The sequence below is a fragment of the Ornithodoros turicata genome, chromosome 2 (assembly GCF_037126465.1).
Source record: "Ornithodoros turicata isolate Travis chromosome 2, ASM3712646v1, whole genome shotgun sequence".
In the NCBI taxonomy this organism is placed as follows: Eukaryota; Metazoa; Arthropoda; class Arachnida; order Ixodida; family Argasidae; genus Ornithodoros; species Ornithodoros turicata.
Window position 1 is genome coordinate 12,132,259 of NC_088202.1, and position 144,179 is coordinate 12,276,437.

General features: G+C 46.7%; 3 protein-coding genes and 2 long non-coding RNA genes across 8 annotated transcripts in view; 2 read left to right on the forward strand and 3 right to left on the reverse strand.

Annotated features, from left to right (window-relative positions):
• Window positions 1-15,777: 15,777 nt before the first annotated feature.
• LOC135385204 (CRISP/Allergen/PR-1-like) lies at window positions 15,778-66,715 on the reverse strand. 3 transcript variants are annotated; one of them, XM_064614405.1, is made up of 10 exons: window positions 66,516-66,715; window positions 34,857-35,156; window positions 33,104-33,191; window positions 32,866-33,032; window positions 32,111-32,214; window positions 31,808-31,905; window positions 30,479-30,514; window positions 18,706-18,855; window positions 17,364-17,459; window positions 15,778-16,058 (listed from the first exon to the last, which is right to left on the reverse strand). In XM_064614405.1, exons 2-10 carry the CDS (start codon window positions 35,115-35,117, stop codon window positions 15,901-15,903), a joined length of 1,158 nt encoding a protein of 385 aa, XP_064470475.1. In that variant the 5' UTR covers window positions 35,118-35,156; window positions 66,516-66,715; the 3' UTR covers window positions 15,778-15,900. The 3 variants fall into 3 exon arrangements, with proteins under 3 accessions (XP_064470475.1, XP_064470474.1, XP_064470476.1); XM_064614404.1 differs by lacking the exon at window positions 66,516-66,715 and adding an exon at window positions 66,247-66,476; XM_064614406.1 differs by lacking the exon at window positions 66,516-66,715 and adding an exon at window positions 61,820-61,919.
• LOC135383114 (uncharacterized) lies at window positions 58,618-59,372 on the forward strand. Its single transcript, XR_010419675.1, has 2 exons — window positions 58,618-58,943; window positions 59,071-59,372. It is a non-coding gene; the product is annotated as an uncharacterized LOC135383114 (long non-coding RNA).
• A 48,795-nt stretch (window positions 66,716-115,510) lies between the features above and the next one.
• LOC135383115 (protein kinase C iota type-like) lies at window positions 115,511-125,326 on the reverse strand. Of its 2 annotated transcripts, none has more exons than XM_064612727.1 (11): window positions 125,205-125,326; window positions 124,050-124,403; window positions 123,662-123,856; window positions 122,869-122,966; window positions 122,361-122,497; window positions 122,225-122,310; window positions 120,109-120,184; window positions 119,362-119,493; window positions 118,663-118,742; window positions 118,485-118,581; window positions 115,511-115,986 (listed from the first exon to the last, which is right to left on the reverse strand). In XM_064612727.1, exons 2-11 carry the CDS (start codon window positions 124,335-124,337, stop codon window positions 115,934-115,936), a joined length of 1,242 nt encoding a protein of 413 aa, XP_064468797.1. In that variant the 5' UTR covers window positions 124,338-124,403; window positions 125,205-125,326; the 3' UTR covers window positions 115,511-115,933. The 2 variants fall into 2 exon arrangements, with proteins under 2 accessions (XP_064468797.1, XP_064468796.1); XM_064612726.1 differs by having other exon boundaries at window positions 124,050-124,375; window positions 125,205-125,325.
• Window positions 125,327-129,027: 3,701 nt separating this feature from the next.
• On the reverse strand, window positions 129,028-133,432 carry LOC135383116 (neprilysin-1-like). Its single transcript, XM_064612728.1, has 2 exons — window positions 133,421-133,432; window positions 129,028-131,183 (listed from the first exon to the last, which is right to left on the reverse strand). Exons 1-2 carry the CDS (start codon window positions 133,430-133,432, stop codon window positions 129,066-129,068), a joined length of 2,130 nt encoding a protein of 709 aa, XP_064468798.1. The 3' UTR covers window positions 129,028-129,065.
• An 8,945-nt stretch (window positions 133,433-142,377) lies between these two features.
• LOC135383117 (uncharacterized) overlaps window positions 142,378-144,179 on the forward strand; it is an 18,256-nt gene continuing 16,454 nt past the window's right edge. The window contains exon 1 of the long non-coding RNA XR_010419676.1: window positions 142,378-142,647. This is a non-coding gene — a long non-coding RNA (uncharacterized LOC135383117). The remainder of the gene's footprint in view (window positions 142,648-144,179) is intronic.

The window sequence follows — 144,179 nt, forward strand, 5'->3', positions numbered from 1 at the left end:
TGAAGATTTACAATCTTGATCCAGCCGTACATGCTCGTGCTTTCAGCAGTACTGCTTGGGACTGTGTTGTTCGCTATCGCGTCTTTTTTCATTCTACATCTTTATTTCTGTAGGTGTGAAGAAAAGTTTATTGACTGGTTGATAAGCAACTGCGTGCACCACGTAAAAGTCAGTCGTGTAGCACCGATTGCTAGTACGTATGAGTCTAATAAATACGAATGAAGCACGATGAACATTTGATTTACACATCAGAGTCTTCATGTTGGGAAAAACTTCGCATGGCTGCATATGCGATCACAATGTCCTCCTTTTAACGTTGAAGCCAAAATGAAAGGGGGCACTTCAAACCACCTGACTCAAACTGTGACGCAACATTTGCGTCAGCTGGATTGGGTCGTCTGGGTCTTTGGACGTCTTTCCCGATTTCCGTTCTTAGCTCACCTCGCGTCATAGAGTCCACATCTAACACGCGTGACACGCGCTGTTCCAGTTCGAGTTCGACACTTAAACGTGGCCTATTTCCTGTTGTCTCTTGGATGCCACCTTCTTCCCAGTACGTGACGTCACGTTACTGATATCTCCTAGCCTGTAGCGCTGATTAATTTTCTTCTATCCTTTAACATATATTTTAGCCCATCCCATGTTGCGTCCCATTTGTTTGTTCGCCGATGATGTAGGTTCTCTAAGGCACAGTTTTTCTTTTCTAGTCATTGGTAGAAAACCATCCTAGTCAGCGCTGCTGCATGTGGCTCATCGCGGCGTGATGCGAAAAAAACATGTAGGTATATACGGGGTCACGCTCTCCTGTCCGTACCCCTTGCGTTTGGTTCCCAGATCTAGAAACATAGTTAGGACGTTTAACATCTCCTGACGTAGATCATTCCCTGCAGTATCGTGCTCAAATTCTTTTACCACACCTCTGAAAAGATCCCATAACTGTGCTCGATCATCTCTGGTGTCCGAGGAGAGGACTAGGGTCACAAGGCGTGGTAGATTCTCAAGAAGTAAATCGACATTCTTTCCTGTTAATGATGTGAATTTAGCAACTTCCGTTTTTCTGTCAGTGAACAGTATGACGTTCGCACAAGATCCTTTTATAATGTCCACCAGTTTTCTCACGGATGTGTAATATATTCCTTGCATATTCTCATACAGATTATGGATTACCGTTCTAGCAATTATTCGTTCTACGACGTACAGGCAGTCTGAAGACATATAGGAAAGCCCATCTGTTCGTACTCCCGTCGCAGACTCCCAGAATTCTTAGCCGCAGAGCTATACAGGCACAAAAGCTCTTGCATACAAGAACAATAGCAAGAACGCGCGCAGAGTGAATAAGCTTTGGCAACGTCCTAGCATACTTCCTACTCAAGACAAGACCGCAGTGCTATCAGCTCCAGTAGATATCTTGATGAACAAGGAATGATTTCATTGGATGAAGTCTGGAACGAAAAAGAAAAGTCACTAAAATCAAACAAAACAATAAGTCAGTCGTTACTTTTGTGCACGGGTTTCGTTGATAGCTGCTGTAATCGCCCTCGCCTTTCTGTCTGTCATGTGGTTAACGCGGAAGCCGTGATGAAGCGGGCAACTCTACAAGATACAGATAAAATAATAATTCCGCGCTTGATGCCCCGGTACAAGTACATCATGAGCTGTGCAGCAGTGGCCGGTCTGCGGCCGCTGTAAGAAGAAAAAAAAAAAAAAAGGGAAACAGAGAGAGAGAGAAAAACTTCAGTAGTTGCGTGGCATCGGCGAGTCCCGCAAAAGAAGCTGATTTATCGCGCTCAAAGAATTTGTACTCGGAAGATGGACGGTTGTTGTGCTGTGAGACCTACAGACTAATTTATTTATTTACCCTCGCGGCCATGAGGCAATACAAATGGGAGGTTAACATTTGGTAGAATAATGTTAACAAAGCAGCATACAAGATTTACAACCGCATGAAAAAATTGCGCAGATACGTGGAGGTAAATAAACAAGTACATGAAACATTTTGGTCAACTGGAGCAACGACAACACGTACGACGTGGAAAGTGAAAAATGACTATGCAGCGCAACGGTCATGTCAGCCAGAGGCGTGAGCCTTCCTCTTCATCTCCACCTCTTCGTCCCTTCACCGAGCAAAGTGCCGCCAGTCACCCCCCCAGCGGTCGCATAAACATTTCTTCAATCGTTTGGCATCGGTAATGGAATGCATATAAGCTCTTGGATTCACGATCCTCTTAGGAATTACTATGATAATCAATTTTGTGAAACAAACACCCACAAGTTATTATTCGGCGAGTGGAAAGCAGACGCAGATTGAGGTTTTGGTAACATGAAAAACTCAGTGCGGCATCCCCCATTGTTCTCCATACAAACCCCGCTTCATTGTCCCTGATGTTTTGCTCATGAAGATACGAATAGTCGAGCGGCTTCTTTAAAACCTGCTCTTGGAAATGCAGGACGTATACACTGCTAGCAAGTGCACCACCCGAAAGGAAAATACACATCCGTGAGAAAGCTGGTGAACATTATAAAGGGATCTGGTGCGAATGTCAGCCTGCTCACTGACAGCAAAACGGAAGTTGCTAACTTCACATCATTAACAGGAAAGAATGTCGATTTACTTCTTGAGAATCTACCACGCCTTGTGTCCTCTCTTCGGACACCAGAGATGAACGAGCACAGTTGTTATGGGATCTTTTCAGAGGTGTGGTAAAAGAATTTGAGCAAGATACTGCAGGGAAAGATCTGCGTCAGGAGACATTAAACGTCCTAACTATGTTTCTGGATCTGGGAAACAAATGCAATGGGTATGGACAGGAGAGCCCGTGACCCCGTATATACATGTTTTTCCGCATCACGCGGCGATGAACCACATGCAGCAGCGCTGACTAGGATGGCTTTCTAGCCAAGGACTAGAAAAGAAAAATTGCGCCTTAGAAAACCTACATCATCGGCGAACAAAGCAAAGGGGACGCAGCATGGGATGGGCTAAAATATGTTAAAGGATAGAAGAAAATTCATCTGCGCTACAGGCTAGGAGATATCAGAAACGTGACGTCACGTACTCCGAAGAAGGTGGCATCCAAGAGACAACAGGAAAGAGGCCCGGTTTAAGTGTGGAACTCGAACTCGAACAGCGCGTGTCACGCATGTTAGATGTGGACTCTATGACGCGAGGTGAGCTAAGAACGGAAATCGGGAACGACGTCCAAAGATCCAGATGACGGCAAGCTGAGGCAAATGTTGCGAAACAGTTTGAGTAACGTGGTTTGAAGTGCCCCCGTTTATTTTGGCTTCAAAGCTAAAGGAGGACATTATGATCGCATATGCAGCCATGCGAAGTTTTTCCCAACATGAAGAGGACACTAACTCTGATGTGTAAATCAAATGTTCATCGTGCTTCATTCGTATTTATTCGACTCATAGGTACTAGCAATCGATGCTACACAACTGACGTTTACGTGGTGCACGCAGTTGCTTATCAACCAGTCAATAAACTTTTCTTCACACCTACAGAAACAAAGATGTAGAATGAAAAAAGACGCGATAGCGAACAACACAGTCCCAAGCTGTACTGCTGAAAGCGCGAGCATGTACGGCTGGATCAAGATTGTAAATCTTCAGAAGAACGCTGATAAGACAGCACACCTGCTAGCACCCTCTCCACAGACGGAAAAAAAAAGCCAGGAGTACGGCTGTCGAGGAACACGTGGTATTAGGCTGCAATCGGGATAGATTTGATCCACTACGGCGTCAGCTGTATTAGGTATGGAAAATAAAAGACAGGAACGCAGAAACGATATTTTCCTTTTTTTCGTTGTCTGAAATTGTGCTTATTTTGATGGATTTTGATAGATACATTTTGAGAGATGACAGCAATAGAAAGTCGCCAGAAAATCGCAACTCAAACTCAAACTCAAACAATAGAAAATCATGATCTCTTAACTTTTTTTGTTGTAGTTTCGAGGTGAACGACAAATCTACAGTATCTAAAAAATGCAGATGACATTGACAAGGCAACGAGCATTATTGTGATCAAAAGAGAGCAGAGTAATGCGTTATAATACAAATGGGCGAAGTGACCGCCTTTTACAATTGCGTCTTCCTCGCTAGAGAGCCTCCTGCGTTCGTGAGGAAGCGTGACATCCTATAGCTGTATCATGAATTGTCTTCAGGTATTAATTCCCTTATTCCCTTATTAATTCCCTTCCCCCTCCCCCCCCAAAAAAAAGAAAAAAGGAGAGAGCGCGAAAGAAGAAACGAAAACGAAGCCTCTCGGATATCTTTCCTAGCCGGTCGCATCAGTGTTCGATGGCTAACTAAAATGGTATACTTAATTAGCTTCACTAATTTTCAAAGACTGACCCAATGACAGCATCGAAGCCCTTGGAGTCATTGTACACTCTCTATGACCGACACCTTGGTGTCTATAATTACGAACCTATCCTCGATAAACTTGGTTGGACAACCTTAGCACATCGTAGAACCTCAGATATCACATTTTCCTGTGCAAAGTAGTACATGTCGTCTTAAGCTGTCGTTGGTCTATTTTCTGCCGTTCATTTTAGTTATTTCTTGTATTTGCATCCTTCCTTCTGTGATGGTTGTGGGCACACCTGAGAAAAGGAAGAAGCTCGGGGGAAAACGTAGAAGGTGTGACGTAACGGGCACAGACGGAGGTGCACGGGCGATTGTGTTCTGGAAGCGAAGCATTCCTGGCTGACGGTCGGCGTCGTCTTGGGGGTCCTACCGCCTGGCTCTGAGTTTGAACGTCCACCTGGTCCTGGGTTCCTGGTGCTGGATGCGGGTCTGCTCTACCGGGTTCTGGCTGCTGGTGTGCTCCACCGGATTCTTGCCTCTGGCTCTGGGTTGCGTGGTTGCTGGCGTTGCGAGGTCCGCCCCGAGGGTTACCCATGCTCACAGTAAAGTTTCTGATTACAACCTCGTTTGACTCTTGTCTCATGCTGGCTTCTATCCGAATTACCCTGAGGGCTCTGGCGGCTACGTCCAGTGTAGGCACTGTGAATTGACCAGGTGTCACGTAGGTTGACTCACAGTCTGCCGCATCACAATTTTGGCGTCCGCGACAGGACGTTACGCTGACAGAGTTCTCAGGTTTCGGTGCTAGCATGAGCGGAGAGTTGGAGAAGTGGATAGCGCTTGGGAAATCACTAGGAGTGCGCGACGACGAGCTGAGGGAATGGGTCGAGGAGCAGAGAGCAAAGGAGAGACAGACGAGGGCAGAGGAGCGGGCTGCGCGAGCAGCAGAGAGGCAGTTGGACGAACGAGTACTGCTAGCTGAGGAGCGTGTACTCGCGTTGCGTGTCCAGGCCGCGAATCAGGCCACGGCAGCCGTTGGCCCTGACTCGAGCAGCACAGCTAGTGAGAGGTTTCGACCGGGTTCGCACAAAGTGATGCCTGTCTTTGATGAAAAGAGGGATGACTTAGACGCATATTTACATAGGTTTGAGATAGTGGCAGAAGGACTGCGTTGGCCCAAGGAGCAGTGGGCAACAGCCTTAAGTTTATCTCTGGCAGGAGAAGCGCTGGCGGTGTTTGGACGGCTGTCGCCACAAGAGTCTAATGATTACGAGAAGGTCCGAGATGCCCTGTTAGAGACATTTCGATATACCGCAGAAGGGTTTCGGGAAAAGTTCAGGTCATCGACGCCCGATAAGAAAGAGACAGCCAAGCAGTTTGGGGCACGCCTCACGCACTTCTTCGATAAGTGGGTGGAGACATCCGAAACACCTAAGGAGTTCCCGTCGCTGCGTGACTTAATGTTACGGGAGCAGTTTCTTTTGAAGTGTCCTCCGGCTTTGGTCGTATTTTTGAAAGAGGGCGAATGTAAGTCACTTGAAGAGACCTGTAAACGGGCTGATAAGTATTTGGAAGCCCAGGGCTTGAGAACGTTGGGAAAGGCTGAGGAGGAGCCGGTAGCACCTAAGAGTATCGCGAGAAAGCCTACAGGTTGTATGTTGTGTGGCGAGATGGGGCACAGAGCCTCGGATTGTAGGACAGCCTCCACTAGGCAAAGGCAAGGGGCCTGTTGGTCATGTGGAGAGACAGGACATAGGTCAGTGAATTGTCCGAAGAGAGGACCGGAAAGCGGCGCTAAGAACGCTTGTGTTATGGGTGTTGGTTCAGGTCTTGTGAACGATGGTAGCCTTAGTTATCGTGAGCAGCCGCTCGAGGGTCGGTACACAGGATGCACCACGGTACCCAAAGAGTATGTAGTAAATGCTGTGCATTCCAGAAATGGTGACCGGCGTACATCGCTACGGTGGAGTAAAGGTAGAGTCAATGGGCAGTCTGTCAAGGTACTCCGGGATACCGGTTCAAACATGGTCATAGTGAGGAGAGGTCTGGTAAAAGACAGCCAGCTGACTGGTCGTTATGTGGAGGCACGTTTGGCGGACGGGACGCCGCGCTGGCTACCAGAGGCAGTCATAAGTATTGCGACGCCGTATTTGTCGGGGAATGTGGTGGCGTACTGCATGAATGCGCCGATAGGTGACTTACTGGTGGGCAATGTGACGGGCACGAGGAGAACGGAGCGGAAGTCTCCGGAGCCTGCAAAATATTCAAGAAGTGGGGCCCATGCAGTCGTAGGTGCTGTTCCACACAGATCGAGGGAATTCGATTGTGCTAAACGGTCAAAGGCAACTCAGATTTGCCCCTGGTTACACAACTCCGTTCCGAAAGAACAGTTGAGGCGTCAACAATGTATAGACAAAGGTGACTACAGGGGTTTTGGTTCCAACAGCAGACAGTGTACCACAGTGAATGAGAGTAGTGCACGGGGTATTTGGGCTGGCCAGCAGGCCGGCGTCAGACGTTGCTATAGCGAACGTTGTACTAGCGGTACTATGACGGGGAGAGCATGGTACAGAAGTGAAAAGGGCAATACGTAAGTGGTGTACAAACGGTTTAGACAGTATAATAAGCCTGTGGTTTCGTTGTGACCAGCATTCTCGTGGAGGGGCTTGGTTACAAGTATGTGGTGTGTCTTTGTATTTTGAAGAATTTCAAATATGTATCTATACAGCTTGAGAGGAAACGACAGTAGTGCGCGCTCTTGAAAGTGGGTCGCATGCAGTCTTCGAAAGTTGTTCGTCAGAAGGGAGTGTGAGAGTTGTTGAACTGACATTTTCCTGGAATGTATATGTCGTTTCGCAAATCATTTTCATTCAAATCGCTCCATTTTCATCGGGTTCATGTAGTGTGCTACACCCCGGCAGTCGGATTTAAAGTACAGGTTGTGTGAGGCTGGACCAGAGTGTGTGTATTGACGTTGATGTTTCGCACTATAGCTAAAGTGACGTAACGCTTTGTGTTTCTTTGAATCTATATATTTGGTTGACAGTTTGCAGTCAGAAGTGGCTAGGAATGGTCATTGATATGTTTACGTCTACTTTAACGGGCATGATATTGAGACATTGGTATCGTATCAGAACATTGAGATTTAGAAGAATGGACAAGAAGGACATTTCGGTTTCCTATTTGGTGGCAGCAAAGTGCAAAGTGTCTGGATTAATGTTTTGTGACGTGGAATTGTGATTTTCTGAAGACATTGAACAATTTGTGGTTGTGCAATGTCTTGCGACGTGGGGGGTTATTGTGATGGTTGTGGGCACACCTGAGAAAAGGAAGAAGCTCGGGGGAAAACGTAGAAGGTGTGACGTAACGGGCACAGACGGAGGTGCACGGGCGATTGTGTTCTGGAAGCGAAGCATTCCTGGCTGACGGTCGGCGTCGTCTTGGGGGTCCTACCGCCTGGCTCTGGGTTTGAACGTCCACCTGGTCCTGGGTTCCTGGTGCTGGATGCGGGTCTGCTCTACCGGGTTCTGGCTGCTGGTGTGCTCCACCGGATTCTTGCCTCTGGCTCTGGGTTGCGTGGTTGCTGGCGTTGCGAGGTCCGCCCCGAGGGTTACCCATGCTCACAGTAAAGTTTCTGATTACAACCTCGTTTGACTCTTGTCTCATGCTGGCTTCTATCCGAATTACCCTGAGGGCTCTGGCGGCTACGTCCAGTGTAGGCACTGTGAATTGACCAGGTGTCACGTAGGTTGACTCACAGTCTGCCGCATCACACCTTCATCATCTTCACATAACGTTCCACGGGCAGTGGTGTAGGGTACGCACCTCCGCGGTGAAACACCCCATCTCATCGTCATCATTTATGGTTGTTGTTGTTGTGCCGTTCACTCCGACCACACCTTTATTTTATGTTTTGTTTGATTGCTCACAGTTTAGCAGATACCAACAGAGTTCGTAACAGCCATAATGTACACACGTTTGCTCTTTATAACAACCTCAACGATGTTAGCTCTCCTAACAGCTGTCAAGTTTTTAGTTTTTTGTATCCTATACCCTTACCATGTTACACAGAAATCTTTGCTCTCCGTATTGTTATTTCTTGTTTGTCTTCACTTGTAGTCTCTTCTGCGCCGAGCCATTTCCCAAACCTGTGGTTGCGCGTGGCCTTGAACGTAGGCTTCGCCGCAACGTGCTCGTGCGGCGATGGAAGGCTCCTTTACAGGTTCAAAATTTGGAACCCGAATGGAACCTTGAAGATGCCACTATTCATGCCCAAAAAATTGCTCAAAAGTTTTGTCCTGGCAGAGGCAAGATGCAATTAGAGAACGAATGCAAAGCGCTGCCAGCAGAATATGTAGCACGCGCTTTTCGTTCCAGAATACACAGGCTCTATGAGAGCCGTTTTAGGTGAAGCCTGCTTTACGTTTTGTCCCTAATTCTTGGGCATGTCCCGTAGACCAAGTAATCCATGTTTTTTAGACAAAGAAAAAATACTTTCATTCAGTCCTCGTCAAGTTAAGGACTCCCTTTCATGAAGAACATATAGCCATCACGAAATGCTGCACGGTCGAATCAGGCGGAGTCTGCTTTATATGTGTAGATCATTCTTACATACGAACAGAGCGCAAAAGATTGCAATAATCTTCAAGGATATTTAAAAAAGAACTTCTGCTTACGCACTCAAAACGCAAGCAGAAACAAAGAAAAAGTGTACTCTTCAAAACACCCATAGAAACACTATGCAAGCCATACACGCAGGCACCGGCGGACACGAAAGTCTCCCCCCCCCCACCCCGAACGATCGCCCCGCCACCACGCGCCGCTCGGCCGCCGAAATGAAGTTCTCGCGCAAGTTTCCTGACCAGAAAGAGAATGTTTTACTCAGGTTTACGAAGAGGGTCTAAGAGCCGCTGGAGTAATGTTCTATGAAATGAATGGATCGAACACCATGGATACTTGTCAGTAGCCAGTAGTCGGCTCTTTTTATGAGCGTTACAACATTTCTTTTTTTCTATCTGTCTTTGCTTACACCAAACCAAGCAACCACTTGTCGCATATTTGTGACGATTTCGGAAGAGAGGAATATGGGAGCCAGACCAGAACAGTCATCAGAACAAGAATTTGGATACGTCTTTGTGGCTGATATTATTGACTTTGAGGTACTTGACTGTGAACGAGAACTAACCTGATGAGAGATATGTCTCGAGTACAATACAATCTTCATAATCCAAAGAACCACTGCAATGACTCACGGCGTATCCTGCGTAGGTATGATCATTTTGGGATTCAGATCCACTCCGCGACATCTCATGATTGCCAAGCACTCGTTGTCTAGGAATTTGTTCTACCTGTATGTGTAGAACATGTAACTAAGAATTACGAAATCAAATACATGCATTACCAGATTACTCATGGTTTTCACATACTACGCCACCGCAGACATAGAAACAGATATGGCACGGGAATGCTCCGGTGTTCTTTGTGCAATTGGTGCATTTTATAACAGTAACGTGGCCCAGGCTTTTGTTTTTCCTGTTCCCCGGGCTGTACATTCTCAGATATTGCAAGGAAACAGGTGCAAGGTCGTGCACAGCGCATGTAATCACGTTCGTCGCCAGAAGAAGCTACTATGACACTTTTCCTCCGCCAGGGGAGAAACGCGGCGCTACTGCCGCCCTGCCAAACTTCTGGTGAACGTCCATGACTATTTTGCTTCGGAACCGTTCCCTCCCAACGTGTCCCATCGTCATTGAAGTAATTCTTGTTGTTGTTCCATGTATACGAAAATGACCTGGATTTGATTGATTGATTGGTTAAGGAAAAACCAGATTTATTTTGCACAAATGGGGCACCAGCACGCGTGTTCTTCCGTCGATGTTACGACAGCCGTCGGTTCAAACACTGGTCCTCGCTGGTTGGGCGAGCAATATCACTCGAAGGACTACGGATACAACGTCTAGCTAAGCAAAACACTAAACAAACAATTTCCGCAAATAAACTGTATGATTTTCCTCACAATGTCTCGTTTTGCAATAAATAATACCACAACCTTGTGTTATGCATAATGTTTTCTTTGACGTGTTTCATATACCCTCCGTTAATATGACAATTTGCTATATGACCAATAAGTATCTGCGGTAACGGTCGTCGTCATATTAACGGGGTTAACTGTAATAAAAAATGGTGTCGATGTGTGCCATCGTTTCTGTCATGCGAGAGTTCTGCATGACACCATGTTCCTGACTTGTTTGCATGCTCAGCAATGAAAACGTTTGTAGCATGGCATTTTCGTCGTGTGGATTTTTTCCCTATAAATATAATGACTGCGGATATAGTCAATATCCATGCGGATGCGGTCACGTCTCTTACATGCGCGGGTATAGTGCGGTTACGGATACTGTCAGTGTTATTCAGGCACACCTAATTCATTCTGTACAACAATCAGTGTTGTACAAAGCGGCACTACTACAGCGCCGTTACCGTATTCGCTACCTTTTTCAGTAGCGGAGTAGCGATAGCGCTACATTTTAAGTTAGTAACGGGAAAAGTATTTCCGTTACAAATGTGGGTAGCTGAGGACTCTTTTTCCGCTACCGTTACCGCTACTTTTCATAACATGGGAGACGTGGAACATGGATCAAAAGTGGGAGAACGGCGAAGCAGAATATTTTTCTTGTTATTCCTTTTAGTTACTTGGCAGACTCATGTGACGATCTTCCTCACTTTCAATACCTCTCATACTACTTCACTAACCCTTCGCTGTCGAATATTTAGGAATACAATTCGTGCGTATTCTGTGCATTTTTTACCTTTTTAGCTCACATTTGCACAACACAAAGACGTATGTATAACATACCACATAATATGGGGTACGATGCTAGTTTCCGTCATACAATCAGTTGCAAGACTAGTGTGAGCGTGTTGATATATTTCAAACTATGTTTCGCAGCTTTATTGTTCGTCGTGTCGTCTGGAACGGGACTGCCGGCCCAGCGCTACGAAAATACAGGGTGTTTCACATCAAGGAATAAAAATTCTAACTGGTGACGTATCGCCGGAGGATTGTGGGATTTTCGGCAATTACCTTCTGGAAACTTTTGTCGCCATTTAGGAATGCTTTGGACAATTTTTAGTTGAGGGAAATCTATTTTTTTCAATCGAACTTTGAAAATTGCCATGCGAACCTGACCTTTTTACAGACGTATGAAGTCCTCCACGGATAACCACAGACCCAACAAAAACTATGCAGAGTATAGCAACAGAAGTAGTTAAAAAAATAGTAAAAGTAATGCTTCAGCCTGCTTGATTCTCGCAAAAAAGCGCAAGCGGAAGGTGCGGCGAAAGGAAGAAGTGTTATCCCACTTCTTGTTTTGTTGGCGCACTGCATCGCCTAAAAACGAAGAACAGGTGCTACGCCCGTCTTGCTGAAGGACTCAGGCAGTCCCACGGAACTGCCAATGGTAAACATCCCCAAGAAGCCTTCATTGGGGTCGCAATAGTGTATTAACCAAAAATTCCCAACCCGCTCCTAGAGTACAAGGGAGCGAAACGCTTTTGTGGCGATGACGGACATACGCCTCAGCAACTCACACTGCCTGCAATACCTTGAAAGCACCTAGCGTCAGAGAAGAGACATCCCTTCCTATCAAACATTGTGCGTTTTTTTACTTGACCTGCCGCAATTCCGTTGTCATTATAGGAACCAGCGACATTTTAGCCCGAATGAAGCGTCGGATCCGAGTGTCGCGCATGCGCATTACATTAGTTGTAGGACGCGTGATTTCACTCAAACGACCATGTTCTCAGTCGATTCGACTGATTGGCACTGGCATCGCGAAGCAAGATGGCGGCTCTCTGCAGCAAGTGGAAGGTTAAGTTGTTGAGTTGCAGTGCATCATGTCACACGTGGGATGCCACGTATGTTGACTGTTTCGAACAATGTGTATCACCTGCGGGAAGGTAATGTTGGATGTAACACCGTATTGAATTGGTCATTTCAAACGCTCCAACGTCCAATCTTGTCGTGCTGCTTGGACATTTTGTACAACACGGGAACGTTCCATTTTCAGTCAATATTGGGTGTACACGGGCAATATGGGGCCCATATTGCATGGATTTTCCTCATATTGGCTTAAACTTGGCAATGTGGGGCCCATATTCCAAAATTTGAGCCAATATGGAGAAATCCTGGCAAAGCTGGTCCTATATTGGAACCGTATTACCATCCAATGTGTGTGTGTGTGTGTGTGTGTGTGTATCGCCAATGACCTGTCAATATGAGTCCAATATTGTGTTCTGCTTGGATCTTTGGAATAGGAGTTAGCATCAAGAAATTCATAGGTCCCGCCGTTATACTAGCCAATTTACATTTCATTCCTGTGATCTTTCACATTCAGGAGTCGTTAATCACATTTGTGAACGAATCACTATTGTGTAGTCCCCGTGTATTCTCTCACTTGATACCTGTAGGTTGTAGCTTATACACATTTTTGTGAAATATTGAAGCTCTGGTCATCAACTGCGTTTCATATACGAGACAAAATGATTGCTGAATTTTAAAAGGTAACTGAAAGACCCTTGAATTTTTGTTCAAAAATTCAGTGGGAACCATGTGGTCGGCACCTTCCACATCCGCACTACCGCATACCTTCCCGCGGCGAATGGCACTGTCGAGCGCCTCCACCGCCACCTCAAGGCAGCTTTATGTGCCACCGGTCCCTCCACTTTCTGGGTTGACCGCTGGCTCGCTCATGCTTCTGGGTATCCGCATGGCCGTCGAGCAAGACCTCCGCTGTTCACCAGCGGTGCTCGTTTACGGCGCAACCCTACATCTCTCTGGCGCATTCTTCTGCGCCATACCACTAGACGCCCTGCCGGACCCATCCTTCTACTTGTCCAACCTCCTATCTACATTTCCGGACTTCCAATGCTGCTCTCTACGCTCCACGTCCCGACACGCCGTTTTGCAGAGCCCAGACGTGGCCTCAGCAACGCAAGCCTTCGTGCGCCGCAACGCCGTCCGAGCCCCCTTCAGCCTCCCTACGATGGCCCCTACCTGGTCTTGGATCGACGCCCGAAGTACTTTCGTCTTGCCCTTCCCCGCGACCCGGACAGTGTCTCCACGGACCGCCTTCAGCCGTCCTACCTCGGGGTTCCTGCGGCCGCCACCACACCCCGATGACGTCTTCCCCACCGGCCTTCTGGATGCCACCACCCCCTCTGTACCTCACCCCGGTCACGTCCACTGGCACCCGTCCACTCATTATCTCGTCCGCTCGTGTGATTCAATCATCACCTTTTCTGCTACCGCGAGGGCCGTGCGCGAGGGTTAGCCACGTAGCGACCTGCTACATACAGTCACATCTTACTTATCATAATCTTCTTCCGCGGCATGGGCCATGGTCTTCAACTTTCACATAGCGATCATTAAAGTTCGCGCGCTCCAAAGCCGCTGTGGCTCTAAAGCTCGTAGCGAGTCACGGGCCGAAGTTATGATTTATAAAGATGAGTGCGGTGCTGGTATACCCGCGGATACCCGCGGGTATCCGCGCAAGATTGCTCTTTGTGGGTACACATTTACGTGTCGGGGCGGGTTGCGGGTAAGGCGCGGGTAGACCCGCACTGCCTCCGCGGATTACGCGGGTATACCCGCAATACCCGCAGGCACAAAACCAGCCTGTCGGCTTTTGGTGTACGACCCGATTTATCGCGAACATTGTGCCCAAAATATTTTCCAAGGCGTTCCATATCCCGTCCTTCCGTGGTGTACGAGATGATGACAGCTTTGTCATTTACTGGCACCACGTTCTATGCTTACTCTTTGAGAGAGGGAGGGCGAGAGTCCAGCTGATTATGAGACCGGAAAGGGGAAAAATGGGGTAGGGTATCGCCCCTGGCGCTGAAACTCCCCATTCATCATCTCAAAATAAAGTTGTTATTGTCACTCTTTGGATATGTTTGCCACATAGGGCTAAATTTGGCTATCTTTCGACACGACGACTCGCTTCGCGTTAGTAAGCTCGCAACCATGTGAACAGTCGCCACAGCGTCTGACTGATAGAAAAGTGGCTGGCTAACGGACAGTGTACCCATCATCAATAAGTCATTTCTTGCTGTGACGATCATGTGGCGTAACTGAAACATGCGTGCGCATTCAGCTCCGGATGCACCTGCGGGTATGCGGGTACCCGTCGGGATATGCGGATGCGGGTTGCACCAATGATATTGCTGCGGATGCGGGTGCGGATGCGTGCCGTGGTTCCGCGGCTGCGGTGCGGTTGCGGGTACAAATTTTCATACCCGCATCTCTAATGATTTAACGCGCGTAATGGGATAACGATAAGTTGAAGATCGGGGCCCAGGGGACGGATGTTCAACTTCTCGTTATTCCATAACGAGCGTTAAACGTGTGGCGGCCCGCGGACGACGATGAAGACATGCCTGTGCTGTGGCGCGCCACTGTGCGTGGCAGCCAGTTCTACTGGCACCGTCCTAGCGTGAGGCCACGACCCGCTGGGACATTCCATCATTGCCGGTCAGGACTCGTGTAGAGGGATACATCGTCTTCTACATTTGGTGACCGGACAGCGAACACCTCAGTCCGGTGTAGAAATCGGCTTCCTACCATCCCAAATTTCATAACGACCATTATCATCTGGCAGCAACGATGGCGCTAGGGCCGTGTGTCACCGAGCACGTCTCTCCACCGGGGCTCGTAATAGTAGGCTACGCTCGCTTCTGACCCGGCACCCTTCGGCTTCAACGCCCCGTACCGGTCACGGTACGCCGTGGTCCCGCACTCTTCTCCAGGACTCCACGTACTTCGCGATGGCACCCCCGTGCACCACCAGCGACCGTCGAATAAGCAACACGCTCCACTACCGGTCTCGGTACGTCGCTGTCCTTACGCCCTGACGCCGCACATGGGTCAGCTCGGCAACGCTTTCCTGAAGACGCTCGCGGAAATGCCTCACGCTTCCCCCATCGTCCTGCTACCACCTGACACGACGCGACATGATCACTGGCGCAGCAGCACGCCGCACAGTGCACTACATCGCCAACGAACGTCCACACTCTCTATCCTGCCGCCACAGCTGCCACGAACTCAAGCCCTATGCCAAGCTGTCCCTTGTTCACGTGCCGTCGTCATTCCTCCCGTCTTAGTATCGACGCGGACGTCAGCCACTCAACCGCAAGCGCAGCTCCGCGTCTGAGGGGAGGGAGTGATGTGGCGGCCCGTGGACGACGATGAAGACGTGCCTCTGCTGCCGCGCGCCAGTGCCTGGCAGCCAGTTCTACCGGCACCGTCCTAGCGCGAGGCCACGCACATCTACGCGCTGGGACATTCCATCATCACTGGTCAGGACTCGTGTAGAGGAACACCATCTCCTCCACATACGGATCACTTCTTGCATCACACTAAATGCAGTAATGAGCGAAAAGAAAGTTAGGGGCACGCATAAGGAATACCCTGTACATTCGAAAAAGGCATTTTTATTTACTATCGAATACAAAATGCGGACTGGTTTAGCATTCAACGCAACATATAATTATGTTAATAAGAGAAGTACTTCTTGGGCCGTATTCAGCTCATGTCTGCTCATCTCTTATCCATGTGGCACCGTATTGCAGTACGGGTGAGATCTCCAGTGTTCCACCGTTGAAAAGAAGATGTTCCAGCGCAGACTGGTCCGTCTTGATGCCATTCAAAAGGGGGACAGTGAAGGAATTTTCTGTCCTCGTCATTGCTGCAACGAAAGAGGTTCATGACGATCGTTCTCTGTTTTTATTTCACTTGTGCATTTGCCTTACGGGGACTATGAAATTGCGCGAACACCCCATCAAAATTTTTGCTGAAAGCACTTCTTCCTGCCGAGTAACTCCCAGGCGTTTTTTTTTCCTGCGCCGTTTTCTAACCGCGCACACTTGAAGTCGTCTCTGGACCTCCTCTTCACTTCCTTTTTGTTGTCGCGCTCTCCCTCTCGCTTCTTGACAATAACACGCGAGGCCCCAACTTCCTAACTACGTTGTGGTGGAGCCAGGTGTAAGAGCTCCGTATGCTTGTCAACTTATCGTTCAAATTCTCTCGCGAGAAAACCATTCGAAAGTAAAACTTCCGTTGTGTTTCCAGGAGCGTCTCTTCCTCCAAATAAAAACGAGACAAAAATAATTTCATGATCCCTTTAACAAGCCGAGGGAAGTACGACAGAGCAGCAAGGAAAATTCTAGGAGCTCATGAAAAACTTTTGAATAGGTGACAAACATTCTTCTCGTAGGTAACATTTCCTTGAGTATCAGGAGGAGACACGAAGACCTACAAGTTCATTATACCTGCTCGATTGCCTCTTACTTTGCTAATCATGCAGTAGAAAGGTATATCCTGGTATGGGATTCGATGCAGTGCTAGCGTTCACATTTCGTTGTCTTGTTGATGGCATGTAATATTGTCTTCTGTGCCCGTACGTTTTGCAGCGAACAGAGTCGCTGTAGCGTTACACGTAGACGACGAAGGAGGCAACGAGCCCAGTGGTTTATCCAGAGTCACAAGCACAAGGGGTATGGCGAAAAATTTGGGGGCGGGGCATTATTACAGTTACGTTGTATCAGCTTTATGTATCATTACCTGTAAGGGTTTGTGATTATGTTGGCCTTGGCTTCCACTAGGGGTCGGTGAGAGCAGTAGTGTCTGTTCCATTAAAGGTTTGTTTGTCAGTCAGTGCTTCGTGTGTGTGTCGTCCTTTCGTGTCCCCTGCACTGGGGTTTTATCGCTTTTAAAATGTATCATTACCGACATGCGTTAGAGCCGAGATAACACTGGCCCCTCTGTAGGGGTTGCACAAGGAAAAAACTTTGGGGTATTGTCATACATTAGGGGTGAGTTGGGGGTGCATGGGCTCTGGATAAAGCACTGAACCAACCTCGTGCTCAGAACCCCAAAAGTCGTCTGAGTTCCAGTAACTCCAGCGACCCCATTCTGTTAATGAAGTAGTTGGTCCCCCCCCCTTTCTATGGTTATTACACCCGTGATATGTGAAATGTTGTAATCTGCTTACGTTTCCACCTTGACCTCCCGCACTTGCATCCTCTTTTCATGAAAGCGGTTAATGCAGTGAAATTGCCCTGGATTGCCCTGAACGCAGAGTCTTGCACTAAAGGAAATAATGTCAAATAAGAAAGAAACATCGGTTTAGGATCATTTATGCTGTTACACACGTATATCATTCTTTATCATCATCTACCAGATAGCTCGTGTTGGTATACGGATACCAAATTCCCGATAGAAAGGGAGTTTTTTGGAACCGGAAGAGGCCCTCCGATTTCGACTCTGTGTCGCTGTCAGCCAATGAGAGCGCAGCCCGCTGTGACAGCTGTTGGGAAATGATACCTTATAGGTACCAACGACTCTCTAAGCATGAAACGGAACCCCTTTCCGAATTCATCTCATGAAATGAATTTGGCGAGCAGACAAGATGTCACAGTGACTCATTCAATTCCTCCCATCTCTCATAGGTGCCGGGAACCGTACCATGGGGAGGCGTCCATTTCACTGAAACACTTCGAAGGACGCTCCATTGCCTGACGTATAGGGAACCGGAGTCGGAGTTCACGATTCTCTAAACCTCTCTAATGCATGCAGTTCTAAAGGAAATAAAACCGTTCCGACGTTCCTGGCACGTGTAACGAGTTTTTCGGTTAACCACAACTTTAAAGACAAATGAAACATGACTCTGTTTCCGTAAAAACACGTGACCGTTTATGCCGTGCTGTCTGGCTGTTTTCCCAGGCATTTTTTTCCTCAGACACCGCAAGGTAAATGCCAGTACAGTTCCTTGCGAAGTCGGCCCAGGACGCACGAAGTCCCTCGAAAAACGTTCTGCCGCAGGGGCTGGCAGATCGTTCGGCAATAACACGCCACCAAGGAATCAACAAACAACAGTGCATTGACATACCAGGGGAATATGTTTTACTACTAAAATTCTTATGCTACAGGAACGGCGTGCCGCTGACCACGTATCGCTCCGGCCGATCCGGTTGACGCCACCAGCCAAGTGACTGGCACTCCCATTGTCTCCCGCTACGACACGGACTGATGTCGACCTCACTTCCCTCTCTTTCGGGGTCGCCAGAGGAGGCGAGGGATTCTATATGCCCGTGCAGAGCAAAGACCTCGCGAGGACGCTAGGAGTCGCTGATGCCGTAGTCTCGTGCGAGAAGGCGTGATGTTTGTGATAGCCATAGTCATATAATCTTTGTCGCAGCCAAAAAGAAAAAAGACGAAGGGACTTTCACTGCTCCTCTAGAGCGCAAATGAAGGAAGAAATGCAATTTTGCGATATCGTAATCTGCTTAGACGCTCTCAGTACGGCTTAAAAAGGGGGATACTGACGGACTCACGTTCTCTCTGAAGGAAACCGGCCGGGCACTGGCAGTCTGCGAAAGCTAGAAGTCCAACGCTGCCACTTGCGTGGAACGGTTGACCTACCATGTTGGTGATGGGCAAACGCTCTTTCACTGTGCGCCATTTGTAGTTCTTTGAGCGGCCACCTGCAAACGCCACAATGCAAGTCAATTCACTGGCTCTCCTGTATGGTGAAGCCAAGCTTTAGTATACCATGAGGGACTGTTTTAATATAACGTTCACAAAGGAGCACGCATAACATGGAAAACTATTATTTACACAAAAGTAATGATTTCAATATTTCAAAAATGTCGTCGATCAGCAGTTCTTTAGGTGCACGAGACAGCGACGTCTTATCGTTGTTAAGCTATGTTCCATCTGCCGGGCGGGTGCTCTCGGAACCGTGAATGGACAGCAGCAAAAGTGTCCGCACTGCCAGTCGCAGTACTCTCGAGATAATGCCGGGGCTGAGCCTAACGAGACTTCCACGCGAGGCAATCGTTTGTCTCTCTCCGCCACGGACCTTCGTCTTCTTCTTCACTTTCATTGGTTGGTCGTTGCCGTCCGTCGTCGTCCGTCACGCAAGGCGCGACTGCTTATAGACAGTGTGCCCACATTTGTGGGGCCGATAACGGCAAGCCCTTTTATCACCACTACCACCACCTCCACCATAGACGGCGGTCATAGACGGCACACGAAAGCGGTCTTCCGTAGGGTGCCTCAATACTCCCTCCCACTGCACACACAGAGAGATCTAGTACTTCGGCACCTTAGGCCTCTGGTGGCCACTTAACGACCTTCTGCCGTTACGGTTGCCGTTGCGCAAGCTCGCCCGGTAGTAAGAACGTAGTTTTACACGCGCCCAGCTACCGCTGAGGCACGGTTTTCATGTTTTATATGCAGATCAAACAAGACGGTGATCTTCTCTGAACCATCTGAACTAATCTAGGACGGCTTGTTAATCAGCCCAGTTGATATCGTCCAAGTACTCAGTTGCCTTCAGGGGCGGATCCGGACCAGTGCTTTGGAGGCGGGGGGCGGGTTCATTATCGAAGCGCGGAGTTGGGTACGGGAGAGGAGGAAAGCTAATGTGTATCCTAGCGTTTTGGGGGGATCGCCCCACGTGGATCTGCCCTGGTTGCCTTGAGGGCTACCTTAGTCCTTCGTCGCCCATTACATTGCGTCGCATGCTGTCGCCCGTTTCCAGGACACTTTGTACCGTGTTTCAATGGGAAGCGGCTGCTCATTGCTATCAAGTACGGAGACAGCGGAGAATCACTGACAATACCCTCCATCTCCATATTTTTCTTTTTAATTCCAGCTCCAACTCCAACTGATAATACGGTGTCAGCACTGCCGCGCTTAATAAAAGCAAGAAAAGGACAGACGTTGGTGACATCTTTTCGGATAGAGAGGCATCGTGCGCCTTCAACCCATTCAGACGCTTGCGGGAGTGCTTAAAGGGACAGTCTCGTACAGCCGGGGCGATTCTGAAACTTAGCAAAAACTATATTCACGAGTACTGTACACATACAACCGTCAAAGTTTCATTCAGAGTGACGAAGTCGTTTTCGAGAAATCTGTCGAAACGTGCTGTAATAGCAGACGACCAAACCTGCACCAGCCTTCATTACACTCTCATGCAACCTCACTCACGCATGACATCGGCCTGCGGGTAAGTCGCACATTGGTTGATCGAAGAGCAAAGCAGCAGTTTGCAGCTGCTGCCGTTGCCATGGCAGTTGCAACTTTCAAAAGGATCTTTGGTTGAGCCATCCCCATAGGTAAAGATGAGTGCGGTGCGGGTATACCCGCGGGTACCGGCACAGATTTGTTCTTCGCGTGTACACATTTCCGTGTCATCGCGGGTTGCGGGTAAGGTGCGGGTAGACCCGCACTGCCTCTGCGGATTACGCGGGTACCGCAATACCCGCAGGCGCAAGACCAACCCGTCAGATTTTGCTGTATGACCCGTTTCATGGCGATCATTTGGCCCAAAATACGAGGGGTGTTCAAGTCAAACCGGGACTTTCTCTCTCCTGAGTGTGCAAATGGCTCGCGCTACTTCTTTTTCGTCATTTTCACACGCGACCACCACGTGGTGGTTCAAAGTTTGTGTAAAACAGAAGACACGTGCTGGACAAGATGGCCGACAATGAGGTGAGCGCGCACCTCGAACAGCGTGTGGCGGCCCGTGGACGACGACGGCGACGCGCCCCTGCTGCCGCGCGCTACTGCGCCTGGCAGCCAGTTCTACCGGCACCGTCCTAGCTGAGGCCACGTCCATCTGCCCGCTGGGACATTCCATCATCGCCGGTGAGGACTCATGTAGGGGAACACCACCTCATCTACATTTGGCGACCCGAACGTCGTCCTCCACATTTGGTGACCCGAACAACGAACACCATGTTCGGGTGTAATTCGGCCACTCAACATCCTAAATTCTTCGGCAAACCAGCAGCGAACCACCCTCTAGCAGACAAGGCGCACCGGGACCACTGTTTCACCGGGGACCCGCAGGGAGACAGAACACAGCAAGCTCAGTTTACGGTCTCCACCTGCTTCATGACGGTCCTCCCCAGCACTCCTCTGGCGACAATCAGCACGCAGCGACTCACTCACTCAGCAACAATCAACACTCGGCAGCAATCACTCAGCAAGCACTCAGCGCACTCAACAAGGGTTCAACGCACTCAGCAGACACTCAACACAATCAGCAACTACTCAAGCACCCAACCACTCCACCAATCGGCAGTCACATCTCATCACTGGAACCCGCCCGTATCGCAGCGCTCCTGTTCCCGCCATCCCGCTGCATCAACAGCCACAATCGCAAGCTGTGTCTCCAATCGTCCACCATCCACGAGTCGTCCTCATTCTCCTCTTCATGCAGAGTTGTGCCTAACTCGTTACAAGTAACTCGTTACTTGGTAACGGTTACTTTTTTTGGTAACGAAGTAACGATTCAGTTACTTTTAAAAAAATTGTAATAGTAACGGAATCAGTTACAAAAATTGGTAACTCGTTACTGTCGTTACTCGTTCCTTTTCTTCAGCGCGGGGGAGCACATTTCGGCACTCTGTGTGGCGCAATGCATGCAGATTTGACCTGCGTGACGTGTGACTCAAAGTATTATTGCAGTCCCCCTTTGGATGTGTTGTTGTCATTTCTCTTGTTTTCGTAATCTCCGACCATCACTCCTTCCCAAGAATGGCCACCAACTGTGCTATGGCTACAAAAAACGCGTTTCGACTTCTAGCCTTTTCTTGCCTTTGCTAAGCTTCTGAGTGCTCTAAATTATGACGCAGCCCCTCGTCTGTTTTTGGGAACCGTTGGTGATCGGTGGCACGAAAACCAGTGTTTTTTCTTGTGTTTTCGTAATCTCCGATCACCTCACTTCGGAAACAAGGGAGAAGGACCAGGCAAACTTATATAGACTCATGGTAACGGGCCGAGAGACACGGAACACGAAGGACGGACGACAAATTTCGAGTATCAGCTTCTTCTGAAGTACAATTCCTTATTATTAAAGAGTTGAAGGCAAGTGACGGCATGTTCGTTGGCTCCTTTAACTATGCTGCGGTAACGTAAAAGTAACTTGTTACCTGTGAGTAACGAGAACTCGTTACTTTTGTATGTTGGTAACGAGTAACGTATTTAGTTACTTTTTTCTGAAGTAACGGGTAACGGTATTTAGTTCCTTTTTTTCGGTAACGGGCACAAGTCTGTCTTCATGGTATCGACGCGGACCTCAACCGCATGAACGCTCCGCGTCTGAGGGGGGGAGTGATGTGGCGGCCCGTGGACGACGACGACGCGCCTCTGCTGCCGCGCGCTACTGCGCCTGGCAGCCAGTTCTACCGGCACCGTTCTAGCTGAGGCCACGTCCATCTGCCCGCTGGGGCATTCCATCATCGCAGGTCAGGACTCATGTAGGGGAACACCACCTCCTCTACAAGCAAATTGTCATGAAGTTTCTCGTGAATGAAGGCGTAAAGTCATCTGAAATTCACAAAAGACTTCAGGCTCAGTATGGCCACGATACACTTAGCCGTAGCAAAGCGTTTGAGTGATGCAAACGGTTCCGACACGGCCGTACATCAGTGCAGGACGATCCTGGCCGGGGCGGCTCAGAGCCCAGTGTCAGAGTTCCTGAGAACATCCAACTTGTGGAGCGCCTGATCCTCAAGGACCGACGAATAACATGTCTCGAACTGGCTGGAAAGACGGACCTTTCTGTGGGAACGTTGAACACTATCATTCATGAACACCTCCAATTCCGGAAAGTTAGTGCCCGTTGGGTCCCGAGGCAGCTCTCCGTGTTTGACCGGCAGAGAAGACTGGAAATCTCCCAAGAGCTAAGGTACGGTTTCGACACTGAAGGACAGTCGTTCCTTGATCGGATCATCACGTGCGATGAAACGCGGGTGCACCATTTCACTCCTGAGTCTAAACGCGCATCAAAACAATGGAAGCATCCGGGCTCGCCAGCTCCCAAGCAGTTCCGAAGCATCCCGTCTGCGGGTAAGGTAATGGCCACGGTTTTCTGGGACAAGGCTGGCGTTGTTCATGTTGATTTTCTGCCCAGTGGTACCACCATCAATAGTGCATATTACTGCCAGGTTCTCAGGGATGTGAATAAGGCGCTGAAGCAAAAGCGGCTGGGCCTCATCAGCAAAGGAGTCCTCCTTCTACAGGACAATGCACGCCCGCGTACCGCGCATCTCACGACACGCACCTTACAGGAACTTGGCTGGGAGTTTCTGCCACATCCCCCTTATAGTGCAGACCTCGCCCCCAGCGATTTCCATCTCTTCGGGCCACTGAAGGCGTTCCTTGGGGGCCGCCACTTCAGCTGCGACGACGAGGTCAAGAATGCGGTCCGATCATGGCTGCTACGCGCCGGTAAGGCGGTAGCAGCAAAAAAAAAAAAAAAAAAAAGTGCGGGTGCGGATGCGGGTTTAGCCAATGACATTACTGCGGATGCGGATGCGGGTCGTGTTCCCGCGGGTGCGGTGCGGTTGCGGGTACGAATTTTCATGCCCGTACCCATAGTCTCATCTCTACCCATGGTCTCCCCTTTGCCGTCGAAATGGGGACGCTCAGACGTATACAGGGTGCTGCACGAAAGAGTGACCCCTAATTGATAAAAAAAAAAATCTACGTGAGATGAAAGTTGGAAACCCTGTGCAAGACACTTGTGAAGGTTTTTGCCACCCCAACAGGCGTTTTCTATGAGTGAACTTCATTAAGTACTCTAATTAGCGTAATTAAACTCAAGAATTTACCAAGGAAAGGTAACTTTTTTGCATAAATTAGAAAGCCCATGGCCACATCACACCATTTCAGTCACAAATACAGGATCTTCGACAATGTTTCCAGAAAAATTGAACACCCGGAAACACGTAACCATCGGCCGAAAAACCTTCGCTCCTCAAGGAGTGCTCGTCCAAGTTGCCCTGCCTAAAGTATGATGAGGAGGAAAGGACAAGGCAGAAAACAGCACAGAACATCCGATATCGGTGATTATCAGTAACTGATGGCTGCGAACAGATAAGCTTGCGAAGACAAAATGCGTGATTGGGCCAGTCTCCGCTTTCCTTAGTTTTTTTTTCTGTTTTTCATGCTGTTTCCACGTGCTGTGGGAGTGTCTTCGGGCCTTGCCGATAGCGCCAGCACTGATGAAATCCGAAAACGCGCTTGCAGAGATCGCAAGATATCGTGTGTCAAATAATTGGGGAATAGTTGAAGAAACTTTAAATTAACGATTGGAATAGCATGTTGTGGCCAGGAGCTTTCTAATATAACGCAAAAAAAAGTTACATTTCCTTGGCAAAATTTTGAGTTCACTTAAGATAATTAGCATAATTCACTCCTGCAAACCGCTAGTATTGGTGGCAAAAACATTCAGAAGTGCCATGCAGAAGGTTTCCCATTTTTATCTCACGTAGATTATTTTTAATATTCAGGGGTCACTCTCTCGTTCACCAGCAGCATGACTGAGTGGGCTAAGGCGTCCACTCGTTGGTGGTAACCAAGGTCGTGCTGAAGACTGGGAGGTGGTGGGTTCGAATCCTACCGCCGGCTGTGCTGTCTGAGGTTTTCCCTGGGTTTTCCGAAGACTTTCCAGACGAATGTCGGCACAGTTCCCCCTGAAGTCGGCCCAGGACGCATACTAACCCCCTGTCCCCCACTCCTTTCTGCTATCCTCTCTCCGTCTGTCCACATCTGTACGTCGCTCATAGCCACAGTTGCTTCGCGGCGGTAACACCCAATTAAAAAAAAAAAACCTCTCGTGCAGCACCCTTATATCCGCGAGCCGAGGATGTAGTCCGTGGTGGATTGGCTGTGGGGGTTTCCGAGAATGTCGCGCATCGGATACGTGGAAGCTAAGTAACGTGATTTCTTTCCGCAAGCATTTAATGCGTTTTTTAATTAAACACGCACTCTTTCTCCATGTACGTCGTCAGCGACACTTCATTTCGAAACGTGTGCAACGGGGAGTATATTGGAAGCGCGCGTATTTCTTTGGTCGGAGCTGTAATGCGTTCGCGCGCGCCGATGACGGACGACTTCAGATTTTTCATTGTGGGTGGGGTTGGCCTGCGACTTTTAATTCGTCTCTGAGGATTGACATAGTTGTTCTAGACCAGCAAGTAGGCCATTTTTTTTAGAATGTGCGTCTTTCGCCTGAGAACTGGAAGAAAATGTACGAGAATTTCCGCGGTCCCCAGTTACTTCTGAAAGGAGTCCGCTCACGCCGGTGCATAAGCGCTCTAAAGCAGACGATTTCTGCACCCAATCACGGACTGCCCCACAGGGCGACGTAGCCGTACTTATTGTTGCCAACACATATCGCGGTATGCTCTGTTATCTTTATCAACTTAATTCGGTTATTTAATAACAGTGACGTGCTCTGTCGGGTAACATGAGACAATGGATGTTCTGGGGCTGGAACACATAAAAAGGACACATACAAAACCTCAAGTGCCTAAGAAATCAATGATGAAAGAAGGAAGTATCTGAAAAGGATAGCCAGCTGAATTACCGATCTGGATTACCGATCCAGGGTCCCCCTTGGAAGTCGCTGGGGAGGTGTGTTAGCTTAGCCCAATAGGTAGAGCCCTGGATCGGTAATCCAGCAGATGTGTGTCCGAGTCCTATAACTGGCTAACCTTTTCAGAGACTTCCTGCTTTCATCGTTGTCGGGGGGGGGGTATATTTATTAGACGAAAAGAAAAAAAAAAACGGGAGAACGGTCAGCCAAACGAGACGTCGGCTTGCTATCGTTGTCGGGCAAATTCGCAGTATTCCATTTTTACCAATGGGCAATCGAACGGTACACTTTATGAGAGGGACAGCGGGTAGAGACCGTCCATTTAAGTTATGAGATTGCCCACGCATAGAAACACCCACGCTACTATGAGCGTTCAAATATGTTGCAGTCTATATTGTTCAGCAAAATTTTTGGAAGATGACCTGCAGCGGTGCACCAACGCTCAGGGTCGCTCCTGAGCAGTTTTTGCAGAAGGCCGACGCTGTGCCACAAGTTGCATGAGAGGGTGTTGGGAGGGTTGTACCCGCTTGCTGGGTGTTCCTCAGACGTAAAAACGTCGAGGACTTCGAGGTTGGACCATTACACATCAGAGAACGTTACACGGTTCTACTGCATCTCTGTGCCCATGCTGCGTGTTCTCTGCACGATCGTGTCATAATAGGGCGACTCCCGAAATTGTAGGGCTTAATCTAAAAAGTTGCTTATGTGCCCTGATGTCAAGCTTTACATCAAGCTCGCGAGCTTGATCGGAACACAGGGGTGACACAAACCCGCCATTGTTGTAACTACCCTCAAGCGGTTGCTTTTCGCAAAACCGCCATCTTGTCGTGGTCACACGTCATAGGCAACGTCATTTTGAGGTCATGTGACTTCGTTTTCACGTCGTTTTAGCGCTTGCCGACATGTTTCCGCATGATCGTTTGGCATAAAGTCAAGAGCTCAACGTATTTTGCCAGCGTAAACTATACGGTGCTCCGTCCGCGAAGTCCCATTTCTCATTAAGTACGTCACATCGGCACGTGTGTCTTCTTAACGCGGGGTCGTCATCACATCCTTGGAAGTGGTCAACACTACGGGCCCTGATGTACACAACTGCAGGTTTTACTGCGAGATTATCGGATAAAAATAATTACCAGGAACGGAAAACGTTCAAGACGTCGCACAGAAAGGGCAAACGCGTTGTTTCCAAACGGTTTGGCCGCCGATCACGAGTGCGGCCAGCTTTAAAGGGACTATCGCATCCGTCCTGGTCGATTCCGAAACTGTAGTGCTTTTTTATCCCGCGTTCATCACTGATAATAACGCCGAAAACCCTACGCGAATTGGCAGCGTCGTTCCTGTGTAGTTTGATATAAAACTTGGCAAGAGCAGACGACGCATTCCTGGATTCCCTCTCTGGAAACGTCACGCGGACGAGGCCAATCACTGCGCGCCCTTTCACATGGAGAATGCCAATCACGGAGCGGCCGGAGGGGCCTTGGTAGCCTTGGCAACCGACCGACAGGCGGGCGGGCGAGGCGGAATTCTAGGGGACGGCGTCTTCTCTGTTACCAGCTCGCGGAATGTTGTTTCTGGTTAACGTTGAACGTGTTCGTACAGTCAGGAGCGTAACACCGTGTTTCACGTAACATGGTTACGTCTGCACTCACACTGGTAAGCGAAAGTCAGCGTATTTACCGAGGACTTTTCACTTAGTATAGTGCGATGCGAACGCCAAGAAGACGATCTCGAAGACAATCGCCAGCGCTGCGCTCCCATTCGTGCGCCTGGCTTACGTCATCATCCTGTTGGCTGCAGATGGAATGCGGACTTTTAAAACTCGTTTACTTAATATGTAAGCTGTTTTCGGAAGAGAAATTTGGCAAAGTTGACTCTGAAGCGGTGAGGAACATTACCCTATCGGTATCATACATACGTTCCCGGATGCGATAGTCCCTTTAAGGTCGCGTGCACGGTGAGGCTTGCTGTGACGTGTGAACATGACCTCTCCAGAATGCATTGCGTTCGCCGAGCACGCTTTCGTCTATGGAGCAATACATTGGATGGCACCCCTGTGGTTCGGAAAGGTGTTCTTTGTCCTTCCCTGGGAAGCTTTAGGCCGATCACGTGTCAGGGGTTCGTTTTTACACTAAGCCACACCGGCACACTACACTGTGCTGCACGAAAACGACCAGCAAAATTCGCCAGACCGGTATGGCCAAATGGGCAAAAGCATCCCTTCATTGGTGGTAGCCAAGGTAGTACTGAGGACTGGGAGGTGGTGTGTTCGAACACTACCACCGGCTGTACTGTCTGAGGTGTTCTCTGGGTTTGCCGGCAGACTTTCGAGAGGAATGTCGGCACAGTTCCCCCAAAGTTCGCCCAGGACGCGCACTGATCCCCCTATCCCCCCACTCCTTCCTACTGTCTTCTGTCCATCTGTCTACGTCTGTACGCCGCTCATAGACACAGTTGCTTCACGGTGCTCACATGGATTAAAAAATCCGCCATCTGACACACCATATTCCGTGAACAACGTTAGTGTGCTGTTGTGCTGAAATTTCGGCCCACGTAAAAAAAAAAAAAATACAAAAGAAAGAAAACCAGGTGGGCGAAGTTAATTCACAGACAGACCACTATGGCGTCGCTCATCATCATAATTGTCTCGCGACGTAAAGCCCCGAATTATCCAGGTCGTTGCATCTAGAACAGATGCGCTATCTTGTCTTATCACCTTCGATGCGCTGCCGTTTCTTCTTGCCCACTGATGCTGCAAAAGCGCCACTTGCAAAGCAGGAACGCACTTTCCTTACCACTCCCGACTTTGGTTAAACGTTGCTCTCTCGAGCACGCTCTTTAGTGATGCCTGTGTCGTTGTGGAAAGATCTGGCACATTTGGCGACAAGCTCGCTATACTCAAGCAAACTGCGGGCGATGTGCAGGCAGTGGGAAGGAGACGCATTGTGCAAGTTTGTGCATTTGGAACATTTTGATGACTGCATGAGCGACTGACCGGTGTATGAAGAACGTCTTTCCGCGTTTCAAGTCGAGGTTTATGCCCTTGTTAACATCAGTGGTGGTAAAGTGTATGCTTCCAACTGAGCTCCACAGGAGTACTTTTTTGCTGAAGTCATTATAAGACCCAGAAGAAAAACCATTTGACTCCAGAAAGAATGAAAATGACATGTTCGAGTAGCTTAGACATAATACACGTGGACGACACAGCCAACTTCACCTAGATACAGAAAGCCTGCTTATTCGTTAACATGACGTAACAACTAAGAGTCAGCCAATTAGGATCGTGTTTTCAACGGCAGTAGCCAATCACGAACGTGCCACCGAGCCACGAATCACAGTTGGCTTTATGGGCAACTGTCGTCTGCGAGTGAACGTCCCCCGTCCAAAACGGAAAAATAAAATACAGCACAACATGGTCCCACATTTTTTTTTTCATGACTGATTAAAGGGTGTTGCACTTTTCATCTACAGGTTCAAATTTGCGAAGTTGGCTGCGATGATTTGAGAGTTTCGCAGAACGATGAATCGCGGTACCAGACGAATTCTGACTTTATATGTCGACGTAGCGAAGGAGGGAAAGGAGGCAAGAAGTAGGCTTTCTGTGACTAGGCGTTGGCACAGCTCTATAGTTGGTGGTTAACGAATGATGACCTATCACCACTTTCAAATACCGGGGTAACTTTATTGATACGCCAGTCTTGAGGAACGTCACCAGTAGCAAGATATTACGTGGAGGTTATTTCAAGGAACGAGGGAACGAGTGTGTTTTTCAAAAATTGGCATTAATTAGTTGATATTATCCAACTCCGGAGGAGAAGTTAACTGCATATTATCGGTTAATGTTAATATGTTATGTGCGCAGGCAATATTTTCTATTCGCCGGAGATAATAAAATTGTACATGGGTCTTGGGGGTGCAGAGTTGTTTTTGATGAAGGCAGATCCATTAAATTTCTTCAATGCTAAGGGGTATATATAGGTCATCAGGAACAAGGATGAAGAAGAGGAAATACGCGATGTGTTGTTCCTTTGGTTAGTAACAACCCAGAATTCGGAAGGTTTACAGATAAATAATGTAGGTAAGCTACGATTAAATAAAAAGCGCTTTGCTTACGAAACAGCAGTGGAGTATGAGTTAGCAGCTTCTTGATACGACTGCCAAACAGCATGAAAATGAATAAATTTTGCATTGTAGTGTAGGCATTTTTGTTTTTATTAGCAAGACGTTGTAGGCAATGGTTAAACCATGGCGATCCCATGGCACATCTAATATTGCCAATATGAACCTACTTATCAACAAGAGATTCTGATTTGAGATATATGAAGATTTTGAGATATTATATAGGACACGGAAGAAATGATATGGACAGAGATGCGCAAGACGGTTTAAGCAAGTCATGCAGTTGAGGTATGCAATGCTGATAATCAGGTGACCAATATCAAATACCAAAAGAATATTTTCACAACAATTCCCGAGTGATACCCATACTGTTTCAATTCGCTATAAGATTCGACTACGCAAGAAAAAAAGCAAGTTTCTCGTAGCAATGAGTACACCACCTTAACAGCGATCCACTGTGCCGTGACGATACGTAGAAAATGAAGGGAAAAGCTCACGGGCTTTAACACCAGGTGATAAACACGTTTCCGTAAGGACAACTATGTCAGCAGATGTAGAATCAGCGCAAGTAACGGACAATAGGATGAAATGGTTACCTTTTACAGCTCCATGGCGTGCGCTCAGTCCTGAAACTGCATACAAGGACGCTTTTAGTTACTTCCTGAATATTGTACAACACTGTATACTGGGTGTTTCACCTAACGTGTCACAAATACACATTACAAATCTACTTGTCTGAAAATTGTGGAGTCAACGATGCCAATCTTCAGCAAACCTTTGTCATGACATACGAACACTTTCACCCTTTTTCAGCAGCAGGAAAGAGTCATCTGAATTCAACTCCAAATTTTGCCAAGCCAATGTCACGTTTTTCTTTGTTTTTGCAAGAAGCAGGAACCGCATGTAGGATTTTACGCATTTTAGTTAAGACGCATGCACTATACCGTATGCGAATACCTCAGATTGGCCAGTTCCTAATCAGTGATCACACAGCGATACAGAAGGATTGCTGACACACAGCCCTCTTCTGTAGCTCAGTGGATAAAGTGTTGGTTTGTGGAGCTCAAGATCGCGAGTTGAAACCAGGCCAGAGCGGTAGCAATGTGGGTGTGGTAAAATTGCATCGAGCACCGTGTGTCGGATATTTCCAGCGTACGTCAAAAGAACCCGAGTGCTCGAAATTATCCGCAAAGGATGCGATCCTTTGCAACCCATGTTAGACGGTTATCTGTTCTACTGATCACACTCTACACACTTCCTCTTTCACACACTACGTTTACAGGTAGGTCACATGTCTCCACATTTGAAGCAATGTAACGCCACTACTGCAGACATGATACCTGTATCTTCCACATAACGAAGGAAGTTTCCCTTGAAGACAAATTTTGAAACACAGAAAGAATTCTCGTTAATGAAGCATGCAGGAACGGCGTTCTCTGGTGCGGACATTGATGTCCTCCGAGACCACAATAGTGAGTGTATTTATTCCTCGAAATCGAGGCGGCTGCGTTACTCGTATCTCGTACGTATTCGTTTGCGCACACGCAGTTAGGGGCATAAAGAGAACTTTTTCTTTTCGGGGGAAGAGATATTTTTGGTTGTGGGGAGACGGGGAGGGGCTGGCCTTCTCTATCGGGTGTTGGTGGCAAAAAAAAAAAAAAAAGCGCCATATAGTTGGCTCCAACGTTTATGAGGAAGAATGGCGATCACATGTCTTGAGCACTTCCGTGAATCAACCTGAGCCACCGTGAAGAAAAGGCGCCATACCTTCAAGATGGCCTTCATTTCGAGGGGGCCTCAAATCCCCTAAACCCTCGCCCTCGAAAAGCCCCTGCACAGAGGTGTCCCAGTGGACTTACCAGCATCGAAAGTAGTGCTGCGCAAGTAAGGCTCATATGAAATAATATGGAGGGCAAAAATCTTACGTGAGAGTCGGCACAATCCGTTGAGGCACGTGGTGTCTGCTGGGCATTTGCTGCAGGCTGAGCCTCTTCTGTACATGCTGCCGCCTGCCACGTTGCCCCTGTGTTTTACAAACAATCGTATCGTACTGCACGCTGTTGAATAATAAACGTTTGCGTTTCCAACCTTCCATTTTTCTGTTCCTAGATTCGGCGTTTATATTATTGAAAAGATGCGTATGTGAGCAGGACATACCGGGAACATCAACGGTGGAGTGGGTGGACGTACAGAAAGTAGAAACGATAAAACGAATCACGATGACTTACATTGGGCCGTAGTTGCACACATACAGAGAATTGTAGAACTTGTTGTCTTCTGTTGTGTACTTGGTTCGTCCGCATCCAATGTAAATGGTTCCAGCCCAGACGCTCTGCATGACTTCATAGATTAGCAACGGAAACAGGAGGCATACTATGCTATACCTACGCTACAGCATAAATGGGCTATCACAACATCATGAATACAGGGTGTCCAACGACAAAGTGTAATGGAGTCTATTTTAAAAAATTAAATGTCACGTTCTCCTGGACACCATGTGTCCAACGTGGCTTTTGAGTGTTCAACAACGTAAAAAGCTGGCGAACGTCCAACATGAAAAATTATGTGTGATGGAGGATACAATAATTTAAATTGTTTACAACCCCTCCCCCCCCAAAAAAAATTGCTTTATCTAAATCTACTTCCGGATATTATTTAAGATTCGTAGCATCTTTGGGCATTGCGCGTTTCAATGCGCTACATTTATAGGCCTATTTATATCCCGTGTGCTGGCCAGGGGCGGATCCAGACCCTCGGTTTGGGGGGGGGGGTTTCTTTGTCGGAGCACGTAGTGGGGGTATAATGTATAAAGTGACATTTTTTGGGGGGGGGCGATCGCCCCCCCCCCCCTTGGATCCACCACTGGTGCTGGCTACAGAGTTTAAGAGTTTTACCCTTCACGACACGCAGGCTTCGAACAACTCAGGAATGCTCCTTTCTACGAGTCCTGATTACATCGCCTCTCAAAAGGCTTCACGCTCACCTGCGTAAAGTGTCCCGTGCTGGGACTGAATTTGAATGGTCGCCTCTGCTCTGGCCGAAAGTCTTGGATCTCCTCGAGCCACTTGTTGACAGCTGTCGTCCAGTTAGCGTTCCAGTCGGGTGCGTCCGTACGAAAGACGTAGAGGTTCTGGCCAACGATGAATCGTGCTGTAGCCCAAACGAATAAAAGAAAATTTGATGCCGTGGGTACCGATATCCAAAATGCAGAGTGTACATACGAACTCTCCTGCACTTTGAACAGTCATGAGCAAAGTTGCACTGGCTCGCGTGGGCCTGGGCGACACGGGCTAACTCATTGTCCCAGACCTGTGGGGGGATGCATGGAGTTCTATGATAAGAATACATGCACACTTGAACATGAACTATGGAGATATACTCTGATATTTGCCAGCCTATCGGACAACAAGTAAGAAAAGAAAGTTAATCTTCAAATACTATAAACAAAATATAGAAATTCCAGGAAGGTTCGAAATAGCCGGTTTTAGGAAATAAATGCAGAATCCTGCATATCGCACCGACATGCGGGACTCAATCGCTTGTTGCAGTCATCTTGATTGTGAGCCGCTGCGCGTGGTAGCGCCAAGGCCCGGTTGACACAATTGCGTTCCCATGCGTGCGTATGCGTGCGGGTTGCCGTGGTAACCAATCTTTGAGTCTTCCCGCGTACCATAGGCAATCATAGGCCGCGGTCTAGGTCCAAGAGGAAGAAGAATATCAACGAATACGGACTCCGCCGCACGCACGCACTGGAATGCGATAGTGTGATCCGGGCACATGCATGCTCAACTGTGTTTGTGGCAGGTGGACGGTCAGACATTGTTTGTTTCAATGGTCTGTATGCTTGGGGGTCTCCACAATATTGATGGCTCAGACGCGAGAGTTCACTCGACACTACCGCCATATCACTTGACGGCTATTGATGCATGAACTCGAGGCAACTTCAAACAAACTGAACATGTCTGCAGCAACTTCAGACGGACTTTGTAGGCTACGCGCATAGGAACGCTCTGCACCGTCGCATCACCATAAACCGCATTCATGAATGTTGTCCACAAGTAGTTCCCACCATCGGACTCCCACGAAGTAGACGGACCTTAGCTAATACCGCCGTACCCTCAGTGAAGTCGTTGTCAACTGATTACTTCGCAGTAGCAAATAGCAAAATGGTACTTTACGTCACAAGAAAGACGGAAGAATTCAGGGTAACGGCTCGTAGTCAGCACAGCTGCTGCGCACAGTGTGACGGGTTCTGTAATCAGCATCAGGTTCGTCAGTACCGGTTCTTTCATCAGGTACCCAGACAGTACACATTGACTATACACAGTTAAGCCGCCCAAAATGGGTACCCGTCACTCCAACTGGATCACCATTCAAAGCAAGTTGTCTGTAATTTCCGCGTCCTCTAATACTAGTCAACCACACATCGGGTGATTGCTGTACGCCGCCGCACGTGATTTGGCATGCCGTTTGACGGGCTGGAGCTCGGTCTATGGCCAACAAACACCTTGTAAGAGCACCTCCCCTGTTTCCTGAAACGATCTCGGGTGGCGGCTATTCATTATCTTCTCAGCGTGTGACGTATGTAGCCTGTCATACTGTCGCAACAAACGTTCAGTGGCAAACAGACAGACGGACATTGACCTTGCTTCCCCGTTAGGGTTGCCATCTTTTCCGTCGGCAAATACTGAACAACGGGGAACGGGGGGGGGGGGATTGTCGCGCTTTTCAGTGAAATACGATGCTTATCATCACGAAGTAGTATGCCATCATGAGACTCGCTCGTTATTAGGAGTTCGTTTTTGCAACTTCGGACTTGGTTACAGTGTTGTACTAAATCGTATGTAATATCTTTCTTAACCAAAGTTGCTTCAGTAATTCTGACTACAACTAAATGTGCATAATGCGGTAAACAAGTAGGGGTCGATGGCATACACCTTTTAAATATATATTACAAGCTTTTTTCAAACTCACCATCCTCATCATATCGCCCGCTGGTGGCAAAGGCCGCTTCTGTCCTCTTGCCATCATAGTCCTGAAGTCATTGTGAACCTTTAGAATCTCCTCCTTTTCTTTGTCCGTGACCCCCTTATTGATAATCCTGCACTGGATATTAGGCGGTAGACAATATGTGTGCTTGTTCGTGATTTTTTGATACTGTGGAGGACAGTTGCCGGCTTCCAATCCATGTATCTTCAATATAATCAAGCAAAACACCAACGTCGAACTCGCCATCTGTCACTCCAAACCAGCGCTCTGACGGATCATCCAAGCCTGTAAAGAAGGAGAATGTGTGTGCAGCAACCGCATAGAGTATACTGTTCTCCATATTCACATGTGACCTTTATTCCAATACATGTGGATTCCGACCTGTAAGGAATGGCTTTCTAGTTAGTGGCGGACGCGTACTTTAACATGCGAACGTCACCGAATAAACGCTTGGATAGCTGCATCCAGTAGTGAATTGATGTGGTATGGCACTCAGTATGACGGTTAATACTAGTACCATACAGTCGTGCAGCAGGCTTGGAATATGCTGCTGTTACGGTTCGGCGGTCATTCAGGCATACTTTCATTGCAACAGCATGGACGAGCGGCAGACCTGGTACACTCGCATCTTTGGTATACAAGAAAAATTATTTGTACCGGAGTTCCGTGAAAGCAGAGCGCGCTCATGTGGGACCATTCTTAGGCATGTCACCATAAGGGAGACGTGCTTCTTTTAAAAATAGGAAGCATCCTTTAAGAATACGGGAACACGGTCTAAACAAAATTGACACATAAGAAATCGCAAGGCGGAGTGATCGAGGATTTTCAAAAATTGACAGAAATGCACGGCGTTCGTAAACAGGATTGAAATATCGCGTACAGCATCCTTGAGGCACAGTCTTTTATGGACTAAATAAAATAACGCTGTTTTCCGAGTCCGGAGTGGCACTTTAAGGACAGTTTGGGAGAGGAAGCTATTGAGCACTTAGGCGAAGGGACAAGTTCGAGACGGAGCTTTCTTGGAACCTGTACGTTGGTAGATACTCTTACTGAAGATACTTGTGGAGGCTCTGCTGAGCCTCCACAAGTTTCGCCGACGCGAGGAGTGGTGACGTAATCATCAGCCGACAAATTGCAATGATGTCATGTTCTAGAGAGGACACTCCTCTGCTAGCTACGATGCCAGCGTCCGGGAAGGTCACGTGGTACAGAAGTCACGTGACGCTGATCGAAAGAGGGGGAAATAGGAGAGACGTCTACTCCCTCCATGTGTTTTCTCGAAGGTCGGAGCGGTCGGAGGGTATGTCACGTGAGGCTCCACTAACGGAGTGCAAAAGGTGAGCCCCCAGGAAGAAGCGAAGGTCAACAACGTTGCCTGATGAGAGCTGGGTGCTGAGTCAGAGTCTAAAATGACGCCCCAGTTCTCAAAACTAAAAATTGATTTTCTCTGGCTTTCGCATCACGTAGAGCCAAAATATTTTGCAGGAATGTAAAGTGACACAGACAGATTTCAGTAACATAAATTTGGTAGTATTCTGAAGACAAGCAGTTTTTAGTTTTATAGAGTCACTTGGCCAACATTTATGAGGGATGTCCTGCCACAACGTATTCTTTGTACATCTCTTCGAGAAGCCTTCAGCAACAGAAATAAGTTTACTTTATACGCGGCACTATTTCTTGAACGCGAAACCTCTCCGCTGAGGCGGTAAACAGGCTGCGCACGTTGTAGGATTTGCGCTAAACAGACTTGTACGTAACTTCAGTAGATTATTTAAGTTTCGGATCCTAAATACTCGAGCGAGTCACTTGGTAACTGCCAAATACCTTCAGAGGTCAGTATTTAGTAGTCTAACTTTGATACCTTTTCCAGTAATTTGTACTCATTTTCCAAGTTGCTTTCAAGGCACTTCCCTGTGCGTGACACGGAGGTCGAGCGAAATAAAGATTTCCTTTTGCTTCGGTAATGCACTATGCGCTGTAAGGACAACAACTTTATTTAGTGACAGAGATTGACCAGTTTCATCGCCAAGGGTAATACTGTACTCCATTGCTGGTGGTAATCTGATGAAATGGAGTAATAAGCCGCCTCACAGTGGAGGACTGAAGTCCTACACTGCCCAAACACTTTAGAAGTGCTTTTAGGGCAGAGCGTTAGCGAGCTGGATTGGGCCATGGACCATGCAATTTTGACATGGTGAGAGGGCGAGAGTCTAGCTGATTTAGAGACACTGAAAGTGTGGTTCTGAGAGGTTGGTATGCGGGCAATGGAGAAGTGTGTGCTCTAGGTCTTCCAGATCACCGCAGTGACGGCAGCTTGGAGATTCAAGCTGTGACGTCACTCAGCTGTACCACATTGAGTCGCACCGATGAATTAATGCAGCGCCTCTACAATAGGTGTTCCGCTGCATCTGGAAAGCGAGCGTCGGATCAATTCTTCCAAGCATTGATAGGGGAAAATATCAGTTGCCCGTTGGAGGGAAACCAGGGGTGCCCTTGGACGTTGAAGAATGGTACGACAGTCTCCTCTAAGCAGTGCAATACTCGCAGCTTTGTGCTGCAGATATGCTTTACGTCTGAGATATTTGGGACATACACGTCTCACTTGGGAAGGGTGGCATGCAGTGCCTCGGGTTTGGGAGCATGCGTGAGGCAATGTGTTTCCCTGAGGTGCATGCGGGTAAACCATTCAGACTCCTATCACGCAGTACAGAAGACCCGTTCCCTAAAGCCGTAGCGAGAGAGGCTCGCATGTGAGGAATAGAGCCCCCGGCTCGTTGAGCGCCGCCGACGATTGCAGGAATGACCATAACGCTGGGGTGATCATTCCTGAGTTGAAATGCCGGCAACCATAACTATCAAATATGTCATTGCATCATTCATACTCCTCAGGTTTGCAATAAGGGCTGCCATAGTGGCTGTGATGCCGGAGAAGTCATGGTCAGGAATGTTGTCATCCGCCGGCTGCTCCCCGGAGGAGCAACAGGTCGAGAATGTCATCGACAGTGTCAGCGCCTGCTGCAGCCAATATGCAGCGAGTCTCAGCTGACGAACGCTGCAGAAAAAGTTCCTGAAGGAGTCAGGGAGGGGTCCAGGGTACCATACCTCGTTCTTTGTCCGGGTAGCCTAAATTGTGAGAAAAAGTGTCCTACAGGTGGGGGAGAGTTTACTGACAGGCCGGGCTGGCGAAAGAGGGATAGCAGAACACGAACTGAGAAGCCGAGCTTGCAGGAGCGAGGCGCGCGCTGCTGTCACGCTTTTTCTTCTAGCCCAGCGTTTCTCAACAAGGGTTGCGCGGGCCTTGTCCCGAGGAACAGCGAACAGGATACTGTTGAGCACCTGCAAGCGCCTACCACGGCTCGCTCTCTAACAGCGTTGGTGTAGCACCGTTTTGGACATTTGATGATCGTTGATGGGAATGACATGGAGGCCGCAAGACCAGGTTGCCCCGGCTCACAGTCACTGTAAAGAATGGAGCCCGCACCTGTCATCTTCATGGCAGTGCGCAGATTTCTCTACACAATTTCTCCACACCGCGCTTTTGATTTTCCTCTGGTGTTTCGGAAGCGTTACAAACACCTAGAAAGTCGGAGCTACTCCCCAGCCTACACGGACTTGAGACTTACAAGCTAACCCACAATTCGTTATCTGCGGAAAAGTATTTTGACACAGTTGCATGACTCTGGGAAAGCTCAATCGACATCTTGCGACGAAACAATAAATAAATGAAGCGCAATCAACAAAATAATAATTTAAACGGAATAAATAAAGTTGTGCGACATCTAGTTGCCCCCGCGTATAGGTTCGCTGAGGTCGTGCTGGCACGATCACCTTTTCCCTGGAATAACAGAAGTTGAGGAGCACTGTCCTAGCCCATCGGCGGCGGCGCCCGCTGGTCTCGCAGATTTTCAGGCGCAAGTGCCGCAAGATCAGCCTGCTGATTGCTCAGCTGAAGTCTAGCACTCCGTGCTTCGTGGTGAAAACAGTGGCTCCCAGTATCCTCCCTTGGTCTCTTCCAAGCCTATCCGTTCCTGGTCCTCGTGGAAGGAAAAGGGGATGTTGTCCCGTCTGTCACCAGGCAGGTTACCCTGGGCAGGATGAATGAGAGTTATGCGACGTTAACATCGGTTTTAGCTGACGTGTGACGTGTTTCACAGGTGTGACGGGGGACAGCGTGTGGCTGACTTGGGGATACGCTGCTCCCTCATTCCTATCGACTCTGACATCCTGCAAGTTTGGAAGAAGGTGGCAGCTGCAGGACACACTGTCGCATTGCAGTGGATCCCCGGACATGTCGAAATCAGCGGTTATGAGAAAGTAGACAGAGCTGCTTTGAGCGCCTATCAGCACGAAGCTCTTTCCCCGAAAATGTTGTCTTTAAGCGATCATTGATGCCTCATTTCAAACCACACTGGCCCGAAGAAGCAGGCCCGATGGCAACGCGACGTAGTGCTCTCTCTTGTATTTGCTGTAGATCCACGCTGCTTAAATCTCCTCCGCCACTACCACGTCCTTTTGCAGCATCTTCCACAGCATGATGGTGAGTTGCCTTTACACGTGCCTCTAAACACAGTCTTGCCTCCTTGTTTTCCCTGTGCTCCACCTGCCGAGTGCACGGCGAACTCTACCACATCATCCTGGCTTGTGCGCAGTGTCAGCAAGAGCGTACACTAATGGAAACTGGTATGCGATGTATTGACCAAGAGCCATTCGACCTCGCCAGGATTGTCGGGCCGTGGCCGAACGCTACCCACCACATCCAAGGCAGTCGTGTTCTTGCTTGTCCATCCGACTGGCGACAGATCTTTAAATGTACCCTTTCTATCATCATCCCCTCATTCGTTCCGTAAAAGCAATGGGGCATAGAGCCACAACGACGGTGAATCGCCCACGTTATAATCAAGAAATGGATATGTGCGTGGTTCTCACTGGGATTCCAAAATTCATGGACGAAAAATTCGCAATAAAGCGTAAATCTTGTTGAACAGATATGTTATTTTGAAATTACGTACGAATACATAGGCTAGAGTGTGTTTTAGTAACCATGTAACAAAAAAAGAGAAAGAAAAAATGTTGACGAAAGAAAACACACTGCGGAAAACTATGCGATCAGCGGCATTTATCTGTGCGGTACTTTTGCGTTCAGTTTAGTTACAAAGTAAGTTTATGAAATATTTATTAACATAAATTAAAGTTCTTGAATGAAAGTACGAAATGTGCTGAGAAATGTGCAACATCACGCTCTTTTGCAAGAAATAATATTAATAATCCAGGGCTTTACGGGTCGCGAGACAACTGCGATCATGAGCGACGCCATAGTGGTCATGTCTGTGGATTAATACTGCGCACCTGACGGTTCTTTAACATGCTCAGAAATCTCAACACCGGCACACCATATTTAACGTCCCTCGCTAAAGACGGCGTACCAGCTCCCGTGGCATAGTGGTTAGGGTGGCCGCTTTTCACGCAGAGACTGGGAGGTGACACGGGTTCGAATCCTGTCACCGGCTGTGCTGTCACCGGTTTTCCCTGGGTTTTCAGTAGACTCTCCAGACGAATGTCGGCACAGTTCCCCTGAAGTGGGCCCAGGACGCATACTAACCCCTCTGTCGCCCACTCCTTGCTGCTGTCCTCTCTCCATCTGTCCGCGTCTGTACGCTGCTCATAGCCACCGTTGCTTCGCGGCGCTAGCACGGAATTTAAAAAAAATAAAGACGGCGTGTCTGAGCAACTTGTACCCTTCCACCAAGTTGCCACCGTCCTCAGCCAGGTTTGAACCCGCAATCTTCAGCAGGCGGACACGCTACAGACTGGGCCACCGAGGGCGGCTTTGCAAGAAAGAAAAAATCGCAACTAAAAAAAAAACGAGAGAAAAAGAAAACGAATATCGCCATTTCGAGACGCGCAAATGTTTGGCCGCGTTCAATCCTTCTTCAGCCAGGAGGGCAGTGGCCCATGAAGAATGGCCATGGATGTCTCGTGGGTCTTCGTCATTGATATATACCACCAGCGCTCTATTTAGAGCGAGAATTGGGGAAGAAAACGGTCACCCAACCTCCCAAGCAGCAAAACGCACTGAAAGTCGAGTGCAATAGGGGTGGACGGGTAGATGAAAGGCCTTGAACAGATTCATGAAACTAGAGAACATTGATAAGACACATACCGTCCACCCCTAATGCACTCGGCTTTCAGTACATTGTGCTGCTTGGGCTATTCCCCTTGCCTGTTGCGTCAGATAACACTGTCACTGTTGCGTCAGATAACAGTGGCGTTCTAAATTTGCTGCCGTTATCAGAAGAAGCATTGAAAAGGAATCTGAAGAGGAAAGGTCCTGCACCCTGCTCGCCCTCCTCTCCTGGCTTCTTCACGGTTAACTGAAGGTCGCCCACAATTTGAGCGTCTGGAGACATTGGGTTTCGTAACCTTTTTTACTTATTACAATCGTAGTAAACAACAACTATATTTGAATGATGATGATTGGGGAGTTTCATCGCAAAGGACTATGCTCTACCCCATTGCTGGCGGTAATGTGGCGAAATATAATAATGAGTCGCATCACAGTGAGCACCGAGGTCCTATGGTGTCCAAAAAGTTTAGAAGTGCTTTTAGGGCAGAGCGTTGGTGATCGGGATTTGGCCATGACCCATGCACTTTCGACACAGTGAGATGGCGAGTGTCCGGCTGATACTGAAAGTGGGGCTCTGAAAGGTTGGTAGCGCGGGCAATGGAAAAGGACGTGCTCTAGGATCTTTCGGGTCACCGCAGTGACCATCTTGGACAGTGAAGCTCTCGCAAGCGGTAACGCCACTGAGCTGTAAAAGCCACATTGAGTCGCGCCGGATGAATTAATTCAGCGTCATGACAAGAGGTTCTTTCGAGGCATCCGGAAAGCTATCTTTGGAATAACACTGGCAAGCATAGATGAGGGGAGAATGTCAGTTGTCCGTTGGCGGGAAGCCAGGGGTGCCACTGGTCGTCGCAGGATGGAACGATGGTCTCCTCTCAGCATTACAATACTTGCATTACAAAGCTCGCCTATGGGAGAGCTGCTTCCGCGGCGCTGTCGCCCTGTTTATTACCGACGACACCGTAGTGGTAGGCTGGAACACACTTCAGAATTAGCATGTGTCCTGCTTCGTATACATGATGCTAAGGCCTCAACACGTCCGTCACTGGGGGTGCAGACGAACTTCGTATGCCTGTGTTCTCAACAGCTTACACTGCAGGTTTAGAGTCGCTGAACGCTGTCCATTCTAGCGGGCTACAATCTACTATGTGTTGCAGAAAGAATAGCATGACATAGAGTTCTGCAGTTGTTGATGAGGTTTGACATGGAAAATGCCGTCCTTGCACTACGCCTTCGACGGTATTACAATGGCCGATGCAGAGTTGCTATTTTTGGAAGCGCCATTTGTGTATACTGCAGCAGAAATAGAAAATTTCTCTTCTACTAGAGCATAAAAATGGGTTCGGAGGGTTTCAGGAGGAACTTGATCTCTCCGTTGCCGTAGATCCGGAAGATTCACAAGGTTGGCGGGACAAGTTGAGAGCAAAAGGTTTCCGGTGGTGTGACGTCCTTCGCTAAAAAGCCAGTGAGGCTCGTTCGTGTCATCTGCGCCACTCCGTAACAGTCACTTTCAGGGCGGTATTGAATTTTCCTGAGGATCGCGTGACGGCGATTGCGAGCACGCAAACTAAGGATGTGACGAACAGTTTCCCTTTCACGTAGAACCTCAATCGGCGATTATCCAGCTTCAGCCAGAACCTGTCGTGTTTCAGCTATTCTTGGAACTCTAAGGCAGCGGCTAAGGCTACGAGGGAACAGGCTTCGAAGGGTATTTAATGACGTTTTGGAAATCCTGTGCAGGACCGAAAGGCTGTAAAACACAGTCGCCCGCACTAGGGCTGTGAATTGCAAGAAGAGAGCGCTGATCACAGCCCCATCCAGAGCCAGAAAAATGAGGCATACTCTGGCAGAGTGGGAAAAGTCAGGTTTAATAGTAGAGCAGACCACTGAAAGTCACACTTGCTGTTTGTACCTGATGAAGCGTGGTCCACCACGCGAAAGCTTGTAATAAATTTGAGGAAGCTCCATTGTCACCCATTGTCCATTGTTTTCAATTGACAGCCAGAAAGATGTTCGTCGAAAAAGCCGTCGTTGCGCTTAGGCTTCAAAGTGCTTCATGTGGCGAGTGCAGCGTAGATCCGAGTCCATGACCACCATTGTAGCAGGAATGTATTTCGCATAGTGTTTGGGTAAATTCAGCATGGGCGTTCTGTTTCTGGCAAACGAACGTTACGTTGACTAGGCAGATTTCGGAGTTCAGTCCACGAAATTAAATCTGTTTCAATTAAAGTAAATTTCCTAAAGTTACATGCAGAGCGTGCCAGAAGTTCCCTAGAGATAAATGTCTTTGACCGCATAATTTTTCGTAGTGTCATTTCTTTATATATATATATATATATATATATATATATATACTCATTGAACGATGCGACAGCACCAGAGGACACGTGTTTCGCCGTGTTTGAGGCTCGTCGGCCCTGGGTAGCTGCGCATCGTTCGGGATTGGCAAACCAGGGGTCATTCAGCGAGTGATATACACCTGGGAGGGTGACCGAGCACTCCTCAATGCCACAGTGCAAGCCAGTGAATTATAAAGAGGGGGGAAAAGCCATTAAAAAAATAGGTAAATGTTGCTAGACGTGTTTGAAATTCAAACTGCATTTTTGACATGGTTACTGAAGCATCCTGTATGCCATAAGACAGTAGTGGGCCACCTGGTCCAAGAAACTCAAGTGAGTTTAAAATATAGTATTGTAGTATAGTAAAAAAAAAAAAAAGTATTGTGATAATCCGGAATACAGGTTGCGGCCATAGGCCGATTCATGTGATTACTGTCCTGATATTCTACGCAATGAGGAAAATGTGGGATAGTTTCCAGCCCACCATTTCTTTTCAAAATTCTGTAGTTCCCACGATCATTGAAGTGCGCTTTGACGATGTCCTTCGGTGTTCTTCAGTAAGTGTCATTCGTGAGAGCCGTACATTTCCTTCTGTACATATCACAATCTGTGATTTGTTTTTTTCTGATATGGCCTGTCCCGGCGCGACTTCAATTGGTATAGGTTCAGATTGGCACAAGTTGTGCTAGGAGTGATAGGATTTGGGTGTGGCGAGTTTGCTTGGTACGAGCTGTCTCTGCATGAGCTGTCTTGATATGAGTTGGCGGGTACCGTGACCAAGTATTCTTATGCAGGACAAGGCTTGTTTCCTTCATGTTATATCACGAGCTTAAACATTATATTTCTTTTGATACAAAATGTACAGCATTTTGGGTGCGTTTGTTTAAAAATACCAGAGCCCCTCGAGTCCAACCCCGCATCAACCAGCTACTCCACTCAAATTGAGAGCGCACATGCGCTCTCGTCTGGAAAGATCAACTGTTACAGTATTATAGCTCAATTCTGAATTTGACGGTTTAGCGGTTACCGGAGTTCACATTAATAAAGGCGTAAGTGTCAAACGGCTCGCATGAGCGTGCTCCCGATGCTTTATACATCTCCGTTCGGTTAAAGAAGTTGCACGTCGAGTGATTAGATGGAACCATCTGTTGCAAAGCGCGTGTTTCTGAATGAACGTCGGAAGACAGCTGCTGCCGGCAATCATCCGGTAGCCAGGTGCGTGACGTAAAATTGACGTCACATCTAAATCACTCACGTTTAGGGTTGATAAACAAACGCTTCGCAGTTCGTGACAAACTATCGGTAATCAACGTACTCATACTTGGAATTAGTTAGAGAAGATTTATGCGACGGGGCTCGAACACTATTCTGCGGCTCGAGGGCCTTTTGGCTTCCGAATTGAAGGGAGCTGTCGTCTCTAAACGATTTAAAGAAGAGTTAGAATGAAACCAAATTTCAAGAATAGTTCGCGCGGCCAGGCGCTGCTCCTGTTCAGAGTTGACAGCACATAACGTATGTGAGCACTTCTTTTCGTCCATAAACCTCGACAAGTTTAATACCCAGGTTGCCACATGGGCAATCTTCAATGATCATTTGAAACCAATGACCGTTGAATATGTGAGTAGCGCCACGAAACGTGCAACGTGTTATCCTGTCAGGGAGAACCGGATGTAGTAATATTTGAGAACTTGACATGTTACACGCTTGACATACGCTTGGTGGTGGCACGCGCGTGTTCAATGGTCATTGGTTTCAATTATCATTGGACTAATGGCCATTGAACATAAACATAGCGCCACCAAGCGTGAGACGTGTCAACTTCTCTAAAAGCACTGGGTCCAACGCTCCCTGATAGGTTCACACGCTTGGTGGCACTGCTTGGTGGCTTGCTTATGTTCAATGGCCATTAGTCTCAATGATCATCGAAACCGATGTTCATTGGACATGTGCGTAGCGCCACAAAGCGTGTAACGCATCAACCTGCAGGGATCGTTGAATCTAATGCTGTTCGAGAAGTTGAAAACGTCACAGGCTTGGTGGCGCTATGTTTATGTTCAATGGCCGTTAGTCCCAATGATAATTGAAACCGATGTTCATTGGACATGTGCGTAGCGCCACAAAGCGTGTAACGTATCAACCTGCCAGGAATCCTTGGATCCAATGCTGTTCGAGAAGTTGACACGTCACACGCTTGGTGACGCCATGCTTATGTACAATGCACGGATCACCACGAGATATATCCATGAAGTCAGTGATTACCATACTTTTCATTATTAACGAGCCTGCTTACTCCTGTACCGACATACATGAGCGCCCGCCCATTGCTCAGCGAAGCATCGGAGATCTCAGGGATTCCATAATGCCTTAGTGTTCACGCTTCTTTCTTCCCCTTCATTTTTTGGGGGGTACTTAGTGAGTTTGAGTACTCGTTTGGTGCTTTGGTACTTACTAGCAAGTGTGAGGACCAGACGCTAGTATATATTTGAGGGGACATAGAGGCAAAGAAATCAGTTGTGATCAAGTGACGTCACTTAGATAAAACAAAATTGATTCCCTCTTTCCGTCTTCTTTGGCCGTGCGTGATACCGTCATGTGGAGCACTGAGGTCGTCGTGAAAGTGCAGCTAGTGGTAAGTTACGTGCAGTTTGAAGACATGACCAGAAATAAAACGTCCAGAAATGAATCAATCAAATCGTGCGACGCCACTCTTTCGTGGGTCGCACATACCCCCTGGTGACCACAAAGCAGATCTGCCAGTAAGGGGATACTACTCAGTCACCCGTACCACATGGGTGCACAAAGCGTAAACACAGTGATGCAAAAGGGAACCTTCTTTTCACACCGGCAGAAGACAGAGACGCCAACACTTTGACAGAGATATTCACCACAGAGGTCTGTATTATGCGATATGCCTGTCCGGATACCTCGCGCCAGTTCCTTTACCAGTTTCTTACGTGCTGGATTACACGTCGTGAATTTTACCACAAAGAGCAGCGAACGTGGTTAAAATGTCAAATTTATAATAAAGCAGCTGAGGCTATAAAATGTCTGTGGTGAGCAAAACGGTGTGGTGAGCGAAACGTCAAAAATGCACCTCAACAGTTTCGAAAGCCAAGTTAAATAATTAGAAGAAAGAAAACGAAAAAACAAAGAAAAGGGGAAGGTAACTGCAGACGCTGATGCAATGCAGAACCATGAAGGCGCCACGACGGCTACTACAAATTCAAACATTCAAACGGCGAGAGCCGTGAGAGCGAGAGGGTGAGAGGCGAGAGTAACAGGTGGGTGATTCCATTTCAACTCAGGCAAGGTGGTCTGGGCACCATCAGCGATTTTTACTGAAAAAATATATGTGATCCCCTTTCCCAGGCTGAGCATAGAACAGCAAGTATTTTTTCTCTAGCCTTTATGGTTCCAGCGTAAAATTCGGAAAGAAATTGGTAGCTTCAACGCACTTTTGGACGTTGCGATTTTGACATCCAATATTTCCCCAACGAACGCCGTCAGGGCTACGATATTTTTTTCTCGCATTGTCAACCCTCCTGGTTTCTACCCTGTGTGTTCTGACATTTTGCAGGTAAAGATGTGCAAAGTTGGCTTAAACGGCGAAAATTACTCATATTATCGCGCTTATTTCCGGGCTTCTGTACGTGATAGGGAAAAGAGAAAGATATTGGCGTGTCATGCAGGCTTAGCTCTACAAGATGGTACTAAATTTACCAGGCTAGACCAGGTTGCTGCGATGCACGGAGGCTTCTTCCTCATGTAATATGTGAAAAAAGGCGTTTTTCGAGCGCGCTTTTCTAAAAAAAAACACAAATTTTCTTGAAATTCTGCAGGCAGATGCGCCCGTACGTGATGTAACAACAAAAAAACATATTTAGGGTTCTTTCCTAAGGAGAACGCAAGCGGACTGGTTGCTGTTCAGATGTTGAGGACTGCCTGAGTCTGCATTCCGATCTGATACGTCGTGATGTGCGGCGATAGCTTGGGTAACATTGACAGAATTTCTTTAGGTGTGGCATAAATCTTATATATGTTGATCAGTCAGTGTAAATAATGTAATAACGTGATCAGCGAAATGTGTAAATAAACAGTAGCTTATCTTCACTTGCATTATAGAGCTCGGTGATAGCGTTCATGCTGGGAACGCGCGTAAAGTGGCACTGTGACGCACACAGTTGACCTCTGTTCCTCTACAGTGTCCCCGTCAAGCCGACGTGCTGGTTTCGACGTCCTGGCGGAAAGCATTCGACACCTTGTGGACTCAGGTATACATTATGGGCAGAACGTGCGGCTATTACAAGAAAAATATGTATACCAACTACTGGAATTCCTACGGTGCTTTCATGGCAATCACACGCCGCACACACCGACACAGAAACTTCGGCGCGTTGTAACTGTCACTCTCATAGGAAAGAACCCTCAATTTTGTGGACTATGACATCACGTACCGGCGCATCTGCCTGCAGAATTTCAAAACAGTTCGGGGTGGGATTTTTAGAAAAGCGCGCTCGAAAAACGCATTTTTTTACATGTTATATGTGGACGAAGCCTCCATGCGTCGCAGCAACCTGGTATAGACAGGTAAATTTAGTACCAAATTGTAGAGCTAAGCCTGCCCAACACGCCGATACCTTTCGCCTTCTAGCGTTTATAGAAGCCCAGAAATAAGCGCGAGAATATGTGTAATTTTCACCGTCTACGCCAACTTTGCACATTTTTACCTGCGAAATGTCAGAACACTCGCCAAAACTGAACACACAGGGTAGAAACCAGGAAGGTTGACAATGCGACAAAAAATCGCTGCCCTGACGGCGTTCGTTCGGGAGATACTGGATGTCAAAATCGCAACGTCGGAAAGTCCGTTGAAGCTATCAATTTCTCTCCGAATTTCTTCCTCTGGAACCATGGAGGCTAGAGAAAAAATATTTTCTCTTCTTTGCTCAGCCTAGGTCAGGCTATCACATATATTTTTTCAGCAAAAATCGCTGATGGTGCCCCGACCACCTTGCCTGAGTTGAAATTGGATCGCCCAGGTGACAGGTGGGAGTTGGACGCGTTGCAGCATGTTCGTCCTGTCTCCGGTTGACGTAGCAAGGATCGTGTAACTTCTGTGCAATATTTGCGTGTGTGTTTTAGTGCGCTTTCTAAGACAATGCGATGACAGTGGTCCCTGTGCAACACATTGTCGATTTCACGGAAGAGGTTTCACGCTAAGAGGACATACATTGCGTACGGGGAAGACACGGACATTGAAACGCCAACCGCACTTATAGTGCTGCTAGAGTACTCCACGGGCCCGGGCTAACCCGAAAGCCCGAGCCCGGCCCGGCCCGCCCCGTGGGCCGTTTCGGGCTTGGCAACGCCAGACATGGTCAGGCATGTTCGCGAACATATTTCACTTCACGAGACTGGACAGCTGAATTTTCACGTAACTTTTTTTCACCATTGAGTATGGGATATCAGGTATTCTCATCTGAGAACTATCACTTTTTTACATGTGATCATGCTTATTTCGTGATTGGGTCTGAATTTCACGCCTGCACTCACATACATTTGGGGACGATTGGTGTGGGGTCACACGAGCCTCAGCTAGGTTAGGTGTTGGGACATATTTCGTTCTCGTGAGGGTCTGCCACGAGGGTCAGTGAGGTTAAGTGTTTTGACATATTTCGTTTTTATGACAGTCCGGCAAGAGGGTCGGTTAGGTTAGGTGTTTTGACATATATTTCGTTCGCGTGAGAGTTCAAGACAGAGGAACTAACACCGGAGCATGTGCAATAGAGCGCCGATGAGTCTCTGTGGAACCGCAATGTACATACGCCCACGCGCCGCTGCGTTCGCAAGCAAGCAACCACCAAGCACAGAGCGGCATGCCGGCAGAGAAATACGGCCGCTGCTGCGTTCGAGTGTACCTCCTGACTCTCCACCAATTAGCTGCGTCCTTTTCCTTGCTGCGTTGTGCTCTTTAGTAAGTCTAAATACGCCTTCGAACCTCGAGAACAAATAGAGCAGAGGTGGGCTGGGACCGGACCTCAGCATGGAAACAGTCGGGTACGGGCTGGGCCCGGGCCGGTGGAGTCGGGCTCGGGCCGGGCCCTGGCTGGAAAGACGTCGGGCTCGGGAGGGGTACGGGTCGTAGCAGCCGGGCCTGAGCCGGGCACGGGCCTGAAAATTAGGCCCGTGCAGTGCTCTAAGTGCTGCTCCTGATCTTCGCAGTTATGACTGATGACCGTGATGTTTTGATTACTATTAATTAGATGGTTCATTTTAGAGACTTAGGAAGCACTTGAGAGAGAAACAGGATGAGAAGATTCCGAACGTATCGTGAAGAGGAAGGGGGTATATGTCGCGACCTGCATGGAACACAAGTGTCATGTGTCATCTTCTCTGAGAAAATACAAGATGGGAGGTGGCAAAAAAAAAAAAAGGTAAAGCTCCCTGTGGCCCGTGAGTGCAACCACCGCACAGTCAGGCGTACGCCTTGTCTAGACACAGTGAGTGATCAGACTTATACTACGTAGTACGTACATATAGAGATCTATTGATTATTTCTTTCTGGCTACTGTATGCTTATGTATGCCATAACCGACGTTGGCGTTGGTTTCCTGCTAATGACAGAAACAAACGCCATGGACAGACTGCATGGGAAGCGCATCAGCGTCAAATGGTGAGAAAACGGACCACTAGCCTTCGCTGAGCTTCTCGACTGTGGTACGTATGAGGAGGTGCATATTGTAGTGTAATCATTTAGCAACGTAAATTTTATGTGCTTGGCATTTTCATGTAGGCTCCATGGGGCGCCGAAGATCGTGTCTTGCTAAGGCGTCTAAGCGTAGTGCCTCGAGTAGGACCAAGGACCAGAGGAGGAGCTGGCGCCTCCAGACGTTTCTATACGGTTAGTGTTCACGTTACTGTTATCATAGCTGAACGTTGTGAAAGGTTTATCGTTGTGACTACACCAATTGTAAAGCGTGAAAGGTCAATCGGAGCTGGAACAGTAGTAGCGGCCGCGGCGTTCTTCTTGGTAAGGCTGGTGTTGTGCCGTTTTCGCAGTTTTTCTGACTATGGTAACTTAGTGAGTGTCAAAAACGCGTGTTATAATGAACCGACATATATCAGTGCCCTTCTGTTTTGCAGGATACTGTACACAATTGATTTTTTACGTACTGTTCTGGAGCTCAACAGCAGCCATGTATGAATAAAGAAATAAATAATACACAACTGCAATCAAGTCTCGTGAGTATATCCGAGCTCGCGTCATCATACATTTGGCACATTGCGTGTGAGCTATGTGTTGTGTATTTCTGATTCCCTGTGACATGTTTCCTGTGCTGTTACTGATGTGTTGACATCAGGAGCTACACAGAAGACATATCACATGTCATGGACACATGCAGTGTAGGCAATGTCGCCACACAACATAGTCATCAGAAATGCACGTAGACTAATCAGAAACCTATCATATACTAATTAGGAAAGCATTGATAACTTACCAGAAAAGCATCATAAACCAATGAGAAACTTACTCATCAAGTGTGCGTCAGAAAAGACTGGCCAATTTCATCAGAAATTCGTTACAAGATTCATCAGAAATTCTCATGGCTCTGATGCAAAAAGTCATTGACTTTTCAACAAAAAATAATTAAAATTTTTTGTAAGGGATGATTAAAACTCTGTCACGCAATGCAAATTTTTGGGCATCCGTAACGTTTTTCTTGCCATTTTTTTGCGCTACTAGGTCTGATTAGGATAACAAAACATGTTCTTTTCACGTAAACATAGATACTGCAGCGTAATTTAATGGTGGTTTCCAAGATATGTACGACATAATATACAGGGTGTTTCAGTTAAATCCCCGGGCTAAATAATTCGCGAACCGGTGCACCAATCGAATAACTTTCTTTTTTACAAGTATCTGTCCAATACCGGCTACAAGATGCGCACCGCGTGAATGAGCGGGAGGCGCTCATTATTTAAATAAAAATGCAAATGAGTTTCGTAAAAAAGCGTAACTTCTAAAGCAGGGCGCTGTCGGTATTAAAATGGGTACTACCCCTTTTGGGACCTTCAGTGGACACCTTTCGGAGAAAAATCTGCCACCGAAGCGGGTCATTTGTTGCAGTAATTAATTGGTTTCGGTTTACGTATTTTTGTCGCGGCTGGTCGCGGCGAAGCGCAAAAAGACGCTCTTTCACTCCCTTATTCATCAATGAATTACGTCCTTACACCAATGAATTACACCAATGAATTACGTCCTTTTGCGCTTCGCCGCGACCAGCCGCGACAAAAATACGTAAACCGAAACCAATTAATTACTGCAACAAATGACCCGCTTCGGTGGCAGATTTTTCTCTGAAAGGTGTCCACTGAAGGTCCCAAAAGGGGTAGTACCCATTTTAATACCGACAGCGCCCTGCTTTAGAAGTTACGCTTTTTTACGAAACTCATTTGCATTTTTATTTAAATAATGAGCGCCTCCCGCTCATTCACGCGGTGCGCATCTTGTAGGCGGTATTGGACAGATACTTGTAAAAAAGAAAGTTATTCGATTGGTGCACCGGTTCGCGAATTATTTAGCCCGGGGATTTAACTGAAACACCCTGTATACATGCGGGATAAAATTAAAGTAATTTATGATTGTTTTTGTCATAACATTTTGCATTCACCGTTCCAAGGTACGCCGCCATTTTCATGAAAATTTTGGTGTCATGGCGTCCCCTATAGAAAAGTACACCCAATGAAAAATGCGAAGGTTTGACATGTCTAGCCTTTTTTTTAGGCTCATAATAATGCCAAGACACACTTTTAATACACTAAACTGATTCAATGGCCATTGGTCTCAAATATCAGTGAAACCAATGACCACTGGAGCAGAGCCGTTTATTGGGAGATTTTGGCCATTAGGCGGAGACTGTTTTTAAGTGCGTCATTTAACCGCACACGACGGCTCGCCTTTCGTTCCGGCAAAGTGGGTGGAGCAATGACGGATCTGGTGTCACGACTAGCCACAAAATATGAAAGACAGGCCAAACTCTCCCCGTAAACGGCTCTGCATTGAACATGTGCGTAGCGCCACCAAGCTTGTAACGTGTCAACTTCTCAAAGAGCATTATACCAATGATCCCTGACAGGTTGATTCGTTACAGGCTTGGTGGCGCTACTCGCATATGCCGTGGCTGTTGGTTTCAATGATGATTGAATATTTCACGTGTGACAGGGGGCATCAGTTGCGGTCACAGCAGCCATTTGATGTCTGCATTCGAGCGCAACTGACGTCGGTGTATGAAGCACGTCGATGATCTAACAGTCACAAGCTTGGGGAAGTCCCTCCATGTGTCGTCCGCATGAAACTAGAAAGGAATCCGTAGGTACATTGTATTGTGTATTCTTACGTGTTATGTTAACATGGCAAGACTGAAGGCACATCGAGTATCAATAAAACCAGCCTAGTCATCTTTCTTCGGTCTCTCTACTTCTTCTAGGTATTTTCCTTTCCAAGTTAGATGTGTAAGCAATGGCAAGAATACCGTCCGTAGATAAAGAGATGACGTTGTAGGTGAAGAGCTACGTATGTTCCTTTGGACTTTATTTTTACGTTAAAGGTTTTTAAAATCAGACCGGCACATATGGGTAAGCCTACCAGGATAGAAATTTGGACCGTAACGAAAACGTCCATATCGTCTCGCATTAATAACTTCGTAACTAGTAATATCGGAGTCGCAAGCCCAATCTCGTTCCACAGCGTATACAGTGAGCTCGGTAACATGAATTTCAGTTCGCGTCGTGGAGGCGGGGTGGCTTGCAGCTTCGAATAATTAAAACCGGCGCTCGCTGTACTTTCTGTTCAGTGTAACTCGCGACCCAGACGTGGTAGCGCAATGGCTCGGGCTTCTTTGTGTAGAGCGTAACGCGATCAATCGAATTCAGTAATAGTAAGTAGACTTGGGACAATACTTCTTTGTGAAAAATTTAAAATAAGTGTAAAAGTTTTAAAAATCCAAAATGTCGGCCGCAGCACGCGCAAGATCCAGCCTGAAATACAGATTGCGCATATCGTTGTAAGAGGAGCCTCTGGGTCACACACTAGTACCCCAATGTCCGGTGCCAAGCAAGTGAGGCTGTTTCGGGAGCGTCGCAAAGTTGACGCGGCGCATGCGGCGGACAACAGCGCGAACGAGCACCACTACGGCCGCTGCCCCCGAGCCGATGGACATAGCGAGCCAAGACGACACATATACATCGTAGACGTTTCATGTTAAACCACCGGCTGTGCACCCCGATACAGCTCGGCCCGATCGGGTCCTTCAGACGAGTCAACCAGCATAGAACGTGGTCACCTGTAACGACACGAAATGGACGATCACGGACGTACACTCTACACCAGGTAACGCATATGTAACGGTTAAGTACCGCTTGGCCAAGAGGTACATTTTTTTTAAAATGTGCCTCGTAAATTTAAGAGGTACACGCGCCCTCACATGCGGTACATGCAACGCATATTTAGGCCTACCCGTCGGGGTGGTTCCCCTCCTCTACGATATATTAACAGCCCCAGGAAGCGACGCTGTACGACAAACATCACAAATAAGTAGCTTTATTCGAAAATTACATCCCTTTCAGGGTGATGCTTGTCCATCGCGAGCGTGCATTGTCATGGTCATGATGCACAAACGCCGAACACACGGGCACAACGTATATGGATGAACACTGACCCCTGCATCTTTCCTTCACCATTGCGGCTGCTGTGTGATCACGCTTCTTTATCTTTTCCACACCTTTGAATTCTTGTTCTTCCCCAATTTCAGTTTCTTCCGCAGACCGTAACACCAATAACAGAAGATGATTAACTCCCCCATATACGACATTGCCTGGACGTAACCTAGGAGAAAATACAATGTAAAAAAAAATCCAACAACCGGTATAGGTTGCCTGAGAAACACGCCTACTTGCTTGTGTAATCCAGGTATAAAGTGCAATCGAGGCTTCTCTAATTCACGCATTAACGTTAGCGCATGGAGCGCAAAGTTCGTTGTCTCCGTTCCTCAGTCGTTGTGTCTAGCCTGCCGGTGATCGGGACCACTGGGAATCAGAGCGAAAATGAACGAAAATGCGTCGTGCGGACGAATAATTACTTCATAGATATAATACGCACCGGCATACCAGCTCTCCGTCCCAATGTATTTCCTATGGAACAGTTTTTATGCTATTATGCATAATACTCCAATCTTGAAAGCGTCGAATGAGTTTCTTCAAAGACGGGTCATGGGTTCTAGTTATTGCAATTCTTTGATAGAATGATAGTGCAGACTCATTACGGCACTGGCGCATAAGAGAATTTACTGCCTGGTTTTCGGAATCACGCAAAATATTTTTGCAGCGCATGGAGGTCGTGAGAAGGCGTTCGTAGTCATGCGCCGCAAACACGAGGTACACATGAGTACAGCTGCTAGACCGCGCTTAAAAAGGTACCTAGCCGGTACGGATGGGGTGTTGGAACCCTTGTACCGCTTGAATTTCGCAGTGGTCGCGAACTGTACCTGCTGGTTGAGGACCGTACCTCATGTGCACCGCTTGGCCAGGGTGCGGGTCCTCTTTCATGCAGTACATATCGGGTGCCGGAGTGTATGGCCTGGATTTCGATATAGCCCAAACGAAGGCAAGACATTCTTTTTTTGTGATTAAGTAATTGCGCTTCGCTGGTGACCGCCATAGGCGATTATGGATGATTTACCGTTCCAAGTCTGTACGATGACCTATAGACCGCGTCAGCCGCTAGCAACCCTATAGCTTTCTGTTGACGCATCTTTCCGAAAGTGGACGAGGACTGGATGTGAACTGAGGGTGGTGTACTCCAACCCTGTAAGGGTCTGGTCGTGCTTTATATCTTAGGCAAAACACTTATCCTAGCGAATAAGTTTTCTGCAGAAAGGCAGCAACGTGGGCGTATCCTTTCATGAGGATCCGAAAATAGGTAGGAAGGAACGCTGCTCCTTAGCTTGTTGAACGAGGAAAGGACTGAACCGCCCGTGTTTTGTCAGGATCAGGGTGAATGCCGTTTCTGCCGACGGGGTGTCCGACAACAAGGAGCATTTGACTGCCAAAGTAACAAATTTTGGCGTTGAGCTGCAGACCAATCGACCGACAACGGTCGAAAACTTCACGAAGGTGGTGAATGGGCTCCTCCATTGTATGGGAAAAAACGAGCACATTGTCCAAGCAGCATAAGGAAAACGTCCAGCAGAAGTTACGATGGGGTGTGTTAATCACCTGCTCGAGTGTAGTAGGCGCACTGCTCAGCCCAAAGGGCATTACACAAAATTCACACAGGCCCTCTGAGGCAACGCTGTTTTTTCTCTCGCTCGGTCGCCCACAGCTACCTGCCAGTAACTGGGACAGGGACCCATGAATGAAATGTAACAAGCTGTATGCAGGCTGTCTACATCCCCTACATACTGACATCGATCCCCTATATAGGGTACACATCTGTTACAGTCATATAATCCAGTTTCAGGTAATCGACGCAGAAACGCCAGCTGCTATTTCTCCCTGACCAGAACAGCGGCCGACGACCACAGACTCGAGAACTCCTGAATGACTGTTGCTCTTCATGAGTTCTGACCGGCGATGATGGAATGTCCCAGCGGGCAGACGTGCGTGGCCTCACGCTAGGACGGTGCCGGCAGGCGCAGTGGCGCGCGCCAGCAGAGGCACGTCTTGATCGTCGTCCACGGGCCGCCACATCACTCCAACGTTGTTGCGGTCGATGTAATGCACTGTGCTGCTGCGCCAGTGATCAGCTTGCGTCGTGTCAAGTGGTAGCAGGACGATGGGGGTAGCGTGAGACATTCCCGGGCGAGCGTCTTCCAGAAAGCGTTGCCGAGCTGACGCATGTGCGGCATCAGGGTGTAAGGACAGCGACATACCGATACAGGTAGTGGAGCGTGTTGCTCATTGCATGGTCGCTGGTGACGCACGGGGGTGCCATCGCGAAGTACGCGGAGGCCTGGAGTACAGTGTGGGACCACTGCGTACCGTGACCGGTACGGGGCGTTGAAGCCGAAGAGTGCCGGGTGAGAAGAAGCGAGCGTAGCCTCCTATTACGAGCCCCGGTGGAGAGAAGTGCTCGGTGACTCACGATTGGCGGGCCCTAGCGCCGTCGTCTGCTGTCTTGACAAGTGTGCGGATGTTACTGCCCGATTATAGTTGTCTTTGCAGAATTTGGGATGGTAGGAAGCCAAATTGTACACCGGACTGAGGTGTTCGTTGTCCGGGTCACCAAATGTAGAGGAGGTGGTGTTCCTCTACATGAGTCCAGACCGGCGATGGTGGAATGTCCCAACACGCAGATTTGCTAGGACGGTGCCGGTAGAACTGGCTGGCAGGCGCAGTGGCGCGCGCCTGCTGAGGCACGTCTTTATCGTTGTCCACGGGTCGCCACAACCCCTTCGGACTACCTGTCGTTTAGCGTGAGGGAGAGGGTAAGGTCAACTGTGCGTAGTGCTGTCGGTTGTGGTCAGTATCCTATGCTTGAGGAAGTTGTGGAAGCATGAAGTTCACTGGCAATACCGAAGACGTCCTCATTTTCGCAAAGCAATGTCAGAACGTCTTCACAATCTTCAGTTAGAAGGTATATGAACATGCATGAGTCCAAAACCGTCAACTGCTTGCAACTTTGCGCGTGTTGTGGTTAATAAAAACAACAACTTTATTTGAAGATGATGAATGGGGAGTTACATCGCCATAGGTGATACTCTACCCCATTGGTGGTGGCGATGGGGGGAGTGAAATAATGAGCCCGTTCAGGGCGTCAGTCGTGACGTTGCCCACATACGTGAACGACAACGGCAAGCCCTTTCACCATCACCACCACCACCACCACCACCACCATGAGCCCGTTCACAATTAGGATCGAAGTCCAATTGTGTCCAGAAAGGTCAAAAGAGCTTTGAGCGCAAAGCGTTGGTGGGCTGGATTTGGAAGAAGGGGCGAGAGTCCAGCTGACTAAGAGATCCGGAGAGTGCGGTTCGGGAAGGTTGGTAGTGTCAGCAATGAAGAAGAATGTGCCCCAGATCCTCTAGAGCACCGCAGTGACAGCATCTGGGAGAGTCAACTTGTCTCAAGCGGTAACGCCACTGAGCTGTAAAGGCCACATCGAGCCGCATTCGATGAATTAATGCAACATCTTTAGGAGAGGTGTTTTGTGGCATGCAGAAAGCGAGCGTCGGATCAACTCTGCTCAGCATAGATGGGGGAGATTGTCGGATGTCCATTGGCGGGAAGCCAGGGTTGTCATGAGGCGTCGCAGAATGGAACGACGGTCTCCTCTCAGCAGTGTTCCGCTTCCGATACGGGAGAGCTGCTTCTGCGGCGCTGTCGGCCTGCTCATTCCCCACGACACCACAATGGGTTGGAACCCACTGGAGAACCAGCCTGTGGCCTGCTTCGTACACAGCGTAGTAAGCCATTAACACATCCGTGACTAGGGGTGCGGATGAGCCTCGTATGCCCTAATTTTCAATAGCTTGCAGTGCAGAATTAGAGTCAGTGAAGACTGCCCATTCCCGCGGGGTAAAATCAACGATGTGCTGCAGAAAGAAAAGGATGGCATAGAGTTCTGCAGCTGTGGATGAGGTTGGATGCGAAAAGCGTCGTCCTTGCACTACACCTTTGGATGGGATGACGATTGCCGAGGCGGACTTGCCGTTTCTAGACACGCCATCTCTGTATACTACTGTAGACGTAGCAATCTTATTGTCTACCAGAGCATAAAAGTGGGCGGCTCGAAGGACGTGAGGGGGGACCCTGATCTCTTCTTTCCAGAAGGTTTGGAAGGCTTACGAAGGCCGGTGGTACCGGCAGAGACAAGGGGGCTTCCGACGGTGTTACGTTCTTAGTTACGAAGCCTGCGAGACTCTGGCATGTCCTCTGCGCTGCTCGATACCCAGTAAACCACACATGTCCTTTACACATCCAAAGGATGCTTCGGCTGGGACGTTTAGTATGTAAAGTGGATATCAAGATATATCCAGATTACGTTGAAAAGACGTACTATAGACGAATGCTTGTCCCCGTGGCGTTCGCAAGCGCCACTGAGCTCAGCAACTGCCGCGAATTTGAGTAGGGCCACTACAGTGAAGAATGTCTCTGTTAATCCCTCGAGGAAGTGGCAAAAAACTCCTGTTTTTGACACACTGGGATTAACATTGCCACAGGTCGGCATAATGTCGGCCCTGTGGGATGCGAGTGATTCCCCAGAAGCTCGGTGACGCAGTACTGCCTCACCATCAACATTTTTGCGTCGGTATTTCCGAACACTTCCGTTAACAACCGTTTGAACGTGACACAGGAACCAACCGAAGCATCGTTTGTTTTCGTACCAGATGTGCGACGTATCTGATATGTGGATGTTTGAAAGGCGGTTGGCCTCATCCCATGCCGCAAAGTGGTGACGTTGCCCGCCTAAGCGTGGCCGACTATACAGCAAGCAGTTCCTGATCCCCACCGCCACTTGTTACTGATATGTTCAACCTGGAGCAGCCAGTCTTCCACGTCCACGGATCCATCGTCAGGAGAGCCAGTGTTGCCACACCGGTTGGAGGAAAAGTATGGAGATTTCCGTAAAATCTGTAGTGTGGCAGTAAAACATATAATTTGCTTAATTAACATCGGCTTTAGGCAGGGATTTTGTGCGTTTCATCATGTGACATTTTCTACTTCGCTTTTTACATAGAAACAACTGAAATATGTGATGGCAAAAGTTATTGCGGAGCTGCACAGAGTGGCTTCACTCTACTGGGTTCGAATCCTGGCACCGGATGTGCTATCTGGGAGGAACCGAGCAACAAGTCGGCGGGCAAACCGCTCTGAAATAACACACCACCACCACCTGTTCGTCCACCGGTACCAATGCGACGGCGACTGCGCAAGATCTATTTTCTTCCGGTGCTTCCAGTGGAGGCAGCATGAAAAAGAAGAAAAAGGAAATCCAGCATCATCTTCAGACAAACCAATAAACGAGCGATCTAACCATGATGATTAGTATCTACATCGTGTATTTAAGTACGAACAGCTTCCGCGCCACGAGTGATACAAAATATCGAAGATTACACTGACAGTTATTTTTTGACATACACACCATGAAGTAAACATGAAATTTAAAATTAGTTGTTTTTTCACCGGAGGGTGGCGCATCGTGAATCGGGCTCCTCGTCACAACTTTAATATCTGACAATATAGGTAAACACAGGCTAACTGGTGCATGAAATCCATGATAAAACAAGCCTGAGCATCTGTACAAAATCTACAAACCCGTAGATGTGGCAACACTGCAGAGAGCGTTTGCAGTGTCATGCTGGTGGAGAAAGAATCGGCATAGGAGGAGGAGAGGCGTTTACCACTCCCTCAGGCACCCTTCCCAGTGTTGGGATAGGGAATATCCCGAATCTCGAAATCCCGAGGTCCCCGCTGTTTTGGCGTCCACAAAATTCCGGGATTTGCTTGAAAAAATTCCCGGGTTTCGGGATTTTTTTTTGCATTCTGCATTTGCAGTATTGGAGTAATCTCGAAATTTTTTCGAACAAATTCCAGGACCTAAAGTTTGGAGTGTAATACTGCCAAGCTATGAACGCGGAATAATTGCGAGTTGTTTAATTTCCAGTACAGAGATGAATGATCTGCAGTTCTTTGTCCCTAATTGCCCCCGAAGCACCTCAATTGCGCACGCATATTTCCTTGCTTGCACGGTGCGGTGAGGGGCTTCAAGTGTTGACGCCTGTGACACACAGCTGAAAAACGAAAAAAGAAACATTTCTAAAGCTGCAGCACCGGACATAACAAAACAGAGTTGTTTTGTCATGTCCGGTGCTGCAGTTTCGCAGCAATGAACTTTTACCAACTCCCCCTTCTTTCTCCACTGAAATAAAAAATAGAAGAAAATAAAAAGAAAGAAACGTCGATGATCACAGGGGTCGGTAGAACATCTACAATGAGTGCACAAACGAAGAATATCTACAGCCCGCAGAGTCAGGCGATTCAATCAGCGAGTGGTTTTGCTTATTGCGTGGCGAAGATGAACTGTACGCTATGTGCAGGAGATGTAGCAAAATAATGAAAACCTCTGGGGCCTCTACGAAAGGCCTACAAACGATTCCTAAGCATGAAGCACTCATTTGACAGACATATTATCTGGAGTTTAGACAGGTACCTTTTCTTCAACATTAAGGAGAAAGGCGAGGAGTGTTCATTTCCGGTTGTCTTTCAAGTTTACGTGATGACTGTGCGTAAAACTTATCAGCATGTTCTTTCTGGACAACGCAAAAAAATATGTTTTTATAAAAAGCGCCGCATACTAAAACACAATAGAACTGACTAAGTTATGGCAAATTATTTGATTGACGTGTAAGGACAGAGCGCCGAGGACGCAAAGCGCGCGCGCACGCACACACACACACACACACGCAAACACACACACACACACACACACACACACACACACACACACACACACACACACACACACAAAACCATGCCGTCCCGGAATCCCGGGACTCGTCCGCTACACTCCAACAGTACCGAAATCGACCCAGGGTTGAAAAAATGACCAGGTAATCCCGTCTCTAATCCTACCGGACAGTCGTGTCCCAGATCGAAGTTCCACGGCGAAAAGGGGAAAACGAGGAGGACCTCCACCACGTCAGTTTACAGGCAAAGGAGACAGACAGGTTTATTCAAAGTCTAGAACGATCTCCCACCCGCGGGAGCGACCGGCCTCGCGGCAAGAGCACCCGCATCATTCTCTTCCAAGGCGCTCTATAACAATATGATACCACTGTATAGTGGATCGTACCGTGTTGCGCACGTTAGCACAGAACGCTATTCGCATTCAACGTCCGAGGGAGACGACGGGCTTCCGCCTGGATGCTGTATCCGTGAACGCTCTCGACGCAAGAGACACCAAGCGGTCGTCTACGAATCAGTCTCACTACTTGCTGAAATGTAGTAACAACTGAGAAGACTCCATTAAACGATTTGTACGAATTTATTTTTTGTATTATTTTACGTTATTTCGTACGTTGATTTCTGGTGTGAACGAGCAAAACGCTGAAGCCCATGCTAGCCGGATCGCTGCCAGATGCTCACGCCAAAGTTTCTACGCGTACACTCACGTGCCGTCCATGCGTACGCTACCACTGAGCGTGACCAGTAGCAGCAACACTATGTTAAAATTATAGCGTAACATCCACGGAAACTCGTTGATGGTTCAAAACCTTCATTACCATTCTGGGAACAAGCCGTGCCCTACACGATAAATCTTCACAATCCTCAACGATCCTTTACAGGTTACGGTACTATTACCGTTGCACATGCACAAAATACTAACCATTGTAGTAACGAAACCCACAAAACGCCAACCGTTCCAATAGGTGGTCCGCGAAATCAATACAATCGTGAAGGCGCCCCATCTAATTACTCTAGCTTACCGATGCGAACGATCGTGGCGGTTCCTTTGTACGTGAATTACGAAGCAGATGTCCGTGCTTGATATGCGACGTTCTCTCGTCTCTGTATACCGCGTGCGGGTCCTTGCGCGCGAACAACGGGCTGCTTTTGTTTTTGCTGAACCGTAGCCGAGCATCTTTACCAGGAACGCCTTTGATGGCACAAAACAGCGTATCCGCGAAAATGAGCAAAAACAAATGAGCGTTTCGATTTCGGTATGAATTTTGTGGATATCTTTGTTCTCTTTTTTTTTTAGTTCACGTAGCTGCAGCGGCATACCTCACAGAGCCCCAACAGGTGCAGGTGGGCGGCAAGAGTAAAGAAGTCCCGTAAATTAGCGGTGTGTTTCGACTGTATTAAACGAATGCACGCGAAGCAGCGGGATAGAGGCACGATGACTCCAAGGTATTACTCTTGCAAGGCCATAATTCTCGGGAGTTATTAGATATAGACTTTTGGCCTGCGACTTGGGTCACGATTGTTACCCTATTTCTGTCGTGTAGCGTGACAGTATGTGACGGAATCTCGACTCCTGTGGGTGCGCAAACATATTGGTTTCTGTGCTAAACGTGAAGCCATACAATCTATATCACTAACAAGTGATGTGAGGTACTTTATATAATAATAAATTACTTCTCTCGTTTTCGAAGAATGAAAGAAGAAAGCCGTCCGAGTAACGAGAGAAATGAATTCGAAAAGAATGCGAATAAGAAAATAGAAAAGAGAAAGAAAGAATGGGAAGAACCGAATAACCTTCACGGATCAGATACAAGCCGTCTGAGATGCATTAACACCGGCAAACAAATATGAAAAAAAAAAGTTTTCAGAGAAAGGTCTGCGCGTGTGCAGAAAAATTTAATGGGGCAAAATATACATTCAGATAATAAATCCATTATTTAACCAATGTAGCCATGCGGAATAGTTAATGTTGATGCATATACTGTAACATTGTTCAGCCGAAAGGAACACGACTTAAATGCACAAGACAAGTGTTGCACGTTTAGTCCGTGTTCCTTTCAGCCAAACAGTGTTGTATTATTATTTAACGTCACCTTTGATACTCATACTTTGCCTTCTATTAATCGCAGCATATAAAGATCAGTAGCAACAACACAACATTTGACGCTCGCATGTGTCTATAGGCCAAAGGGATCCAACGTATTTCGGTGTACGCTTGTGTACCTGTATCCGCTCGTGGACATTAGCGCTTTATGGATCGCTGCTGTTCACGGGACGGTATGAGAGGTGATCTGAGGAAGTTAAAAGGGTAGTGTTAGAGCACTCCCAGTATTTACATAGAATCCTTGGCGATAGTTCTACAGATGCTTGACGCAGTCTGCAGTTAAGGCTGCGTTACGTTAACGCATCTCATTAAAGCTAAATAATTTGAAGTATCGGAAACTGTCGCTTCAGATTGCATCAGCCCATCATGGCTATATCATCATAATGCATCACCTATAGCAATATTTTTTTAATGCAGTGCAGTTGAGCGACCACATAATCGCTTCCTCGGTCAGTTATGTGAACGGTAAATGCGAGGTAGGGCAACGGAAGTCGACGAGCATGAGCGATGGCACTTTTTCTAGTTCCTTTGCACGTAGAAGTTGGCATGCTGTGCTGGGACTGAAAGCCTCGAATCGAACCGACTTTCGGGGGCTTTGCTGGAAAAATTTGTTCGAATGTACGAAGCGTATGGACGACTTCGCTGTTTACAAATAAGACGCGCCATCTGCGCATGCGCGGGGTTGGTGTGGGCAAGATATACAGAACGCAGCGTGCGAATGCTTTCCGCAAGTGAGACATACCCTTTCCCCATCGGGTTTTGTACCAGAAGGATACACGGCTTTGCGACATACCCACTTTACATGAAAACGATCACTCCATCAACCACTCCATTTGATCGCTGTTTTGCGCACACCAAACGGACGATCTGCTGACTCCGCTGTTAAACAGAACTCCGACCTGTCGTTGCTTCCTTCTCACCATAATTCATCCTCTCATATTAACCACTGTGAAATGGGGTAGTGTCCTGTGGCTACCACGGGGAAACATCCCATGTCATCATCACTTCTTCATTTATTGTTGTTGTTGCTGACTGCAGCGTCACCGCAACTGTGTAACGTCAGGCGTTTGCCCACCTGATGTCACACTCTAGCGTTGGCGCAGCGGTCGACAGGGCGTCCACTTGGTCTGGGCAAGACAGCCGCTGTTTTCAATTGGGGTGACCGTTGTTTTCGTGCAAAGCGGGTATCCCGCAAAGTTGTGTATCTTCAGGGATGCACATTCCGAAGGAAAAAGGGTGGCGAAACCACTTTTCATCAGTTCTCGCGCAACGCAGGACGAAGAAATCGTTTTATCGCTGCAGGTGAGACGGAAAGATTAGACGCCAGAGAAAGACGATCGAATATGCAGTAACCACCATAACGGCAAACCTGAGCAGGGCAAAAACCCGTATACAACACAACAGAGCAGCTCAAAACTTTTTGAGATGCTGTGCCTGTGTCTACACAATTTTATATGCAGTAAACATTTTCAAAAGGGCAGGTTCCTATAACGAAAATCCAGCTTTGAGGGTTAATTTGCAACTGAACTGAACCGTTAATACCTGACGAGAAAATTTATATGTTCTAGTAAACGTAATTGTTTTGTGTTCACGTTGTAACGCAACCTATTTGTACATGATTTTAGGTCATCCGTCAAGTGACCCACTTGACGTCGATTACGTGCTGTTGTTCGGTTTCAAGCAAAACAAGCATTACGCGCGTGCTAAGCCCTGCCTTACAACCCGTGGCACTGTCGTGAAAAACCCAGGCTCCTTTGGCTCGTCTGATAATCGCTAGCTGTGACGGCATAGCTTTTGCATTGGCGAAGCAAACTACGGATTCAGGAGGGCAGCGCATCTGACATTCCCTCACGAAACCTGTGTCCAAGTAGACGACTCTAACATAAATGGGTGAAGGTAGCAAAGTAGCGCAGTTTTCAGAAACGACCCGATCAAATAGCTCGCATGAGGAGAAGTAATTGTATGCCTGCAGTGACTTGTTCGCTTGTACGGTATCCAACAGAGAGCTGTCTCGGCGAAAATATTAGATAGATTACATCTTTTAGATCTTTTGTGGTTGGGCTGTCCAGTCTTCTATGTGGATTTTTTCAAATCGGTCGCCATGTTGTATACCGTTAAAAAGTCTTCGTCTTGTAGCGACGCTGGTCTTTGTTGATGGGCGTTGTGGGGGAGGGGAGAGAAGGAAATCCAATGTATAAACTGACGTTTTGGTGCTCTCCGCCCCCCCCCCCCTAGATCCGCCACTGATGGAGACGGTGAAAGCGCAGGGGAACAGTAAGAACAGTAGATGGTAAGTAAACACAGAAAACACTTTTTACTAGTATTCAGAGCAGCGAGGCCCTCAGAGGTGCGATGTTTTACAGCTTGCCTTGGGTGAGGAAAAAAAAAAAAAGAGAAAAAGAAGAGGTCGCACTATTACAGTTTTGGCGGCTGTATGTCACCATTGATGCAGTTTTAGCACTTTCGCCCCTTCACAACCGAGACATAGTCTGTGACAAGAGGATAACTTTTGCATCGAGGAAATGTAACAATGTGGAAAATAAACCAGGAACGTGGTTGTTTTAAGCTGCAAAAGACTATCTTTGAACACTCTTCTGAGCAGGTGCACATGTGACCAAGCTACAAGTACACATATAGTGACGGTAAGCAAGGAAACTTGCCGCAGGCGACAGGAAAAGGAGCTTCACATGTAGAGCGTCACGATAAGATATCCTGTTACCTGTGCACGGCATTACTTGGCAAAACTACTCACTAACGGTAGTTACGGCGCAGGAACTTACCCTGCTTTTTTGCTCAGCGCGAACTATTAAATTCCAGTAATAAATTCGAGCACTGCCTTTACAATATCCACTAAACTGTTGAAAGTTGTTGAAACTTGTTAAAACACGGTAACTGTATCGTCGTAACGGTCAACGGCAACATCAAAACGGTAGCGGTAACGCAATAGTAGACGAAGAACATGTTATGCTGTTCAGCTTCTAGAGTGTATACTGCAAAGTGCGAAGTGATAAGGCGACAAACATAAAAAAAAAGGACGTCAGCGGAACGACGTTATTTTTGTTCCATTTGACATGTATGTTATACAGTGCACCTGAAAAGCGTTTTCGTGAGCTCAGGAGGACAACTGAATAGCGTCTCGTATGTTAGTTATTTCAGCCGGCTGATCAGATCGACGGCCAAAACATTGAACGTTAAAATACAATGAATGGAGACAATCAGCCCGGGATACACACTGGCAGCACAGTGAGCCGAGCCACATATTCGTTCTTTCAAAGACAAGAATCGAGACTCACTGTCCGTACACGTAGTACCGCGAGAGAAGTCAAAATGGGAAACGTCGCTTACCGAAACTCGATGTGACACTGTTCCGATGAGAAGGCACGTACCCGACATTCGTTTACACCGATAATCCACCCCTTTATCGTTTGTCACAGTCTCGCGATTTACAGCCGGGTGGAGAAATGGATATGAATACCTCCATTACGGTCATCAGGAGCACTGGACATTGCGAGAAGCCGCGGCTGATTGGGACCACCACGAGCACTTGGGCACACAGCGCGCATGCGTATCGGAGATGTGTGAAAAGAAGATGGCAGAATAAGAGGCTAACTAACCTGACACGATGCAGCCTCTGGAAGCGCGGCCAGCTGTGACCCGATCATCGGAAGAGCCGAAACATAAAAAGGGGAAGCGAGATTTGCGTGCCCTGCGGTGTTTAGGCTGCAGCTCCAGAATTGATTCGACGGCAAGAATAGGATGGCGTGTGAGAGTCAGGTCTACGTAAGCTTTTGTGCGTGGTGCCCTGGGTGTGGACGGAAGGTTCATAAAATTGTGGTGGGGAAACCTATGTTCTTTGTGTGATCTTTCGGTTGCGTTACGTAATGGAGAAAGAACGTTCACTGTGTCATGATAGGCGTGGTTTTGTGTAAAGCGATCTGTGGAAACGTTTTTTGCGGTGTTGGGTTGAGAATGTGACGGACGAGTTGTAACGCTATCCCTGAAAAGTTTGCTCAACGGCGCGATTGCTATGAAAACTGACACAGCGTAGCAGTGCTTCTGGCTTTGACTTTCCCGTCTGAACAATGTCAACCACCTGTGATCGAATTGCATGGCAATGTTGCAGGCCGTTGAATCACGTTTCATGAACCATGATTCTAGAAACCTCCTGGGATCCGGTCGTTGCTCACGAGCCAACGTTATCACATTGCCGTAATCAAACTCATCCCCCTCCGAGCAACAGTGGTTGACCAGTTCAGTTTTTATGGCATGAGTCGCCTTAGTCACATCCCGTTTATATGCATTCACACATATCGCTCGTCGTCTGCCGTTTTCTCCAATATGACTCGGTCACAGTCCTGGCTACTAATCTTGTACACCACTGCGTTTTGTTCGTGAGCCGGGGAGTGGACCTTCGGCTTAGTAAACACATTCGCCAAACTATACATCGGTTTGAAAACCGTCCTAACGCCCAGCGGGGTCAATGCTCTACGATTTGCAGTTGAGACACCTTGAAGAAATGTACACGATAGATCTGACCTTATCTTCCAAGTTGACCGTCCCGACTACGACCATCAACTACGTTTTCTATTTCTTGTGCTCGCGAATGCTGGTTTGAAGACAACTTATCACATCGTGAGAAGAGTGCCTAGTATGTCCAGTAGGGTCATGCGAGTGGCAGCTTAATAAATTGCCGCTGTTTCAAGGGAGCCCCCACGCCACACCCCAGGAGAACATCAAGAAAATGACCACATACCACCATTCGCAGTTTCACACGTATACTAAATAACAGAATGAATGCCATTGAGAGGCTGGTGAAAAGCAAAGTTCTTCCTTTCCAAAAAGTGCACATATCTGCAATACAGTTTTACAGGAAAAGGAGAGAGTTGATCACCTGCGTCTCAGCGTAATCCATAACGAAATTGACCACAGTTACTGGTACAGTGCTTCCCATAAGGCAACCCTCTATCGATGATATAACTCCCCCGCAAACGTAACATAACTTTGTTTTAAAAAAAAACCTAAACAAAATCACGATGTCATGCACCACTAGTGATGCAGTCGTCCCACAGGCACATCACGATGACCTCTGTAGCGAGGCCGACGGGAATGTTCGTAAACAATGACTCGATATCAAGGGACAGTTTCTACTAGAAGTTTCTAGTATCATAATTCATCAAACATGATTTCATCAGACGCCCTGCAACAAGAACCGTCAAAAGAGGGGGCGCAGAAAAGCTGGTGCATACAAAGAGAAATTTTGTGGTCTACGTGTCTCCGTTTCCAGCCATCAACTAGAACCGTGACCCTCTGCTCGATATCTACAATGCCTTGGTTGATTTTCACCTCCGGCTCATTGTGTACTGAGGATGCCGCCTGCATACATGGGCCTACTTTTATGGTTTTAACTTATTGCACCGAGTCTGAGTAAACCAGTTTTTACAGTACCCAAATTTTATGCGTTTGTTCACTCACATGGACTCGTGCCCGGTGGTTCTGCGTGATGTTTGCGGCAATTCCTGTCCGATCCACACGCACTGCGTGATGTTTCGTCGGTGGTTAGATGTGGTGTCGAGCTTAACCCCTTTCACTTTCATGCAGAAAATCTGAATGCACATATGTGAGGCATTCATACTTCTAATGTGCATATAGCGATTGGAAAACTGGAGTAACGAGCTACTATCTCAGCTTTTGGAGTATTTTCTCATTAGATTTGGGGAAACTATGTGAGTAGGACTAAAACACACAAAATGAACGAAGACAGACGGCCATCATCTCATTGTAATTCGCACAATGGTGCAGTGCCGAACGCGAATCCAAATCGGTCAGCTGTATGACTTATATTATGGCGGGGCTCTTCGGTTACCATACACATAAATAAATGAAATAAATTGTAAATAAATGAAATTAAATATATGCGACGTGTGCTCTTGATTGATTGATTGGTTGATTTTAAAAGAAAAAAATGGTGTGCTTCTTCCTCTTGTAATATCTGGATGTTTTTTGGACGTATATGGTTTCCCTAGTGTGGGCATATGCATCTCGGTTTCTTTTAGAACTCCGCGTAACTGCAAAGACGTGACTTGATGAATGTGCGTCGCTCTGACATGAGCGTAACTGTCTCCTCCTGTCCCTCATTTTCACAAACTTATCACAACGTTATCACTATACCCATACCATCCTCCGAACCTGACACTGATTTCACGATATCTGAATTTTTATGTGATCATGAATGAAGACGGTCTTATTTTATCCTGTGACTCCTAAAGGTGCGCCCTCAGTTTGCCGATCGGCTCTCCTCGCTGTGCTTTGTCTATGGCTCACTATGCCGATCGGCCTTGCAGATCGGCAGATGTACTTCAGCCAGTGTACTATTGCGCAGATGTGAACTTGATACCTTTGCGGTGCGATGTGTGACGGCGAGAGTGAAACTATTATATTTACTTTGACTTGATTTTTTGAAACTGTAATGATATTCTGGAAGCTCATATCAAACTGTGTCTGAAACCACCCTTCATTTCCAGAAAATGGCCCGATATTTTAAATAACCGTAAATTAAGCATCCCGAAACACACATGGAGGCCGCCGTTTTGATGACGGTTTAGTCGGTCTATACCGCTGACGCAATTGGTATCAGTGTTCTTCAAGACATCCCTCCCTCTCTACGGAGCATACGCGAATGTAGACAAGCGATGATGGCAGGGAGCGTCTGGTCGACCGACGTAGGCTTCTTGATTGCAGTGTTTGTTTGTTTTTTTATTTGTGGGATGGTTTGCCAATGCCAAAACACATTGTTGACACCACTTGTGCGCTTAGCATTCGTGGAATTATGCTGTCTCGTTGCCGGCCTCCGGCTAGCTGGCGAAGAGCACCATGAACGTCACGTATTATCACCGAGCTATGCTACGCCTATGTACGAAAGGCATTTTTGTTGGAATTGTAGTTATCTTTGATACAAAAAGTCAGTTGCTTGCTTAATTGCGAGACCAATCGTAACCGCAGCATCACTTTTCTGCTTGCGAAGTCACACACTGCAGACATGTCTCTCTCTCCAATGCCTGGCGTTTGACGTTCCAGGAACAGTAAATAGATAGTTTTAGTAGGTCGTACGCAAAGGCGATAGCGTACGTAACAGATAGCGTTGGCGGTTCTGCGTACTGCGCGAAGCTCTCTTTCTGTTATGGGCGTGCGCGGAACCATCAACGCTATCCCTTACGTACGCAAAGGCGATAGCTTACGACCTACTAAAACTCCCTAGTAAGCTTCTTTAAGGGCATTATAAACGTGCGAACGAGTCGTATCTGGCAACGACATGGTATCGCATACGCATGTTGCTACGTACGTAAGAATCAGTGTTTCAGTGACTCATTCACTGTATCCCTTGTGATGAGCTTGTGTAGCCTCTTGCTTCTGGTCAGGGTCTCATGAGTAGCATATGGTCTGGCAGTAGGAAAAGCGGAATCACTGGTAGGCGCGTTTATTGACCCCTGGGCCGACTTCACTAGCAATTTTTTTCTATGGAGTGGTTAGAGGGCTGCCCGTGCGCTTACCGTCGCGTATTTTTCAGCCTGGGCCGACTTCGTTCGCATTTTTTTTCTGTGCGCAGTGCGTGGCGCGTGGGCAGTTTACATGCAAGTAGGGACATGCATGCTGGCAACCTTGCCAAGCGATGCCACCGTTGCGCTTGGGCGGACTTCTCTCGCGATTTTTGCGCCTGGGTTTACTTCATTCGCGATTTTTTCTGCCGTAACGGCTGCACAGTGGGCGGCTTACATGCAAGTATAGACATGCATAGACATGACAGTCATACATAAAAGTACATGTGGAAATATATTTATTATTGCCAGTGACGCTAGGAACTGTAATGCCAATCTGCGAAGGGGAAAATGCAGCCGAAAAAACCTTCACAGCGTGAAATAGAACACACATTACCATACAATTCATGTAATAAAGAATATACTTACTTATTACAGGTATGATGCAATCGTATTGAAGAGGTATCACACAGAAATAATCAATCACAATATTTTTATTAATGGTAATCATACACACAAGTTTTCAATGAATCGCAATTAAAATGGAATATCATATGCAATCAAAGACGATATTCTTGATTGATTTTAAAAGAAAAAAAATCAATCAATATTCTTAATCATATGGGCACCGTGCGCTAGAGTTTTCTATTGACGGCAGCGGCCCCTCGCGGGGAAACGCGGCGTAATGCCCTGGTACCAGCCAGCAGCGTCTAGCAGTGCTGTGCTAGTTTCGCCGTTCGAAAATAGCGATTTGAAGCTGCCTGCATAGAAAGTCAAAGGAGAAGACAAAATGGAAACTAATTCTATGTGGTAATCTGCCACGACAACCAAGTTACTGTGAAAGAGAGGCAACTTGCCGTAAAGTTTTCGTCCTTCTCGCTGTATCGTCCCGCCGATCACGTATTTGAGAGAGCGCTTTCACGGCAATCCACCCAACGTGCCGCTCAAATCCGTTGTTTCAAACAACTTATTCCTTGCATTTAGTATATTTGTCAATGACCAGTTGAGCATCACGATGCGGACTTATAGCACAGTAACTGACGTGAAAAAGTTGCGAAATACACCAATGAATGACCAATGAACATCGTGGAGCTTGGCTAAAATTAGTGTCTGCCATATGTCGTACAGTATTTATCTCTTTTACTCGGACCCTAATTTTGCGGCGTGTCGGCGAAGACTGGATTTGGACCTCGTCTTCCTTCAATATAAAGCTTGCATGCGAACACAGGGAGTTATTTGTCCTCCCCGAGCTGCGTTTCGCAAGCCGTCATCATTTTATGTAGGTGCATTCTGTCCCTATGATCTTATTATCGTTGCCAAATCTTGTGATCTCGGTTTACAAGTGGTTCTTTGCTCCTTCCTATTCGTCCGCGCACACACACGCAAACACACACAAGAGTAATCATGCGTTTGTCGAACAGCAACCTTTAGCAACAATAGTTTACGTTTTGTGTTTCTTTTGCGTGATATTTCTGGCTGCTTCTATGTTGCAATTTGCGACAATGTGTCTGATGCGCTATGTTCACCTACACTAAGGCCGCTGTGGTCGTTGTTTAGCACTAATAAAACATTATTATCATTACACATCCAGTTTCAAACAAAAACACGCCTTATTTATATCCTGAAACAATCTTGATTGACTGATTGATTTTTATTACTATGACTGTGCATCAAATGCAGGCACAAAGGGCTAAAAGGGAATCCCCCGACTTGAGCGATGCAAGATTGGGAATAATTTGACTAAGAAACTTATCCTCACAGTGCATCATCACGTTAACGGATTATGCATAAGAAAGAAACGAGAACGTATTTTTTTTCGCTATCTTCGTAATGTATATTCCAATTTGTTGTTGATTGTATTATTGTGAATTCTTCAGTGCGAGATTTCCGTCCTCATAGCGCAGGTACTGGACGTAGCTAGTCTCTGATGTGTAGTGTATAATTGGTAGTCCCTTGCGGATAAATGCACTTAACTTCACGTAAATACGGGCCACGAATACTACACGCGTGTCTGCGTTACACACTGTGTCACACATTGTACATAGACACATATACCCGTATTCACCAACTCACTTAAACCATTGGTTTAGTGACGTCGAGTTTAAATCGATCACGTGTGACTTTCGTTCGCCAATCCTGGATCACCACCCCATGCCCTACAACCTGCTGCTGTGAAGCCAATGGCACCGCACATAGCGAGCTTCCTGCACGGCGCATGCGCATTTCGCCAGAGTCTCCCAGAAGCGGTTGTGGCCGGCAGGCCTAATCCCCGGTTCACGAAGAATTTTTCATCAAATCTTGGGTAAGTTTTGATTGATATAGTTCCTAGAAGCGCCCAGGAGATGGATTTTATCGCAATGGTACGAATATTCCCTTCAAATATTCCGTTTCGATCATCCACCCAAGCTACTTAAACCGGTGGTTTAAGACCCATGTATTTGAATGGGACGTGTTTTAAACTAGGGGAGGGGCTAGTTTAACGTCGGCCTAAGTACGTTGTAACTGTGAACGTGTGCTGAAAAAACTATCGTAGAGTGGTTGTGGTAGGTGATGTTTCACTAATTCGAAGTCTAACTGGTAAAAATTAAGCAGAATCGGTTTAAATGCGCGGTTAGTAAAGCAAAGTGGCGTAACGCTTGACCGGGATCACGAAATGCAGCAGTTGTTTTTCGAAGGCGCTATTGCAAGCTCTTGCATGGTAAACGTAAAAGCACCGTCGAAGTGTGGTCAAAGAGAGTGACATCGACATGTGCCACTGGACAAAATCCAGATACCAATCCAATGGACCGACAGAGCGTGCGGATGGCCGAACTTCAATGTGCATCTTCAAAAACAAAGCGTAGTGCTGTCTGTGCTGGCGCTTATTATGAGTGTCATCTCCTGTGATACACACTGTAAGCACCCCTCTCATTGTACAGTAAGAGCAATAACGTGCTAAATGGTTGTTGCGAGCCCCGATGGAGAAATTGAGGGGCGTTATCCACTCGCATGTTTATTAACCGTAACAGTATCTATCATCTCTTTGCAGCGTGTCTTATCTCCAGAAACCTTTAACCGTGCAATAGGACTGATCATAAAGTGCATTGGCGTCTTGCGGCTGTTGTGTGGATACTATCTAGGCATGGAAACATGCATGTTGTTGCACTACACTGAACACAGAATTTGAGCAGATTTTGCTTTCCCAGGTTATGAAAATACTGGAGCAAAATCGAACGAGGTCCACATTTTCCCTGGATTCACGTGTAATAGATTTGTAATTCACATAGATGAAACTGAAATGTGTGTTTTACTTATTTCAGCATGCCACAGCAGAGGAGACCAATGAAAAAAAGTTCTTCACATATTGTGTTACTACTGCTACATTGGAAAACATTAAAACAGACAGCTGCTTACTTCTATTTTGATTTATTGTATGGTAACAATAGATCTGCTTTTGTAGGGCTGTTTCTGCAAAAGACACTACACAGCAGTGTGCTAAAGGAGGCTGGAGACCTTTTGGATGCATCATTACTTTTTTAGGTTAACTATTGCAGGTACATAACCATAACCAATTAATGACAGTTTTTGTGCATTGTATAAGCACAGATATTCTGGAGATAAAAAATCTCTGTTGTGGACTCATTCGTCACAACAACTTTGTATTCGTGAGATTTTTGTTTATATTCAGACAATAAAGGCTATTACGTAGTTGCACAAGGCTGACTTTTTTCATAGAGGCATGCACTCTCGATACCCTGCTCAATTAGATGGTGAGGTCACGTGGAAGCATAAGTAAGCAACGGTGCACAAGGAAAACGCTCCTTGCTACATTCCACATGCTGACTCCACTAATATGTCTGAGGTTTACTGCAAAAGAGCTGAATTGCATAGGAATCAATGGCAATATGTACAGAAACTTTAAGCTCTTTTGCTCATTATTGCATTGCACTTGAAGTTGAAAATTAGATCAACTGCAATTACTGCATATAACACCTTCCAGATAGATTTAACAAAACATAGGGTACAGACTTATCAATAGACGGTATTGACAATTATAAAAGTAGCCAGCTGGTACACGCAACATCAAAATGGAAATGTGGTTTTGTCATAACTGTAGCATGAGTGCATGGAAATATTGTACATGGCCACGTGACTGTTGTCAACTACTTAAAAGAAAGTTAGCTTCTGTTAGCATGGGTACAGATTTGTCCTGCCAGTGCAGCTGTTTGTATACACACTGAGCACACGAGAACGTGAAAGAGCACGGTCCCATGTTAACAGTAGCTATCGTTCTTTTGCGTTATAGACAGCTGCCATATGGCTGCATAGTTAATTTCTGTGTGCACGTGTTCAATGTGGATATTGATGACAGTAGTAAAGCAGGGTAAACATGCACCCATGTTACACTATCTCTCCTTTTATAATGAAAGAATGGCTAGGAAGCACGCGAACTGGTGAAGATGATGCATAATGTAAAACCCCCGAGACTAGGGAACACGAAGGGACAGACACAACACGAAGTCCGTTGTGTCTGTCCCTTCGTGTTCCCTAGTCTCGGGGGTTTTTACATTATGCGTCTCCTTTTATGTTGTTGATAGCTGTCATATGGCTACAGAGTTTATCCATGTACTCAGGTGTTGAGTGTGAATATAGTACTAAACAAAAAAACAGAGTCGCTTTTGTGTCTCCTGAAGCTCAAGGCTTTTCTTTCAAGCTAAAATGTATGCATGCTATTCTGCATCATTTCTTTGAGCAGGACTGTTAAAAATTGCTCAACGACACTGCAGCTTTACACTAGTGTGATCAGTGCACTCTTGTTGTGTAGTCTCATATCCTGTAGAGGTACATCTTAAGAATGGGAAAACACATTCCTATGGAATCATGCTACATGATTTATAATATACTCCCGCATGCACATTGCTATCATGCTTCTATTTATCGCGAATGCCACAATGTCTCTAATTTGGTGTTGTGCCTGTCTTCAACGTGTTCTGAATAACTGAGTTCAAAAATAGTGAACCACACCACTATCCACTTCTAATATGCATATGTGTAATGCCTTACTGTACATTCAACTATGTTACAACTTGTTCCCCTTACACAAGCTCAGGTGCATGCTAAGGGTCCACAGTTTTTCCCGTACGACATGTCCTGTACAATAACTACGCGCAATGGGTACTCCCATTTCACACCAGCTCTCCTCTGCCTTGACTCGCGCTCCACTCCTGAAGCAGTAAGTGGAGGGTATACAGAATATTGGAATACTACGGTAACAAAGTTCAGATGTAGCTAAGAATGTGTCATCAGAGTCATGACAAATGGTTTTAACATCTATGGATCTGTCACTCGAAACATTGCCTGAATGCTATTGCAATACACGACACCATGACATACATTTATCACTGGAAAGCTTCCTTCCCCCTCATCGTCACCAGGAGAATATGTGGCATCTCGTGCAAACTACTTTCACTGAATGACTGGCACCAAATGCCTGTGACATTAGATTGTATATGTGTCACACCTGGTTATTTATTTTCTTTCAAGTAAGCAGTTCTTCGAAGCCACATGTGAAGAAAATTTACTGCTATACAAATATGTGGCTGGCATTAGCTTAGGCTTATCACATACCATGCCATCCCCAACAGAACTGACCTTCATGTAACACACGAAAAACATGTCTGTGTAAGAGCTTGCTTCACCATAGGTTCCTAAATCTTGTGGTTATGTGTGTGGAATTTTTCATTTCTTTTTAACGGGGAATTCACACTACTTCTATTTCTGTTCAGAACCCCCCCTTTCCTCCCACATTTTCATTTTCTTAGGGGTGCATAAAGTTCAGTAAAGTGGAACGAAATAATTACATGTTTATCTTGTGCGCCAACATAATGCATTTGGCCGGAACTTGTGAAACTTTTGCTTTGGATGCTGGTAAATCTTCTGAACCATTTCCCCATACATCATAATTTCCTGAAGTTGCCTGAAGACTGCATGTTCATCACTCATTACTGAAGTTAGGTGGTGAGTCATGCAGAGGCATCTGTATTATTTTACTACATATTCAGTGTTATGTCCCATACATCTGCTCCCAAACTTTGTCCTTCATGATGCAGTACACCATGCTCACTACATTAAACGGTCCAGTTGCATAGATTTGTGTTGACACAACAGGATGAATATGTCCGCCTCTACAAAGTGACAACTACCAAAGTGGTTCAAAAAATAAGCGAAATTGTGGAAGAAAGATATACAAACATGTAAATTTTAATAAAAGTAATACAGCACATTGTAGCTAAGATGCACATGATTTTAAGTTGCATTTCTTTCTTTGTGTGAGCTTATTTGCATTGTGCATATTTGTCCATTGTGAACTTCATGTCACTGTCTGCTATAGATCAATACAGAAAGCAAGCAGACAATGATCAGTGCTACTACAGAGATTTCATGCTAGAATGAGCTCCTCTAGGTGTGCCTTGCTTTGATATTCCACTGTGTTGTTTCTCAAGAAATAGCACAATCTCTCAATACAAAGCTGTACAGTCAAACTGCATAACCACACAGTGCAGAAATTCAGCCTGCGCAATAATTTTTCAGAGCTTTATCATCGGTGTAAAGAACGAGAATTAGTCGAGCCAGGTCACAAACATGTAATCCTCGAATGCCCAGCTGCTCGAACCACCGTGTATATCTCAGGATGTCTGCAATCCAGTAAGGCATGGAAAACTGGGAAAATAGTCAGAGAACTACTCCATGACTGGAAAACTAAAAAAATGCCAAGCAAGCGGTGAAATAAAAATTAACAAAATAAGTTTACACAATTATACAGTGGCAGTTATCATTCTCATGGCATCACACAGGCCTCTTATGTCATTTCACAGTCAAATTTGAGTGATCTGTGTTAGGGTGGAGTGATAACTAACTGCATCACTAACACAAATTCTTTCTGAACAGGAATCCTAAATTAAAAGCTTAAATAAGGAGTGATTTCACAGAGCGTAGTGCATGATGCAGTCGTCCGTGTCATTGTTCTTCTGTCCGCGTCTTTTGGCTGTCTACACACCATAATTCGTACGACCTATTCTGCCTTGCTCCACTTGTTTAGTACATGATATGCTGTTGGCAGCCGTATTTTAGCATGGCGTGGCATGAGCTGTGGGGAGTTTTTAAGCATTGGTGGTCGTGATGGTTTGGCATGTAATGGTGCAATGATAATGTTAGTGAAATTTACAATGCCAGTATGAAGTTGAAAGAGAAGCTTGTAAAGAATGAGCATGGAAAATGTGTAAGTCCCAAACCAGTTGCATAAAAGTGTTACCTCAATAATATATGAAGTTGAAGAAATAAGCACAATGCAATTATTGAACAAAATAACAGCACAGGCTTATTTGTAGCTGACGTTGCAGCTGTTGTATGTGCTTTCTTTGGTCCATTCCTGTTTGCCCTATCCTTTGAACACCACTTGTGAAACTGGTATAACACCTCCTTCTTTATGATATGTTTGGTTCATTTTAACATCTGTATTTTGTGTACATTGTCTCATTAAACTACAAATCCTGAATGGTTCAGACGTAGTGTGCTGGCACCAAAGTGTGGCCATTTATTTTAACAATGTCGAATGCATCATATCAAATGACAAATATGCTCAGTAACTGTAATGACAAATATATACATTAGGTATGTTCCTATTTCGTGAAATTTGAACATGAACGTGAAAATGAGACAGTCATAACGTAACGATGAATCTTTGTGGGCTGAACAGAACAATCAATTTAGTGCTTAGTGATTTCTGCAATAATCTGATATGCTGAAATGCAGAAATAAAAGAGGTCAGAGTTAAGCACAGCAACGCACCACACTGACAGGGGGTCACGACACTTCCACGCTCACAAGCAAGGACGCCCTGGGTAACATAACGAAAACAGAGCTAAACAAACAAACGAAATACACAGACACACACACACACACACAGGACGACGACGCAAACAAGGCAGCACCCTGAGTACGTCTTCCGTATCAGTCGCGCTCCAAAGAAACACAGCCAGCAAAGAGATACTCTAACGCGTTGCAGGTTTGTGACACGTTGAAAGTATCACGTCGATTTCTTAAAACGATAACACCGTAAAAGTTGTGCGTGTGGGAGTCCCATGCAGCATAAGGCCATCCTTGCATCAACTTTCTTTCTGTTTACATAGCCCGCAGTGATCAAACACTTGCACACACGTCGCGCTCATGACACCAGGCTCGAAAGCGTATAAAGGACGTTGCTGGAATGCCCCCGCAATCGAGAGGCAATCTTGATCGTTGCAGTTCACCACACATATCGCACAATAGACGATAAATAAGCGATGGTCGATGCGGATGAAATTATTGCACGCAACCACAATCGACGACCAAACACTGACAATAGCACAACGATCACCTCCGCGAGGATACCTCTACTTCTGTTTTTCAAATAACATTGCAAACGCTGACTATGTACACCTTTTTAGCGACCATAACAACCATATCTCGCGGAGCTTGTCATTAACAGATACAGAGGTAGATCTAACCACCGATTACCGATACCCTGATCCGCAACCACCTGCAGCAGCGCCATCTCAACTTTTCTTCCGTAACAACCTCATAATAAAAAAATAAAAAAGCAGGAGCCTTCCCTCCTTCGCGCTCCTGTCGTCTGCTACTTTCTCCCTCCCCTCAACCGTCGCGTGACAATGTGAATAATGCGCATGCGTTGTGGTCAACCCTTATTGGATGGCGCTTCATAGCCGGAGAGATCACGTGATCGATTTAAACCCGACGTCACTAAACCAATGGTTTAAGTCGACTGGTGAATACGGGTAATAATGTTCCACGTGCAAAAGGCTTCCCCATCGCATACATTTTACGTGACAAACCACTTCCACACAAGTAGTCTCACGGGTTAATGAGTCGAAAGCCCCAAAGCCGATATATAAAATTCGGGAAAACACCCGTACGCACCAAAGCTACATACGCGAAGGCGCCGATACGGCGTCAGTACCAGACCGTTACGCGCGAAATCGCCACGGGTGGCGCTGTCGATCAAGCGACCGCAGCGTCCTCTCGCTAGTGCACGGTGCCCATAGACATGCATAGACATGACAGTCATACATAAAAGTACATGTGGAAATATATTTATTATTGCCAGTGACGCTAGGAACTGTAATGCCAATCTGCGAAGGGGAAAATGCAGCCGAAAAAACCTTCACAGCGTGAAATAGAACACACATTACCATACAATTCATGTAATAAAGAATATACTTACTTATTACAGGTATGATGCAATCGTATTGAAGAGGTATCACACAGAAATAATCAATCACAATATTTTTATTAATGGTAATCATACACACAAGTTTTCAATGAATCGCAATTAAAATGGAATATCATATGCAATCAAAGACGATATTCTTGATTGATTTTAAAAGAAAAAAAATCAATCAATATTCTTAATCAATATGATTACAATCAAAATTACAAGTTCTATTATAAAAAGTCTCAGATTTCTATACATGAGCATCATGATTGCAGTTAGTGGAGTTTTGATTTCAGTTACAAGTTCTGCTAGATGTAAGTAATTAATTGTGCAGAGCAGAAACCCTGGAAGACCATGGGCTACATATAGGGATGATACGAACGTAAGAGGAATTAAAATCAATATCAATGGACACCTCATCTAGTTAAAGAAGACACCCTTAATCAAAAAAGTTACAATAAAAATTAGAAGCTTTTTTATAAAAAGTCTAAAATTCCTATACGTGATCACCATCATTGCAATAGTGAGGATTTAATTTCAATTACAAGTGCCGATAGATGTAAGTAATTAAGTGTGCACGACAGAGACCCTGAAAGGCTACGGGAACACAGAGGGACGACACAAACATAAGAGGAAATAAAATCTATAACAAAGGACACTACATTTAGTTGAAGAAGCCAGTCTTAGTCAATATGATTACAATTAAAATTACAAGTTTTATTATAACAAGTCTGAGTCGTGATCACCATTATTGCAACACTAACAATTTCCTCATTATCATGTAGCGGGGACTTTCTGATTAAGTGCTGTAAGGAAGTTAGAGCACAACGTGGAATCTACGTTGCATATGTTTTGTTCCAACGTGACACAACTTTTAATTAATCAATTTCTTATTAAGTGAATAGCACAGACGTAAGGAAATAATGAGAAACAACATAACACAGTCAACAGCTAGCACCAATAGAGAGCGAAACCTGTGCATCCTCCAACACGCAAACAACAGATACATGCAAGAAAATAATAGCGAAACAATCTATGAAAACGAGAAACACTTCAAATTTAATACCTTCCAACTGTGACTAGCACAGACTTAACGCTGAAGAACAGAGGAACACAAACAATAGCAAGCAAAAAAACTGTGATCAGACATCAATATCAGAGCGAACCGGTTTCTCTAAGCGGCGCATTCTTCAACACGTAATAAACATAGGAAAATAATCTATCATTTGAACCATCATAAAATCATCCTCGTGACTTAATCTAATCGAACACTATACCATTTTCATTCTAACAGACACTACAAACCTTAGTTTGTTTTATGAATCCAACACACAGAAAATAGACATGGTCCAATGAGAAACAACCAAGGCTCTCAGTTTTTCACCCTTTCCTGAAAGCTGGGAAACCTTATCTCTCTATCATACGGTGGATGCACTGGTGGATGCTGTTAAGAAAGGACGATGGTTTCTTTTGTAAATGGGAAGATGTATATGCCCACACCTGCTTGGCCTATTATCAGGGTGTGCAGCATTGTTGAATGAATGAATGAATGAATAAATAATTAATAAAATAAAATAAATATAAATAATCATACCATTACGGGCCAAGAACCTGACGGAAGTTACCATCACTCTTAAAAATGTGACTTCTGTCGTGTCTGAAAGCGACAAAAAACCCCAGTGCGAGGGGGCAGCGTAAAGGACAAAGGACGGACAAACATAGCTCTGTCGCTTTTAGTATGGATCACCAACCCGCCCGGATTTTAACTTTGTTTCTATCGTGTTGTCTAAAGGAGAGCGCCGAACCGAAACGTTTTCTGGTTTGTTTCGGGTTCGGGTTCGGCCATAAAGGTTCCTTTTCGGTTCAGCTTCGAAGTACACATCGGTTCCATTAACCGGCTCAGAGGCTGTACACCGGTTCGGAACCGGTTCGAGGTTTTAATATGCTACAAAATTGTAGGTAGCCACTAACAATGATACATGACCTTTTAGTTACGTTTTTATGCATTTATTTCTGTTTTTGGACCAACAGGATATGATGTAAATTGCGAAAAACAAAAAGAAATAAATAAAATAAACGATATGCCTAGATTATAACGGTAACGCGTCATCTAGAAGTGGAACGCCCGTGTGACTACTGACTAGAGCATGAAAAATGTGTCGGTACCTTATATACTTCAGATGTCAGGATGACATCGGAACAAGGACAAACGACATCAGGACAAAGTATGTTAGAGCCACACCTAGCTTCTGAAATTTTTTAATGGCGCATCTTCATATGGCGAATGAACTAGTCACCATTGCTCAAATGAATCTTCCAACGTCCTATCGAGGTCTCAAGACTTGCCTTCTTGGGCGTCACTAGGTTGATGCACTCACATACTATATATACAAGGTGATTCGCGCACCATGTCATTTGGGGTTTATAAGAAAACGGTAGAACCGAAAAGTATGCGGTCAACGGCTCCCGTGCGGCAATTAAGTTCGCCATCTTAAAAAAATACCTTTGTCGAATTTCAATTGCAATAAATTGAAATTCCTGAGTTGAACTCTGAAATTTGCCTAGCCAACATAGCGGTTTTTTACAGAATCAGGAAGCTCGTGGCGAACTTAGTCGAACACACCGGAAGCGGAAATCTCTAATGCTACAGCGAGTGCAAACAAAAATTGTGAAAATCGACATTTCCTGACTACTCTTTGTTGTTGTCAGTCACTGATAATGCGTCAGAATTAAATATTGCATTCTTTCCCGCAGACTAAACGGATATTTCTGTGGCGATATAACACACCTTGTGGACCCGGAAATTCCCTTTTGGCCCAGTCTTCCTTCTCACACTAGAAGGGCTCGATATGCAGTAGACAGAATATCAGCAGTACGTTCAAACTAAACCCGTCGCATGCTTGTCTTAGCTCTCTTAGACCGCAGGTGAGCCATTCTATTATCTACTGCTATATGAGTTTAACTATTTATCAAAATATGCCAAAAATCTTTTTTTCACCTTGTGCTTCATTTGTAATTTACTCATCCTATGTTCCTCTATATATGTTTGTGTGTCGGTGGTCCTAGTTCTAATTTGTGCACTATTGGCATATTAACTTTTTTTAAAGATTGCTAGTTTGACAACGATTACTCTTGTTCAACTGTAGTCTGTGTTATTGTGAACTGAATACCAGCGAATACCTGAAATAAGATACAGAACCTCTGCGTTTCGTGCGGCTTTAGTGATTACGTTAGGCCGGAGCAAACCAAAGGGAGGGGAGGCGAGAGAGGGCAGGGAGGGAGGGCCGCGACAGAAGGGGGAAGGAGGCTAATATAGACTCCAAGCAAACCGCTACCGCGTGGCGTCTACGAGGCCGTGCTATGACGTCATGTTTAATGTTGCACCATGCGTGTTTTCTAACGTGGTGTCTAAGCAGAGGCCTCAAATTTGCCACTTTCGAGGCTTCTGTTATAGACACACAGCAGAAGACACATTTTTAAGAGTGCACTCTTAAAAATGGGTTCTTTATTGTGCCTTTAAAGGGACTATGAAATTTCCCAAACCCCCAAATTTTGTTTTTCTGGAGACGGTTCTTCTCTCTCGTCGAGAAACTAATATGCAGGGAATTTTTCCGGGCGAAATCGCTCCACTCTGTGAGAGCGCGCGCTTCAAGTTTCTCTTTCGCGTTCCGCATTTTCCGCGAGCATTCTCCTGTGGATCGAGCAACTATTGCTGCTGGCCCCCACTGTGCTGCTGGCCCCCATTACGTCACCGGTGTCGCGCAATGCCAAGCAACGCTCGCCCCAGCTGTGAGCGCGGTGGAGCCTTCCAGTCGCACGTCCAAAGTCACAAGGTCTCTGGTCGAGTCTGAGGTCTGAAGCATTACGTTTCTCTTCGTTGCAGGCGTTCGGATGACACGCTGTAATGAACAGCTTTCTGTGTCTGAATCGTTTGCTACACTTGCGCTGGCAGGTATGACATGTGAGCTGTACTTTTTCGTCGCATGTAATCGTCTTCTGATCGGCGGCCGTTCACAACAAGAAACACCAGCACCCATCTTCGTGGCTGTGAGGTTTTTGCTGACGAAACACGTGGGCCTCTAGCGATTCACCGCAACGTTGTATTAGTTGTATCGCCATCACCAATGGAAAGTCTGTGGCGGTTGCCTTGCGTTGCAATTATATTGACGTTGTGGGAACCCAAGTTTTCAGAACCTCGAGGCGTCAGCCCGTCTGTTCCGTCGCCGGGGAAGGCACCAGTAAGGGACAAGTACAATCAACAAACATTGCATTGCGTATGCATTGCGTATGATTGCAAACATTACAGTGCAAGCATTGCATGTAGAATTGCAATCCACAGATGTCACTCTTCGTCTTGCTTCCAATGACGCCGTTCCAGCACAAGTTGCAGTTGTGCTCTGGATTCGTTTGGTTGGGGGACGACGAAAGTAGCGCTTCGTGCACCTTCCGGGCCTGGAAGTTCGTGTTATCCTGGGTAGGGACTTCATCATTCGGCAGAAGTTGGCGCTTGACCTGCTCAATCGAGGACATATGCACCACGGTTCGTCGGGATTTTTCCGCTTCGCCGCAGCACGGGAACAGTGCACAGCACAGGAAGCTGTGGCAGCGTCCGTTGAAACGCCTGGGCTGCCGACTGTCTTGTGGTCATTCCATGGTCCTGAGGAGCAGCGCCGTCAGCTTGAACAAGTACTGCACTCTCAGAAAAAAGGGTGTGAGAAGGTGGTAACTTCTATAGTTACCTAGGTCAACACAGCGTCTGATAAAGGGTGTAAAAGGGTGGTAAAAGCAATTATCATATATCCAAATTGCTACAAAAACGCGTACGCCCCCTCGCAAACCGAATCAGAAGTGGTAACCCTATCACTCGTGGGAGAGGGTATAACAGCTCCACCCTTTCTTCTGAGAGTTTGCGGCAGTTTAACGGAATCTTTACGGAAAACCTCGCCTGTGTTACAGCATAGCATAGACACCGGTAACGCTAGACCTTTGCGTTGTAATCCGCGGCCATTGAATGTTCATAAGCGTGGCTGCTCTTCAAGAAAGGCTCGAAACTAGTGCAGTCCAACTGTCTAAGAAAAAAGGGTGTGAAAAGGTGGTAACTTCTATAGTCCTTCTATAGACCTCCCAAAAACAGTCTTTACTTGTCCTAGAGGTTTGTTCGAATTTGTACGGATGCCTTTCTGTCTAATTCACCCGCCAGTTTTCAGCGGTTGATGGATACAGTGTTGGGAGATGCAAAGTACAATTTCGCAATGGCATACATGGATGATAGGGTAGTATTTTCTGGAACACTTGGAGCACCTGTCAATCGTTCTTGCAAGGATGAACGAAGTGGGCATAACGATCAATCCCCGCAAGGTGCAGCTGGGATCGTCTGGGATCAGCCTTCTCGGTTTTTGTGGTGGGCGGAGGTACCATCCGTCCCAACGACGACAAACTAAAGGCGATCACGGAGTTTCCGGTTCTCGGTAACGTCAAAGCCTTGGAACGCTTCCTGGGTATGGTTGCTTTTTACAGACAATTAATTCCTAATTGTGCCGAGTTAGCGCAGCCGCTTAACCAGTTGCTGCGCAAAGACACGCGCTGGTTCTGTGTTCCGTCTACGTTACCACACTCTGTTCAGAGGTTTTTACACCGGTGTCGGTTGAATGTGCCTTATGGCCGTCATTTTCTTCATAAAATTGGAAAAGCCGACTCATCGAATTGTTCGGTTTGGGCAACGGTGGGGGTAGTCAGCATATTATAGTGCACTGCACTAGGTCTTCGTCTCAAAGAGCTACACTGAAAGCTACACTTGCTCGACTAGGCAGCAATGTCTTCAATATAGTGAAGGTGTTGGGACTTTGGGCACCGAACACGAGGGATGCTGCCTTGGCGGCACTTGGAAAATTTCTTCAGAGCTGGGGGGATACACATTTATGAAAAGGAAGGGTCAGCTAGAGCTGTGGGATTGACATAACGTTTTAGGATTCTTTGTGCATGATCTTGGGATAATTGTGAATAATGGACTTCTAGTGAAATGTGAATAGTCGACTGCTAGTGAACATGTGAATAGTTGACTTTTGAATAGCGACCATGTACATGGTGAATAGCGAACTTGCGAGTACAGCACATGAGCAGTATTCTTGGGGAGTTGGGAGGGTGATAATTTATGTTAGGGGTAGCACAACAAGTCGGGAGACGAGTTCAATTTCTCCTCTTTTTTTCCTTACAAACATGCAACCCGCGCTGGAACTGGGAAGAAGAGCAGGAACGATCATTTCGTGCTCTATCACAAGCAATCGCTGATACGGCTAGTCTTTATCTGTCCGAGCTGGACAAACCCATTTGTTATGCAAACAGGTGCAAGTGATTATGGTGTTGGCGCAGTTCTTGACGCTGTTCTTTGTCCAGTGGCTTTTGCAAGTCGCACGCTGAATCCGGCAGAACGGAACTACTTCGTCACGGAACGTATTTGTCCAGTATTTGTTTGTGGTTACTGATCGTTTCACGAAAGGGTTTGAGCTGTTTTCTCTCAGGACGTCGACTTCCCAAAGAGTGTGGGAAAGACTACTCGACACCTTTTGCCGGTTCTGATTTCCCGCGCAGCTGATCACTGACAATGCAACCTACTTTACAAGTAAGGTGTTTTCAGATTATTGTGCTATCTTAGGCATTCAGCACAAGAAGACTTCCCCGTATCACCCTCTGGCTAACATTACCGAACGTGTTAATCGGAACCTGAAAGTGTTGGTTGCTTTTACTAGTTACAAGTCAGCACCACCGTGATTGGGATCTTTGCTTGGCTGAGCTGGCGTTCGCTACACGGACGACGGTCAACAGAGCTACAGGATTCATCCTGGCGTTCCTCAACTTGGGACGAGAGGCTCCGTTCCCAGTGGAGAATGCTCTGGGCCTTCGAGCTACCTGGCCTCCTTATTCAAGGTTCGCTAAGGACCTCCGGAGTCGACTGGACGATGCAGCTCGGACGGATCGGGGAAATCTTGACGTCGCAAGGTTAGACCAGGCTCGCCAGTACAACCGTGGACGTCGGAACGTCACCTACAGCGTTGGTGACGTGGTCTTTGGACAGATTCACCCGCTTACTGATGCGCGCGCGTCACGAGGCTTTGCAGCTTCACTCGCAGATAGGTGGGATGGCCCATTCGAGGTAAGAGCGTGCTCCTCCGGCCTCACTTACAGTCTTCGTCGCTGTGACACGGGTGAAGAAACTGGGCCAGTACACATCTCGGGACAGTCTTACCACCTCCGAGACCACAACCGAGAGGAACACGGTTTGCAACCTGCCTCCCTCGAGGACCTGGACCCGGATCCCGTTCCCGGTCCTGCGTCCAGCCGCTACGACTTGCGTCCCCGCAGGCGGCGCTGTAGCCGCCACTATCTCCATCGCTAAGAATAGTGCTTGTGATTTAGTGTTTTATTAGTGTAATTTCTGTTGCACAGTTTTCCGCTGTCTGCTCTAGGGAGTGCCCTTTCAGGCATTTACGGTTTGGGGTTGCCCTCTTACCGTGTTCCCGCCTCTCTCTCGCAGTTCCAATGTGACGTTCCTCCCTTCCTTCTAACCGCCCGGTTTCCCGGTCCCGACCATGTGGAGACCCAACATGGAGACCCAGCTCCGGACCCTCGGTCCGCATAGCCCGCTCCTCACTTCCTCAACACCGCACCGTGGCCACCTGGACGTTGGTGGCCAATGGCATGCCTGTGGCATGGTCGTCACGTTCCCGATGGGGCAGCCAGCCTCGACCCCTGCGGGGAGAAGACCCGTCACAGACTCCTGCCCCGTTCAGGGGTCTCACTCTGACAGGCCCCCATCGGACCCCCTCCAGCCCCTGACCGCCGAGGGGAGGCGGATTCTCTGTCCTCAGTTTCAAGTGCCCGAGGTGCACAGGGGCACCCTCCGCAGAGGCGCCCTGCACCAGGCCCGCCCCGACGCAGCCTGAACAGTATCCGATGTTACCACCGCCATCGCTACGTTACGCCGCCTTCATCCCGAACTGCTGGTGGAATCCGCACCTGCCAGGCTGCTCGCACCACAACCGGTTCGTCCGGTATCCGACGACGACATTCACGACATCACCGACGATCTGATGTCCCTTTAAGGGGAGAGGAGTGTGGTCGGACACCCCAAAGCTTTCAACTCAAGACCCTGGATGGCGCTTCGGCCAGTGTGTCTCACCCAATGGGGCTGATAAGGGGGGGGGGGGGGCGGAGGACGTGAGCCGTGGAAGAGATACAACTTTTATCTCTTATGCACAGTGTTGCCACGTCTACAGATTTGTATAGAGATCTACAGATTTTCGGCAATGTCTACAGATCTATAGATTATTTTTGAAATCTACATAATTTTTGACTCCATGACGAAACAAGCCTGAGCATCGATTACACAAAATACAATAACATACACAACGATATCGTTGTCCATGTTCCTGTATGTTCCCATGACCAATGTTTGTTTGACCAAGGATTTCGTGCACCAGCTAGCCTGTGTTTGCGCTGTGTTGTCAGAATTTTGGACATCGTTAAAAAAAGTTGTGACGAGAAGCCCGATTCACGATCGCCACTCTTGAAAAAACAACAAAAAAACGAATTTTTAATTTTATGTTTGCTTCAAGGTGTGCGTGTTAATGACTGTCAATATAATCTTTGATATTTCGTATCACTCGTGGCACGGAAGGTGTTCATACTTTTAATCACACGATGTAGATCGCTTATGTATCGATTTGTCTGATGATTATGCTTGATTTTTTCTTCTGATTCTTGTTGCCTCCACTCGAAGCAAATACTTCACGCGCAGTCGTCGTCGCATTTGCACTGACGAACAGGTGGTGGTGCTGTGTTATTTCCGAGCGGTTTGCCTGCTGGCTTGTTGCTCGGTTCTTCCCAGACAGCACGGCTGCTGCAAGGATTGGAACCCAGGAGAGCAGGAGAGCCAATCCATTCTGCGTAGCTCCCCAACAACAACAATAAACGATGACGATGAGATGGGGTATTTCACCGCGGTGTTGCGGTACCCTACCCCATTGCACGTGGAACATTATGTGAAGATGATGAAGGGAAGGAGGAAATTCAAGAAAGAACTAAAGCGTCTGGAGCAATCCAGTGGACGACAGGAAGCCCATGAACAGGCGAAGAACCCGACGATAAAGCTAAATTGAGCGGCCTCTTGCTGATACGGGCAAGCTCATCGCACAGTATCCGCCTTTGCGGGCAGTATAGTGTACATTCCATAAGAATGTGCTGGGCGGGCGCCACGACATCGCAGGTGGAACAGAGGCTTGTGTCACAGCATCTGATCATGCACTTGCTCCCTAATCACTTTTGCCATCACATATTTCAGTTATTTCAATGCAAAATGCAAAATAGGAAGTATCAAACGAAGAAACGCACGAAATCCACGCCTAAAAATGGTGTTAATTAAGCTAATTATGTGTTTTACTGCTATGTAGAGATTTTTTACGGGAACCTTCATAGTTTTTCATAAGTGGTCTCCATACTTTTCCTCCGACGGGTGTGGCAACACTGGACATGATAAAAGGCGTGGCGCGACAGGGCAAAGAGGTTGTCGTTTTGTTGGAGCTGCTCGTCCTGGCGCATTTCTTATTGTGACGTACAGGTGAATAAAGCCTTGTATGTTGCATTGCTTCGGTTGTTGTGTGGAACAGACGGGCTGACGCTCCGGGTTGTGGGAACGTGGGTTTCCACAACATGTCGGCATCTGACAACAAAGAAAGTGCGTTGTCAAGTGCGACTGTGATATTTGGAAGCTGTGCCCCGTTGTTTCTCGATTTCTTTGTATGACTGGGTGGTCTAATGTTTTATTTTACCTTGTTTCAACTTGTGTCCTTCATTACCATTACTATCATTATTCAAAACAGATTCGCACTTTCAAGCGATTCTGATTTACTCTGCATTTCGTGGTCTACAGATGCGACGTGCTGGCCGTATTTGCTTCCGTCAAGGGGCTTACTGTTTGTCTAAGAATATGTTTCACGCAAGAATTTGTATTTTATGAGGTATTCTGTATTGATCACGTCGTCAATGTGAACAGTTAGCATTAACAACAACCATGCCTACAGAAACTCAGCTGCAGCGTATTCTAGATAGGTCGAAATGGGGAAAAAAGGAGAAAGAATACTGTCTAGGAGCCTGCGATGAGGGAATCGCAAACGTAACATGAAAACGGTTAGGAGCAACAAAGGTTTATTTGAACGAGAACTTTCGTGAAGAGGCGGCACTCCTTCAGGTGGAAGAGTGCACCTACCTGAAGAATTGCAGCACCTTGCACAAAAGTTGATTGTTCAAATAAAACTCGGTTGCTCCTAACCGTTTTCGTGTTACGTTTGTAATTCCCTGCAGCGAATTCTGTAAGGGTATTCTGCACATTGTATGTCCTATTTGTTGTTTAACACATTTATTGTTCGAAAAGGTTTCCAATATTATGTCCATCCATAACTAACCCTGAGTCTGAGGGGCACAAACTAACGACACTAGCTTGCCTGCTGATTTAGACAAAATCAATACTTGTTGCCACTGGTGAAATTTAGAGCTCAACGTAAATAATAACCCCCCTAAGATCCTGGCTTTCAGGTGCGACCTTGTTCGCCCCTATAGCTTCGAGCGTAGTTCAACTCTATCAAATTAGTGGGGATGTGGAACACTATGACATCATTCGTTTACAAACAGGGACAAGTCTACTTTTAATTTTTAAGAGGTATATTTTAATTTTTAAGAGGTCTATTTTATTTGTTTATTTATTTTCAGATACTGTTGGCCTCTGCTCAGGGGCCGTTACAGGAATTGGAATGCGCACAACATAGGAGCTTCACACACACTGTCACTCAAAATATAACCAGAAAAACATGGATATAAAGAGCAGAAAATGCTCATACATGAGGTCACGCATGGCACAAAATCACTCAGCTGATGAACATATGTCATTAGTACGCTGACAAAACTCGTCATAAGTAGCAGAGGAGACGCATTCCTCGGGTAACTGATTCTAGTCATGGATAGTCCTGGAGAAAAATGAATACTTAAAAGAGTTGATTTTGATGAGGCACTGCCGCAAGTTCTTGGAGTACTTATGTCTGGAAGGGCGCGTATCGCTTTTGTTGATATATATATCACTTTCGAGTTTGAATTTGCCGCTGAGTAAGAGAAACAAGAGTCTCAATCGTTTCGCTTTCCTGCGATTAGATAAAGCGCAAAGTCCCCCTGAGCGACAAAGAAACGAGAGAGAATCAGTTCGCCTGTACTTATTGTAAATAAAACGAAGGGCTGTTTCTGTACCTTTTCAATTTTCCCTATGGCAGCAGAAGAATAGGGATCCCAAACCTCACAACCATACTCTAAAATTGGTCTAACCAGGGTCTTGTAGGCAGTTAGTTTGGTTTATTGAGTAGAACTTTTGAGCTTTCTTTGAAATGACATAGTTTCATTTTCGCTTTATTGCATATCTTATCAATGTGGGCATTCCAAAAACTGACTCGGTAATATGAATTCCTAAGTATTTATAATTATCCACCCTAGGGAGATTAAAATTGTTCACGTTATAGCTATACATCATCATCTTTTTCTTATTTGAAACACTCATAAAAACGGTCTTTTTGAGATTGAGGGACATGTGCATCTCTTCAGTCCATTTATTAACAATATGCAAGTGATGATTTAATTTTATTTGGTCCGCAGCCGAAAGTACCTCAGTATAGAGAATACAGTCATCTGCAAATAGTTTAATTTTGACATTTAGTTGATCAACTAAATCAATAATAAAGGTAATAAATAAATAATGGACCCAGGACGGGTCCCTGAGGAACTCCAGACCCAACATCAACTGCAGTTGAACTATGAGAGCCTATACTTACAAACTGTTTTCTCCCAATTAGGTAACTTTCAATTAATTTGATTAAAGAAGGATTTTTCAGTATAGCATTAAGTTTTGACAGCAATTTCTGGTGCCTCACAGTATCGAACGCTCGCCTAAATCAATAAAGATTATATCTGATTGCCCTTTGTTATTCAAGACTTTGGGCAGGTCATGGATAACTTCAACGAGTTGGGTTACGGTACACAGCCCTTTGCGGAAACCATGCTGGAATTTGGAAATCATATTGTAAGTTTCCAAGAAATTTGATATATGAACAAGAATTACATGTTCCAGTAATTTACAAGAATTACAAGTAAGCGAGATCGGTCTGTACTTCGTAACCTCGTATTTATTCCCTGATTTAAAAACTGGAAATACCTTTGCGGTTTTCCAGTCACCTGGAATAGCTGCTGCCTGTATAACCTTAGAAAAAAGCAAAAGTAGAAATTTTGCCACCGATGGTATTCATGTCAGAAACAAGGTCACCGTTTACATACAGTTTATCAGCGGAAGCCTTTCGATCAGGCAGGTATCTCCAAAACTTATGCGGGTTCGTTGTCAGGAAATTATTTAGTGTCGAACCGAGAAATTTTTGTCTTCCAAGTGATATCTGTATTTCTAATAAACCACCAAGAACACTGATATCAGCACGTTCCACGTCTTTATCGCGCGATCTCTTTAGCGCTTTTCTTTTTCGCATATTTTTTTTCTTTTTAAGTGGATCACGTCACGTGTTATCCAAGAGTTGCGTCTCTGTGTCCTTTTTTTTTATTGGCACATACTTGTTCATGCACTGAAATATAATACTTTTGAAATACTGCCACAATTCATCAACAGAGGTATGCAGCGACTGCGCATAAAATGCGTCATATGACTGAGACAAGTATTCAGCACATAGAAGACTTATGTTCGTCAGCTCGTCGAAAACTGGGTGTCCTTAGAAGACGTCTCAAAAACACGAACGTGACTGTGAAACTAATGGCATTTAAAACGGCGATCCTTCCCCCCCTCGACTACGCTAGTATTGTATGGGATCCCCATACGAAAGTTGACCTTGAGAAAATTGAGAAAATCCAAAAATTAGGACTGCGCTTTATTTATAACCGGTATGATAGGCTTGCTTCGATGACCGAGCTGATGACTAAGGCAGACCTTCTACCGCTACAGCAACGTCGTAGGCAAGCTCGATTGAGGTTTATGTATTCTCTTTATTTCCATCGCATAGGTTTAAATCGGAGCAATTACATATCGGAACTAAATACAAGAACAGGAAGACATTCTCATGGGCATGCTATAACACCCATATTTGCGCGTACTAACAGATTTAAGTATTCTTTCTTTCCTCGGACCATTGAAGAGTGGAACCGATTACTATCTGAAGCCTTTTGCTCCGACAATGCCTTCACATTAGCAGTGGAATGCCAGTGCACCTAATTAGAGCAATTTATAGCTACAGCATGTGAGTACCGCAGGAATGTCGCTTTTGTACGCCCTGATATCTGTCCTGTATTCACTCCTGCATGGGCCCTTTTGGCCTGCAGTATCGTTGAAATAAATAAATAAATAAATAATTCTAAAATCCATTATCACTTGCATTATTGAAGTCATAATAACAGATAACCTCGCCAGTGCATGCACGTCTTCTCAAGCGAACATCTAAGGAAAAGGTGACCATTTTGTGATCGGAGATACCAGGTACTACTTCGCAGTCCAAGAGCAAAGTAACAGTTCTAGAATTCAAGAATACTATATCCAATATTGAACTCGCTGTTTCAGACACTCTCGTGCATGCTTTAACTATTTGGGTTAAATCATAGGCATATATTATGTCGAGCAGGACATTAGAGTTAAGGACGTCAGTGCCACCAGACGATAATGGCTCCCAAACCATTCCCCTCATATTAAAGTCACCGGCTATTATGAGGTTACTAGACATCAGGCTTTGACGGTCAAGATAATCATAAAGAGTCTCTAGAAAGACAGGAGAAACCTGCGGGGGATGATAAACGACTCCCAGCGTCAAGACAGTGTTATGTAACGACAATTTACAAAAAAGGGCTTCGATGTTGGGAACATCACTCATCAGCTCACAATGAAAAATCTTTTTTGACAAAAATTCCCAGTCCTCCTCTACTACCACGGTCTTTCCTGAGTACTTGGTAGCCCGTGCAGGCAGGTTCATCACTACTAACTTCAGAGTACAACCAAGTTTCTGTTATAAAAATAATGTCTGGATCATACTGCAATATCATACATTCAAGCCCCAGTAATTTGTTTAACAAGCTTCTGACGTTTAGTAAAATAGATTTGAGTTCAGGGATATCGTCATCAGAAGCGCCGTGCGTCAAGAGGTCACCGTCCCAAATATTTTAATATTTTTTTACTATACCATGTGTGGAAGATCGATAAGTTGCTCATTTTTATTGTTAAATCTGTGAGATAATTTCCCTTGCAGGAATAAACTGGTATAATCAGCATACGCTACTATCTTGATATGGTTCGATAAGGAAAACATGTGGCTTACATAAATAATAAAAAGCAGCGGCCCCAGAATGCTTCCACGTGGTACACCGGTTGTAATATGAAGTATTCCTGAAACCGCTCCTGAATGTCAACTAATGCTAATAGAAGGCTAACCGTACGTTAAATTTGATGAGGAAAAACTTAATAAATTTAATTTAACTTAGTTTAATAAAAAACTGCCATGGAAACTGTTTATATCTCATTTATTAGATCATTATTATATGCCTATGTTAGATGGGATTCTTCCTGATGAGTGTTTTCTCGCTATGCGTATTTGTTATGGCATAATATTCATCATGTTCTTAGGGCCCTTGAGCACCTACCCTCGGCCACTGTCATCATATATCCCTGCAGTGGGACCCAAGTCACTGTGGTTTGAGCGGAAACGAAGAAGCCGACAGAGCGGCAACGGCTGCCCAACAGTCTCGGACCAGCGGTGTTATCAAGAGGAGACAGGAGATCACTTCTGAATGAGCTCATTCAGCCACTAGCTCGCCAGCAGTGGAGTCGGGACATCACTGACAGGTCTCTCGTGTATTCGGTGGATTCCACTATGTCCTTCTCAGTTCCTGACCGTTTACCGCGCTATTTTACGTCCCTCCTGCACAGGCTTCGTCTCAACGTAGCCTTCACTCCCCAATTCAAGTGCCGAATCGGATACTGTGACAGCTGCCTATGTTCCAAATGTAGCGTCGTAGCGAACATTGAGCACGTCCTAATAGAATGTAAGCTCTACGAAACGGAGAGGCGGCAACTCTGTGCTCAGCTGAGTGGTGCTAGCCGACAGACGTTCAACCTGGCTGCAATTCTTGGCCCATGTCAGAGCCATGTGCAACACCGTCGAAGGCTTCTGATGTTCTTGAAGTTCCTCTTGGCTACCGGCTTGCTCCAGACGCTGTAGGGTCCTCCCCTGCATTTCAAGGACCATTGGCGCTCCTTTCGTGTGCTTCTTTCTTCCTTTTGTGTGGCGTAGCGTTGCGCAACCAGAGGAAGGGAGTTCAAGAGTTGTACTTGCACATAACTTCATTTTCATATTTCACATCTCATGTATCCCGTGTAATGGGGTAGTGTACTGCTCTCAAGCGGTGAATCACCCCAGCATAGTCATGACTTATTTGTTGTTGTGGAAAAGTAACGTGGCATTCGGCGGGGGACAGTAACGGACAATTTGGGGTCAACGGTGTAAAGCAGAGTGGGTGGTGATGTCACGTTGCTAAGGTGGCAACACTGCCCTGTATATGGGTATAACATATCTAAGACGTTACTCTTGGTGTTTCATGTATCAGTCGACAGAAGCCTCAAGCAGCAATGCCATGGAGGTACATGGTCTAAAGAACTACCTTGCCTACCTTGAAGCACATGACATGGTTGTAGACACCATGGTGACTGACCGCCACACTGTAATAAAGTCCGTGCTAAGGGATTTGTGTCCGCACATCAAGCACCGTTTCGACGAGTGGCATGTTGAGAAAGGTGAGCACTCTCAACAAGGAAGGAGAGTTCCTTTTGATATTCATACTCATGTGGTAACTTTCAACAGGCATCAAGAAAAAGCTTGTGTTTCTCAGCCGCTCCACAAAGCACCATGTTGTAAAGTTATGAATAAAGATCCTTATCCGACACGTGTACTGGTGTCCAAGATCCAGTGGGGAAAGTGGTGACTGTCTGGCAAAGTGCATATCGGCAGTGAACCAGATTATCGACGTCCATGAGCATGACAATCCACTGTACCCAGTTTATCATGGCCCAGTTTCAGAGCCACGAGAATGGTTCATAGAAGGTAATTACAAATAATTAAACCCATGGGTGCAATCAGGGGATAAGTCGAGAAATCTCCGAGAAAGCTTTTATATGAACATTTGGTAAAGTAATTGCAGCTGCGTTTTCTCGAATAACACAAATGGAAAATATGTGACATATATAGGGTGTCCCAGCTAAATGCAACACATTTAGGAAAAAATATAGGTATCACTTTTTCCGAGATGAAATCAATTGTAATATAGCATATGCTGAAGGGCACTCCTTAGGAGGGCATTAGTAAACTCCTAAGGCAAGTTTTCTTTTTGGAATAGCAAGCCGACCTCCGTCTGGCTGACCTTTCTTTCTTTTTTCTTGATAAATGTATTCCCCCCTCCTAAGGCAATGTCTTAATTAGGTTTCAATAATTAAGTGTTTAATTATCAAAGCTATGAAGTTGCCTCAAGGAGAACATCTGGTCCCTTTGGTCACCTGATACCGGAGCAATTTTCAGAACAAAAATCCGTTCGATGGATCGTCCGCAAAAACTTCGCGAAGGAACACTATTTTTTATCTTATTCTGTTCATTGCGCATCTTCGGAGACCCGTCTTTCCTTCACCCCCAATGTGAGGAGCTGAAGGAGGACAGTGCCACCTTATGCGTCGATGATGAGCTTTAACTTACGGAAACAAAGCAAAAACAAACGTATCGGGTGGCTCTATCGGAACTGCCCTTATCTTGGGTTGCATTTTCTGTTCTCTTTTAATCGTTTTCCAGGATGCAAGAGGCGATAGTGTGCTCTTTTACCCTCTCACACTGTGGGTGAAGGAAAGTCGCGCCTCTGAAGAAGCGCAATGAACAAAATAAAGAAAAAATGGTGTTCCTTCACGAACTTTTTGCAGACGATCTATGGAACGGATTTTTGTTCTCAAAACGGCTCCCGTATCAAGTGACCGAAGGGACCAGATGTTCTCATTGGGACAACTTCGTAGCTTTTATAATTAAAAAGTTAATTATTGAAAGTTAATCAAAACATTGTCTTAGGAGTTTGCTAAGGAGTCCTCCATAGGAGTACCCTTCAGCATATGCTATATTGCAACTGATTTCATATCGGAAAAAGTGATATATACATTCAGGGTGTCGAACCGAAACGTTTTTCGTTCCGGTTTTTGTTCCGGTTCTATCATAAACGATCCGGTACCGGTTCTGCTCCGGAGTAAAAAAATAACGGTTCATACCGGTTTTAACCGGTTGCGCTGGTGGACATATTCATTCCCACAAAAAAAAAAAAAAATCAATGCTGCAAAATGTAAACCCGTTTATATGCATACATGGTATTTAATATTAATAGGCAGCTGCGAAGTTGGTAGCTCCTGGCTCCTGTAGGTGACTGTCTGTTCAAATAGGCATTCTCCTTTCTTGAAGCGCATGATACAGACGGACTTGTTTGTTGTGATGTCATACGTAAAGTACTTTCTTGCTGGATTGGTACGATCGCGTCCCATCCGAATGCCTGTTGCGGCTGCCTGCTGCAAGCCCTTCTGCACGAGTACGACGCAAATCGAGGAACACCTTCACTCACAAACGCGCTCGACGGCTCCAGTTTCTTTTCTTCGTGTCCTGTCCACAAAAGAGGCGCCACTTCGCACGCGCTTGCCTCGCGGATACGTGCATGTATCCAACTTCGCTGCTCTGAAACAAGGTACTCGTTGCGAGAGATTACCGATAGAGAAGCCGTTTCGCAGCCCCCTTGGGTCGCACATTGGTAGAGAGTCACAACAGGTCACATGTACGAGGGGCATTCAAGTCAAACCGGGACTTTCTGTCTCCTGAGTGTACAAATGGCTCGAGCTACTTCTGTTTCATCATTTTCACACGCGACAGGCCTCCGCGTTCACCGCGTAGTGGTCCAAAGTTTGTGCAAAAGAGAAGACACGTGCTAGACAGGATGGCCGACAACGCGGTGAGCGCGCACATCGAACAGCGAATTGTCGTGATGTTTCTCGTGAATGAAGGCGTAAAGTCATCTGAGATTCACAGAAGACTTCAGGCTCAGTATGGCCACGATACACTTAGCCGCAGCAAAGCGTTTGAGTGGTGCAAACGGTTCCGAGACGGCCGTACATCAGTGCAGGACGATCCCGGCCGGGGCGGCTCAGAGTCCAGTGTCAGAGTTCCTGAGAACATCCAACTTGTGGAGCGCCTGATCCTCAAGGACCGACGGATAACATGTCTCGAACTGGCTCGAAAGACGGACCTTTCTGTGGGAACGTTGAACACTATCATTCATGAACACCTCCAGTTTCGGAAAGCCGGGCCTCATCACCAAAGGAGTCCTCCTCCTACAGGACAATGCACGCCCGCATACCGCGCATCTCACGACACGCACCTTACAGGACCTTGGCTGGGAGTTGCTGCCACGTCCCCCTTACAATCCAGACCTCGGCCCCAGCGATTTCCATCCCTTCGGGCCACTGAAGGCGTTCCTTGGGGGCCGCCACTTCAGCTGCGATGAGGTCAAGAATGCGGTCCGATCATGGCTGCTACGCGTCGGTAAGGATTTGTACGCTGCTGGCATGCAAGCCCTCGTGAAACGCTGGGACAAGTGCATTAGTGCAGCTGGAGATTACGTTGAAAAATAAAGCAAATTTCTCGCCTGTAAGTTCATTTTACTTTTGCGAAAAATGAAAAGTCCCGGTTTGACTTGAACGCCCCCCGTACATCTAAGTCTATGTGCGCGAACGATAAAACGTTACAAAGGGAGCCTAAGGGTCATAGTCTACCAACATACATTGCACCGTAACCGTAACCCTCGTAAGGTATCCATGGCATGACTTCAGTGCACACGACGTCTGTTTCATTCGCCTATCCACAGTCCAAACCGGCGAAGTTTTTTCTTGGACCGAAAACCGTTAAACAAATTTTTCGGTTTCCCTCCTGAGCGAAAAAAACGTATACGGTTTCGATTCCGTTCCGGTTCGCACCAAAATAGCGGTTTTTTTCGGTTTTCGGTTCCGGCTTTCGATTCGCTCCGACACCCTGTATACATTTAAAAAATATGTTCGCATTTAGCTGGGACACCCCGTATGTACATGTCTACTCTACATGCATGCCCTGTTAGCATTGTTTGGGGAAGTGTGATTTAGCAGAAACTGAACAAAATTAACGAAAATTGCTTAACCCCTTTTCAAATATAACACTGCATATACAGGGTTTTGGTGCACTCGGCGACGAGTCGACCGCCATCTGGCCTTGGCCTGACGTTTCGGGCACCACTAGGAGGCCAATGGGCTGTGGATTCAGGATGGGAGCTGTCCGTTAGGGGTCCGTCCCGGCGATGAGGACAGACCGAAAGCCCGAAGAACCTGGACGACCGCTGCGACGGCCAGGTCCGCAGTGACCGCAGCATGTGCCAGTGGCTCCTCAGGTTCAGGTGTTGCAGTTGTGTTGTCCGGGGTGCCTTGTGTGGCCCCAGCGGCCGCGAGGGCAGCGACAGGCGTGGGGGAGCCTCTGATGTGCGTAGGCCGGTCGATGACCAGGCCCCCGCAAGTGCTGCACAGACGGGGAGCCTCGTCGTCGCTGTAGACCGCGTCCGACTCGCTGGGGTAGGGGTCTCGTATGGTCATCTTGCGGAAGGTAGCAGCCACAGTGTCCGGATCTGCACCCCTCAGAGGCCTGTCCTGGTGGCGCCACCGCGTGTGGGCAAAGCAGGCCGTCGTGTCCCCGACCTGAGCCGTCCATGTTGCTGCCGACCGGCGTTGAGGAGAAGCGGGCTGTACAGGTCGCTCCAGCACCCGTCGGTCACGAGCGCTGCCCTGTCTACTCCCAGAACGGGAGCGGGGGGCACCATCCGTGTGCTGTGCTCTGCTGCCAAGAAACCTACAAGCAGATGTGCGGAAGCATGGCGTGGTTAACGAACGCGCAAATTGTATGAATGCGACCGCTTCTAAACCGTGCGACCGTTCTGCACTCTAAAAAGGAACTTCATCACATAACACGCTTTGAACCATCCGTCATTCGATGTGATATCGTCCTCCTTCCTAATTTGTTGAAGATGGCGGGAATACAGCTCTCTGTGTATGTTCTTTGCGTCAGTTTGAATGTATGTTAACTGTCGCAAAACGGCGTGCGTCCCACTAAATCCTCTAATGAGAAGCGATGAATTGTATCATTATGCGCACTGGTTGAACCGCGGCGATTACGCGGTGATATGCGATATAACTTGTGGGCTTACTCCTAAGAAATTCCTGTTCTCTGCGCCGAAAACTGAGCTCGAATGGCAACCGTGGGCGCGGACAAGTTTATGACTCTTGCTCTCTTCCCGTATACAGCTCGTTGGCGGCAAGGACCAGGGCGGTAGTAAAGCACAGCACCAGCGTGTCTGCTAGGTGAGGTTACTACGAGGCAGCTGCGGGCATTGGCATGCTACGTTATATTACATCTTGCAAGCGAGACAGCAAAGTCATGAATGCGACGTCATGCTTCGTCGGGGCGTCGGCCAGCCGACTTGAACGAACCGTCGTTCTCGGACTTCCTATGTCGGTGGCCTAACGGGACCCAAACGGGACCCGGCAGGGTAGTCAATGTGAGAGTGCTGTGGCCAATTTGGGATACATGACGGCAGAGAGAGTCACGGTGGAGAAGGTTCTGCCGTCAGTGTAGGGTGCAGTGAGGGATATCAGCCATCGCGGCACAGCTTGTGCAGAGCGGAGTGCTGGATGTGCATTTTAATGAGGGGCAGTGGTGTGAGGGCGACGTTGAGACGGAGGGGGTGAAAGAACGATTCCTTGTGACGGGTGGAGCGACACGTAACAAAGAAGTCGAGGGGTCAATTGACTGCAAGTGACTGTTGTAGGAGGCAGCCTCAGCTCTGGACGCTCGGGTGCGAGCAGTACACCGGCGGCGGATAGAGTCACTAAATAAGCTACGCTTCAGAGTATCGACACTGATGTCCATGGGAGAGGAGGATCGCCATCTTGTTTTCGCACCACACCGGTATCATCCCTATTTGAGGATCAAAGACGGCTAACATAATGCTCCCCGTGGGATAGAGAAGCGTGTATGATTGTTGTGCGATAATCCATCTATTGTCCACCTGAGCGTCCAGAACATGTCAAGGTGAGCTCAAGGCCGTCAACTGCTGCTCGTAAACGAAAGGAACATTTCACCCGCGCACGACAGATGGCATCCTGCGCTAACGTGCGCTGTGCGCGTGCGCATGGGCAGCGTTTCGCGAAAACAAGATGGCGCATGCTCCCTCTTGGAACTCAGTGTCGATACTCTGAAGCGTAGCTTATTTAGTGACTCTAGCGGCGGATAGAGACGGCAGGCTGAAACAGTAACGGGCAGATGTAGAGTGGCGCGCAGGAGCCACAACCACGGCAGCACGTCGTGCGGCCGCATGTGCGCAGGAGTTACTGGATGCGCCCACATGACCAGGGATCAGTTGAAGATACGAAACATGACCATTGGCGCAGAGCCGATTGTATGTCTGGATGATCATGCTGGGTAGATCGCAGGCAAGTGGGTGTACAGGCACCTTTTGTGCGCAGAACGTTTGTGAGTGGTTGTTGCCGTTTCGCAGCAGCTCGATGGTCAGCAACGTCGCAAGACATTTAAGCTTTGCTAATGATCATTATTAGTATGTTGAGCACAGCTGGCGAAAGTAGACTATACTCGCAATAAATATGCACCTCGTTTGACTCAATGAGTTGAAGAATTTCAAAGCTCGGGAATATGTGTTGGTCTTTCGACACTAAATGCCTGTTTTCCAATCACGCATACAGATCATTAAACTAACAATGAAGGCCATCTTGGAGGCAACCATTCGTCGGGGCATCCGGACGCATTCCTCGAGAACTTTGTGGCTTGATTTTTCAGAACAACAACTCCGTTGCACGTGCACTCTAAGAAAAACAGGAGTAACTTTACTCCTTTTGGGGACTAAATGCATTGCCACAAAAAATAGTCCCTTTCGGGTAAATGCACGGGAGCAAATGAATGTCACAGAGTGGAGACTGCATTTCACGCTCTCTTCTAACAGTTCCAGGTACATAATTTGTGCGCATGCATGAAAATACTTCGAATCAAACCGTCAACCGTAATATATCGAGTGATATAAAATCTTGCGACAAACATAGGACACAATTTGCAAAGAAAGAAGCCCTAACATGTTTCTTACTCTGTGTGGGTCGAAATTTTCTTGGTTGGTTGGTACAGCGTTATGCCATCAAATCGACCAAGACAACGAACACATATTTACGTAGTCCGTTGCATTCGGAAGACCATTTGCGAAGTTCAATGACAATTTGCAGTCCTGGGGAGTAAATGTCGGGGTTAGGAGACTAAAATAGGGAGTAATTGCAACCTAGGGGACTATAGAAGCTGCAATTACTCCCTATCTTACTCCTTTTTTTTTCTTAGAGTGTTTTAAGGATTTTCCTACAATCCGTATACAAAACATCGGTGCTAACTCGTGACTGCCTGACGTAGTTGCAGCTGCAATTGGTCGTGATCTCGCATCGAGTCCGTTGCTGGAACAGTCACGGCCGTTGAGCAATCTTTTCTGTCGAAATCATTTAGCTGCCAAACGGCTTGGGCAATAAGCACATCTTGCGCATTTGCATGGAGAGCACCGTTTCTCACGCTATTGCCTGTCATCCTGGGATGACAGACTCGAGAAGAACGCCTAATTGCTTTGCACCCCCCGTGACTGCGGTGCCGGATCTGGCAATATTGTCTTGATCAGGGCCGCAGTGTCTGGTCCTTCGTGTGACTTAATGGCAATGCAGAAGAACGCAAAAAAATGATGAGGTATTAGCTGCGGCAATAATTTCACGTAGACGGCGTGTTGGGTAGTCAGACTTGCGCCAGCCAAGCCGCTTTCCCTCGGTTCGTGGAGGCTGATGAATACTCGTACTGTGCACCACGACAAACGTATACATATCCATGAGACGTACGTCGCCAGTAACAGGTCTATCGCTTTAGGGAGACACTTCTAACTGACGTATAAAATGGCTGCGGGTCAGGAAAACTTATTGTTCGACTGTTCACGAATAGAAGGAGCGTTTTATTGGCACGGAGATAACACACAAAACGTGAAGCTGCGGTCGATGAGTTATGACTAAGCTTTTTCGTTTCCGCCATTTAGTTTCACGAAAATTTTTTGGCCGGTTGTAAAAAAGGCAGCTGTTTGCTACAGCGAAAAGGGACTTTCTCGGCAGCAGTGTTTCGGCAAAAATGTAAACGCCTGAACTAAGATGCTCACACTGTAGTACGTGAAAAAAGTCAGGCGTTGGCTGCCCTTTCTAGGTAAACAGCAGACGACACACACACACACAAAGGAAAATCAGAAAAATAACGCAGTTTATTACTGCAAAAAATACTAAACCACAAGTCACAAAGTCCTAGTGTTACATACCTTGCTGTCATTCGACATTGGCAGCATACCTCAGCAAAACTCACACATATGCTCAGTTATGCTCAGTGCGGTGAGTGAGCTGAGCATGAGCTAACAAACGAGAGCTGAGGTGAGCTGTAACGAAAGGGCTATTGCAGGCACCATGCAAATAAACCGGAGGAATGGACACGCTCTCCCACTACCATCCTAACCGTCAGAGCAGCCAATTGAGTTATCAATATCCTCAACAGTCACAATGGCAGCATAAGGTCGGTGTGAGACGTGGCACATTATTTCTCACACACCACCAGCAATGGGGCTGGGTATCGCCCCTATAGAGATGAAACTCCCTAATCATCATCATCATCAAACAGAGTAGTTGTTGGGCAGTCTCTTGGTCAAGGGGCAGGAGGCTGCGCTACACGGAAAAACGTGGTATACTCGACAAAACTCACACTCATGAGCATGCTCATACGTGCTCGCTGATGCTGAATGTGGGGAATGAGCTCAGCGCAAGTGAGCAAACGGAGAGATGAGTGAGCAAACAAGAAGCTAATGGGAGATGAATGAGCAGGAGAAACAAGTGCCGTCCTCTGCCAGTACGCTAAATCTTGATTCGGAACACGCAGTTTCGAGAGTGCGAGCCCTTAATCGATATTTTTTTCTGGCTGTTTTAGGCAATGATTAACTACAGTAGTTTTAGCAGTAGTTAACTACATGTAGTTAAACTACTAGTTACTACTAAACTACTACTACTAGTTATACTACTAAACTGCCTGATTGTAGTTAAAAAGTAGTTATCAACTAGAAATGTAGTGGCAACCACTAGTTAAACTACTATTTCGACTAGTTAGCTACAGTAGTTGGTTACTGCAGGCGCCAACTATTTCCGATTTTGCCGCAAGCTTTACGGCATGACTGTGCTTTCGACTTTTACCTTGAGCTACTTGCTTGATGAGAACGGAGGTTCAGAGCAATTGTGCCGTGCATGTGTACTAAATCTTCATTTTAATGCTTGTCTAGCGAAGCCTCATTTGCTGTGAAATAATTCTGCAACTTAGTTTATCGCGAAGGCACAGAAAGAATCCCGCCGTAAGCTTTGCATTTGACGATCGTAGCAATGGCTTAAGCCAAAGTTCGCCGCGTCCTGCGCGTGCGGTGAGGTGCTGAGCATTGGTCATGTTTGCGGAGACGCGGTCAGCTCGCAGCAAGCTCTTTTGTCAGCGCATAATATACATGAGACAGGCAGTGGATTTTACGACAGTATGTGAATTAAGCGACGTAGGAACAAGAGTATATTTTAAATATCAGTATCACTGCTTGTGATTCATATTTAGGTGTCCAAGAACACTACAAAGGATTGGTGTTGATGGACAACGTTAAAGGTCAGCTCCGGAGATACCTTGACTTCTTGAAACTGTAACAATATTCTGGAAGCCCATATCTAACTGTGTCTGAAAGCACCCTTCATTTCCACAAAACAGCCCCATATTTTAAATAATCGTAAATCAACCATTTCGAAACAGACATGGAGGCCGCCATTTTTATGACGGCAGCTGTTCACGCGGTCTATATCGCCGACGTAAGTGATATCAGTGTTCTTCAAGACTTCCCTCCCTCTCTACGGAGCATACGGGAATGTAAACAAACGATGGTGGCAGGGAGCGTCTGCTCGATCGACGTAGGCTTCTTGATCGCATCGTTTTTTTTTTATGGGATGATCTGTCAATGCCAAAACACGCTGTTGATACCACTTGTGCAGTTAAGATTCGTGCAATTACGCTGTCGCGTTCCGGCCAGCGGCAGACTGGCTAAGAACGCAATGAACGTCACGTATATCGTCAACGGAACTGTGCTACGCCTACATACGAAAGATATTTTTATTCGCATTGTAGGTGTCTTTGATAAAGTAAGTCAATTCATCGCTTAATTGAAGACTTCACTCTCTTATAGTTACGGCTCACCACTGCTGCATCACTTGCGCATATCTTTCTCACTCTCGAATACCTGGCGTTTGACGTTACAGGAGCAGTAATCACATTTCTTGGCATTATAACCGGGTGAACGAGTTGTGTTTGGCAACGCCATGTTATCGTATACACACTGCAGGTACGTACGTAAGAATTGGGCTTGAATGACAACCTTAGTGTAGATTCGCGATGAACGTATTTACCGAAATTTTACACTGTCGAGAGAGCAAGCACCAGATTCAAAAACAAGATACTTACATGAGGGCATACGTGGCTTATGAGAGCCGAACAGAAAAAGAAAGGAAGGAAAAAATAAACGAAAACAAAAATACACTGCACAGTACAAGGACACCGTGCAAGCGTAATTATCAGGGATATCTTGCACCTTATTTCGGCTGGTTTACTAGTGCAGTGCAGCCATGAGCCATCACATTAATCAACCACCAAAAAGAAAGAAAAAAAAGAAAGAAAAGAAATGAAGATGAGTTGCTTTCATGTGTCAAAGACACCAGTATTACACCTGGATCTGCATGCTGGTTTCAGGAGCCGATTTACTTCTTGAATCAATGCACATCTCCACACATTCCACAGATACTGTAATTTTACACGCAGCATTGAATAGACCATAATTTTATTGAATACACAGAGATCATAAAACTATCTGACTCCCCCCCATAGTCCCTCGCAACAGGTAAACAAGTACACTGCAAGATGGACAGAATACAGGTGTCAGTTGAGGTGTTCTGTGGTAAGTCTTAGGAGCAGAATGAGGTCATTCCCCACAAACCAGTGAAAGGGGTTGCAACACCACCATCCCACATGAACATAAAAGCTTCTTCGTACCAATGTGTGTTTTACAAACCAAGGTTGGAATAGAGCTTAGAAAATGAGCACCTTGAATAGCAAAACTCAAGCAGCTGTGACGTCACAGACCTTAGGGCTATCAGTGGAATTGGCTGTATCTCTGAGGCCCTTGACATTTGTGCGTTAGTCAGGCATCTGTTCGAGAGCTTTTATCTCGCAAAGTATACACATGAAAAAAAAAAAAAAAGATTGATCAGCATTATGGAGCGCAATGCACGATGCACCCATGATGTAACAAAACCACGTCTATGAAAGCGTCCCAACCCCTTTGATTTTTCCCTGGCACTTCATGTAGTAAAAACGGCTAAGGAACATGGAGTACCATTTACTGTGTGCACCAAAATCTTGTGTTTGTTTCGCCATCCCCTACGCTTGTACAGAAGCCACCGATTAATGGCGAATGAAATGCCAAAAACTAAAAATCCTAGGTATGAGGCTGTTTGTACACGTTCGCTGAAGCCCTTCTGCTGTCGACTTGCATTTAATGCCTTGCAGAGTTGTTAGCGTTGTAGTGACTCATTCACTGTAACTCTTGCGATGAGCCCCCCTTGTGTAGTCTCTTCCTTCTGTTCGGGGGCTCATGAACAGCTATCGTCCACAGAGATCCAGCTGAGCACCAGAAAGCCCCTGGACATACCCTGACATGAAAATTAGCATTATTAGAATTCCTAAAACACACAGTATAGGCTTGTGCAGTAAAGAAGCAATGCAATTCTCTGTTTCAGTAGTTTTCTCACACACATTCCTTATGTGTAGATACAATATGTGGCACACAGATAAGGTGGAAGTGATACATGACCTATTTACCATGACATACTTAGATACATGACCGAGTAACAGCACTGAGACAAGGAAACTTTTAGTGCACACAATGGCGGGATGTCCTTCAGAAGGGGAAGTACACCCACTATTTCCTACAACACTTCGAATGTTCCAGTTCCTGTAAGTGAGGAATGCAGGACAATTGCTTGGTAATCGCTGCTAGCTTGAAATACTCTAAATCACCTTCGTGGGGCCAAAGCAGCTTCCCAATGTCTTGATGTGCACATCTTGCATGGTGACTTTGATGCTCATGAATATATGAAGCAACGTTATGATCCAAATATCCATGACATGCCAAAGTATCATGAGCCATTTTACCGGAAACAGGTTGCCATTATCATTGCTTGTCCATGTGCGCACACATGTACATGTTCACGATACTGTGGCACCATTATTGTAGCACCAGATGTTGCTTCACCGGTGCTGCTGTATGTACATCTTTCCTGGGGCCTGAGCAAGGAGAAGCAGAAATTATAATTATACCTGTTAAGGCTAATATTGTTAGGAAAAGTGCAAAAAAGCATCTACATATTTAAGAGCTACAAAATGTGATGAACAATGTTGACAGCATAGCTTGCCCCCAGCTACACCCCTTCTAATAGGAAATATGTTGTCAACCAATGGACAGCATACATATGTGTTATGACGGTGTGCTACAAAGCAAATGTGGGCCTCTTGCAATGTGCCATGTGTCAAAACGATGATTCACAGGTAGATGAGTCTTTCTCATGGCTTCACCTATTTCTGCTAATCTGTGACGAGCATGCTGATCGTCATCCCTTGCTGGTCAAGGTACTCAGTTGCTGGAGTCAACTCCATTAGTATAGAAGGACAGAATGGAATTTCTGGCACGTAATAACTTTACATTACAACTTGAATACACAGCACTCACAGACACAGCCCGGCTTTTAAAGAGGAACAACGATATGCTAACATGTATGCAGGTTATGGTGTAGTTCCATGGTTGGGAGAAGGCGGAGTGTGATCACACAGAAGTCCAGACAGACACAGAGTGTCTCAAAACAGGAACTCCTAAGTTGTTGCTGATTTCAGCTGCTGTGACTGTTTTGTCTTCCCTGTGCCCAAGCTCAGGCTTCTCCAAACTCATGTAATTTCTCAACCAGCTTCTCTGAGAAACTGCGTAGTTTTACATACAACCGCGGATTATAGGGTTTAGCAGTCCCATATTTGTCGTTCACATGTTTACATTGTGTGCAAGCCATAGTGCAAGTTCGTGCGGACACTTACCCGCAACTTTGGTCCTTTGGTGCTATCCTGTCCTTTGTTGTCGTCGAACGAGGCAGGTGCCGCATCCCTTTCCAGCGACTTTACAGTCCAAATCGGCCGTCAGGTGAACGACCTCGTAACATTCTGATGCAAAATGCTTCGAGCACACACGACAGTTGCCTTGATAAGTTCAGAGCACTCAACCACTGGTTTCGTACCACTCAATCACGCACAATATCAACTGGGAACCGGGCACGAAACATCTTTCTTAGTAGCGTACCTGCTCGTACTGCCAGAAGCACGGCATTCTCACAATTCACTCACGCTGCATCTCTCACAAAGTGACAACTTAGATGAGGTTGTGTGTACTGACTAGCCGAAGTAAAAAGATGATCAAATTAAGACGCGGAGAAAGGTGCCCGAACGTACACGACTCCCGATTTCGCTTTCAGCCTGACGAGTGACGAGTTGTGATTGCTGGCGATTGCGAAACTGCGAGCCAGCAAACAAGCCAAGAGGAGCCAAAGCGAAAGCTGAGCGTGATGTCAGCTGTTCAAGCGGACGACCGGACGGCAAACCAAAAAACAGATTTCACAGTAAATACAGGGTATTCGCCCAAACTATTTTGGAAGTACATTCAGTAGACATCAACCTTTGCGCCTGCGAGTTTTTGTTGTAATCTGTGGCAGTGAGTTTCCTCCGGAGCTGACCTTTAAGTAGTTGTAGACGCAGTTAAAATACATTGCAGTAGTTAAAGAAGTAGATTTAACTACTCCCTCAAAAGTAGTTGAACTACTAGTTAAACTACTTCATCGCGAAGTAGTTAGTAGTTATAGTTAAACTACTGTGGAAGTAGTTAGTGACCATCACTTGTTTTAGGTGCCCAAATCCAGCATTTCCGTGCCTAAACAGCAGTGCTAATAATGAGTGATACTTTGACGCAGTTATTTGGGGAAGCATCTGAAATATGTGGTACACAGAGCCCTCAGCACTAATTACGCGAACTATGGGTTTGGGTTAAGAGGAGGCGAGGTAGGCGATGTAAACATTGCCTGCAGGAGGATCATTCGAGGCCATAAACAGTCTTTGTAGTCTCACAGTTGCATGCTTAAGGTACTGCGGCGTCCACGAACATTTCTAGTGCCCGATTCCACCATGGTTGATGCTCAAGTACCGGGGACGCGTGCCTTGGAACTAGAATCGTGAATCTGAGTTGCAAAGAAAGGACATACGGCAATAATGCTACACAGCACTCCGAATCTCCCAGTGTGCTCAAGCTACAGGTGATTTGTACACTCTAAAATCTGTACCTCTTAACAACCCCTTTTATGAGGTACATTTTTGCAAAAATGTACCCTTTATTTTATGCGGTACGAAAGCACCTAAAAGGTACAGCACTTTTAAGGTACTGCCGTCTAACAGGTAACCCCGTATAAGAGGTACAGCCGAGTAAGAGGTACTGCCGTCTAACAGGTACAGCCATTTGAGAGGTACCGTCGTCTAAAGGGTACAACCGTCTAAGAGGTACGGCCGTCTAAGAGGTACGCCTGTCTAACAGGTACGCCCGTCTAAGGGGTACAGTTGTCTAAGAAGTATACAGTCCGGACACAACAGAGAGGAACATGTTGGTGGTGACATAATCCACACGTGACGTATGGCACGCACAGTAAAATGCACGACGCACATCATGTATTGTGCGCTTATGGTTTGGTATCGGTAGTGGTAATACACTTTCGCAGAAGTGTGCATCTGTAACATTCGCGAAGGCGACCAACGTGTTGCAAGCACATGCGGAACGAAGACAAAAGGCGATCTGAATACTGATTCGCTCTTTATTTGACCTTCAGCGATTTCAGCAGCTGCGAAAGCCGTGGCTTTCTGTACAGCTTCGGGAATTCGTTGTCGCCCACGACATATATTTGGAGCAGGCCTAACAACTGGCCAAAAGCAGTTGGGTATGTCAAGTTTTTTACTGAATAAACTCTTAAGCAGCACAGCAGCACAAACTCATATAAGCATGTCCGATGGTTCCAGCTGCACAGCCTCTCCGTCACTACGCCAAACAAGGCTCTCCTGCCCGAAAAAGAGTTTCGGTCCCGGAGAGACCACCTCTTCGGGGACGGTCTGGAGAGGAACGCCGCAATTAGTTCGTGTTTGTGCCTTCCAAAAGATTTGTCTCAAACAAAGGAAGCAGTCCACATACCGTTGATATCAGGTCACACTTCGAATTTTTTGGACGTAAGAATACGTCCACATCGACGAACGTCGGCGATTCTTTTCCTTCGTGGCTGAAAAAGCCGCCAGGATGTTCGTCAGCACCACCATAGCTTGATCAAAGCTTTTACGGAATCTGACGTCGAATTTCAGTATCAGCTGAGAAACAAATGAAGTTTAGATATTAGAGATAAAACTACACTGTCGGCTTGAGCAGTAACAGAATAGCAAAACCGATCACTTCGCTTGATTTATTTCGATCGTATGAATAATTAGTGTTGACAAACTACATCGCTACGCCGTTAAGTGAAGACATTGTCATTCTGATCCATGTCATTCTGACCCATGGGTGTCTTACTGGTGCCTGACCTTCCAGCAAAGCAATGTATAAAGGTGATCAGATTTCCCTCCAGTATAGAATTGTAATTTTATTCCTTACTCGGGGAGCTGGATTCGAAAGGATCCATTGGAGGTGGCCATGCCACGGGGTAGTAGTGTTCGTTATACTGACGGGAGGTACATTGGCGCGCAGACTTGGTTATCGTCGCAGCTCTGAAATATTTTCCGATGTAGATACAGTGGCGCGTACACTTGCCTTAACCAGTGGAGCGCGTGTCATTGGACGTTGAGACGCAGCTGGAAGCGAGGTTGGGATGATGCACTATCCCCTTGAAGGGAGGTCGATACGCACAGCGGATCAGGTCGCGTTTCGGTATCTCCGTTGTGCGTACCGACCCTCCCTTCAACGGGATTGTATATCATCCTGATCTCGTTTCCAGCTGTCCATCAGCGCCCGATGACACGTGCTCCGCTGGTTAAGGCAAGCGTACGCGCCACTGTATCTACATCGGAAAATATTTCAGAGCTGGGACGATAACCTGCAGCGCTAGACAAGCCTGAAATAATACACTGACGTGGAACGTTTCTAGGTTGTTAGAACCCCCAATGCAATCGCATACGCACTCTGGCAAGCTAGCGTTAACAAAGCTCACCCCACATGCACGTAGTTGTAGCGAAAATGAATAACGTTAAAGAGCAACTTACCATCAGGTGCACCTTCCCGGCCTCTGCATGTCCCTTAACCGTGCGAAGACGGCGGCTTCCTGATCACAAATAACCTTCACACGCGGACGCGGCTGCACTTATAACGCATGTTTCTTCCGTTGGTATCAAAAGTTCGATTCGCTAGATATGAGGCAAGATAAAGAAAAAATAAGAAACTGACCCGCCTGACCTCATGAAACCACTGGAAGGTGTGGCTTGTCGGTTCGTCGACAGCTTATCTGCTCCGGAATTGTTTTTTTTTCTTTTAGTTTTCATGTTGACCAAAAGAAAACCTGCCTCCTTCACGAACACACGGAGATAATTCAATCTTGTTTGATTGAGTTTGATTATAGAAAAAAATCTCTTTTATCCCAATCCCAGTACCCAATAAGCAATTAACTACGCCTATACAGAATGGCATTTTCCTTCCTCACTGTCTACTCTGTGTTGCTAATATACTTGAAACAGACGCAGACAATTTAAACAAAAGTACCACGGTTGAGGCTCTTCAGCTGACTACACATCATCTGCCGTGAATGAAACAATCATAGTTGTAAATCAATCTTGATCTCCAAGTCCGTGCGATGTACATGCATTATCTGACTGCATCGAACCCTTTGGGGCTACTTGAACGCAAGAAGTGCTGAAAGCAGTGGAAAGCACAATAAGATTTTGCGCAAGAGGTACTGCTTTATACGGTACAAGACACGGTACCTCATAAACTGACAGTGTACCCCATAAATATGCTTGTACCTCATACATACAAAGCGAAATCCTTTGTCTAGCCCAGTACCTCTTAAAGCAACTGCGGAAAAGCACTGATGTACCTGATATTTACCAGGTACAGCTCGATATAAGGTACGTTATAACCCAAGCAGCAAAATGTACTGAAAGTCGGGTGCAATAGGGGTGGACGGGTAGGTGGAAGGCCTTGAACAAACTGATGAAACTAAAGAACATTGATAAGCACATACCGTCCACCCCTATTGCACTCGACTTTCAGTACATTGTGCTGCTTGGGAAGGTACCGATTTTAGAGTGTAGAAGGTTCCGCCCATTTATTTTCGTTCCTCTGTGATCCATCTATCAAATTTCATAAGAAGACAGCATATGATAACGGCCTCAGGCTACGTTTTCTCATCTCATTTCTCGTCATCACATCCGCTGTATACACCATTCCACTCGTTTTAATTGCAGGCATTGCAGGCTTCTCTATAGAGCACTCCACTCTCCCATGCTGTCTCGAAAACGCGAGTCCGACCCGGCCGCCGTTATTTTGACCTCGGACAAGAGTGTAGTTCGATAATGTGTCAGTTATCTCATTGCCAGCGTCGTTAAGTTTTAAAGTAGCACAGAAGTTATTTTTTAGACCTTGTTTCTTCCTATAATACTGTTAAGTAGGCCAGTAAGACGCACCATGAGAAGTAATTCACACCACAGAGTCTTAATTATCGCAGAAATTGAATTTATTTTTGATTTCGCCGCAAAAAGCGACTGTTCGCAACGGCGGCGGGGCAGTACCAGCCTTTGATCTGCTTGGGACCCGGCGCTGACGCTAGGGGATACGCCCACTGAATGGTCCAGTGAAATGTTGTCTTCTACTCGGCTGTTCGGGGTTCTGAAAAGGCCTTGCTCCTGGATCAGAATGAGGCTTGTGCGGTGACGACATGGAAGGCGAGCCCAGTCACGTGACATTGGAAAACATCGGACGGCCCATCCATTTGCCTGCACGACTTTGGCTCGGTGTCGTCATTGTCACTGTGGAGAGATGGCTCATTGTAGCGTCTCCATCGCTATTTTCAGCAAAAGCTTCGCGGATAAATCTTGTTTGATATTTGAAGCAAGTGAATTGAGCGATGTTTCGAGTGACATAATCAAGAATCACCTGCAAAGGAATGGGTTGAGCGTCATGGGCAACAGAAAAGTTTTGGTTTCACGGTAAGTGCGCAGTCTTAATCTGAATTTTTGTTTGGATGGTCCTCTGTACCCCTTAAAGGTACTGTAAAGCAGCAGGCAAGCCGTTAATATTGGCAGTGGCATTTGAAAGCTACGTCCATTTTTCCCCGGACGTATTGGGCAATTGGACGTTGTGGGCAGTTAGACGAAATGAACATTTGGACGTCCATCTATTTGGACGAAATGAGTTGCAACGGTGTCTACGGCCCAATTTCCTTGTCTGGTGGCTCCAGAATTTGGTCTGTGTTCCTGATTTATTCATGCTTAAGTGAATGTGGAAGGGAAAACCCCAAAAGGCCTCTATGAAACGTCTTGGTGCAAAAATACCGGCAGCCTTTTGCCGGTATCACCTTTCAATAGGCAACCGGCAGAGCGTACGAATACCCTGCCAAGCCGGTGAAATACATGCCGGGTGGCAACCCTAGTTGAATGTAATCCAGTTATCTATCTTCATAATGTAGGACAATGCTTATCACAACCCTCACAGGTCGATTCCATCTATTTTGGTTTCTTGAAGGCCTTCGATTCAGTCAAACGTACTCTCTTCTTGAGAAAATTATGGCGTTATGGGGTCTCTGATGGTATCTGTTACTGGTTTGCTTCTTATCTTTCTGGAAGGTTGAATTATGTGCGGATAAGCGGTTTCTATTCTGACTCGTACAAAATACCTGCAGGTGTGCCACAAGGATCGAACCTCGGTCCTCTGCATTTTAATCTTGTTGTGAACGAGTAGCTCGGCCATGTTAAGACCTCTTGTGTTCTCTAATGTGCCGATGATTTAAAATTTTACCGTGAAGTTTCCTGTGTAAGCGATTGCGAACTCATACAAGGCGATGTAATGTCTGTCCTCGAATGGTTTCCGACAACTCGCTCAGTCTCAATGCAGCTAAAACTTTCACAATATCCTTTACGAAAAGAGTTAACTGGACTAACTATACGTATTTCTTACAAGGCCCAATAATTCGACGCGTAAATGTAATCCGTAATCTTGGTGTACATTTGAACTCTTCGCTACCTTTCAGTCTACATGACAACAACATAACAGCCATTGTCATGAAGAAGCTCGCTCTCATTGCGCGTGTTACTAAGCCCTTTTCGAACTCTTCGTGTTTGCTTCGCTTGTAAAGATCTCTAGTGCTACCTCAACTTTAATTTGCTTCTACTTGTACGGCACACGTCCTTGTCACACACGTCACGCCACACGTCCTTGTACCTCTACGCCACACGTAAATAAATGATTGAAAATGTTCAACATCGTTTTATTAGATTGTTTTACTACAGGCACATTGGCATCGCCACATATTAGGACTATCATCATTTACTTAAGAAACTTGGACTTCATACGTTGCCTTCGCGTCGCCTGTATTATGACTTCATTGTTATTTAACATAGTTGGTTGTCCCAATCTTCTTTCATCAATTTGCTTTAACGTCCCAGTTACACTAAGATACTCATCTGCATTTGATGTTAAAATGTGTTGCGATCAGAGCCCTTTAACACGTGTATGACTATCCAATGTTTGACTTCCATCTTTCATCATGTTCATCGACATGATGTCGACACCCTTGCAAGTCAGTTTATTCATCTACCATTAAGGTTACAATTATAGCGATGATACATAGAAGGGACAAATACCTACCAAGAAATTAATGATGAACGGAGGAAGTCACAGAAAAGGTTAGCCAGCTGGCTAACCTTTTCAGTGAAAATAAAGATTGAATTGAATCACACGCTTCTTTAATGGCTTTTTTCCCTGATTATAATTCACTGGCTTGCACTGTAGCATTGAGAAGTGCTCAGACAGCCTCCCAGGTGCATATCGCTCGCTGAGCGACCCCTGGTTTGCCAATTCCGAGCGATACGCAGCTACCCAGAGCTGACGAGCCGCAAACACGGCGAAACAAGTGTCCGCTGGTGCTGTCGCATCGTTCCATGAGTATCTGTTTCTCTGCGTGCAGCCATAGAAGCCATCTTAATCTGAACTCACTTCAATTCAAGAATTCAATTCAATCTATTTCACTGAAAAGGTTGGCCAGCTGGCTAACCTTTTCAGTGAAAATAAAGATTGAATTGAATCACACGCGCTGCTGGAAGCACTCAGGTTCAGGAAACCATAAACCGCGTTCAAAGCTCACTGCTGAAGGCGGTGACCAAAGGTGTGTGAGAAAAACAATAAAGGGCAGCAACCCAAGACAAAACACAGATCCATATCGAACATATTTTTATTAAGAGTAAGAGGCGTATCAAAATCGGTCGCGAGCAAATTGTGCTCACGGAACACACATAATTGCCATACTCAGTTCATATTCTCTCATACTTTTAGCTAATGCAGTTTGAACCTACGCACAGGGATGAACTGTCCAAGACAGCAGTTCCATTTGAAGCATTACTTAGGTCTGTATTAGGTCTATAACAAATTCGTGATCTATCATACACGTGCATGCGCAAATGCCAGTTCGAAAATCCTGTGACTGGCTACTAGAAAAGTAGTCATGAAGAGAGTGCCTTTTTGAGGTGTGCAACCCATTGTGCAGTCGATCTGGGAGTGTAGCAAGCGCAGAAAATTTTCTTTTGGAACTTGATAGGCATTGATGCCACAAATTGTTCAAAGATGTACCAATAGAGTGCTATGTTGAGAGGTTGGAGCCGTCTTCCCGCGTTGTGCTGGGAAGAGAGCCGCCTGCAAGAAGAGGAATCCCACATTAGCAGAAGCTTATACTTGATGCACGAAAGTTCTTTACGACGAAAACGGTGGGCACTAAATATTGATGTTGAGGTGGCCACATACCCGCGCGTGTGAGACCCGCACCCACAGTGCTGTCTGTATACCCGCATACCCGCATTGGGACCCGCAGGAGGAAGTGAGCGGTATACACGTGCTCGGCCGCCAGCTCGGACCCCCGTTTTCTTGTCCACCCTCAGTGTGATGAAGCTGACGATGCGGGCACGACACACCATCCTTACCCCAAATCAATGGATGCCTTCCTGCTGTTCGTTATTCCATTCGTCCCCTCGTCCACTTTACCGCCGTTTCTATTTTAAAACGATGGAAATTCTGCGTGTTGGCTACGTGTCTTGGACGGCTTCAATCTATGCCAATAAAACTGCAATTCAACAGAGAGCCATATATATATGTATGCATTATAATAATCGTACTCGGCCGCAGGTACTTGCCTGCTGCAGTCTGGCACATAGATTTATACGGCCAACGACATAGGGCACTGCTGAGCTCGCGTGTGACAGAGAACGATAATTTAGTTGGCCATGGAGTGTGGGTAATGCGGGTATACCCGCATTACCCGCGGTCGCATTGCGGATACACCCTCATTTTACCCGCTACCCGCAGCGATCGCGAATTCCTACCAGCAAATCGTGACGATGTGCGGGTAACTGCGGGTACCCGCGGGTACACCCGCACCCGCGCTGAGCGTACCCGAGCTCTGGTTATTAACTCCCTCAGTGTAGTGGATAAAATGAGCTCCGGACGTTCTCAGGACAGCTTCGCTGGTTTGTTCAAGCGAACTTGTTACGAAGCTGGCGCTCCGCCTCTATGAAGCAAGAGGTTTCTAAAAGCAACACCGGACTTCCAGTCATCGAGCGGCTTTTCCCAGCACTGCTTCTTTTGTACCGCCAGTGTTTTAGAGGAGAACCTGTTTCGGAAGCACATTCGTTTGTGTCTTGTTCGGGTCAATATGTTGCATAAATGGATGCGGCAGCAGATCTCGCAACACGATGGAGCGTCCTTTTGTTTTGCTCCACACGCAAGGGGCAATGCAGGACTCTAAGCAGACGACGAAACAGGCTAACGTCAAGGTGTCGTCCTCCGCACGAATCGCCGCAGTAGGGAGCTCTGGCTTCTATCCGGATTCATGGTTTCTATTGCCGTGAAAGGGAATTATTCGCGCAAAATAAACACGAAGACTGTATTAGGTGTCGAGGGGGTTGTTTGTGTTCGGTACGGACGTTCACCTTTTTTGTTTTTCGGATTGCTGCCAAGTCTCCGAAGTCTTCCGAATACATAGCCTGTAAAATTCTTGCGGAAAAACTACCTTGTTCGGCGCATCAGATAGCCATCGACACTTTTGACTACAAAAAGGAATTTTCACCTCATCATCATCTTGCTGAAAACTGTTCCTGTTGAGAAACTCCTACATCACAAAGGTTTCCCGATCAAAAGTGCGCAGTGTTTTTCTCGCGGTTGAAATCTGCTCCGGTCCTGACCTTCACGTTCCTTCTCTCGCTCCTTGACCGCGTTTCGCGGTGCCTCGTTATTCCAGGTTTGCACAGTTTGCACACGGTTCGCAGGGAGGAGCTTCGTTCCAATATGACATGCAAACTGGTCAGCTGTCTGCGCAGCTCTCCAGCTTCCCCCTCTTCCCTATTTCCTGTGGAGGGGTCTCATTGTTCCCTGTCCCAAATAAGGGGGTTAACGTTCAAGGCTGAGGGGCAAGTTTTCTTTGGACTCACGCACGCCTTCGAATACCCACTTTTTGCTGAATTGTGAGTGGACATAGACTTCGTCACGTGGCTTCTCCACACTCTTTACCCTCTCCCCTACGCAGAGAGAAAGTGTCGTGAATGAGCATGTGGACAATTTCCTAAAGGTATACCCACCCTGGCATTTTAGGAAAGAAAAAGAAAAGAAAAACTGCTCATTCATCCAAAACACCATCCAGTTTCGTACCAACATCATTTCGTATAACATCAAACATTTTGAAATGAATATGCTTCGCACTAGGTGCTTTCTTACTATACTAAGCCCATTTACTTCCTTAAATTAATCACCACTCACCAACATCTTCACAAGCACTCGAAGTAGCCATACACCCTTAAAAATGAACTTCACCCCATAGCACGCTCCTAGCCAACCATAATCTCGAATGATATCGTTATCTGCCCTGATTTGTTGAAAACGGTAGGCGTACGCCTTTTTTGTGACAATTATGAACAGCATAAGTGTCACAAAAAAGGCGTACGCCTCCCGTTTTCAACAAATAAGGGCAGATAACGATATCATTCGCGATTATGGTTGGCTAGGAGCGTGCTATGCGGTGAAGTTCATTTTTAAGAGTGTACGTTTTCCCAATGTAGCCGTACCTTTTTGTGGGTGGCGTTTTAATACCTTATTGTTCTGCCCGGCCCTTCGTACCATACCTCCGTGGAGTACAGGATACTTACACGATACTTCGGTCCAATCGATCGCAGCATAGAAGGAACTCTTCATTAGGTCGTCAAAGCCACCCTCTGGTCTGCTGCCAAGTCGCCGCTTCGGGTTCTAGGGACAAGAAAAATGCTCCATTCAGAAGACAGCCACATCTCAACCCCCAAGCAACTACGCCTGTTGGCAACAGCGCACCTCTTTCAAAATTTCTCTCAGCAGTGTCTGCGCGGAGCGAGATAAGGACCTCGGGATTTTCAATGGCGCTATTAGGGCAACTGAAAAGGAGAAACAAAGTCATCACACGGAGAATTTGGGACTCCGACGGGTTCGCCGTACAGCACCAGAGGTGTAATAGTCGTACCCATAAAGAACGCGGTAGGCTCCGACGTGACGTCCGACGTAAATGTTGCAGGTATTAAGGAAGAGTGCTTCTGGATCCTTTCAACGTTAAGAGCTCCACCAGCTAAGTTTAATCCCTGGTGGAATACCATATAGCGCAAACCATATCTCTGTTTCACTGTTATCTGCTCTACTTAATTGTTGATGCGGTCTTCCACGTCATGGCTGTCACCGAGGACAAACACAAGACCACTAATGTTGTTAATGACCCATAGTCCATTACAGTCTGCTAATGGTACAGTCGCACACACTGCAGTACTCAACCCCGATGCATGTTTCGCCATTGGTTGGAAGCGTTTGCCTAAACTTAAGCTGAATTACGCGTACGAAACGTGAAGAAAGAGAAAGAGGAGAAATAGGTCCCTTCCGATGCTCGGTGGAACAGTGAAAGTCTTGCAACTAAAGTTTTTGCGATAACTGTACTACTATTACGTATTTAAGTAAGATGCTTGTTTCGACTAGTTGCGCCGACTGTACTTGCGAAATGATGCTTACGCCGATATCTGATATCTCTCCTGGCAAGGTGTAGATCTACCCCCTTCTCGGCAGCGTAGATGGCCAATGGTGTCTTTCCCACGAGCATGACGAAAAGCACGATGCCGAAGGACCACCAGTCTGCCGACATGCCTGCACATAGTTTATAACAGAATTAGCCTCAACCAACACTAATCAGTGATTGGTCACTTTCCAAAGGGTCGGAGCTATGGTGTGATGAACGATGCGACAATCATGCCGAGAAAGCGGTTCCCTCTGCCGAGGGTCTTGCGGAGGCGCATTAGCAAGACATCTTTTGCAGCAATGTAGCATCTTTTGCGTGTGCTGCTGCAATCATGGCTCCCTACTACTAAATGTTCGTTGCATAGTGGGGTCTCAGCCACGTGGCAGTTTGCTTAGGTCCAATGAACGTTCTCTGTTGGACAGAATAAACACAGACGTCGACTCCGTAGAACATTTTTAGTTGTGTAATTTCGATTTCAATTGTGTGTTTGTGTAATCTCGGTTTTCCTTCGAGCATTAGCTCGGACGGTCACATGGGACGGCCATCAGTCATCCAGTGTTCGCGGACAGACAACGATAACCCAAGAATTTCATTCTGTTACTCTATCATAATTAAGGAAGACAGCGTAGCAACGTAATTATGCTTGTGTTTCAAGGTCCTTACATATGCCGGGCCAGCCGGCATATGCCACATCGGTGCTATTGGAGAAGTCGACCCCGTTGAACGCATTACCGGTGGCTTACCGTAAAGTTCTTGTCTGATGACCTCAGGTGCCATGTATGCTAGCGAACCACAGCGACACCAGGCTTCTGTCCCAACCTGTAACAAGCAAAATGGGCTGGTGAGAGTGAGAGTAGAAGAGAAGGCCTAAGTATGTGCGTGTGGGGAGGGGTGGCTTCCTCCGCATTAAGTGCTTCGGAGAGATTGCCGACGAGACATCAGGGAGGTGTTCAGCTGAACATTGCATCCGTTCCTACGCATTTCCACTCTCTCAGTAGGGAGATGAAGCGAGGCGTTGATATACGCAATGTTTTTATGTCGCAGAACCTACTTCGTCTAAGAACGGAAAAGTGGGCTAGTTGGTAGTTCATGCTGCGAAGTTCAACCGCGAGAACAGACGAGGATCAGAGAAACAAACAGGATGAAGCGTCCTTACTCCGTCGCTGAAGCAGTATTTCATGGTGACGCTAGCGAAAGTCGATGGCTTACTGTTCCGGGAGACAGCGCAGGAGCTCTCTGTATAGTACTACTGCGTATTCCACCTGGGGAAAACCTAGGTTCTGCAGACACGAGGTACGAAACTGGATGGTGTCATAAAGGAGCCGCAATTTATCCACATCGTGAGCATTCGGTACCTATGCCAGATTGAAAAGGCTGTCAATGTGCGCACCAATGAGAATCTCTCGGCGACAGAATCGGTTTTTGAGGATTGCGATGGCAATGTCATAATTCCCAATTGCTCGAGTTGCCCCAGCACTCGCTTTCCGCATGCCAGCACATATCTCTCGTCAAGACGCCGCATTAGTTCATCGAATGCGCCTCGACGTGGCCTTCACACCACAGTGCCGCTAGCGCTTGAGACAAGTTACCTCTCCCCATTGCGGCCACTGCGGCCACTGCGGTGCTGTTGAAGATCTCGAGCACATTCTTCCCCATTGCCCACACTGCCAATCTTCCCGGTCCGTACTCTTCACATCCCTCAACTAGCTAGACTCCGGCCCGCTCTCTCTCACAAAATTGCTTGGTCCCTAACCGCATCGAGCACACTAACGCTCTGCCCTCAAGGCTCTCTTCGCCTTTTTGGACGCCACAGGACTTCGATCTTCATTGTAAAGGGACCCGTTATTTCATTTCCAGTTTCACCTCCAGCAATTGGGTAGAGTATCGCCCCCGGCGATGGAACTCCCCACCCATCATCCTGAAATAAAGTTGTTGTTGTTTGTTCATAATTTGCTTCACTGGTGCCGTTGCCGTCGATCTCTATCGACGAAGAGCGAAGCAGAAGTGAACAGACGAGCTCGAATCCCACGCCCATGGCCTCCTAAAAGTCATCGTTGTCTAGCGCTTAATTGGAAACGTGTCTTGTTGTAACAAACTGCTCTATAGCAGCACATATTTCGATGCGTAGGCATTTCATGGCCCTTTTATACTCACACTGTGAAGCTGACCAGCACAGCATGGGCACGACTATTGCGCACATTTTATCAACTTAGCGAGGTAGTCTCAAGAACGACAATCTTTGGGTAAGAATCAATTTTGGCTGCAGCATCCACTCGTTATGGGCTGTAAATTCCAGTAAGCATACAATAATAAAAAAGCAGCCGCAATTACGCTGCCACTGCCTAGTGAGCACACGCGTTGTGCATGCCCTATCTCGAAGACCGGACTGTTCCTATGCCGGCCCGACAACCAACAGCTAGACATCGCGAAAACGTCATATGAAGCATTCTCACTCTGCCGTAAGGGACCCCTACAGCCTTGTGCGCCTTCGAGCGGTCTTCTAAGGTTCTCGAGGCCCACACTCCAGCAACGCCTTTCCCTGCCGTTCCCTTTACTAAAGGGGCACGCTGGATCACCTTCCCGCAGACCTTGTGTACCGAATAAATTTTGAACAGGGTAGACGGCTGTGGCGACATTGTTGTTGGTTTGTTGGATAGATCATTAGGTTGAGAGAAAGACAGTCAGATTGCACGGCGGATAGAGTTTCGTGACCCACGCAATAAGGAGGCTCCTTGAATGCACATAGCTAGTTATCCCTGGGTGTTCGGTATCTGCCCTCTGTCGTGTGCAGTATCTAGTACCCCCAAAAAGGTAATGCTTATAAAATGCTTCGTTGGAAACAAAGTTACGTAACAGTACCTGACTCAAACCGAAATCAATAAGCTTGGCGTTTCCTCGGCTGTCGATGAGCACGTTCGAGGAGCTGATGTCTCTGTGCAGGAAGCCTATGAAAGAACATATTCAGTAAACGCACCAAGGCGTTCAACGATGTTACCTTTCTCGTGCACGTGCTGAATAGCGAGGGCCACTTGTGCTGAAAGGAGTCTCGCCGTTTCTTCCTTGAAAGGTCCTTTCTTACGAACAAGATCGCGAATGGAGCCTTCTGGGAGATATTCCATAACGAAGCACCACCTGCAAATGAAGAGGAAGCGCAGTTGAGTAACATTAAAACAATTTTATTCATGATGCGCAATGTGGGAAGCACCTATGCTCCAGTCTGACGTTCGTACCGCTTCACAGGTAGCAACGCAGCAAGGGAATAAATAAGCTAATACAACTCCAAGCTGTCGATATTGACTGCCCATGAAACTGGGAAATCCTGCCCATCACAGTGAGAGTGTAATTTCATTTCATATTCTTAAAACAGGGTGGCAGTGGTGGTGGCGATCGAACAGCTGCCGTTAAAACAGAATATCAACTCGTACCATGCTCCCATCGCTCTTTCCCCAGGGAAACTGGTTTTAAAGAGGCAGGACAGTGTGACATATTAAACACTGACATACCCTTTCGCTGTCTCAAAATAGGCGCGAAACGTGACGACGAAAGGGTGATCGGTGACGGCTTCCCAGACCGCTTTCTCGATGTCCACACGCTTGCGCTCCTGCAAAGAGGTTGTTAGGTTTAAGTACGCCACAGTACGTCACGCTACTGTTAGGCCAGGTGATTGGACGTTCCACGTAGAACCATGCCTGCTTATTGCACTTGCGCATATTTTATGTAAAAAAGCGTCGGAATCTTAGCACACGGAACACCGTCTCTAACGTCCTTCGTAGAAAAATATTATTAGTCGAAGAGTACCCTCCTGGAAAATCGTACGCTGCCGCTGCTCTGGCGTGCTTGCCGGGTTCGAACCAGCAACCTTGGGACCAGTAGGCGGACGCCCTGTCAACTGATCCACGGGGGCCGAGAGTACCATTTTTTGTAGTCAAGCCTCCACTGAGAGACAGCTCACTGCATGCTGTGTCTGGTACCATTAACCGAGGTATGTTTTCGTGCGTGTCAATGATGCGTAGTTTCCGGTTGTAACATTTTACTGTATCTCACACGATAATCGAAGACACACATTATTAACGAAACAACTTGAGGTGCTATAAGAGCCAAAACATTTTTTTTCACCATGTACCAGCTGGCCTGCACCCTTGCCCTTTTGCCATTACTATAAGAGCCTACCGATTTTTGTGGAACCTACAATTCAATCCCACCGCTCATTTTACAGAGCCAAAGGAATTGCATCCTCCAGGTCCGGTGTGCCGGGCATAATCTGTACGGCATTATGTGCGTACGCTAAGGTGGTACCTTTTCCGGATTCTGGTTCTTCTTGCGTATATACTTGAGAGCAGCTAGCTGGCGGTTCACTCTATGCCGCACCAAGTAGACGATGCCGAAGCTGCCTCTTCCTAACACGTTGAGCGTGACCAGAGAGTCAAGGTTCCAGTTGACCGTTTCCTTGGGATTAATCCAGATGTCTGTAACAACTTTTTTGGAGGCACTCTGCAAGGTGAACGGTTGTAGCTGACGTAATCAACGTTCGTGACCGCGGTGCCCCGACCACCCTTTTGCACCGCGCTTACTGGATGGATCTACTGAGGAAGCTAGTCTGTTCTGTTCATTGCCTAGTCTACGTGGGAGAATCGGAAAAAGTAGCTGCGGACAAAAGGAGGCCGGGGATCTCGCTATGACCTACCGCAGAGCTGGTGCTACCCTGATCCATGAAGGAATCGGCTTTCTTGTCGGGAGTGTCCGCCTTGCCGTCGGGTTTCCTGATATCCGGCTTGGACTCGTGCGCCCGATGGGTTTTGGTCTCTTCGTGCTCCTCCTCTTCCTGCGTCTTCTTTTTCTTTTTCTTGACTACTTTTGAGGATGTAGGCTGTTGTTCGTCGTTGTTGACTGGCCCTTCGCCATCGACAGGCATTACTATGTCCGAAGACTTCCTCCGGCCAACCTGTTTTGCTGCTACGTTGCGCGAAGCCATGCTGCTGGGTCAAATGTTGATGAAAGCGAAAATTTTGTCTGGAAAACGTTCACCTCATTATCTTTCCTGTTCACGAGAAGCACAAAAGTGAAGGCTACGACAAACGCACTGAAAAGTTCCACTTCACAACACCACCACATCAGCAACACCCTTACAACGATGAAGTGCCACAATTTGTAGAACAAAGCAACACTTGCAGTATCTAGCGCCTGAAGGCCATTCGAAATAAAATTGCATCGTTTGACCAACAAACTGGAAGAACTGGAAGCTGAGAGAGCGCCCAAAGGAAAAACAGTCTCTGTTCGCAATATCGGCGGCTCTCGTCCAATGGATGTTACCTTTATATTTCCACCACCGGTTCGCTGAATTTTCTACATTTCTACAGGGTGGATTTAGGTGAGGTTACACATTTTGAATCGCGACGTAAAAATTGAAGGTGATGTTTCTGGCGTTTCAACCTCCGTGCAAACGACCATCAGTCTGCAAAGTTCGAAGCGCCACAGACGTTATCTTGTATTCTTACGACTCGATCGAAATGTGTAAGCTTTACCAAATTCACCCTGTAGATTCCACTAAGACTGTTGGCACAACCTTTTCGAGTGTGCGCACATGTCATCATAATCAATCTTTCCGCGAACATTGCCTTTTATTTCATGCTGAAGGCACAGCCGAGGATGGGGCACTCGCATTAGCTAATGGGGTACGATGACAGGTAGGCGATGACAGCCTGAGTAGTCCCGGTAAGCTCGTCCTGTCCGATAAATTTATCGCGCGAACGTTTCCATAAGCGCCGTGTTCTTTACAAGCGAACATACTAAGATACGCCGAACTCCTATACACGAAAAACACACTGGTGAAGGGCCTCACCTTTTTTGAGGAAAATTTACATCGTGTAAATGGAAGCCTCCGTGCACAAGCACGACGTCCGGCTCCAATCCCCTGCACGAGACGCAAGCGCCAATAGCCAAATTGGCTGTTATCTTGGCTACTTCTTCTTCTGCCCCATAGAATGGCTACTGTCTTGACAAACACACGGTGTGGTCATGACAGCTCTATTATGGCTCGCTAAATCACATAGAGAAATAGTTTTCTTTTTTGTTTGTTTTGGTTGGATTTTCTCAGATCACTTTGCTGTCATCGAGAGGAAATACGAGATAGTAACATTCGCCGTCTCTAAGGTCTTGCGTTGCTAAACGTCCCGTCTGAAGGTTTCTAATTTTGCTTACGGATGAATGGTGGAAAATCTGTGGTGAAACTTTCAATGTGACGAAAACATTGTCACTTTGATGCTGGCTTTGGGAGTATCAGGTGCAGGAGGAATAAGTAGGATGGCGCACGTGTTTATAGTCATTTTACCTCCCACAAACGCGCAAAAGTATTCGGGTTCCTCCATTATAATTACTTAGCAGAGAATTGAGGACATTTAACTACCATAGTATCGAAAATTCAAATACATTGCTCTAAAATTATTTCGCGGACGCGTAAAATTTCTGTTCTTGGTCATATAATAGGACGAAATAACCAGCGGGCATTCGCTTACATTTACTTCCGAGCAGTGATACCAACAGCTTTCAGTGCCCTCGAGTGATTAGGCGGCCGGAATACACAGACGGCGCGCCAGTTGCGTGTGCTGAACTGGCTGAACATTGCGACTATGAGGGTATCATTCTGGTGCGTATGTGGGTGGGGTCCTTTAAAGGTATCGTAATACAGTAGAGGTGAAAAAGATCTCGGAAGATTTATCTATTCACTAGGCTGAGCCCTAAATACACTTACGTCACAGTTTTTGTCCCATCTGTGCGCTGCTCGTCAAGCACGGCTGCAAAATTCTTTGCATGCATACGACACTGGGTCGAAAACGAATTTTGGCTACGTGTCGACTACGTAGCCCTGAATAGCTGCAAGTGATACCAGTCATACGAGTGTGCGCCGATGCCGTTTTTGTCGGCGGCGTCATCATCGGTGGCGGCGTTCAGCGCAAACCGGCGGCGTGCTCGGCCGCGCGTTACCGAACGGCATTTTAGTGATGCCGTTTACCTCATGATGCCTGATGGTTCCGTTTCAGTTCCTCTCATCTGTAACAGTGTATTCGAGACTACGCATTAGTAACGTAATGCCGTTCGTAATTTCGTACGTTCGTAATTCAGCGTGAACACTGATTAGAAGATCGGCATTGTTTTGGAAGGGGTACGCACATGCAACTAGTTCATTGTCCTCACATATTCAAACTGTAATATGAAGTGCAGCTTCGTTCTGAATTTCCAATACATGACGTACATTGTCATGTGGTTCTATGCCCCGTTGTATTGTTAGATCCTGAATAAATGCGTTTCCGAGTGCGAGTTTACCTCCACTGAGACGTCTCCCCTCGCAGATAGCTTCTGCTTGAGGATACGAACCCTAAATCCCTCACATTTGATGTCAGTGCTTCAATGTAGCAATCGCTCCAGAATTATATACTACAAGAACACGCAATTGGTGCAGATTATTATTATTTACATTTATTGAAGGTAGAATGGCAGGTAGTAAGCAATTTCAAATAGTAAACGCAAAACATGTACAAAACAGATAATGCAGAACTCATGCTCCAGACCAGAGTGCACACAAAATGCAAAAGGCCCATTGAGCCACACTACATAATTCTACAAAACTTTATGACATGCTTCTGTTATCAGGAAGGTGTTGGTTCAGGGCAGCTCTTCCTCAACCCTCAACCTCGTGTTTGGGTCTATAGTGCTATGTTAAATAACCAGTTTGAATGTCAAGTGATCGAAGGAATATCGTACCACAAAACGGTTGCTTGTCAATTTTCATTGTGTCATGAAACTTCTAGTCGTCCTGTTAAACAGGTTTCATAAATTTAGGTGTCTTAGTCAAAACAGTGAGTCAACTGTTGACCATCTGTGGTCAGGTCATTCTTTTCCAATTTGGTGAAACAGGTATTGCATCTTTTGGCACCCCTGCGAAGGTAGCGGGAACGCAGACTTAGTCCATGGGTCATCAGCGAAATTATACAGACAAAATGAAGAATGGAGCGCATGCGACGTAACGGTCGCACCTGTTAGAATCCGAACCCTATTCGGAGCACACTAAAGACGAAAGTCAAGGAAGCAAAGTTTCGATATCTAAATGTGACTTAACAACACTTTCTTCGCACCGACCCAGGGTAGTTTTGGAGGATCCTGTCACCTTCGTGCAAACAACTGGACAAGCACTTCTGTACTGCACTTCTCAAGTAGACAAGCTAATAGTAGGCATAGCTGTTGTCACTGATAGGTTCGTGACCGCCAAGGAAAGGAGTGAGTACTTTTGTTCAGTGTTTACGAGGGATGACGGCGGTATGCCATATTTTGTAGTAGATAACCCTCGCTGCATGCCAGAAATTGCAGTGTCGGGGGAAGGTGTCCTAAACTTGTTGCTTACTCTTCTTACTGCAAAAAGGCGACAGGGCTGGACGGCATGCCTTGCACGTTTCTGCAGAGGCACACTGATTGGTGCAGCTGTTATATTGCGAAGAACTGATTTTTACGAAGGGCGCCTACTTCTGCAGTGGAAACACGCAAACATTATTCCAGGTTTCAAGTCTGATAATACTCTTGAACCTTCAAATTACCGCTCGGTCGCGGTCCTACCGGTTGCCAGCAACATTCTCGAACATATAGTCTACAAGCACTTCGTGGACCACGAAGAGCAGCGGCAGACATTTACCCAAGTACAGCATGGCTTTCGGAAACGGGTATTTAGGTAGGAGTGATGGTAGCCGGTGCCGGCTGTGCTGTCTGGGGTTTTTCCTCGATTTTCCTCAGACGTTTCTGATATATGCCGGCACAGTTCCCTTAGAAGTCGACCCAGCACGCACATTCCCCCAGGGCGTAGGTCGTGACCTTTGCCCACCTCTGTGAGGCCGACAACGGCCAGCCCTTTTCACCATCACCACCGCCACCCACCACCACCACGAATCTAGTTGAAACTGTGCACATCCTCACCACCACCACTGATTCACGTTTGCAGTTGGGCGTCATATTCCTAGACCTGTCCAAAGTCTTCGACAGTGTAGCACACGGTAAACTGCTTCTGAAACCGCAGTCTTTCATTAACAATGATAAACTGGTAGCATGGCTTCATGATTTCCTCTCGAACAGGCAGCAACTAGTATACAAGAGGGGGAAGGCAGCGCCTTGCGGTGGGCGGAGCACTACACGTATATAGTTCAAACTCTTGAGACAGGGAGTAATGCAAAGACGACGAAAACGCGGACATCGTGTGCGTTAAAGTATAAACGCGTTCTTACATTCGCGTGAATGGTTTGTTGGTTTCCCGCCTAACAGTATACAGGGTGTTTGCTCTAACGTGTCCATAAATTTTATTTAAAGCAAGCGATAAAAGAGAAACGAGCACTACTTTTCAGCAACTTGACTAAGAAACAGGTGCTACTAGTGAAGCAGTACCTGTTTCTTACTCAAGACGGCACGTCTGAGACGCGTCAAGACGGCACGTCTTAACCTACTCCCAATTTCAATTTTAAATTTTGTCTTTACGTACGTAAGGGATAGCGTTGGTGACTCTGAACACTGCGTGAGGCTCTTTTTTTGTTATGGGCGAGCGCAGAACCCCCAATGCTACCCCTTACGTACGCAAAGGCGATAGCGTACGGTATACTACAACTCGCTAATATGAACGGCCTGTGACGTACCGGAGAAAAGTTTATTTTATTGTCAGCATCTAACTCTACCAAAACAGACATTTTTGCTGTGGATTCATGGGAGCCCCAGTAGAGCAACGAAATACCTCACTAAAGTGAAAAGACTGCATGAGAGGAACATTGCACCTGTCTTGCAGGGGTTGACCGTGAACCCGCTGACCGCACCAAAGCACACACCAAGACACGTAGTAGAGCTGGTCCTTCGTTAAGGGCTTCACAGTACCCATTTGAATAGGGAAGCTCTGAGACGCCTTCTCGTACGCATTGAGGACAGATCTTTGCCCCAGGATGTCGAGAAGAAGTTCGTTGGTGTCCATCCGACGCGGTCCTCGCGTTGTTATGGTTTCATTAAAACAGGTCACGCGATCTTCATATGCAGCGTTACTATTATTCGTCCACAACTGAGTTCGATTTGAGAGTCGTTCAAATCCTCGCATAATCTCACGCGCAAGGTGTCTCCCAAGTGTTGCGAAGTTCACTTCAGGGGGCGCACCGTACGTGAAGAGTGGGCTATTCATACCGCCTGGCAGGACAGAGACAACGTTTTCGGCTGCATCGAACACAATGTTACCTTCCTGAAAAAGAGTGACGATTGGATCAGTGCTTCGCACGGGTCCTGCATGAAGGACCTGCCATCTGCGTTCTGCCATCATTTTCCTGATTTTGACAAGATCTGCTACGTAGGGACCGGTGAAGTCTGGGTAAATGTTATTCGTAGATATATTGGCCATTCCTGTCGTTAGGCCTACGTTGTATCCTATACGTGTGCTCATTAATGAAAGCGTTTTTAATGAAGCCTTGTGAGATTCGTCGTCCAGCCAAGGAGACGATGTGAAGAAATTCTCTATTTCGGTTATAATGATTTCGGTTATTTTCTTCACGGCATCAACCTTGGACTCATCGACGGCTTGAGAAAGTATCGGAGAAGCAGTAGCTCTTGGAAAGACAGATGATACAATGTCGAAGCATCGCTGGTTCGAAAACATCTCCAAACCTGAAATGCTGAGAAAGTATAGGATTGTTCTCCATGTCATGAATACCTTGAGGTCATTCTTGGAAAATCCCTTGTCACTATCGAACAAATAATGGAACAGCTTCATATCAGACGTCCTAATAGATAATAGGAAGGATCCAGGAAGATGATTATTTGTGTGACGTGCCAGGATATCGATCCATCTAAAGCCGAACACACTATTGTTCTCCAAGATCCCAAAATGTGAAAGAGACATTGTGATTAGGGTCTCATTGCCGGTGCTTCTAATCTGTGTAGCGTTGATCACTTTCAAATCCGCTTCCATGATGACACTAGCCAGAGCTGCATCGTCTTCCACGGATAAGGCTGTCGATAATATTCGGGAAACAAAATTTTTATAGTGGCCTTTTAATATTCGTCGTAATGCTTTAAAATTTTCTGAGGTAAATTCCGGAGCGACGCTCATTCTGATCAGGAACCGTGAGTGTTTTCCAGTTCCTTCCGGGCGCACCTTGAACAGTATCGGAATGTCGATTGTCGCCACAAATCGAATCATAATGTCCAGCGGATCGAAACTGGGTTCATCTGAGAACGATAGACCGTAAAGATTTAAAAAGCTCCATATCTCCTCCTTGTTCTTGTCGCGGTCTTTACTGACCTTCAAGCAATCTTGAAAGACGGCAGCGGCTTTTTCAAACGGCGCTTGATTCTTCAGCGGCACTTTCGTCGTTGCAAGGTATTTGTACGTCACATTCCGGGTTGCTATGTCAATAATTCCACCGCTGGTCCTTGCGAACACTTCGGTGTACTTCTTCTCTATTCCGGTACATACGAAAGCGTGAAAGTTCTGGCAAGGATCTTTGGTGTCGTCGATGGATGCGTCGATAAGCCAACGGAAGTAGTGGCAGTCCTCCGTGTCGCACGATTTCTTCTCACTTGAATTGGTGCCATTTACGAAAGAAGACTTCGTCACGTGTGCTAAGGGAACAGACAGATTTCCGTTGGCACTTAGCGATTTGTCTCGGATATTGTTCCGCAGTCGCTCCTTGATGAGCTCTCCAATGCCGAAGATCGCGGAGGTGACGATGAAGCAGACCCCCAGAACTATGATGACATTTTTGCAGCTCAGCAGTCTACTCCTGAAGTGCACGTGGAGAGGTTCCGTAGATTGCTGCGAATATTAATGCAAATATCAAAATTCATGCTAAATGCGTTGTCAATTACAAGTGACTGAGATGGAGCACATGTACGTATAATAGCAGAGAGCCTTCGAAAGCAGAGTACACAGTAAATCATTTTACAACCTTATTCGCACAAAATAGGCGCATTCTGATACACCACGTTTTATCCCATGTCGATCATAAAGGGTGTAAAGTGTGGCGTTGTAAGAGGTGTTTACGTCCTACAGAGCTTTTTCACACCCCATTTGAACTGGGATTATGGTGTCGAAAATGGTGTTTTTTTATTCGTGACAGAAAAATTTAACCTCTGTATGCAATAAGGGGATAAGTCGACTTATCCCCTTTTTACTATTTTTGCTACGATGACATCTGCATACCAGTATGTACCTGCCAAAGAAAATTTAAGACCGTATTGAAATTTATTGGCCCGCTACAGGAGGGTAAGAAATGGGAAATGCATGTGTGTCAATGGGACGGACAATCAGATCAGGCTCGTTTACTCGGTTTGGGATTTTTCGACTTATCCCCTTATTGCATACAGAGGTTCAATTATACTGCTTTCGCAGCTCCATTCTGCAGTTAATTACATTAAAAACGACGACTTGAGTTAAAAACACAGTATTTGACAGGGAAGGATGTCAGGAATTTAGATGGTATTCTTGACTCGTTGCATGCGTATGTTTTAATTGCAGACGAATTCCCGTCACCGTTACAGACGTTTTCCGCGCTACTACACTTAACGAACATGCCCCCAACAAATTGTATTTCAGTATATGATCCATCCGATACGCTAATATAGGCCACCAAGGGTGCCCAGGTCTCTTCAAGCTTCGGCACTCATGCCTATGCGGCACCTAACGAGGCGTGCGCGCATAGCGCTCCGAGTTACGTTGTATGATGAAACCACGGCTGGAAGTCTGCCGTGTTCAGGGTAACACTTCCCATAGACGCAAGAACGTCGAACCGTATGTCACGGTATGCTGCCGTAGGAGCTTGTATTACACTAGCCATTTGGGAGGGAGCATTTGCCAGAAAACAACTCCATCCTGAAAGGTGTTTTCAATAGAATACTCCTCTTGGGTGTAGTTCCGTATCGGGACCACTGGTTTTTAAAAATTACTGAAACGGTTAGGAAAGTAAGTATTGCATAGAAGTGGAAGAGGATCATATACTGAATGTAAAAATGTAAGAATTATAAAATTCTGTGGACTAGAAGTTTTTTTTATATGCATTTAAACAACCCCATCTGATTTACTTTTAGCGCAGGAGAAACACGGGAATGCTAAGCCTAACGGATTCGAAACTTGCCGTCATGCGAAAGGTAGGGTCGTTGAAATGGGCTAAATCACCTCACTTTAATGAGGTTAGGTTAAGTTAGGTTCTACAGTTTGGTGGGGGCTTCTGGGGGGGCACCGTCCCCCCCCCCCCCAGGCACGCACTAGGCGGTGCGGGCGTCGAGACTGTGCCTCAGGTTAGGTCAGTAAGGTCCTCAGCCAAGATGGCGGATCGCCATCAAGAAACCGGCGATAAAATTTAATTTTTATACGTTTTACGCAATATACGAGGGACATTCCTGTTGAATTTCGTTACTAATTACTTCCTCTTTCACGTAAAAGCGTTAGATGTTATTCGTTTTCGTTTATTCGCTTTTCTTTTAAAAAAGCCAGTGGTCCCGATACGGAACTACATCCCTCCTCTTTTATCGGTGTTTTTGTTTTTAGACGCCCATTATAAGAGTGTTTTATGAGGAATACACCCAATTAAATTGTGTTTTAGACAACACCCTTAGTAACACCAAAAAAAGTGAAGTGAACACCAAAGGAAAGAGTAAAGGAAACACCAAAAAGGTGTACGCCATGGGACCACCAAAAAAGTGTAAAAATGTTTACTGTGATAGAGCAGCATGAAACGTTCGAGCGCAGTAATAAACGTTACAGCCCGTACATTATTTCCGGGTCATTCACGGCGACTACAACCATACAGCTCTGACATGTGGACGGTCGTAGAAATTCGGAAATAAGTATCAATTTGCGAACTAATCCTTGCGGTCGAAGACACTCGTAGGGACTGGTTTGATTTCTATAGCTTTTTCGCTTATTTTTCACTACATCAGAATGTGCCACTGTACATATTGAACAAGATATGAGATCGCCCTGTATACAATGTCCAGGTAACGCAATATGCACACGTACTACATATTCGAATTCCATTCAGGTTTGCACCTTACCGCGGTCTCCATCGCTGACCTTCTTCTTCTTCTTCTTCCAATGAAAGGATGGCCGTGAGCCACTAAGGGAGACTGGCCAGGGCAAAAGGGCGTAATTATGTCCGTGTGGAAGTGCCTTCAACCTCCACTATCCTCCATCCGTCCGTCCTTCCTTTGTGTTTTGTTTTGCCTTGCGTTCTTTTTCTTTCTTTTTTTTTGGCTATAGTCGTGACGACGCCCACTTTCGTGTGGCCAACAACGGCGAGCCCATCCTGCCATTACCCCCCCCCCCCCCCCCCTGTGTGGAAGTGATGGGATGTAAGGCCAGAAGGCCAGCTGAGACGTATATGACGTATGACGACTATGCATGAGCAAGTGGGTATGCATGTATGTAGGAACGTGCGTATGACGACTATGCATGGACAAGTAGGTATGTAGGAATGTGCGTACGTGAAAATGCATGAGAGTAGGAAGTAAGTACCTAGAAGCCGTTGGAGAGCACAATGTACGACATGAGACCTGCTACCAAAGACCTATTACAGAGCGCAGTATGGGATGCTCTAAGGGACAGCACTGACGCTAACGAGAGTGGCGCTCCTAACAAACGCAAAGGGGCCCAGATATACCTCTGGCGTAGTTGGCCAAAATGAGAACAGATGAGCAAAAAGTGTACAGTTGTTTCATCCTGGCCACAATGGGTGCAAACGGGGGACCAAGACCGTCCAGCACGAAGAACGTAAAAATTTAACGGTAGCGCCAGCCATCGAGCTCGTGTCACCCAGACTTCTGTCTGCCTGGAGCTGCAGACGTTAGGGTTCCACGAAATTAATAATTGGGGGTTTACGTCGCGAGACAACTGAGATCATGTGCGACGCCACAGCGGTCGGTCAGGTTCCACGAAAAGGAGAAATGTTCATATTGCGGTCGTGGAGGGGCAGCTCGAGACAGGCTTGTGAGCCGTCTATACCTAGCAACAGAAGTGCGCCCAAGAACTGGGAGGAGAGGAAGTAGCTCCCAAGAGAGGGACATTTTAGCGAGGGTGTCAGCGGTTTCGTTAAGGGTGAGTTCACGGTGGCCAGGAATCCACGTGATGATGACGTCACGAATGGGATCCGGGGCAAGATGTACCAAAATGGACAACAATGACTCTGAGGACGGCACCAAACCTGAGGGCGACGCGAAAGCTGAAATGACGGATAGGGAGTCCGGCAGCAAGAGAATCCTTTCGAAGACGGGAGGAACCCTCCTGAGGGCAAGGGCCATAGCTAAGAACTCGCTGTCAAAGGGTGGGCTAAAGTCTGAAAGTCGAACCGGAAACTAGAAACCAAGTTGAGGGAAAAACAAGCCACCTCCAGCGCTCCTCAGAAACCGACGCGGCCGTTGCAACGATCAAGTACTGCGCAGAGCGGTTTGAGCGGTCCGTCAATGTCCTCTGTAGAGTGATCGGTGGAAGACGCTTGGCATCCGCGTGAAATATGTCAACGATCTGAACCGTGCATCCCGGCGAACGGTGCATCCCGGCGAGGACCAGGTACGCACACATACGCCAAAGAGATCCTCAATGGCGCGAAGAGTTGTTCGGCGAAAAGCAGCTGCGGTGTGCTCCTACGGTGCCAACGACGTGCTAGCCAAAGCCGACAGTCTCTCATCGACTCATTATTCCCCAACGCAACCGTGTGTTGTCTTTACGAGGGGTAGCAACAAATAGTAAGAAACCGAAACCGTTCTTTCAGTGAAGGCAGACTGGCTTCAGAGAGAAACGCGTCGTTTGCCGTATATCTTGGGAGACCTAAGCAGAGCCGTAGGGCCCGCCTCTCTAAGAGGTATAGCTTACTCAAGCGCCAATCAGGTAAAGAAGGAAACAGAACACAGTCGAACTCTAATATTGGCTGGATGTACAGTTTATTTATAAATATATAGCAGAGCAGCCCTCCGCATACCAATGCGAGGGCTACAGCATCGATGATGTATGCTGAGAGCTTTTGATGCCCTGAGGCTCAAGGAGTAAATGTGATGGGACCAGCACAGAGCGTCAGCTTACCACACACCCAGGTATTTTAGCTGGCGCACCTGACGGACGTACAGAATGCATCCCCACCCTTAGATCGATAGAGACAGCCGCAGCTAGCGGGAAGACGAGAATAGCCGACTTAGCCACGTTCAGAGATAGATGGACAGAATTTAACCACGTGGACAAAGTGTTCATATAAGCCTGCAGCTTCGCATACAACTCTGGCAACGATGGTGCCGAAGCGAAGACGCAGTGTCGTCTGCATACGATATGGTGAGAACCTCAGGGTCAGAAGGGAGAGAGCTCACGAGAATGTTAAATAGAATGGCGGACAGAACCGAGCGCTGGGGGACGCCTCTACTCTGGGAGTACGCTGAGGAGACAAATCGGCCGTCTGAACAGAAAAGGGTACGACCCGAGAGAAAGTTCGCAATCCAAGTGAGCAGATACGGAGGAGTGGCGGTGTCTAGAAGCCTCTGCAGGAGCACAGCATGTATGACACTGTCGTAAGCTTTGGCAATGTCCAGGGTAACAAGGGCCGAAAAGTGTATCATCTCACGTGCAAGGCGAATCTGGCTCTCAATGTTCGTATGAGCGAGCCATATCGAACAGTGAGGGCGAAAGCCTATCTGGTGCGCACTGAGAATGGTTACGGGATTCCACATGGGAAAGAAGTCGCCGATTAATAATACGCTCAACAGTCTTGCAGAGCACAGACATCAAAGCGATAGGCCTCATATTGCCCAACGTAAGGTCATTGGAAGGGACTTTCTTAACGATGACAATACGCACCACCTTCCAGGCAGGGGGAATCCATGCATATTGAAGAGACGCATTCACAAGATTCAGTAAAGCCGGTCGGTATTTGGCCCTCAGAGATTTCACTGTGGCAGCAGATTTTCCATCGGGTCCACGGGCTGTTCCAGGAAAGGCCTGCACCACAGGTTCCAACTCATCGGCAGAGACATCATGATAACCCACACATGAAGGAGAAGGAAGGGCTCAACCTAGGGGCTCAGCGTTGAAAAAGCGCAAAGATAAACCCTTGGCAATTTCTTCAAGGCGCGCCTTAGAATCCGTGTCCGAGAGTGTAGTGAGGTCTGAGGAGATGGCAGATCAAGAGGAACGATCGACCCGTACGAAAATTCCGGAATCAAATTGGAATCCGGTCCTGATCCCGGATGTCTGATCCGATTTGCTTCCTAAATTGGGCAGGATCACGGATCAGCGTGTGATAAAATTTTGATAAAGCTGTATTCAAAATGTTATCAAATCCGGATCAAAACTGTACCGCCTCCTGACTAACCTTTGATCAAAACTTGATTCAGATCACTGATCAGAAACTGATCGGCTCCCAATAAAATTTTGGCGTAGGTTTATTGATAATTTGATCACATCTGAATTAGAGGTGTCATAACCGGGATCAAACTTTTATTGTTCCCTGAATAGCTTTTGATCAAAACGTGACCTATTCCTGATCATTCCGTGAACAGATCCGTGCCCATATCGGATAATAACTTGACTCAGTCCGTTTAGACCCCAGTCTCAACCCCAGGGTCAGAGCCGTATGCCCAACATGTTGCGCTGTCGCACCGAGTGTTATAAGCCGTTTCAAAAGAAGTAACAAATGTGTGAGTATGTGATATGCATTTATTCAAAACCAGCAGTAGATTAATTTATATTTGTCGGAAACAGCTTGATTCACCACTCTCTCGAAGCTCACGGAGCCGCGTGCCTGTCGACTAGACAAGCCGTGGCAGTCCTTGCCAGACGTACGCCAGATATGACGCAATATGGGACGAGTATGCTCAGTGACCTGCATAGACGCACGGAAACGTTTTGTAGACGAAAATTTCAGTGCCACAATGAATGTGCACATGAATATGCCCGAATCTGACACGATTAACTAAAAATTCAGTTACAGATAACACGTACGTACCTCTTCCTCGATGCCGGCGTGCTTGAGTTTTCGTCCGTCAGTCGACATGTTGGACCCACCCGAGGATGATGCGTGTCGGACCGCCATTGCCGATGAGGTGGCCACCATATTCTGGAGGTCTACATTCAAACCAGGCAAATTTTTGTAGCTTCCGCACCAGTCTCCTGGCGTTGCTCAGCAGACGATCTAGTTCTGTGAACATGTTTTGTACAGAAGAAACAGAGATAGAAACAAATAAAATAAGAGTACTTACTAAGGGCAGAAACGAAAAATCGCGGCGCATACTCACCTCTATATTTTTCGATTTCAACAACATTTTCCTTAATGTGCTGACTTGCTCACGCAGTCACGTTACTTGGTCGATCAACTTAATTTCTCCCAGCATCTGACGGGCATGGTGGGGTTACGTAGCTCGCCTTATCGCAGCTTCGCTGGTGAAAAAAAAAAAAAAAAGAGATGAACTTCCAGGATAATTTTCGCTTACAGTTCCGGATATATGTGTCTGCGAGCACAGCAATTTCCGCAGCTAAGTACAGTGAGCTAAACAGCTAACGCAACACAATATACCAAAGGTAATGAAAACAACAAACCTGTGACGCTTGACCAGGAGGAATGCAAATGCCATGGTGAATCGCGATAAAGCGTGACGTCCTCTTCACGTGGAGCCGGCGGCAGAATAGAGATTCCCGGGCTGGGTGAAACGAAAGTTTGACAGGTCACCGCGGAGGATAGAGGCTAGAGAATCGACGAGTTCAGAAAATCCCAGTGCTCTTTGCGCACGCATTGCATCCTGGGCACCTGCTGAGCGGGAGAACGAAGAATAATCATTCACATTTTGCTTTCGCATCGTGGACAATGGACCGGTAGGGAAGAAATCGGAACAGTTTGGAGGCCACCCGTTTCTTTTGTATTAGTCAACTCCCACAGTTCAAAGCGACGCTAAGGATTCTGGGATTTTCTGAACTCGTCTATTTGCTGGCCAATGGTCGCCCTTCTGTCCGTCATTGTTCACGTTCTGCCAGTGTGACTGAGGTTTCTTTTTGGAAAAGCTGTTCTTCCTGAGTAAACGGTTCCAAATGCGATTTCATATGGCTTAGGATTGTCGATGTCCGATGCGACATAACGGTGTGACACGCTGTTTTATTATTATTATTGCTAACCCGAGGAATGTAGGAATGTTTCCGAAGTCGGATCGTCACGGAGGCATTTACCTAAATCACACGCGAATGCGGCGGAATCGCCGAAAATGCTCAAACGTGCGTGAATATTAATTGATTAACAAATATGTATGAATTAACAAAATGTTCCTGTGGCAAGCTACCACACGCGCTGCCGATAACACAAGAAACAGGTAGAGTGCAGAAACAGTGTGGCGTACAAATTCTAAAATGCGTACTGAAATATATGCAGCTTCGAGAAAAGTGAGAGCGAGCACAAAATAAATGTTGTTTAATTTCGTGCCCCTGATTTTCGACAAATCGGGCACAAGGCACAGTGTTCAGGTTTCACAGTATGTGCTGAGTGCACCGTGCAGTTGAAAAAAAGCAAAACTTCAAAGCAGAGTCCTTCTGGGGTACACTGTTTTCATTTACTCAAAACTGGTTTACAAAACTTCATTCAAAACAGGGAGTACATACAATGGGTTCCAAGAGAAGATGCCATTAAATTCTCAAAATAGTTTTTACTTAAGAAAATTATGCAGCTACTTGGAATGCACTCATACAAACTTTTGCCACTGATTGGGGCCGTTTGCATTTGCGTCACACATTAATTAAGCTAGTTTTGTTAATTGCAGTGGTAAACTAGCTCAGCAAAGGAAGCATTTTTTCTGCATTAATCTGGAAGCGTATCGGACTAGCACACAAATGCACTCATAATTGCGGGGTTTTTGACAAGGTTTCTACAGAAATTTGACAGTCGCAAATTCGTCATTGGGTGAAGCGCGATCGCTGGTATTTACGTTTGCCGAACTGTTGGCTCCGTTCACATACCCTTTCTCCTGTGCGAAAACAAAAGAAACCACGCCAGAATCGCACGTATACCCTTGTGAAAGTGTCTGTCCTCAGCCACCAGCCACTGACAATGACGGCGACAAGACCCTCGATCGGAATAAAATGTGTCGCTCTTTCCACTTTGTCTCGACACGAGCGTATCGAATCCAGTTGTCGAATAGAACTTGCCGATACAAAGGCGTCGATACACTAAACTGTTAACACAGAGCGTCACCACATAGCACGCTCCTAGCTAGCCACCATTTCAAATAATATCGTTGGGTGTCCTGATTTGTTAAAAACTTGACGAGGAGCCTATCAGGGACACATTATGCATGTCCCAGATAGGCGCCTGCCCTTGTTTTGAACAAGCCAAATGACATCATTTGGAATGGTGGTTAGCTAGGAGCTTCACCACAACCGAACTACGAACATCGGCGCACGTGTTATCCACAATAGAATGGTGACAGTGTCGCCCACTATAGGTCGATCTCGCAGGGAATTGTGGTGAAGCTCTTTTTCAATAGCGCAGGAGAGCATGTCGTACACAATCCGCTGAATAGAGGTGGATCGAGACGGTGGATGCGCATTAAGAAAGTACATGCAAACAGAAGAAGCGCATCGACAGAAGATTATGATCATGGGAAGGCTTTCCCTGTGGGTCACTTGCGTTGGCTGCTACCGCTAGTCAGGTTGACAAGAAATAGACTCCGAAATGGATGTCAAACGGATGACAAGAAGATTTCGAAATGGATGACTAGAATGGAAATTCCGAAGTGCACTCTTAAAAATGAACTTCACCGCATAGCACGCTCATTGCCAACCATAATCTCGAATGATATCGTTGTTTGCCCTGATTTGTTGAAAACGGGAGGCGTAAGCCTTTTTTGTAACAATCATGAACAGCATAAGTACCACAAAAAAGGCGTACGCCTCCCGTTTTCAACAAATCAGGGTAGATAACGACATCATTCGAGATTATGGTTGGCAATGAGCGTGCTATGCGGTGAAGTTCATTTTTAAGAGTGTGGATGTCATAGCGCCATTGCTCGCCGGCCATGGGCGATACCAACAGTGACAAGTGGGGGCGCCTATCACCGTTGCCGGGGAGGGGGGATGAATGGCACCGTTGGAGGATGATTAAGGATGATGGGCACGGCTCTGCGGTTACGTAGGCGTGCAGCAGCAGTCACATCTGCAGCCTCGTTGCCTTGAATGTCAATGTGGCTGGGGGCCCACTGTAGGGTCAACGGGTATGGCTTCTCCCTCATTGTCTGGAGCACCGTGAGGGCACTCACTAACACCGGGGCCTAACATCCGCCGATATCCATGCTTCCTACATAGTGCAGTGCTGATTTTGAGTCATTGTATATCCCCCAGGAGCGAGGACGGTATTTCAAAGCAGACTTTAGGAATAGGGACAGAAAAGCAACACGGACAGACACTCAACATGGGTTGAGTGCCTGTCCGTGTCTCGACCTTTTCTGTCTCTGTTCCATCGCGTTTGTAATCGTATGGCTGATTCTTACCAACGCGCCGAAACTATCTCGTTACTTCAAATCGCTGTTTCACTGTCCACAAACGAGGATCTCATGAATATCTCCGTGAGGATCAGCTGATACAAACCGTACCCACGTACAACCCTAGCTATCACTGTGTACAATGATTATTGCCAGCTTGCTTGCTGGTTTATTCTCAATTTAATAAATGTGCGTGCGCCTACGTTCATTCTCAATAATTTTAGTCCCGTTCTAGAGCGCTACTGATAACCAATGGCGCGAGCAAGATTTTCCCCAGGTAGGCTCCAACGGGGCAACCATATCGCTCCTGCGATATCAGCTGCCATACAGCTTTCATAATCGCCACATACATGCTCTGCCGATGAAACTCCCTATTCATCATCTCATCGTCTTAAAATTAAGTTGTTGTTGTTGTCGTATAATCGCCACAAACACTGCGTTGATAACCATAGCCGAAGGTAACACCCTTTTTCGGAGTAAATAGAGGGTTTTAGTGCGCCGTACGCTATCGCGTTTGCGTACGTAAAGGATAGCGTACGATTGCACTACAACTCACTAATGACTCACGACACGGCGGACACTCCCGTAGTACGGGTAGGCCAGACTAAACGCCCTTTAATTTTTCCAAGCACCAATAGAGTGGCACCGCAGGCCGGAAACGCATTCAAGTTAAATCTGCTTCAAGCTGTGCTCTCTCCATCTGTCCATGTCTGAACAGGCCTCATAGGTAGACTCGCCACGTGCTGCCTGTAACAAGGTTACAAAGTAGAACAAGGTAACAAGGTCAAAATATCCCTGTTTGAACGGATTGCGTTCGAGGGTGCGACAATGTCGTTGATCGAAAAAGCTAGGCTTTCTAGGAGCAAATCAGCATTTAAGTAATGGACCATCTGAAGCCCTTCTCTTCGTTTACTTTGTATTAAACATATCCCCCCCCCCCCCCCCATCTGAAGGACACTGCGTGTGGTTAACTTCTTTTGCGCTGACGAGTGTAAAACTGCCATAACATTCCTTACGGGCTTTGTGATGAAGTTTGTCCTTGCCCCCTAGCAACGTTCTTTCATGCAGGACGCATGTTCCCCCTGCGGTTTCCGCAGGTTCCCATAGGAGTCGGCCCAGGACGCACATTGCCCCAGGGTGTGAGTCGTGACGAAGCCCACATCTATGAGGCCGACAACGGCGAGCCCTTTCACCAGCACCTCCACGACACCTGCTATAGTCGTGACGTTGCCCGGCTGAGCGTGGCCAACTACGGCAGGCAGTTCCATCACCACCACGATGCAGGAAGACTGTGCACATTCCTCTAGCGTTGCGTGATAATGTAGAAATGTAGTTGACCAGACGACAACCGAAACATTTCTTAAATCTTATAGATTGGATATGAAAGAAAAATATGGAGAGGTTATAGTCCCGAGTCACGACCAGTATGGCTTCTGATATTCTTGTACTATTTTCTACGAATTCTACGAAATGGTGTCTGAACCCGTACCCAGGATAACCATACCACGAGAAAGACGAAGCCGGGCATTCCAATTGTCTCGCTTCTTCAACTAGACACTTAAATATTTATTTCTGTCGTCGTGAGCAGCGCCAGACGATGCCGAAACGTGCAGCTAAACGCAAACGTCGTCGGAGCGAGGGATTTGTGCTAATGATGAAGACTGCTGGCTGTACCTTTCTGGTAGCTGTCATTATTTTGGTCGCATTCGTGGTTGTTCTACCACTCCTCAGACATGGCGGGCCCGACAACGAAATCTACACGGAGCTGTACGTCGTACATAGAAAAGGTACTTGTTGGATCGAACATATCTTCCGTGCATATTTTGTGTTCGTATTTTGTATCGTACGTGAGCGATCGCATAAGTCGTTGCTTTTCCCTTAGACTCCTGGCTGTGAAGGAACGTTGTATTCCTTGTGCTAGCGCAGGATGCGGAGGTGACGTGATTTGATGACGTGATTGCAGAAAAAATATTTTAAGTATTCAGGTGCCTTGACGCAAATAAAAATTTAGGCGCGCTGAATCACGCGCCTTCCCGTACTGAGACTCGAAGTATGTCAATGAAATTTCGCAGATGACGGAGCACGAGCAGCGTACGGTAATGAATGACGTACCATCTGTGACGCACATGTGGTTCGCACAAAGGGAGCTTTCGAGATGCGACACATGTTTACATCGATGCAAGCTTTCGTTCTACGCCAGTACTTCATCTGGTGCTTCTCATGCTGGAAGTGCTGACGGGTCCTGTATGATAGCTTTTTAAGCTCAGGATCTGATTTCTGACTTCCTCCCGTTTACTATTCTACTCAATCGGGGTCCTCACGTGCGGTGGTTTATCCAGCCCCCCCCCCCCTCCCGCCGCAAGTATTTGGCAACACTCTCCAAACCATTTGTTGTCCTATTGTTACATTGTAACTGCACCCCCAAATTGCTTCCAACTCTCGCGCCCCCTGATCCCGAAGGATCCCAAGTTTCTCGACCCAAGCCCGGCTCGAGCCCAAGAAATTTATAGGATACCCGGCCAGGCCCAGTGCACCAGGCTGTAAAATTTCACCGTGGCTATTTAACAGAGGGGTAACATAGGCTCGAGATCGACCTAGGCCAGGCAATGTACGGGCCCGACCCCGACCCATAATGGTCAAACCCGAGCCCAGCCCAGGCCCGCAAGTAGGAAGCTTTACCCGGCCCGGCCACGGGCAGGGCCGGGCTCGGGTTTTCGGGTAAACCAGAGCCCGTGCAGTGCTCTAATCAGTGCTATATTGTTGACAGCTCTTTTTGTGCAGCTTGGGACAAAAGTTTACGGAACAGAGCTCCCGCGTATTTCTTCGTCCGAGCGTCTCCCCCGGTACCGAACAGGGGCGGAAAAATTACAAACACGTGACAGGACAACTGAGATACCTGTTTTTAATTTAGTCCACTCCCCTTTCGCTTCCATGGAGACGCTCCGACAAGGGAATACACGAGTGTCGCGTTCGGTAAACTTTTGTTCCAAGCTGTACGAGTGAGGACATTGTTGTATTGTTAATAATTGAGAACTGTTATGGGTATTATAAGTATCAGTCTTAGAGCAGAGTGCAAATTAAAAGCTAGAAACGTCTACAAGAGCTCCGGGTTCAGTTGTTCGCAATGAAGTATCATCACGTGGTTGTTCTTTACGAGGTTCCAGTATTGAAAAAGAAAAAAAAGAAAGACGTGTGTACATACACAAATTTGTGTGCTCTGCGTGTCCAGGAAGCGTGCCACTTTTACTACGCTCACAGAATATCTTTAGCCACATATAAGTGGAATTTGAAAGCCTACTCGCACTCATCCCCGCCGCCA

Coding starts and splice junctions, on each gene's coding strand:
- LOC135385204 (XM_064614405.1), bottom strand. CDS start 35,117: ATGGCGAGTTCGACGTTGGTGTTTTGCTTGATTATATTGAAGATACAT. Junction 33,033..33,103: donor TTCAAAGTGCAGGAGAGTTC/GTATGTACACTC, acceptor TTTGGGCTACAG/CACGATTCATCGTTGGCCAG. Junction 18,856..30,478: donor ACGCCATGGAGCTGTAAAAG/GTAACCATTTCA, acceptor TGGCGTTTGCAG/GTGGCCGCTCAAAGAACTAC.
- LOC135383115 (XM_064612727.1), bottom strand. CDS start 124,337: ATGGCTTCGCGCAACGTAGCAGCAAAACAGGTTGGCCGGAGGAAGTCT. Junction 120,185..122,224: donor TTGATTTCGGTTTGAGTCAG/GTACTGTTACGT, acceptor TGCTTGTTACAG/GTTGGGACAGAAGCCTGGTG. Junction 119,494..120,108: donor CATCAGACAAGAACTTTACG/GTAAGCCACCGG, acceptor AACTATGTGCAG/GCATGTCGGCAGACTGGTGG.